Source organism: Micromys minutus, assembly GCF_963924665.1.
Source record: "Micromys minutus genome assembly, chromosome: 20".
Lineage (NCBI taxonomy): Eukaryota > Metazoa > Chordata > Mammalia > Rodentia > Muridae > Micromys > Micromys minutus.
The window spans coordinates 14,502,764-14,646,942 of NC_137955.1; the positions used below are offsets into that span (position 1 = coordinate 14,502,764).

Below are 144,179 nucleotides of genomic sequence, written 5' to 3' on the forward strand. Positions count from 1 at the left end.
GATCTCCAGGGCCCACACTGGAAGGAGAGCGCTTAGCCTTCAAGTCTTCACCTTTCTGTGCATGCTATACCCCCACCCATTAATGCAGTTTTAAAAGTAAATTTAAGACATGCAGCCCTGGGTCAATACTCTATTTTGTCTCCGTGTCTGATGCAGGATTTACACTACAGGAAATAATAAATTGTGCAAGTTGATGAAACAATCCTTTCCCCATCCCCCACCCTCCCCCTCTCCCACCCCCCTCTCCGTATCTATAGCTAATGGACACAAGGATGAGGAAAATCTGTAGCTGTTGTGAAACTGACAAACTGTGAACACAGCTCTGTTCTGTCCCAGGTCAGGCACCAAAGACAAATCAAAGAAATTATCCCACCCAGGTCTAGTTCTCGGACCCTGTAAGTTTACTGGTTTATGGGTATCTCCGGCAGGATCATCCCCCAAAAGCCCAGTGTGGGTGCCAACCCAAGAAAGCCAAGCCATTGAAGTGCATTGTATAACATGCAGAGACCTGTGTCCTGGAGGAGTCTTCACTCTCCCAGAAATTATTTACTCATAAAATCCTGTAGTGAGGCATACCAAGACCTGAATGACTTATGAACTCTTTGAATCTAGAACGTTCCTGATGAGTTTCACCAGTATCTTTGAGCTTCCTTCTGCCCTTACAGAGGGAATGTTTCACAGCTCAACAACAGCAAGGAATATGTACAGATTATTTTTCATGTTAGTGTGCCCTAAACAATAGAGCAAATGCTGATTCTATACAGCACTTCTTTTGTGTTAGGCTTTACAGAGATCTAGAGACAGCTTCAAGTGTAGGGGAAGGTGTTTACTGCGTCACAGATCTCAGGAAGCAGGGCAGGAGATCAACCAGTGAACATCAGCAGATAGATATGCCAAAGTGTGATGTGCATACTGGAGGGAATAGCATTTTGCCATCAAACAAAAACCTGCTAATTGCAATCATGTGAGTGGATCTGGAAGACATCACGTTAAGTGAAAGAGCTCAGGATGGGAAGACAAACCACACATGGTCTCACCCATGAGTGCAATCTACAGAATAATTGTTACTTGTGTCTTCAAAGGAAGGGTAGAAAGGAGACTGGTTTAGTAGGAGGAGTAGATGCTGGTGAACCAGAGCACAGTATAATTAGCAATAGCAATTATATCCCATGACAGTTTTCAGCAGAATTTGAATATGCTTGTCATACAGAAACAGCTAAAGCGTAAGCTGATGAAATAATAAAACAGAGTTGACCACCATCCAATGCATACCGAATCAAGACATTTCATTAAACTTCATCAACAGCAATGTGCACTATATGCTGATTTTAAAAAGCAACAAACAAAGAGCTAGTTATAAAAATTAAACGCAGTCCAGGATGGGTATAGGTTTTGGGCAAATACTAAGCTACTTTTGCTATGAGGGACTTGGGCGTGGCCTCCACCACTCATTGCTTCCTTGCTGTGAATGAGCTGCTACTGTGAACACTGTTAGCAGCAAGAGGCATAAACAAGACGGTCTTAGGCGCAGTGTGAGCGATGATTAGTCCACTCATGAGCAGTTTTACACTCTAGAGGTGATGGGGAGATGACCAGAACAAGGGCAATTCCAAATCTCCCAGGCCGTATTCTGCCTCTTACACTTAGGGGCCTCGGTGCTTCTCATACCGTAGAGAAACCAGAGGCTTCTGAGCTCCGCGCCCTGTGCCTGGACTAACGTACGGACTGCTTAAGTGCACCCGCTGCCTTTCTCTTAGCAAATCTCTTCCAGCATTTGATGTCCCCTCCCCCTCCCCCTCCCCGCTCATTTTTTTTCCTCAGACAAGTTCTAATTCTTTCCCAATCTTAAGATCACTTTACCCTACAAGATAATCCCACCTCTACTTGTCAAAGTCCAGCTCTTCGAAGCAATCCCTACACCTGGTCTTTCCTCCTCTTAGCTGAGCATCTCAATCTCTGGCTGAGGATAAGGATGCTGTTCCCATCTAGGACGGCTCTATCCTTCAAAGGGCATTAGCAATCTTCCCCCTTCTCTTGTTCCACCTCTCAAGAAGCCTTTCTGCCTCTCTGAGCATCCGTCATAGACTTCACAGAATTGTGTATTGTTCTCCTCTGCCTCCATCTGGACTGCCTCAGGGAAAGGGACGTGGGGTGGCTGTTTCTGCTTCCTGCAGGTGGCATCAGAGACACATGGATTACAGGCAAGTGGGGGAAGGCTGTGGAAAAGCCAGCAGAGCTCAGAAATGTCTGGATGCAAACTCTCCTGGCTGGGGCTGAAGTTGGGCAGGCAGGGGTGGGGCAGGGCACGGCCCAGGGGTGTTCTCTCTGGAACTCATCTCCTCTCACCCAATTGCAGGGAGAAAGTAGGACTTAGTCATAAGTGTAGGTTGTAGAAGGGGAAAATAAAACAGGAATAAATGGTTCTTTGGAAAGTAGAGCCCAACAATTTCAAATCTACTCTGCATTTCTAAGGGAACCCAAAATAGTCTCTTGTGGCTTCTTACGTTTCTTTAACCAGAAGGCAGCTTTGTGTTAGGATGCACATTCAGCAGAAATGCTTCTTTCCCTAATGAGGCCTGGTGCCTCTCAGTATTGTGTCTGAACCCCAAGCTATTCAGCAGGGGAGGGTGCCGGAGGCAGTGCCTGGTTTCCCCTTTACTGAGAAGTTCACATATATAATGGCTATAAGCTACATGGTACCTTTGAGACTGAGCACAGGACTTCTGTGTGGGAAATTCTCATGTGTGGGTTTGAGGGGAACAGCTCACCATTCCGACTAGCTGCTATATGGGTTCTCACCACGTATAGAATACGGTTCCACATTCCAGCTAGTGGCCTGGGAGAGACTCAAGTCTGGGACAATGTGGACCAGAGATAATGGTGTCCGTCGCTGAGAATTTACCAATACGGGACAGTTATGAGAATCCCCATCTTGGCTATGACAAGCATCATCTTTATGTGCCCCGGGCTACTGCAAGGGCTCTGTAAAAGTTTAGGTACAATGGCACAAGTCATTGCGGAATGTCAGAACTGGCAGGGACACTGGGGACCACCTCCTTTTATGGACTAAAGCCTTGGGAATGCCAGAGGTGGTTTGACCTCTGCAATGTCATAACACCATATGATAGCAACATTTTTTGCATTCCTTCAGTGGGAAGCTGTTCCCTGCTGGCAGAACAAGAAGAGATAATCAGGTGAGGTATGAAGGCTTCTTCAGTCAAATTCCTCCAGTGTGTAACATACCATCAGCTTCCAGCCTTTTCCCCCTCTCCCTCTTCCTCCCCTTCCCTCTCCCCCTCTCCCTCTCCCCCTCTCCTTCTTTCTCTCTCCAGACAATTTCTGACCTCCTTCTCCTCATTTTAATGTCCATGACCCTGTCCCCTGGGTAAGCTGAAACCAAAGTTCACATCACTGGTATGAATTCTGGGTCCTAAACGTGGCAGGGAAAATGACTAGTTATTCTTAACTGAAGGATTGTTCTGTAGGGATGAAAAACAGTGAAGGACACTTGCTGACCTTGCAGAGGGATGCTTGGTTCCCAACAGCCCTCTGTACCTGTAGCCCCAGGTGATCTGATCAGCTATTCCGATCTTTGTGACTGCCTGCACACATGTGACATATACACACAGATACACACATATACACATAATACAAAGAAAATAAATCTTTAAAACAATAAAAAGACTGTCTTGTTGCCAGAAATAATACTTTGATGTATTTTAATTTTCTCTTTATGAGCAGCACCTTGGTAGCCAACCAAGTGTGTAGTTGTCTTTGCGTCTGTGAATCTCATTCTGATCCAGCTTCACACCTTTTAGGCTATTAAAGCTGTGAGAGTTCTGTCTATGTTCTTCCTCCTTGAATCCCTTTGAGAGCCAAGGAACAAATCCAGAGCAGAAGCAGAGGGACCAAAACAGACTTCTTTTAAAATCATTTGAGATTATAATGAAGTGGGGAGAATTTCTAGGAGAGGACAGGTGGTGCCACCATTACCACCATCATTGTCACTGTCATCATCATCGTCACCGTCAACGGTGTTGTGAAACATAATTAAAGCTGACCCTGAGGGAGGTGGCAAGGACCATGGGTGAAAGACCCACCTATGGGCTGAGCCCAGGCCCATTAATGCCTTAGTCTCTGTCAGAGAGACAGGCTCCTGCCTGTGTTCCAGGGCCAGTGTTCCTTCTGCCAGTGTCTAGAGAAGACTGAGTTCTTCCAGGAGACCATCTACATTCGTGGTAAAGCAGAGTCCAGAGCTGACGAGTGTTCTGGAAACTGAGAGAAACAATTTACACATGAATAATGTGAACTGGGGGTCAGGACTTAGCTTTCAGTGTGGCTCTGTTTCATGCAAGGAAACTCAGTGGTGGGGTAATATTTCTAAATATACAAATTCCTAGATCTTTCTACACTTGGGTACTCCTTTTTCCTCTTGATACTTAAGTGTCTTTGAAAAGTATAGATGTATGCATTCATTTATAAGTGGATTTTAGCCCAAGATACAATTCACAGACCACATAAAGCTCAAGAAAAAGGAAGACCAAAGTGCAGATGATTCAGTCCTTAGAAGGGGGAACAAAAATATTCACAGGAGGAAAGATGGAGACAGTTTGAAGTAGAGACTGAAGCAAAGGCCATCCAGAGACTGCCCCACCTGGAGATCCAGCCCATATACAGCCTCCAAACCCAGACAATATTGCAGCTTCCCAGAAGTGCATGCTGACAGGAGCCTGATATAACTGTCTCCTGAGAGGCTCTGCTAGAGCCTGACAAATACAGAGGAGATGCTCATAGCCAACCATTAAACCGAGAACAGGGTCCCCAGCGGAGGAGTTAGAGAAAAGACTGAAGGAGCTGAAGGAAGTTGCAACCCCATAAGAATAACAATACCAACCAACCAGAGCTCTCAGCGACTAAACCACTATCCAAAGAGTACACATGGATGGACCCATGGTTCCAGCTGCACATGTAGCAGAGGATGGCCTTGTTGGGCATCAGTGGGAGGAGAAGCCCTTGGCCCTGCCAAGGCTCGATGCCCCAGTGCAGGGAAATGTCAGAGCAGGGAGGCAGAAGAGGTAGGAGGTTGTGAAGGGGAAACCAGGGGAGGGGATAACATCTGAAATGTAAATAAAATATATCCAATTAAAAAAAAAAAACACAAATCAATATTTCTCATGAATACAGATGCAAAAACTTAAAGCATTTGAAAAAAAAGAGAAAGAAAAGTATAACATTTTACTTTTTATATATGTGTGTTCACGAGTGTGTGTGTGCAGTCATGTATGTGTATAAGGGTATGTATGCACATGTGTGCAAATGCATATGGGATCCAAGGGGCAAGCCTGAGCATCATCTTTATAAATGACATCCACCTCTTTGAGTTGGGGGCCTTTCACTGGCCTGGAGTTTACTAATTAGATCAAACTGGCTGACCAGCAAGGAATCCTCCTGTCTACCCTCTTCATGGCTAGGGCTACAGGCACCTACCACCATGCTAGGAATTTTACATGAATTCTGGGGATTAAGTTCTGGTCCTACCTAATGCTGATGGTGATTTCTTTATGACAGTTCTGGTTAGCTTTAAATATCAATTTGATACAGTCTATTGACTAGTCTAGAGTTGTCTAAGAGGAAAGCCTTCACTAGCCTGTGGGCATGTCTGCAGGGGGACTGTCTTATTAATTGACATGGATAATCCCAGCTCATTGTAGGTGGGGCTGTTCCCTGGGCTGAGGGTGCTGCACTATGTAAGAAGGCGAGCTGAGTATGAGCGTGAGTCAGCAAGCAGTACTCCATGTTTTTGTGTGACTTCCTTAGTTATGATGGAGATGATGTTATATGGCGTAGCAAGCAGGCCTGCCTTCAGTTCCTGCCTGGACTTCTTCCCTGATGTACCTATGAGACGACACAAACCCTTTCCTCCCTTCAGTTGCTTTGGTTAAAGTGTTTTGGCCACATATTTAGGATGTCAACAGAAAGGAAGCTATAGAACACTAACTGAGCTTTCTCTCCGGCTTCTGAACTGTATTATTTACACGAGAGGTATCTTGCTTTGCTTAAAGGGATCAGGAGTGCTTAACTGTTAAAATGCTGCTCGTTCCCAGCTAGCTCCATGTCAACTTGACACAAACTAGAGTTATCTGAGACTGGGGAGCCTCAACTGAGAAAATGCTTTCCTAAGATTCATCTGTAAGGCATTTTCTTTTTTCTTCTTTCTACGAAGGACTGAAGCTTCTACTTTTTGGGCTTTCTATTTTTGAGCTTCATATGATCTGTGAGTTGTTTCTGGGGGTATTCAGAGCTTTCTGAGGCTAGTATCCAATTATCAGTGACCACATATTATCTCTGTTCTTTTGTGACTGGGTTACCTCACTCAGGATGATATTCTCTAGATACATTCATTTTCTTAAGAATTTCATGAAGTCATTGTTTCTAATAGCTGAGTAGTACTCCATTGTGTAAATATACCACATTTTTTGTATCCATTCATCTACTGAAGGATATCTGGGTTCTTTCCAGCTTCTGACTATTATAAATAAGGCTGCTATGAACATGGTGGAGCATGTGTCCTTATTGTATGTTGGAGCATCTTTGGGGTATATGCCCAGAAGTAGAATTACTGGGTCTTCAGGTAGAACTATGTCCAATTTTTCTGAGGAACCGCCAGACTAATTTCCAGAGTAGTTGTACCAGTTTACAACTCCACCAACAGTGGAGGAGTGTTCCTCTTTCTCTGCATCCTCACCAGCATCTACTGTCATCTGAGTTTTTGATCTTAGCCATTCTGACTGGTGTGAGGTGGAATCTCAGGGTTGTTTTTATTTGAATTCCCTAATGACTAGGGATGTATAGCACTTCCTTAGATGCTTCTCAGCCATTTGATATTCCTCAATTGAGAAATTTTTGTTTAGCTCTGTACCCCATTTTTTAATAGGATTGTTTGATTCTCTGGAGTCTAACTTCTTGAGTTCTTTGTATATATTGGATATTAGACCTCTATCAGATGTGGGATTGGTAAAGATCTTTCCCCAATCTGTTGGCTGCCATTTTGTTTTCTTGACAGTGTCCTTAGTCTATAAGGCATTTTCTTAATTAGTAATTTATGGGGAAAGACCCAGCCCACACAGGTGGGGCCACCACTGGGCTGGTGGTCCTGGGTTCTATAAGAAAGCAGGCTGAGTAAGCCATGAGGAGCAATATCCTCTCTCACCTCTGCATCAGCTCCTGCCTTTAGGTTCTTGTCCTGCGTGAGTTCCAGCCCTTGCTGCTTTTGATGATGTACTGTTATAGGGAAATGTGAGCAAAATAAACCTTTTCCTCACATAGTTACTTTGGTCATGGTATTTCAGCATAGCAATAGTATCCTAACTAAGACACCATGTGTCAAGCATACCGTTTGGATGATTTCATTTGACCTTACAACATCACCATGTTTCAGACGCAAAACCGATTCTTGAAGGTTAAGCAAGTTGCTTTGATTAATCGTGCTGCTTGGGTTTAAATCTCTAATTACCTGAACAATCAGAGTTTGAAGAGCACACACAAGAAACCACTTCCCTAAATAAGGAGAGGATTGCCTTGGTTTGCAGCTGCTTCCTCCAAGGATATGTTTGAGGAGGGGGCACTTCAAGAAACTCACAAGACTCATAATGCCAAGGTCATATAAACATAATCAACCAGTGTGTTGAGGTTTGGTCTTTTTCTAGCTATTGTAATGCTAAGCGCATGTCCCCAAGACTGGGAGTCTGCATGTAGCCCTGTGACCCTGCCACCCCCAAGTTATTTCTGATTGGTAGATAAAAATGCTAACAGCCAATAGTTGGGCAGAAGAAACATAGATGGGGGTTGGGTTTCCGGGGATTGTCGTTGGAGAGGAACCATGAGGAGAGAGAAGAAAGGGCAGAGGAAGAGGAAAAAGCTGCTGTGGGTTCAGAGTAAAGAAAACGTGCCCCTGTGGGCTGGCCAATCGGAGTTCAGAGCAGTTTAGATGAAACATAGGAAGTAGTAACTTGGGGTTGTCTATTGGACAGTAGATTCTGATAACAGAGCGAGTAGGGCTGCCCCCTGCTCTTGCGTTGTTTAAGGCTTTTTTCAAGGTGTGTGTTTCTTTCATCTGGGAACTTGGTCTAAGGTGGGGTAGAAACCCCCGGGCCGGCATTAAATATTTATCACAATCCAGGGAGGGGAAGTCTTTGGTGGGGATCCTTTCTGGGTGAAAGCTTTCTTTTTGTTTGTGCCATTGAGGGCGGGGTGTGGGGGGAACCCCTTATCTTAAGGAGCCTTGATCTGCTCTTTGGTTTACTAAATGGCTTGGATGGAATCCTTTCTTTAATCTCTCATGGGTTACTCTATCTGGGGTGAATAAAATAGGTTCCCTAGGTATCACAGCACAGCCTGAGAGCTGTCCTCCTGGCAGCCATCTTTTGAAGAGAGCTCCCAAGGTCCTCTGGGCTTAGGGGAAAAGGGGGTTGCATGAACCTAGGCTGCTTCGCAGCAGTGACCTCTGGTTTTCCAAGCTCCCTTCTCTACCATTAAATAGGTCTACATTACTGACTGTAGTTATCTGTTAGGACAGACTGTTCTATAAAGGGCTTTTCTTTCCACGGGTAAGAGAGAGCAGAAAATATCGATATCTTCCTACCTGGTAAACGTTTCTTCTTTCTGCACAAAGCAGATGTCTTGAAATGCTCTCTGTTGAGCTGGTTGAAACTCTCATTTTAACCTGGAGCAGTTGCCAGTTGGAACGGCTACATTAGAGCAACCTTAATGTGGGTTGATTTCATGAGTGATGCTAGAGCAACAGACTTAAAGTCATCAAAAGCAATGGTTTCTCATAAAAACAGTGAACATTTTAATTTCTCTTCATTTTTGAGACACCTAAATTAGCTGGAGACTGCATTCCCTCTGGGAAGGATACAAACGATGGATTAGAAGTCATTTTAGAACAGGAACAAGGGGCATTCTGTAGGGAGATGATCCCCTTTTCTCTCTCTGACACCTTTAGCATTTTCTGTAAATTAAAAGCTCCAATTTATTGGCAACCACTTCCTTGGCCCATGTAGAGATATTCAAGCATTTCATGTTTCCCCGTGTCCTAATTAAAAGGGCTTTATTAAATGGTGTAGTGGTCCCAATACCAGTGATAACTAATTAGAATCATAAAATGTTGAGCCCAGGGGGAATTTATTTAATCAATGCATTTCATCGTTTAGGAGGAGGGAACAAGCTGGTGTGGTGTGTGGCCTGCCACACATCTGGGACTGGAGCTGTAGCCCCCATTCCCCACTTAGTTCAAGAAAATCAGCACCACTGTGGGTGGTTGGAGGATGCTGCAATCTGCTAACATGGTAACAAGATGAGACGTCAGTTGTACATCTGCTAAGTCTATGGAAGGAAAATAAAATAGCCCTCTATTCTAAAGATAAGACCGAGGATGCTTGGAGGTTGGCAGGGGAGCCCTATGGCCCTGATTGGGTTCCCAGGTTTAGCAGTCCTGGTGAAATCTTACCATGGGATGACCAATATTTAATCCTGACTATGAAGCTACAGTGTACGCCTTACAAGATCTTCAATTTAGACAAGGAGACAAATAGGGCTCATAAGTGACTTGTCTAAGGTCCTATACCGATGCCAGTTGTTAGCATCCCAGCTTGCATTTGTAAGAGGTATTTCCAGATACCAAACCATGTTCTTAGAGATGACAGTTGCATAGAAACCATTCCTGAAGACATTGGTAACTGTTAAAGCCTCTTTGAGAAGCTGTTTGTGCTTTGGGGCTGACTGAGATTCTACATACCCAAAGAGCCTGACCTGACCACAAATTGTACCTTCAGTGCTTTGGTTCTACATGCAGACCCTCAGGCAACAAAAAGAAAAAGAGAGCCACTGGGTGGAGGATGAACTTCTGAAAACCTCAACGCCCACTGCAGGTGTCACACTTCCTCTAACAAGATCACACCTACTTCAACAAGGCCACACCTTCTAATAGTGCCACTTCCTATAAGCCCACGGGGGCCATTTTTGTTCAAACCACCACAGAGAGCTAAAGCCTGTAGGACCTGAGATTTGATGTGATTTTAAGAGGAAAGAAACAAAGGTCTGGGTTGTCCTCTGTTTACACTCTGCTGTAAATGGTTGGAAACCGGAGTGGTAGGGGGCTTTCACAGGGCCTAGAAATTCTTATTCTTTCCAGCTGGATCCCCATTGGCTGTTTATTCTGTGGACTGCCATTTCTTGCTTGATCAGGTAACACTGACAAATGTGTACCTGTTGAGGAGAAAGGACACAAAAAAAGAGGCCTAGGGTAGAATTCCACTTGCCGGGGAAGCCAGTGAGAAGCTTGTTGCTGGTCTCTGGGCTTGCAAATAGAGGTCTTGGTGACATGGTTTGGATACAAAGTATTTCCCACTATACCCCACTCCAGCCCACAAAAGACTCATGTGTGGAAGGCTTGGTCCTCAGCTGGTTACACTGTTGGCATTAGATCATAAGGGGTTAATCCACTGATCAGTTTATAGCCGAATGGGGATCTTAGAATGTGGGGTCGCAATGGAAGGAAGTGGGTGAGTGGGAGTGTCTTTGAAGGTATATTTTATCTTCAGACTCTGGCTCTTTGCTCCATGGCTGCCATAAGGGAACCTGCTCTCTCTACTTGTCCCTCCACCATCATTTTCTGCTTTACCTTAGGCCTAAGATGGGTAGAACCAGCTGTTGACCACCGACTGAAACCACTGAAGCCTTGGGCCAAATCAGCCTTCCCTCCTACACTCTGTTTCTGTTAGATGACTGTCACGGTGACAGAAAGGCCACCAATACACGCACAGGCACAGCCCAAAGTTACTGATGCACGCCATGCTTGGGCTCAAGCAGACAGGTTGCTTTTGAATATAAGTTAAGTATTTATATTAAATAATCCAGGTAGATTTGGTTAAAAAGTGGATGCGAATGGCCTATGCGAAAACATCCCTGAAAGGATTAAGGTACCACTGGTTCCAGAGATGAATGGTGATGGTAGATCCCAGGGGAGCTACAACCCTTTTCTTTGTCCCATCTTTTTGTGCGCAAGCTTATTAGAGAAGCCAGAACTATGAATAGTTTCTCTGCCTCTCCTCCACAGAGTTGCAGCCCCTCTTCCTCAGATGTATTCAGTGGAAATCTTCAGATTAGAAACTCACTGGCCCTGCTCCAATCATGAGTACAGCACCCCCGGCCCATCACGTGACAGAGGGGTTCTTAGAAGTGGTTGCCAACTCCTATTTCCCACACATGGTGAGGCAGGCAGCGAGTACAGTTTCTCTAAAGGAGGACGAGGTTCCCAGGATCATGGAAGGCTGCTGGGTAGACAAAACACATTTTTTTCTTTAGAAGTGGAACAGTGGCCTCATAGATTTTTCGGCTGCAGAAAAGGTCAAAACGCGATTCTCTGCTTAAAAAGCACTTTATTACAGAACTAAAAAAAGGGAATGAACGGGAAATGAAATCATTGTTGCTTTTGCTAAGAACAAAGCAGGACTAACATTGACTGTCCTGGTAGCTGGAGCACTGGCATTTTGACAACCCCCAGCGTCATAAAATGTGGCCCGGGGAAGCTGGTTTTGGAGAGCCCTGGAAGCCTCTGGTCAAACCCTCTGCTTGGACTCTACTCATATGGGGGCTTCTCCTCTCTGTGACTTATAACCACGGCTCCCAAGGGAAGAAGTGATAACGACACATAAAATCTTAGGCCTTATTCTGCAGGTAGTTGCTCCAAAATTCAAAAGTTTAACTCAGGGCCTGAGCTTTCAGAGAAACAAAACCAAAGCTCATGTTTGCATAGAAATGACAGGCTACTTTCTTTCCTACCGTGTTCGGCTCATCCAACACACGTTCACAGACATTACACAGAAGGCCCGCTTTAGGATAAGGCTGAGAAAAACCCACTGTCCTCCTAAGATGTGCAGTGGTCAGAGGGGACAGGTTGTTTCAAGGTCATCCTAGGTCCTTTTATCCCCTCAGCCTGCTTCCTCGAGCTTCTCCTCCACTCAAGCATACCAAGGTCCAAATCTGCAAGCAGGGAAGGGGGGGGGGGGCATCAACTTCAGGTCCTGTTTGTTGCCTGCAAGGCCTCTGAGCCCACAATCTAGGCCCCTCTAATCCCGCGCGACAGCTGCAGGTCGCAGAAGTGCCCCGCCCCGTCGGGCCGCGCGGGGCGCCGCCCCTCTCCAGGCTCAGGGCGCGCAGGCGGCCACTGGGCCGCACAGGTAGAGCTCGGCGCGGGCCCCGGAGACGGCGCGGCGGGATGGGGCGGCCCGGGGCCCGCGGCCTCCTGTTGCTCTCCGCCTGCCTGGGGCTCTGCGGGCCGCTCGGGGGGCTCGGAGGTACGCGCCCCAACTTCCCTTCCCCGCCCGGGGCAGGCCGAGCTAAGCGACGCTTTGCGGTGAGGGTGGGCGGTCGGTAGGAGCGCGGGCCCGGTCCCAGGCTGGGCGAGCGGGGCGCGCTCAGGCCCCGCGTCCCGGAGCTGGGCGGAGGGGAGGATGTGACACGGCCCTGAGCGCAGGCTTCCCGGTGGCCGACCACCTCCAGCTCCCAGCCCGCGCCACCTCCTCTCTGTGAACTCTGAGACTCCGGAGTTTTAAGGTCGGCCACCTGACCAGCCGAATGGCCGACCTCTGAGGGCGGCCGCGCCGCATCCTTTTAGTTTGGAACTGGAGCTGATCTTGTGTTCACCTGGGATATTATTTGACCCCTGATTTCTTGTCCCTTACGCTGCACTGTAGGAGACCTTAACTTTTCTGAGCTCAAATACCGAGTGTTTTGTTTTGTTCCCCTATAGCCTTTTGCCTCCCTACAGATTTCTAAGCATGTGGTTCTTTAGACTTTTATGAATGAGCCCCTCTTCCTAGGCCTTCCCCACATCAATTCAATAAATTGATTCAAAATTCAAAGTCACTTCCAGGTGACTTTTTTTTTTTTAAACAGGAAAAGAAATTGTAAATCATCCGTACTGTATGTGTATAGTATTTGGATGACATTCTCAAGATTTAAGTTCATTTTCGGGGTGGCCAAACAGCATTGTTCCTTTGCAATGATCGTTGCGTGACAACGTCTTTTGGCAGCTTTAGAGTAACGCTCCAAGGGCCATCTAGGTCCTTGAAGGCGCCTCACTTTCCACTTGTTCAGGTGGTGAGCAGGCTGCTTGGAAAAAGCTCTACTCCTTCATATCTCCTAGGTCCTCATCTGCAGGCCGCTCTGCCCCTTCAGGGCTGGCTCCAAGGGTGGGTGTGGCGAAGGGCTGGGTGCCTGTTGGCTGCTGTGACTGAGGAACAGGTGCGAGTCTAAGAGGAGAGAGACTCCAAAGGGCAGTGAATGGCCTTTGGAAAAACCCAGATGGCTTCAGACAAGGAGCCAGTAATAGTATGGGGGGGCAAAGAGAAGTTTAGGGATTAAGAGTCAGTGAGTCGAGCTTCAAACCCAAGGGTTATCTTCTGTTCTCAGATACTTCTCTGGGCTTTGGTTTTGCCTCTGTAAATTTACCATGGTAATAACGTCTTCGGAGAGGCTTAACTAAAACAACTGCTTAGCAGACCGAGAATGCTCAATAAATACCCTTTTCCTTTCTTTCCTATTCATTATCCCCGCTCCACCTCTGTGTGCATTTAGCATGGGTAGGAAACAGCACAGTGCATATTCCTTTAGGTTAGGAGTGTGGCTTCTTTGTTGAATAAAGAATCCCGTAGCATGCACTTTAACATGTATGTTCTTCAGGCTGTCGGGACAGCATGACAAATATCGCAAGCCCAAATCTTGAGAAATCTACTTTGTGATGCTTGGGAGAATAGTTTATTCTTTGATTTTACGTGTATGGGCTGTAGGGAGAAGCGGAAACCCTAGTCTTCCCCATGTCAAAGATCACAGAGTTCAGACCCATACAGCAATGGCAAAGCCGTCCTCTGGTCCATGTGTGGATGTTAATAGTATAATAGAAAATGTCAACCACAACACCCCCTGCCATGCCCAGTTTTGGCCTGAAGACCATTCCCCTACACATTGTTTCTGTCATCTTCTTGGTTGACCTGGGTACCACAAACCCTGCTGCCTTGTTTCTCTGTATGTGATAACTCTGATTCCTTGTTCAGCTATATGGGATAACCGTGTCTCTTCGTTCAGCTCTATATAACAAATGTGCAGAGCTTCTGTGAGCCATGGTTTCTGTAGTAGAGAGCTCCAATGGTCTGACCCTAGTTTGCTTTCTTTGTGTCAGCCTGTCTGTCTTTTCTTTATTCCCTTCCCATGCCAGTCAGGTTCAAGTCTCTACAGGTCATCTACAGTAATGCACAGATGTGGCTGGTGTGTTTTGCCTGCATGTATGTCTGTTTGCCACATGCATGTCTGGTGCTGGAAGAGGCCAGAAGAGGGGACTGGATCCCCTAGAACTGGAGTTACAGGCAGTTGGAAGCCACCATGTGGACGCTGGAAATTGAGCCCAGGTCTTCTGGAAGATCAGTTTGTTCTTGTAACAGCTGAGCCATCCCTCCATCCCTGAGAATATTTTCTGAGTTACCACATGTGATTTGAGTTTAGTTTTCCTCCTTGTCTCTTTGTATAATTCAGGGTGCCTCCTTGAACCATTGAATTGTCCAAAGTGAGCTCTGCTCTTAGTCTTTGAAAGGTTCAGGGTGACAAGTAACCATAGTAGAAGCCACCTTTGTCTGACAATAGATATTGTCTAGGAGGGTACTTTTAGTGCACCGGGCTCAGCTATTTCTATTTGTAAGTCAGACTGTTGTTATTGGCTAGTTTCTAAAGGTAACAGGATATACATTGACTGGAGCCATATTACAAGTGGTTTGTTTTTGTTTCATTTTCAGTATTTCTAATTTTTAAAAATGATTTATTTATTTATATGAGTACACTGTCACTGTCTTCAGACACACCAGAAAAGAGCATTGAATCCCATTACAGGTGGTTGTGAGCCACAATGTGGTTGCTGGGAATTGAACTTAGGACCTCTGGAAGAGCAGCCAGTGCTCTTAACCACTGAGCCATCTCTCCATCCCTAGTATTTCTAATTTTGACTACTTTCTTGTCGACTATTGCCTTTGCATTCTAACAAGGCTGACTGGGGGCTTATCCAAGAAGAAAAGTTCGGGGATGACCTGTTGCTTGGCATTGTAGCTCCTTTACCCTTGAGTTGTTTGGAAGAATTTTAAAAACACCTTGTTTAAATTGGTCTGCTCTAAGAAAGTACCCAAGACTAAATTTGCTTTAAAGAAAGAGGTTTATGTAGCTCAGGACTTTAGTGCTGGTTCTGGTGAGGAAATTGTGTCATTGGCATGGTGCCAAGAGCCAGGGCGAAGGGAGCCTGAAAATGTTCAGGATGGTGGCCAGTCTTGCATTTTATAGCACTTTTCTCCAGAGAGCTAACAAGGGTTCCCCAAGGACTTCTACAATATCTTCTGGGAGTGAAGTCTTGAGTAGCCCAACAACCCCTCACCGGTTGTGCTGCCTTCTAAAACTATAGCACCTCTTTTTGGCACAGTAGAGACCAGGCTCCCAGTACATGCACCATTGGGGTACAGAGCACACCAAAACCAAGGCACCCTTGATTTCTTTTATTATGTCAAGAGATGAACAGCCATTTCACATGCCAATGGAGACAGACTTTCAGCCAGCTTTAGACGGACAAACTGACTTCTCCTTTCTTGTTGATTTTGAGATGACAACTCCCTCAGAATTCCTCATATACTCCTTTGGCTCTGCAGTAAATATCCTGGAATTTTTTTGGGGTTGGTGCCTCAAAACTGGTGCACAGATTCAGATTTTTTTTTTAAGTAGCTGGTGGTTCAGAGGGCTGGTTCCCCATAGTTGAAATACCTAGAGCCTGGCCATGGGTGCAGCAAAAGATGGATAAGGTCATAGAATACTGGGCATTAGAAGTCAGGTGCCATTCAAGAGGAGAGAGAGAGCTGTCAACTTCAGATCTTGGGCACTGTTACTCTGGGGAAGAAGCCTGGGTCCAGAATGGAAATGCTTGTCTAAGGAGGACTGTTCAGTCTGTGTAGCAGATACCATAAGCAGAGCACCACCTGGCTCTGCAGTACCTCAGAGGGAGCTGGTGACAATCAGGGCAGGCTGAGACCCGGACTACTTCATTCACTTATTCAGCAGGGACTATTCGCATTGGAGACATTAGGACCAGATGCCCCTAGAGTAGTGCCAGACATAGGGATCTTCATAGACAGGAGGTGAGAGTGGAGTTGGTTTTGCCTGGGTAACCTGAAGACCTAGCCTAGAGTGATTGCACAGGGAAAAATATCTGGGTGAAATGGAGAGTTAGCAGCCTAGAGGGTTTCGATCTGCAAAGAGCCAAAGGGTTGTAGATTGCTTGATCTAGATCAACCCAGGCTCTGAAGATTATTTTAGTGTGTCTGAACTTGCTGCCTTCTGCTCTCGGTCTTCCTCTGACAGTATCAGCAACATATTTAACACAGGAGCATGGTGCCAGCGTTGCCCTTCACTGAGCATCTGGTCAACCTCCCATCCTATGGCTCTAGAACAAATTTTGGTTCACTGATTTTCTACTGTGAGTTAAACTTAATGGAGCAGGGTTTTGTGTTAATCTGCTGAAAGGCTCCATGGGTGTTTAGGATGTTTAGGATGTTTGTACTAAGTTATTTCTTATTTGTAAGTTTTCTTTTTCTTCGGATGAACTAGTTAAAGTTAGCTGTCTCTTGAATAAATAGTCCACTTGAACTTGATGTGCACAGAACATTCACACAACTTTAAAACACTAGAGTTTGTTAAGAAGGGTTTGCAGGGCAAAATCTGCCTTTCCAACTGGTTTAATGAGCTTAAATTATACCACGTGAGTATGAGGTGTTTTCCAGTGCAGAACTCTTCTAAGATATTAGGAGTTTTGATGATGCTAGAGAACTTTTGTTTAATGATTTTGGTTTTGAAGGCAAACTTTGACTCCCAAAATGACTGTGGAATGTGTTTCAAAGAACAACAGCCGTATGTTAAAAGATAGATCATAACATTTCCCTAGATACTAAATCTCTAGAAAAGTAATTCTGATTTTCAGTGACAGCAAATAGGTCCAAAATGTTTTTATAAATACATCTTAAATTTATATACTAGTTCACAGAGGCACCAGACCCATTTCTCTAAAATACAGAACTGATCTGTCTCCCTACACCTAAAAGTGATTTAATGCTTGACATTGTTTATAAGATAAGGTTCACCTTCTTAACAGGCCCACCAGCAGTGAACCTTCTGCTTGGAAGCTTCCTTCCTAGCAGCTCATTTATTTGCTCCTCAAACTCATATGTGGGTCAACAAGTCGAGGCACAAAGTCTCTCATCCCAGGCTTCCATCTCAGTGAGTTTCAGCCAAACTCAGCATCTCAGTGTTCATAAGCATTGCCTTTCACCTTCTCCCCTCTCCCTCCTGTGAGCAGACTTTTTAGCTATCTCTTGAGCTCATCCACCTCTCTGTTTCTTGGCATCTCTTCAAGCCTGCGTTTCAGGACTGTCAACTTCTGAGTTACAGCCTGACCATGTCATTTCCTTGACTGATTCTTCTCTAAGCCTCTTCTGACAGAGTCCTGATTCCCAAGGCAGTTGTGTATTCAGTAGTCTAAAATGTGCTGGCTATTGTTCTATGCCTTGAGAACTGGGCAGTGGTCCGACTTAACAAATATTCTCATCTTTAAATTTTACATTTTGTTCTGGGTGGCAGGTGTCTGGGCCAGATAATAATCAGTGACACAGACTTTTAACAAGTAGAGATTTATAAAGGCTGTTAAAGGAGCAGCCAGTCATCAAGTTGCAAAGGCCCTTTAAATGCCCAGACAACCCTTCCTATGGAGAAGGTGCCCCTTCCCCTCTGTTAATGGACTGCACTTAGCCGGACACAGTACCCTGTGCTATCCCATCTCTCCATTTTTCCCCGGAAACCTGCCCACCGCATGAAATGCCCCACGACATCCCCAATAGCCTTACTTGGTCCCCAGAGGTGCTGTTTGGAAAAGTTGAGAAACTTTAGGAGGTGGAGCCTCACTGGAGGAGGTGTGTTGTTAGGGGTGGGCCTTGGAGCTTGCTAGCCTGGCCTTACTTCCCTTTCTGGCTGTATTCTGAGTGTGGATGCAATGTGACCAGCTAGCTTCCTGATCCTGCCACTACAGTGTCTGTCCCTACTTGTCACCGTGTCCTTTTTGCCAGGATGGAATGTATCTATCTGGAACTGTAAGAGAACACACACACACACACACACACACACACACACACACACACACACACACTCCTTTTTTCTTTAAGTTGCTTTCCTCACGGTATTTTATCTTTGCAACAGAAAAGTAAGACAACACTCTTGTGTGTTCATCTTTGAACTTTCATACCAGAGAAAACCTTTGGGCTCTGCAGGGGACTGGGAAAGACACATTTTGCTTTGATTGCCTCTCCCTCATTCCCTAGCTCCCCCAAACAAGCTCCTTTCCTATTAACTCCATCACTTAAGGACACTCCTTTTTTTTCTGGGCACATTTTTAATTCTGATAAGCAGTGAGCTGTTAAATTAAGTCTTTACCTTCTGCTCACAACAATACTTGGCACATGCTAAGCACTCCATAATTAGTAAGCCAAACCCAAATTAAAAGCCAAACACAAAACCAAAATCAAACAGAAAGCTAGAAAGAGTTTGGAAGAAAGACTTATAGTCAATTCTAAGGTAAATATGACGACTAAAAATTGTCTCATAAGAAAATTTCAGGCCACCATAAATATTTGTCATCTAGGGGCACCGTGTTTCTGCACCTTCTTACCAAACACCAGCTAGGCAGTTAAGTCCTACTAATAATCAGCACACAGACTAGGATGGCATCTTCAGTTTCTGTTCAACCTGATTAGATACTGAAGTCATGTCCTTGCCTTCACCAGAGGTCCTTTCCCTTCCAGGAACTGATTTCACTTTCCTGTTTGTTCTTGTTGGTTTTCCGGGGAGTGGATTAGGGGCTGGAAAGATGGGGTAATTGAGGACATCAATGACTGTCAGACCAGAAGTGCTACACTCAACTTTCTTGTTCTTCTGGAATTTTCTGACCACTAGCTGGGACTGGAATTGATTAGGGCCAGCGAGGTGAAACATGGGAACATATGAGGATATTGTTTGTGAATGCCATTGAGTCGTCTTAGCAGTTGGTCTTAGGATTTAGAAAACATTTCCTGCCTTTGAACACTTAACAATTCAACTTCTAAGCCTGTCCGAGTGGGGATGTGGCAGGGAGGGCATTCAGGAGAGTAAAGTCCGCTGGCTGGGAGGTTTATGATTTCTTGCTTCATCTTAATGATATTAAGCCTATATTCTAGCATTGAGTTTACTTATTAATATGTTTGTTGACATTGATTGAGATTTTGAGCATATTTTTGTCCAATACTTATTAGTTGTGTGTGTTATAGGTACTGGTCACTTTCTGCCTCCCTTTCACTCCTCTCTCCTCCCAGCTTCTAGTCCTCTCTTTCCTACATTAAGAATAACCAACCAACCAACCAAAACACCAGCAAAAACCTTCCACATATGAGAGAGAACATATCTGCTTATTTCTCTAGCACAATGTTCCCTGGCTCCACCCATTTTTGCTGTAATTAATTTTATGGCTAAATAGTAATGAATAGTAATGCACTGTATATCTAGATATTCTCTCTGTCAGTCATCTGTAGTTGATAGCTATAATTGATATCTATCAGTTATCTACTATTTATCTCATTTCACTTACCCATTTGTCTGCTGCCGATTTTATCTTAACTACTGTAAATAGTTCTACAGAAAACATGGACATATATGTAACTTATCCCTAGCTTTCCTCACGTCTCTGTGGATATTTGCTCAGAAATGGGAAGGCTGGGTCTTCTGGTAAACCTATTTTACTGTTTCGAGAGATCTCCATATTGAGTGTCCTAATTTACATTTCAGTTAACAGCATACAAATTCCTTAACATCTGCATATTCTTAGCAGCACTTGTTACTGTTTTTATAATAGTTATTCTAACTGGGGTGAGATGATATCTTAGTTTTGAGTTGGAATTTCTCAAGTCACTAATTACACAAAGATTTATGTGCACCTATTGTCCATTTATCTTTCTTTTGAGAAGTGTCTGTCAGATCATTAATAGGAATTTGTTTCTTTTGTTGTTGAGTCTTTGTATTCCTTGTGTAGTTGAATACCAATCCCTTGTCAGACGAGTAGTATGCAAGTATCTTCTCTCACCCTTTAAGTTGTCCTGCCTTCGTCGATTTTTAAATGACTTCTTGAGCTCTGCATTAACAAGTTTCCTGATTGATTCCTTTCAAGGTCTCCATTCCTTTGCTGAATTTCTTTTTTTATATTTTAGATGTTTTTAAATGTCTTTGTCTCTTTACTAGTGTGTATTCATTTTTATAAAATACCAGGCTTAATTTGAAATGTCATACATGAATACTGTGTATTTTCTTATATTCTTTTCTCCCTGTGTTCCCTCTTTCTCATAATATTCTTCTCCCCACTTTCCCTTTCATGCCCTATGTCTGTGTCTACCTTATAACTTTGCACATAAGAGCCAGCATACAATATTAGATTTTCTGAGTCTGGTTTATTTCACTTAACATGAAGATCTCCATTTTACCCATTTTCCTACAAATAACACAGTTTTGTTCTTTGTTGATGAATCAAACTCTATTGTGTGCATATATACCACATTCTCTTTTGCTCAGTTTCTTACTAACATGATGTCTTATTTTTCTGGTTTTACTTATTTATCTGTATTTTTTTGATTTTATTCAGCATCCTTATCATTTTAAATAAACCCTTTATTGGGCATTTCATTAGTGTTGTTTTCTTTAGAACCTAGTGTTAGAGAATTATACATTTTCTTGGAGGTATCATGTTGCCATATTCTTTTTGTTTCTAAGTTTATTTAATTCCTACCTTGGTATGTGTTATTGAGTAGTCCTTGGGTACTACAGTGTAGTCTCTATTGCTTCCCTGACTGTAACAAATGTTAAGCTGAATGGCAGAGTTAAAGAGACCCACTGTTGAGCCTGGCATGGTGACATACACCTTTAGTTCCTGCACTTGGGAGGCAGAGGCAATTGGATCTCTGAGTTCTAGGCCAGTGTGGTCTACAAAACCAGCTCCAGGACAGCCAGGGCTACACAAGAAAATCCTGGAGACAGGAGAGGAGTTGGGAGAAGCATCTAAGGTATGGATAGCCTCTCAGCATGTGTCTTACCTATGTCATATTTACCCAACCATGACCCCAGGCAGGCTGGGTTGTGACTTGCCCTTTGCTTTTAATCTATCTGCTGGCAGGAACAATGGGGTTAATCTTTAGTGGTCCCATGATATCTTGTGAAGAGAGGTGTCTGTGAACTTCAAGGTGCTGGCTGTAATAAAAGAATAATCTATACCTGCGGGCTTAGAGGGCTTTAGAGAGTTATAGGAGTCAAGATGCTCAACTGCACCAATGTACATTTCCAGTTTCACACAGCAGTGTTCTGTTTTTATCCAACCAGAGCCTTTGCATCACTGGAGTTGGGACTTTTTGAGGTTGGCTCTTCCTTGATTTGGGTATGAATCTTAGCTTCCTCTGTCCTACTGTGAGAACTGAGGAGACTGACCTCTCTCAGCATGTCTTTTTGTAAAACTTCAAGCTTGTCAATCAGTATCCAGTTTCATTGTCCTCATAGTTACATTTGCCCTCTGCTTTTTTTATTGGACATTCTTTGTATTTACATTTCTGATGTTATTCCCTTTTCCTGAATTCGATTCCCCCTCCCACTCCCATTACCTCCATGAAGGTGCTCCTTCTCCCAACCACCCTCTCCCCACTCAATGCCTTGGCATTTTCCTACACTGGGAAAACGAGTCTTCACTGGACCAAAGTCCTCTCCTCCCATTGATGTCAGAAAATGCTGTCCTCTGTTGCATATGAACCTGAAGCCATGAGTCTCTCCATTCGAACTCATTGGTTGGTGTTTTAGTCTCAGAGCTGTGGTGGGTTTGGTGGGTTGATTTTATTCTTCCCATGGGGTTGCAAACCCTTTCATCTCTTTCAGTTCTTTCTCTATCTCCTTCATTGGGGTCCCTGTGTTCAGTTCGATGGTTAGCTGCAAGCATCCTCAACTGTATCAGTCTGGCCCTGGCAGAGCCTCTGAGGAGGCATCCATTTCAGGCTCCTGCCAGTAAGCACTGCTTGGCATCAGCAGCAGTGACTGGGTTTGGTGGCTGCATATTGGATGGATCCCCAGGTGAGGCAGTCTCTGGATAATCTTTTCTCCAATCCCTGCTCCTCTATTTGTCCCATCATTTCCTCCCATTAATGTTTTGTTCTCCATTCTAAGAAGGCCTGAGGCATCACCTTCTGCTCTTCTTCTGTTTGAGCTTCATAATTTCTGTTGATGGTTTCTTGGGTATTCCAAGCCTTATCAGTGAGTACATACCATTAATGTTCTTTAGTGACTGGGTTACCTCACTCAGGATGAGAGCTTCAAGTTCTATCCATTTGCCTAGGAATTTCATGAGGTCATTGTTTTTAATAGCGGAGCAGTTCTCCATTGTGTAAATGTACCACAATTTTTGTATCCATTCCTCTGTTGAAGGACATCTGGGTTCTTTACAGTTTCTGGCAATTATAAATAAGGTTGCTATGAACATGGTAAAGCATGTGTCCTTGTAATATGTTAGAGCATTTTTTGGGTATATACCCAGGAGTGGAGTAGCTGAGTCCTCGGGTAGTACTATGTACAATTTTCTGAGGAATCTTCAGACTAATTCTCAGAGTGGTTGTATCAGCTTATAACAGCAGAGAAGTGTTCTTCTTTCTCTGCACCACCGCCAGCATCTGCTGTCACCTGAGTTTATGATCTTAGCCATTATGACTGGTGTGAGGTAGTATCTCAGAGCTGTTTTGATGTGCATTTCCCTGATGCCTAGGGATGTTGAGCATTTCTTTAGGTGCTTCTCACCATTCAGTATTCCTCAGTTGAGAAGTCTCTGTATAGCTCTGTCCCCAATTTTTAATAGGATTATTTGATTCTCTGTAGTCTAACTTCTTGAGTTCTTTGTATATATTAGATACTAGCCCTCTATCAGATGTAGGATTGGTTTTGTTTTTTTGATAGTATCCTTTGTGTTACAGAAGCTTTGCAATTTCATGAGGTCCCATTTGTTGATTCTTGATTTTAGAGCATAAACTATTGGTGTTCTGTTCAGGAAAATTTCCCCTGTGCCTATGTGCTCTAAGCTCTTTTCCCACTTTTTGTTCTAGTAGTTTCAGTGTACCTGGTTTTATGTGGAGATCTTTGATCCACTTGGACTTGAGCTTTGTACAAGGAGATAAGAAAGGATCATTTTGCATTCTTCTGCATGCTGACTGCCAGATGAACCAGCACCATTTGTTGAAGAGGCTGTCCTTCCATTGAACATTTTTTAGCTCCTTTGTCAAAGATCAAGTGATCATAGGTGTGTGGGTTCATTTCTGCTTCTTAGATTCTATTCCATTGATCTACCTGCCTGTCTCTGTACCAATGTTATACAGTTTTTATCATAATTTATCTGTAATACAGCTTGATGGTGAATTTTTTTGAGAATAGTTTTTGTTATCCTGGGTTTTTATTATTTTAAATAAATTTGCAAATTGCTCTTTGTAACTCTATGAAGAACTGAGTTGGAATTTTGATGGGGATTGCATTTAGTCTGTATATTGCTTTAGGCAAAATGGCAATTTTTACTATCTTGACCCTTCCAATCTATAAGCATGGGAGATCTTTTCACCTTCTGAGGTCTCCTTCAATTTTCTTCTCCAGAGACTTGAAGTTCTTGTCATATGGATTTTTCACTTGCTTGGTTAGGGTCATACTAAGATATTTTATTTTCTTTGTGACTATTGTGAAAGGTGTTGATTCTCTAATTTTTTTTCTCAGCTTTTTTATTCTTTGAGTAGAAGAAGGCTAATTTCTTCAGGTTAATTTTATATCCAGCCACTTTGCTCAAGTTGTTTATCAACTGTAGGAGTTCTCTTGAGAAATTTTTGGGGTCACTTAAGTATACTATCATCTGCAAATAGTGATATTTTGACTTTTTTCTTTCCAATTTGTATCCCTTTAACCTCTTTTTGCTGTTTGATTGCTCTGTCTAATACTTACAGTATTATAGTGAATAGGTAGGAATAGAGTGAGTAGCCTTGTCTAGTTACTGATTTTAGTGGGATAGCTTCAAGTTTCTCACCATATACTTTGATGTTGGCTACTGGTTTGCTGTATATTGCTTTCCCTATGTTTATGTGTGGGCATGCATTCCTGACTTTTTCCAAGACTTTTAACATGAAGAAGTGTTGAATTTTATCAAATGCTTTCTCAGCATCTAAAGAGATGATCATGTGATTTTTTTTTCCTTTGAGTTTGTTTATGTAGCAGATTACATTGATAGATTTCCATATATTGAACCATCCTTGCACTCCTGGAATGAAGCCTACTTGATCATGGTGAGTGATCCTTTGGATGTGTTCTTGGATTTGGTTTACAAGAATTTTATTGAGTATTTTTGCATCAGTGTTCATGGGGAAATTGGTTTGAAGTTCTCTTTCTTTGTAGGGTCTTTGTGTGGTTTAGGAATGAGCATAATTGTGGCTTTGAAGAATAACTTGGGTAGTGTTCCCTCTGTTTCTAATTTGTGGAATAGTTTGGAGAGTGTTGGTATTAGGTCTTCTATGAAGGTCTGATAGAATTCTGTACTAAACCCATCTGGTCCTGGGCCTTTTTTTTGGGGGGGTGTTGGGAGGCCTGATGACTACTTCCATTTTGTTAAGGGTTATGGGGATGGTTAGATGGTTTATCAGATCCTGATTTAACTTTGGTACCTAGTATCTGTTTAGAAATTGTCCATTTCCTCTAGATTTTCCAGTTTTGTTGAAAATAGGCTTTTGTAGTAGGATCTGATGACTTCTTGAATTTCTTCAGTGTCTATTGTTATATTTCCCCTTTCATTTCAGATTTTGTTAATTTGGATACTCTCTCTGCACTGTCTAGTTAGTCTGGCTAAGGTTTTATCAATCTTGTTGATTTTCTCAAAGAACCTGCTCCTGGTTTTGTTGATTCTTTGTATAGTTCTTTTTGTTTCTTCTTGGTTGATTTTAGCTCTTAGTTTGATTATTTCCTGCCATCTTCTCCTCTTGGGTGTATCTGCTTCTTTTTGTTCTAGAGCTTTCAGGTGTACTATCAAGCCGTTTGTGTATGCTCTCTCCAGTTTCTTTTTGGAGGCACTCAGAGCTATGTGTGTGCCTCTTAGTACTGCTTTCATTGCATCCCATAATTTTGAGTATGTTGTGCCTTCATTTTCATTAAATTCTAAAATGTCTTTGATTTCTTTCTTTATTTCTTCCTTGACCAAGCTGTCATTGAGTAGAGCATTGTTTAGCTTCCATGTGTATGTGGGATTTTTATTGTTTTTCTTGTTATTGAAGACCAGCCTTAGTCCATGGTGATCTGATAAGATTCATGGAATTATTTCGATGTTCTTCTATCTGTTGTGGCCTGTTTTGTGACTGAATATATGATCAGTTTGGAGAAGGTGCTGTGAGGTTCTGAGAAGAAGATATATTCTTTTGTTTTAGAATGAAATACTCTATAGTTATCTGTTAAGTCCATTTGGTTCATAACTTCTGTTAGCTTCCCTGTGTCTCTGTTCAGATTCTGCTTCCACGATCTATTCATTAATGAGAGGAGGGTGTTGAAATCTCCCACTATTGTTGTGTGTGGTGCAATATATGCTTTAGCTTTAGTAGTTTCTTTTATGAATCTGGGTGCCCTTGTATTTGGAGCATAGATGTTCATGATTGAGAGTTCATCTTTATAGATTTTTCCTTTGATGAGTAAAAAGTGTCCTTCCTTATTATTTTTTTTTTTTTGGTAACTTTTGGTTGAAAATCTATTTTATTCATTATTAGGGTGGCTAGTCCAGCTTGTTTTTTGGGACCATTTGCCTGGAAAGCTTTTTATTTTCCAACCTTTTACTCTGAGGTCTTGCCTGTCTTTGTTGCTAAGATGAATTTCCTGTATGCAGCAAAATGCCGGGTCCTATTTATGTGTCCAGTCTGATAGTCTATGTCTTTTTATTGGGAATTGAGTCCATTGATGTTAAGAAATATTAAGGAATAGTGATTGCGATTTCCTGTTATTTTTGTTGTTAGAGGTAGAATTGTGTTTGTGTGGTTTTCTTCTTTTAGTTTTGTTGCAAGAAGATTATTTTCTTACTTTTACTAGGGTGTAGTTTCCCTCCTTGTGTTGGAGTTTTCCATCTATTATCCTTTGCAGATATTGTGTAAATTTGCTTTTGTCCTGGAATATCTTGGTTTTTCTGGATATAGTAATCTGGGATGGCATTTGTGTTCTCTTAGGGTATATATGACATATGTCCAAGATCTTCTAGCTTTCATAGTTTCTGTTAAGAAGTCTGGTGTAATTCTGATCTGTCTGCCTTTATATGTTTCCTATTCTTTCCCCCTTACTGCTTTTAGTGTTCTTTCTTTGTTTTCACTGTTTGTTGTTTTGACTATTTTGTGTGGGGAAGAATTTCTTTTTTGGTCCAATCTATTTGGGGTTCTGTAGGCTTCTTGTATGTTCATGGTCATCTCTTTCTTTAGGTTAGGGAAGTTTTTTTCTATAATTTTGTTGAAGATATTTACTGAACCTTTCAGTTGAGAGTCTTCGCTCTCTTCTACACCTATTATCCTTAGGTTTGGTCTCTTCATTGAGTCCTGGATTTCCTTGATTGTTTTGGGTTAGGAGCTTTTTAATTTTTACATTTTCTCCGACTGTTGTGTTAATGCTTTCTATGTTATCTTCGGCCCCTGAGATTCTCTCTTCCATCTCTTGGATTCTGTTGGTGATGCTTGTGTCTATGACTCCTGACCTCTCTCCTAGGTTTTCTCTCTCCAAGGTTGACTCTCTTTGTGTTTTCTTTATTGTTTTCATTTCTTTTTTTTTTAGATCCTGGATGGTTTTGTTCAATTCCTTCATCTGTTTACTTGTGTTTCCCTGTGTTTCTCTAAGGGCTTGTACTTGTTTATCTGTGATCTTTTGTATTTTTAAGGGAGTTATTTATGCACTTCTCAAGGTCCTCTATCATCAACATGAAGCACAATCTCAAATACAAATCTTGTTTTTCTGGTGTGTTGGGACATACACTACTTGCTGTGGTAGGAGAGCTGGGTTCTGATGTTTCCAAGTTGACTTGGTTACTGTTGCTTAGATTCTTAAACTTGCCTCTTGCCATCTTCTTATCTTTGATGTTAACTGATCTTGTTGTCTCTGAATGGAGCTTGTCTCTCCTATGTGTCTGTGGGCTGTGGGCTCCAGAGGGAGATCGTTCCTGGGTGTTCATCCCTCTGTGGGTAGGTTGTGAGTTCCAACAATGATGGGCCAGCTCTAGCCCTGGGTGCAGATGGAGGCCTGTAGGGTATAGACCCAAGCGGTACCGTGATACCTTCACCCTGAGAGTTCCCAGAGGTCTCTCCCAGATAGGCAGTGGAGAGAGAACACTCCTGGGTCTCCTCTGGGTGCTCAGCTCACTGTGGGTAGGCTGCTATCCTGATAACTGTGTCTGACCTCTGCTTTTTATTGCTTAGTGTTTCACAGCTGGACCAGTATGTCCTGCCACTCCCTGCCATCCCAGTTCATAACCAGTGGAACTTTGGCATCACTGCCAGGGTTTCCTGGGCCCCACCTGTCGGCAAGCAACACTCATCCATTTTCAACTCAGTTGAGGGTGGTTCAGCACCAAATCCCACCCAGAGTGACAGGCCACTTCTAGCACCAGCTAGGTTCTGTGGGAAACTAAACTCCAGGTAGGACTTAACATACAAAAGGTTTATTAGAGGGAGCTCTGAATCAGCCCCCAGCAGAAGGGAGTGGAACTGTGTAGAAGAGAAATTTGAGCTGCTATTCAGTATCAGTGAAAACATTGGCAGTTCCTTTGAAGGGTTCAAATGAAGAAGAGACCTCTCCGAGATGTGCTGAGATGGCTAAGAGAAAGCTAAGCCTTTGTAGGTCATGCTGGTTTTGTGGGGGCACCCTAGGAAGCAGGAGTGGCCTTTGGGAAGGCAGCTTTCTTCAGTTGGATCACACTACGGAGAGGAAGAGAATGTAAAGCATCCGCATTCCCTGACCGGTGCTTTTCTTCCCCATAGCATCATTCTATGGCGAAAGCTACGTAGAGCTCAGCACCACAGAGGTTTCCCCTGAGCTGTCGCTTCAGTTCAGATTTCAAACCAGCAAGCCACAAGGCTTACTCTTCGTTGCAGCCGGGAAGATTGACTATTGCCTGATAGAACTTCTGTCGGGAATATTACAGGTATGCTTCTAAAAAAAACATCTTTGAGACATGTAAGCATTAGGTTCCTGGAGAACACAAAGCAACAGAAAGTGGGAAGGAACCCGAAAGAAGTGTAGATTCAGATGGCACGCCACAGATGCAGGTGGGATTGTCTCCGGTTTCTCTAGCATGTCTGAAATATTACCTGCTTTCTAACAGCCCCTTTCATGTCCCCCTCCATTCCATAAGAGAACCCACTCTGCAAAAGGACATTGCATTAACCCCTCTTAACAACCACATCGCTTCTTTGAGGCCTCGGTAGCTCGCCACACTGCTGGGTTGGGGATCTAAGCCTCACCATGTGTTTTAGAAGGGGTCAGTCCATAGCAACCCATTCCTCAAGAGCATACGGGATGAACATCTTGATGGGCTTCATTAATTATGGCTCTTGTCTCTCTCAGGTGAAAGTAAACATGGGTACGGGCGAGCACATCCTTTCTGAGCAAAGACTTCGTGTGGACGACTTGGTTTGGCATTCAGTGGGACTGCACTATGGCAAAGATAACGTTTTCTTGGTCATTGACAAGCGTTATGAGACAAGCAGCCGGCTGGCTGGTGGAATGCGTAACTTCACCTTTCACCACGGAGTCTATATAGGAGGTCGTGGGGGGCTCAGTGTCCCTTACCTGAACAGAAAGACACCCAACTTCCGAGGATGCATGGAGGGTGTGGTATTTAACCATAGGGAGATCCTTACGTCCCTTCGCTCTTACCCTGGCTTTAAGAAGGTTTATGAAGTGTCACTGGGGTGTAATGATGAGTTTTTTGCTGGGAAGAATGAAGCTATTAGCTTTTTCAGCTCTAGGTCCTATGTCACCTTTCCAGAATGGAAGGTACACAGGGAAGGGATTCTGAGATTTGCCCTGCAAACTGAAACCCCACAAGCTTTGCTTTTACTTCAGTCAGGTAGAGGAAGAGATTTTGTTGCCTTGGAAATTCATGAGGGTCTACTGAAGGCTCATGTAGGAAGGGGCGGAACAAAAACTCAACTTTTGTCATCTAGCTTGGTTAGTGACAACAAGTGGCACGTTGTTCAACTCAGAGTCACCGGGAGGCATGTGGACCTCACGGTTGATGAACACAGGGAAAGGGCGGGCCTGCCTCTGCAAAGCCAGGCGTTTGTATCCGAAGGGCCCCTGTTCGTGGGAGGCCTGGATGACCGGATGTGGGAAACAGCGCGCGCCTTAGAACTTGGGCTTGTGCCTGGGAAATCTGTTCGAGGCATGTCCCTGAAAGGATGCCTGCGAGACTTAGAAGCCAATTTGGAAAAGAGAGCATTGCGGGATGCTCTTGTTTCCAGAGACATTTCTGCTGGGTGCGCAGGCGAGGGTCTCCGTGCTACAGATCCTTCTGTGGCAGGGGAAGATGCGCTTCCACCAGAGTCATCCCCTACCACTGTTTTGGCTTTGAATAAACTGGAAGTTCAAGAGGGCGGACGAGCCTTACTGGGACAAAGTCACATAGACGTGGACGTGGACTTCGCGGATCTGGGTATCAATTATTCTCAGATACTGTTTAAGATACAGGAAATGCCAAGTCACGGGTTCCTTCAGATAGATGCTTGGCCTGCTGTAGAAACGGAGTGGACTTTTACTCTGTCAGATTTGAAGCAAGGGAAAGTGTGGTATGTCCATGACGGTTCGGAAGAGCCGACAGATTCTTTTACGTTTCGGGTTTTTTCTAGTAGCAAGAAGGCAATGGCGTCCCGGCTGCAGAATCCCGTTCCATATGTTTTTAACGTTATTGTCCTTCCAGTGAATGACCCGCCATACCTTAAGCTCTCAGAGGGACACTTGCTTCTCTTTGAGAAGACTAAGCAACGGCTAACACCCAGCGTGATCCAGGTGTTAGATCCTGACACAGAGGCTCAGCAGCTCAGGTTTTCTGTTCTTAACAACTTCAATTCAGAGGCTGGGTTTTTAGAAAGTGCCAAGGACCCTGGGAGAGCCATCAGTGGCTTTACAGATGCAGATTTACAAGATGGCAACATTTTCTATGTGCACAGGGGTCATCGAAACTCTCGGATTGTTCTGAGAGCAACTGATGGCGAGCTGGTTAGCAATACTGTGGTGTTGCGGGTCATGGCTGTCCCGTGGGACTTTGAAGTGGCTGATAGGACCGGTGTGGTGGTACCACAAGGTGGTACCGTTCTCATCACGCGGAGCAACTTGTCTGTGAAGGTGAACGGTGAACAACATGGGCTGGACACTTGCTATGACATCACACACCCACCTCAGTTTGGCCAAATTCAGCACTTGGGATCTGACGGAGAATGGAAACCAGTTAGGACCTTTTCTCAACGTTCTGTTGACCAGAGTCAGATCCGATACTATAGTTCATTCAAAGAATTGCAGCAAGAAAATGTCGCCGATCACTTTAAATTTAAAGTTAACGTAGAGGGGAAAGTAAGTAAAGAGCTCCTGTTTCCTGTGACTGTGCAGTGGCTGAAACCGACACTTCTGAAAAATATCCCTCTAGAGATTAGCAACACAAACAAGAAAGTATTGGACTCTGGACATCTGCAGGCTGCAGCAGGGAGTGTGGAAGTAGCTGAGAGGGAACTGTATTTCAAGTTACTGATGCCACCTAAGAAAGGAAAACTACTACTCGGCAATAAAGTTCTTAAAACCAGTTCAGTGTTCAGTCAAAAAAACATTACAGACGCTAAGGTAAGCTATGAACCTCAGGGAATGCCCAGGGAAGACTCGCAGGATTCTTTTAGTTTCGCAGTAGTTGTAAAACATGTAGAATCCAAAGATCATATCTTCAGGATAAAACTTAAAGCAGATAAGATGCACATGACTGTAACAAACACTGGATTGTATGTAAAAGAAGGAGAATGGACAATAATTACAAAATCAGAATTATTTGTTCAAACATTGGACAATCATGTCTTCCAATATAAAGTCACCAAGAGTCCTCAGCATGGGGAATTAAAGTTGGTCAGTGCCTCCACTTCTCTGGGAAATGACAATAGGGTCACTGGATTCACAGATGAAGACATAGTGAGTGAGAGGCTGATCTACGCTCATGATGACTCTGAGACCCCGTGGGATGAATTCTTCATTCTGGCTTCTGCCACGGGTCTGGGTCAACAGGGAGGAGTCAAAAGTCTTGACTCTGAGCACACGTCTACAGAAATCAAAGTCAACATTTCTGTTGAGTTGAAAAATGATGAGAAGCCAGTGCGTGTGGTAGATAAGATCTTTCATGTCGTGCGGAACAGCCAGCGCTTACTGACACTAGCAGACCTCTGTTACCATGACCCCGACATAGATTTTGATGATGGCCAGTTGCTCTATACTAGGCATGGCATACCAAATGGAGATTTGGTGAAAGCCATTGACCCGACTCAGAAGCTCTACCAGTTCCGACAAGAGGACCTACAGGAAGGGCGTGTACTCTTCAGTCACCAAGGTCCAGACTCTGCTCGGTTCCTGCTGTTTGTGACAGATGGTGTCCATTACACGTCTTCCCTTTTGGAGGTCAGAGTATCAGAGGCCTATATCCATATAGTCAACAACACAGGGCTGCTTGTGCACAGAGGGAGGGACAGCTTTCTAACGACAGCCAACCTGAGTGTCACCACAAACCAAGATGTCAGAACCGACCATGAGTTTGAATTTCACATTGTGCAACCCCCAAAACATGGCAGACTCCTGGTCAACAATTCTGCCTTTCACTCATTTTCCCAGCATGACCTGAAGCAGGGACATGTGATTTATAGGTACAACGGCGATAGCGACTTCGATATCTTTAACCTGACTGTGAAAGTTAAAGATACCTACCTAGATGTGAGCATTCGTGTCCAAGTGTCCTTGGAGGGTCACCAACATTACCCTCCAAGTCTGCACAGCAGAAGCCTTGTAGTTGAAGAAGGAAAACCACTAAAACTGAGTAGAGAAAAGCTCCAGGTAGTGATATCCAAAGCGCCGAGCATCGTACTGGCTTAGACCAGTAGGGGCTTATAATCCATTTGTTTGCTTCTGAGAGCACGTTCTCTGTCTGTCTCTGTATCTGCCTGCCTGCGTCTCTCAGTCTCTCTCTCTCTCTCTCTCTCTCTCTCTGTGTGTGTGCTCGTGTGTGTGTGTGCGCATGCGTGCATGTGTGTGCGCCCTGTCTGTCTGTCTCTATATCTGTCTCTCTGCCTCTGTGTGTGTGTCTGTCTCTTTCTCACTGTGTTTCATGGTACCGGGTATGGTCTAATGTATATATATGTGCACACACTTATGTACATATTTATATGCCACTGAGATGAAAAGGTAAGAGGTTTTCAGTTTGATTCTACCAGTTTTCCGACATTTGGAGAAATCTGCACAATGTTCAGCCTTATTTTAAGGCCACGTTTACATACCCAATCATTTGTGTGCCCATGTGTAGTATAGTATGAACTAGAATTTAGGGAGGGAGTGTATATTATAAAGCAAGAGCTCTTGTTTTTATTTGTTGCTAACAGCAGCGCTAGCAACATTTCATTTGCTGACGTGGGTTAACCTGTGATGGGAGGGAGTAGTGGCAGACACAAAAAGGATTCCCCAAACAGCAGAGGACAGCGCTTGTAGTCTCTTCCTTGACTTCCGGATGTGGCCTTGAGACAGATTGATAAATCCAACCTTGAGCAGAGGAGTGATGCCAGGGTGGTGGAGAGCCACAGCCTTCCCTCAGGTGTCTACCTTGAAGCTTCTAGTGAGCATAGTCCTGTGAACCAGTGAGAGCAGGCTGTCATTTTTAGGGGAATTTTCTGTAGGGTATAGAATGGGCAAGCTGTACTTTTTGACAGGTACCCACACATGCAGGCTGTGTTCCCTTTGCCTTAGGGACTTTAGGCAGGCTTCCAAGTACAACCAGTAATGTCAGAGATGAGTTTGAGCTAGAATCAGTTTGGTGAATACTGAGTTTTCACTAAGGGAACAGAAAGCACCAGAGTTCCCAGTTCTCTCCCAAGCTTACAGAATTAATGCATTTCACCACAAGGGGGCATGTTCACCCTTAGGATGAAAATGAGTTGCAAACATTTGAGATGATCTTTGCTGAATCAATCCGATGAGAACACATAGGAAGTGCTGAGCTAGTCAGGACAGAACTAAAAAGGGAAGAGCCCTTCCCTCTACAGTTGTGAGATGTTACTGAGTCGACCATTCTTTCTTCTGCCATTCCTGGTCTTTGTAATTCTCCTTCCATGGTGCTAAGGATCAAATTCATGGCCCTGCAAATGCCAGATGCCAGGCAAGCCTCCAGCCCTCTTTCATTCAATTTTTTAACCTAAATTTTTAGACTACTCAGGATCTTTAGTGTTGCATGCAGATACTTCATAGCTACTCAAGAGCCGTTGACTATTATTTTTTATATTTACTTATTTATTTTTGTGACCAAGGCTAATATTCCAAATATTGGCATGGGTCCCAGATCAGACCTGACCTTAAACTGGGTAACAACCCTGCTTGTAACTTAAGCCACTTGTCGATATTAGGAGAAGATATGTGGTTCATCAGTAGCTTTGGTTGACTCTTACGATTCTTCATATGCTTTTTCCTTGTGTTCGTGTGTTGTGTGTGTGAACACAAGGCTGGGAATGAAGAAGATATTCCTTCAGAGGCAGTGTTCATAGTCAGAACTCCACCCCTACATGGATACCTCCAAAAATCCACGGCAGAAGATGACATCATGGGTGTACATGGGAAGCCCACTCTGAGCTTCACCCAGCAAGATATTGATGAAGGCAAGGTTCTCTATGTCCGGACAGCTCCTGGCCAACAAAAGGACCAGTTCACACTAGATGAGACAAAGGACTCCCAGGTTGTAAGGAGAGTGGAGATGCTTTTGGATATCATTCCTAAGTGGATACCTCTAGAGGTGCGGAATCTCACGGTTCAAGAAGGGGGCTCCACCGCAATTCTGCAGGACCACCTCCAAATTCCAAGCAAGTATTTTGAGAGTCTTGACTATGAATTTGTTCTCCTCGAACCACCGAAACACGGTTATATTGAAAGTTCCAGCTCTCCAAGAGTGAAGCTAATGAAATTTTCTAAGAAACAGGTAATACATCTCAGTTAATATGTTTGAGTATGTTGTGCCAGAGGGGAGCTAGCTAGAACTGGCTCCTTATCATTTAGATTCACAGGTTTTGTGGGTGATGGAACTTTAAAGTCCAGCTTCCCACAAGATGCTAGTAGCCTGTCTGCTGCATTCCTGTAGAGACCATGTTAACACGGTTTAAACAACTTTAGTGAATGAATTCTTATGACTGCTTGAGAAAGGCCTTTGTAGTTTAACGTTTCTTTCCACTGACCTGAATTCGAAAAGTTCTATTAGATCCCACCTCTCTTGAGAGTGCAGTATGATGCATTATTCCCAGAGGGAACCATCCCTTCCCTCATAGACCCTTTAACTATTTGAAAGAGAAAGTATTTAGCTTAGATTCCCTTGAACTCTGTGTTTTTTGTTGTTACATTCTCTTAGTCTTCTGACTTGGCCGTACACCCCGAATTGCCTGTACATCCTGACTGTCCACCTCTACCTGAGCATTCCATCCCGCTCACTGATCCCAGGAACACTCGGCTGACTGGTCTTTAGGGAGCATTTTTCATTCATGTATCCATTCATCCCAGCACCAGGTATTTTACAGAGAACATACTATATGCTAAACATGGACCACGGGTGTCCAGAGTGGCTCAGTCCTGTTAACCAAAGGCTGGACGCAACTGCTTCTCTGGCATCCAGATGAGAGTGGACGAAATAACCAAAGTCAACTCAAGGTTGCTATCTAGTTCTTTGCTTTGGCCTTATTTTTAGCCTTTGCTTTCTTATGAGTAAATGAATGATTTCCACTATTTTCCTTTAACTTTGAAAATTGGCCTGCGGATTTCCCTGGCAATGAAGACTCTTTGGGTTGGAAACCATAAACAACCTCCCACCATCTTTGCCTGGCTTTGCCTCTCCTGCTACAAACACATGCATGTTGCTTTATTTTGCCTTTAAGAATTTCAAGTTGGGGACTCAAGAATTGGCTCAGTAGTTAAAAGCACCGATTACTCTTCCAGGGGACCCAAGTTCAGTTCCCAACATTCACATGGTGGTTCACAACCATTTGCAAATCTAGTTAAAGAACCTGACATGGCTATAAGGCATGCAAGTGGTACCCAGACATATATACAGGTAAAACACCCAAATGTAAAATTAAATAATAATTTTGAAAATCCAAGTTATGGGATTCTTAATGCATTCAAATCCAGTTTCTAAAGGTTTGCTCTGTTTGAGTCACTGTGAGTTACCATGGTAACTGAAACATTTCTTTGCCTCAAGAAATGCTATGGAAGAGCCAGACACTTCATCTTTAATGAGGATGCTCTCTTCTTGTCTCTTATGTTGTATTTCACAGTAGTGTTGTCTATTTCAATCCTAATTGGAGAGCAAGGATATAAGTAACACTTTGCAAAGGGACAATGTTTAATCTAGACTTTGATGAGTTAGATAAAGGGTATAAAAGAAACAGATTAGGAACCAGAAAAAGGCAGCGCAAGTTAAAGGAGCAGCTTAGCCAAGAATGTGGAGGCCTGAGCGATGCAGCCTTCTAGGTAGCTGAGGAGGGCAGGTTTGGAGGGTTCCCACCGCTGTCCACAGGAGGTGTAGTCTACATCAGCTGTCAAAGAGGCTAGAAGGTATCATTAGGAAGTCATGAAGAAACAGGATGCAGCGGGGAGGGAAGAAGCAAGAAGCTTCTCCCTGTGACCCAGGGAGATGACTGTTTACCCACACTGTGAATTGTTCTTTGCTTTGGTCTTATGCTTTGGCCAGTCATGACTTCTATTTCAAAGGCTGGAAAGCCCAGCGTTGGCAACCTTCTACTTTGGTGTAAGCTGACTCAAACACCCTTTATGGTACGTACTCTGAGTCCTGCCTCAGTCAAGTTGGTGGCTGACTGGGTCCATAAGAATATTGTTGGCTGAAATCTGTGTGTGGATACATATGTTCCCTGGAGCATGCGTGTTATTATTCACCAGCCTGCTTATACATATGCTACAAGGTCACATGAACCTGTTTGCCAGGTGATTCCTCTTTGTGTATGTGTGTGTGTATATATATGTGTGTGTATGTGTATGTATACATATACATATATATATGTGTGTGTGTGTGTGTGTATATATATATGTGTGTGTGTATGTGTATGTATACATATATATGTGTGTGTGTGTGTGTGTGTGTGTGTGTGTGTGTGTGTATAATCTCTTTAGCCTCTAGATTTTGAGATATTGTCATTTTCACTTAAAGTGACACATGTGTTCATAGCCTTCGGTGTCACAGTGGAAAGTCTCTGGCTTCATTTGTTAAAGACTAAGTTTGTGAGTATCTTGTGTCCGGGCTTAAGTTTGTGAGTATCTTGTGTCCGGGCTTCTAGACCTAGACGATGGAGACAAAGTGGCGAACTAGTGAGACCATCCCCCATCTGTGTGGCGTTTTCTCCCCTGGCTGGGGAAAGGGGAGGCAGAGAGACAAGAAACATGTGAAAAATCATAACATGTTGAATGAAGATTAGTACCATAGAAAAAATAATAAAGCAGAAAACCAGGTATTTTATTGACTTTTGAAAGTTAGGAATAGACAGACCCTTTCTCAGCTTTCAGTCAATATCCTGAACTGGTATGAAATTTTGGAACAAATTCCTCATTAAAGGGTAATTTGGCAGAAGGGATGTATTTCTCTAGGGAAAGTGTCTTAGACGTGAGCGTTGTCCATGTCCCTAAAGTGCTCTTCCTTCTGAGGCCTCACATCTGAGGTCAGTCCCTCGCCTTGTTTGTTCACAAGTAGTTTAACATCATATTTCAGGCATCTGAGGTTAGGCCTGTTATCTGGAATCTTCTGCCAAAGTTACTCCAAAGAAACTCTGAGAGCACCTGTATATGAGTGGCTATGATTTTCCCTTGAGGCCCTAACTGAACTTTTCAACCCTTGTCAGAAACACTCCTGTAAGATCAAAAGACTTTGCTTAAAGGAAGTACGCCACAAGGCAAAGTTGGACTGGTAAAATTTTTGGCTAAATTTTGTCAAAACAAACATAGCCCCAGAGACTTGTTCTGAATTCCAGCAACTCCTTTGGGGTGTTGGAAGTTCTCACCATTGTGTTTGGGTCACAGACTCATTGAAGCTAAATTCCCATCCAGCTTGAACATTCTCTGCTCTCTGGTCTGAAATGTTCTCACCAGTGTTTCCAGTACAGTCAAGAGGAAAGGAATTTGATCATAATTATGGTAACTTCAAATCAAAGGAGAATAACTAAATCATCTAGTGGCTATTTCAGAATTGAAATCTAACCGGGATAAAAGTATACATTTATATTTGCTTTATTACCTACCGTACAAGAATTCTTCCATGGTAGAATAATTTGATTGTAATGCGTTTTGTCCACAGGAGATGTATATTTGTGTTAGAGACACATAGGGTTCAAGATTCGAAAATAGGTTATCCTAGTTACATTTCTATTGCTATAATAAAATACCCTGATAAAAAGTGATTTAGAGAAAAAGGAGTTTATCTCAGTTTACAATTTCAGGTTGTAGTCCACATAGCAGGAGAGTCACAGTGGTAGGAAGTTGGATCATATACATAATCAGATGAAATACGTGCATATGCTTTGCTTATTTGCCTATTTTTAGCTATATCTCTCAACTCTTAAATAGTTCAAGATCCCCTACATAGGGAATGGTGCTACCCACAATGGGTTGGGTCTTCTTACATCAATGAACTTAATTGAGACCCCTCAGAGACATGCCAAAAGGCCAACCCAATGGAGACAATCTGCCATTGAAACTCTCTTTCAGAGTAAATGCAGGCTGTGTCAAGTTAATTAAAACTTACAATAACACACAACTTCAGACACAGAGAACAATTAAGGAAACTGTGGCTTCTTAGTTCAGAAAAATATACTTAGGCAAACTTAATAGTTGCCCTGATCCATGTTTCCAAGGGAGAGAAATGAAACCTCAGAGGAGCCTAAACCTAACAGTCAAATTTAAATTGTCAAACAAAACAATCAAAACCTCCATAGCTTAGTCACTTTAAAGAAGCAAATAGAACCTGAAACTTTATTGTACTGTCCCATTAGTAGGAAGGCTGGATCATGCACATTCAGTGTATGTTACTGTTAGAAGTGGCATATAAACTCAAGAATTCTGCTACCAAGCTAGCATTCTCGTTACTACACATTGCTTTCTTTTCTTATACCTATCCCTAGGGTAAAGTAGTGTTTCACTTATTTCTAGGATGAAGTGTGATGCTGACTAACCATCACTGTTCCTCTCTGATGCTCACTCAGACTTCATGGGATGAACACATGCTTCTGTGTTTTAGGGATTCTTAAGCTAGGACTTCTTTTTTTAGCAGTTCCGTCACGGTTTGGATTTGAGTTTCAGCTGGTTGGTGCTTTTGTTGGTTTCAGGTGGAGCAGGAGTTGATTTACTATGTTCATAATGGCAGTGAGGAGTTTCTTGACAGTCTCACCATCTTGGCAAACAGCTCCGAGCTTGGGAAACAGAGTCTGCCTCAGACTCTATTTGTGACTGTTGAGTCTGTAAATGACGAGGCTCCAGTAGTAACGGCCAATAAAATCCTCCAGGTAAGTGCTGCATGCTTTTGATTTGACACAAGAACTTCAGGGCAACCACACTGGTTTTTCTTTCTATCATTGCTGCTGTAAAACAGTAAGGCATATGTATGGCCTTATACGTGTGGTAGTGTGTCTCCACTATGTCAAAGAATTATTAGCTATACTTGTCAATATCTGTTGGGAGGCAATATTTTCTGTATTTCCTTTTACTTTTTTAAACACTTTTTATTTGAATGCTGTGTGTGTGTGGTGGGGGGGGGGTGTTTACAGACACATTTGTGGAGGTTAGAGACCAACTTGTGGAAGCTAATTCCCTCCTTTCACCAGGTAGGTTTCAGGAATCTAGCTCAAGTCATCAGGCTTGGTGGCAAGTGCCCTTACCTGCTGAGCCAACTTACTGGCCTGGTTTTCTGCATTTCTTGAGCTGGTGCCACTCACTGTGTCTTTGCTGAGACCTGGTCTTTTTGTGGTAGGTCAGGGAAGTGTCTGCACATGGACAGGTCTCTCTAGGCTGGTAACATAATGGTTAAGAGAGTAAGGTTTGAAGAAGGCATCTGGGTAAGAGTCCTGACTCCACTGTTGGATGTGTGACCCTGTGTCTTAGTTGTATGAATTGCTGTGAACAGACACCATGACCATGGCAGCTCTTATTAAAAGAAAATTTTAATTGGGGATGGCTTACAATTTAAAGATTTAGTCCCTTATTGTCATGGCAGGAAGCATGGTGGCATGCGGGCCGTCATGGTGCCAGAGATGGAGCTGAAAGTTTTCCATCTTGATCTGAAGGCAGCAGGAAGTGACTGTGATCCATTAGACCGAGCATGAGGTTCTGAGATCTCAAGGCTTTCTCCCCAGTAATGCGTTTCCTCCAACAAAGCCTAAGCCAACAAGGCTATCTCCCAGAACCAGCACTGCCTATGAACCTTTGGGGTGCATTTTTATTCAAACCACCACATTCGACTCCCCACCTCCCAAATCCCTGTGGCCATACCATAATCCAGCGTGCATTCTGTTCAACTTCTAAAAGTCCTCATAGTCTATGACAGTATCAAATGTGTGTGAAAGTCCAGTCTCTTCTGAGACTCATGTAATCCCTTAACTGCAATTCTCTGTAAAATCAAAATGAAGAAGCAGATTACATACTTCCAGTATCACGTGATATAAATCACTATTCCAAAATGGATGAAAGAGAGCATAGTGAGGAAGTACTGTGCACAACAAACACCAAACTCTTTATCTCCACATCTGATGTCAAACTGTTCTTCAGATCTTCAACAGCTTTCAGCTTTGTTAACTGCAAAACACACACAGACACACACACACAAGCACACACACACAAACACACACACACACACATACACACATACACACATACACACACACACACACACACACACACACACAAAGACACACACACACACACACACACACACACACCTATTTTTAATATGCCCTAAACAGTGCAATGATTGGGCACATCTAAACCTCCTTGTGACTAACACACTCCTCTCTGATATTCCTGAGTTAATACTCACTTTATCTTTGCTACCCTGGACTCTGCTGGGCAGACCCTTGGGGCCACGCTCCCCTTATACCCACATTTCAATTGTCTCACACTCCTACAATTTCCCGGTGGTAGTGGCAGCGTGGTTTGTCTCCTATGCCGAATTCTTTCTTTCTATCCTTCATTTCATCCCCAGTAATCCTAAATGTCTGTCTCCCTGAAAACTTTATTTCCCAATCAGAGCCAACTGGTGACAGGGACCCTCAGTGCAGACCTTTGGGTTCCTGTGTGATCTTGGGGGCCAAATTAACACAAATAGTATTAGAGCCAATCTGCAACAGGTTCCTTTTTCTTCTACCCTTCTCCACTCCTCTTCTTATTTCCTTTGAGCCCCCTAACACTAGGTAGGAGAGAAAAAAAATAATAGAGGGGAAAGAGGGCAAAGATATAAGTAGACTACTTACTGCTGATTAGGGATGTCCAGTTCTTTGAGGCAAGTTTGATCTTCCCATCCACATATCTAATTTCTTCCTCTCTTCACACACAACTGCGTGTGACAAACTGCAACCAACAGCATGCCACCACCAACCAACCAACCAACCAACCAACCAACCAACCAACCAACCAGCCCCTTGTATTGGTACTCTAGCATTTATATATCCTCTGAAAAGCTCTCAGATTTCCAACTGTCATATACTCAAGGAACTATCTGCAGCTGGAAGAACGACCCCCCTACTACAGCTCTAGGCAAATCATAGTCACCTGCTGTGAAGCAGCCCCATATCCCCACACCAGGGATTAAAACAAAAACATGTCCTCATAATATTTCTGTGCTTTTTCTAAGAAATCAAAATTCTCACTATACCTTTCTTCTATCCTTAACTCTAAAGCCAGAACCAGGTGGCCAAAGCTTCCAAGTTCTGCTACTTGCCTGTTATGTTCACCACCTTTCTGTTTTCATTAGTATCCTTCACTGCCTGAAATTGGCTGTCCTGGAACTCTCTTTGTAGGCCAGGCTCATCTCAAATCCACCTGCCTCTGTTTCTCCAGTGCTGAGATTAAGGGTGTTTGCCACCACACCAGACCTGAAGCTTTTCTTTAATTTCTTTTCACAAGTTGGAAACTAAACTGGGTCTTGTCCTTAAGGTCACCACCCCTTTTATTCCATTTAACATCAGGTTTTTCTTTATCCTGTTTATCTTCTTAAACACTTAGTTTCATTCCACTTCCTGATGGTCCTTTTTTCCTTGAACTATGCACTGTATTTTTCCTTGCCTGCTCCTTTTCAGTATAAATCTTTATTAGAGTGAACACACCAATAACCACACAACAAAGTCAGTACTAGGGTGTTTTGAAATTTCCTCTGCCCACACAAAAAATCTAATACTCTTCAAATTAGTCTTAAGCAGACTTTTCAGACAAGGGCAAAGCACAGCTTTTTTCCCCACCAAAATATCACAAGAATAGTTTCTAGGCCACATACTAGTATTCTTTTCCTCAGAAACCTCTTGTGACAGAACCACAGTTTAAGTCATTCTCTGGATCACTGTCTTCCATGTTGTTACTTAGGATGACCCATTAATCCCACTTAAAGCATTCAACTGCTTTTCTAATCAAAAGTCCCAAAGTCCACATTCCTCCAAACAAAGCACGGTTACACTTATCATGGCAGTACCAACATCTCTGGTACCAACTTTTGTCTTAATTCGGACTTTATTGTTATGAAGAGACACCATGACCACAGCAACTCTTATAAAGGAAAACATTTAATTGAGAATGGCTTATAGTATCAGAGGTTTAGTCCATTATCATCATAGCAGAAAACATGATAGTATCCAGGTACACATGGTGCTAGAGAAAGAGCTGAGTTCTACTTCAATAATCAAGATGAGCTCTACATTTTTATATGAAGGCAGCAGGAAAAGAGAATAAACTACTGGGCCTGGTGTGAGCTTCTGAACCCCTACAGCCTACCCCTAGTGGCACACTTTCTCAAAGCCACCCCTACTCCAACAAGGTCACACCTCCAAATAGTGCTACTCCCTATGAACCTGGGGGGGTCATTTTTATCCAAAATATAATATATCATTCTCTTTGGTCACAAAGATTCTTTTGGAAGAGGGGTAGGATTGTAAGAGCCCAGGATGATTGATAACATGAAGTAAACTGTATTTTCCAGATATGACAGGATAGATGCACATATGAGCTCACTGCAGTTGGGACAGTTTGCACAAAAGCTCCATCCAGACAAAATCCCAATATACACAGCGAAGGAAGACTTATAATCACACGATTAGCTGAAAAACTATTGACATTTGACAGCTACTGGGAGAAGGAGAGTTAGTCTTCTTTAATGATGTGTCCCTGATAGGCTAACCACATGCTAGGGCAGGCTCTGCCACAAGACTAGCTGAGCATTGAGAACTGGACTCAATGGGGGAAGAAGAGAAGAAGGAGGAGAAGGAAGAGGAACAACAAGAAGAATGAAAGAAGGAGGAGAGGGAGGAGGATGAAGAAGAAGAAGACAAAGCAGCAGTAGCTTTCTCAAAGTTGGATGGGAAGGAATAGGAAAGGGTGGGAGGGTGATAAGGGGAAGAACTGGAAGGTGCTAAATATGAAATTCTCAAAGAATTAATAATTAATAAACAAAGTACAAAAAAGCATGGTCCTTAGAGATGAGTATTTGGTCTAAGCAGGGAACACTAGCTTTGAATACCATGGAAGCCAAATTCTACCCCTTCAAAAACTCTCCTCATTCACAGGTCTTAGGCTGGACTCTTTCTGTTGCTATCATAAAATTGTTGAAGTGATTTGGGAGGAAAATAGGTTCATGTAGCTCACAGTTTTGGATCCTGGATCCAGAGTCCTTCACTGGTCCTCTGTCCCTTCATTTCCAGAGCTCATTCCATTAATGGCTAAAGAATAAATTAACATAGATTAACTGATCTATAATAAATATTCATATAAAGAACTGGAAAAGAGGAGTTTAAAAGATGCCAATAAAATGATAAATATGATAAATGTTTGAGGAGATGAAAAAATCAGTTATTTCGACTTAATCGTGAACATTGATCATTTGATACATTGTATCTTACAAATGTATGTAATTTAAAAACATTCAGTTTTAAAGTTGAAAACAAAACTGTAGTCATAGATTACATATTTAGCAATATACATACAACTTATTAATGCAGTTTCTCATTTTGAAAACTAGTCTCCATGTCTTGGGTAGGAAACAAAAACTCAAGGGAAAATGAGGATCCTGATTAGGGGTGCATTGTGAGTTGTGTTGACTTCTGCTCCAAGAATCTTCACCTCTCTCTCTCTCTCTCTCTCTCTCTCTCTCTCTCTCTCTCTCTCTCTCTCTCTCTCTCTCTCTCTCGCCTTTTGGGGAAGAATTTAAACATCCACTATTTTTAAGATAAAGGGTGTTGTTCTTTGGTATCTAAATGGTATTGGAGTTCCCAGGGCCTTGCTCATGCTTGCCAAGTACTTTAGCTTACTTTTAAGCAGTAAGTTTCTAGCCTAGCATGCCATGGGATACCATAGCTATCATCAGCTATGAACGACCATTGAAGCAAACAGGAAAGGGCTTTTGTTGACAGTGGTGGCCAGATAGGTGGCAGAGAAGAACAGGAAATAGGAAGCAGTAAACCGTAGCCTCAGTTTATGAAGCGTTCCAGGACTAATTAACCCACTGTGCAGGCAGCCCAGGGGCCCACCAGGGGCTAGGCTAGGCAGCCAGTCTTGCATTGTTAACAAAGGCTGGAGTTTTAACATTTGTCATTATTTGTTTGGAGGCAGTGGGGCCACAGAATAAGCTTTTTAGAGCTTTATTTATCTTACAGCTTGCTGAGTTATTCACCTCTGCATTTCATAAGGAAGGTACAGCTGCCTTTGGAACTTGTTAGTTTGATTTTTTTCCTTGCAGTCTTTACCCTTGCTCTCCTGTGCACTAGCCGAGCTTCTGGACATCCTGTGTTCAGTTCCATTTCCCCCTCCCCCACACAGGCTCTTCTGTAGCAGTTCCCACAAAGGTTGCTTTGCAGAGTCATCTGAGAAGAGGCCTCTTAGCTACTGAAAAAATGTGTCTGTCAATGGTAGTTGAACTATGCTACGAAAGTTTACATTTGGTGTATGTTCCCTGAGTCCTGGTTCACCTGTACTGTTGTCCTCATGGCCCTCTGAAGGAGATGCCAGGGACACTAGAGCACAGTGTAGTCGTAAAGGAAGAGCGACCTTGAAGCTGACTGACTCGCTCTCCACCATTCAGGATGACTGTGGTCAGAGGGCCAGGACATTGCAGAGAGGGAGGCTTTCTCCAAGGGCAAAACTTTTTCATGGAAGCATGTGTGTTAGGAGAACCAAGGCCTCTCCTAGGTGGGATTGGCATACTGTGGCTAAGATTGCTTTGGGGGAAACAGATGAAGCAAACTCAGCAAAGGGAAGCAGCACTGGGTGGAGCCCAGTGGAAAGTGGGTCAGCTCCAAGTGCTTTTCCAGTGAGGCCAACAGAGTCAGCTGGCCCAGTGAGTTGCGACAGCACATGCAAAGTGACTTCTACCATGAAGGTTGTTAGTTGCCAAGTGGCCAAGATTTTTTCAGGGACTGGTCAGGTAACTTCTGCCTAGGAAGAACCCAAATCCCAGACTCCCAGGAGAAAAGCAAAAACTGGTCACAGATCACACTGAACCAACAATTTAGACACAGTGAACCCCAATTATCATTTGGGGAATATTTTGAGCCCATGTAGCAAACTAACAGTCCCGGATACCGTCCAAGGGCCAGACTTACAAGTAGACCTGATGAAGGAGAAGAATATGCTGTTCATTCTTGTGAACTCTCCTGTGCATGGATGACCCATCTGTATGCATATTAGAGGGAAAAGCCTCCCTGGCTAAGGAGTGTTCCAGAACAAACGTAATCAGTCTGAAGTAAACCTGGCATGAAAATCCCAGAGTGATGGGTGGGAGGAAAAGGGTGGTAAATATTAGTTCCATGCTGAGAGTCGATTTCTGAGCATAAGGATTCTTCAGCATGGTGCAGTTTTGTCCCTTTCAGTTTTCAGAGATAGTATTGGGTAGCAGCCAGCATTTCTGAGCCACGCCCCTCCATCCCCCCACGAGTCAGGCTCAGCTAGCAATGTGCCTCTGAACTGATGAAAAGATTTCTCATTTAATTTTTTCCATCATTTCTGTGATCAAAGGAAGGTTACAGTGAATATCTGTGGCAATGGCAATTTAAGCTACTTGACAAATGGCAAAGTCAGTAAAACTAGGATTGGATAGTCTGAGCTTGGGTCTACACCTGCTACCCACAGTGGAAATGGCCTGTCGATTACAGGTCCTGTGGTACCAAACCAATATTTTAAAAACGTTAAAGGAAGTAGAAAATGTAAAACTAAATTATCTTGTGTCTAAAACACACACACACACACACACACACACACACACACACACACACACACGGTTGGTGTGTAAAATGTGTTAATTACTTTGGGTAATTGAAAGGCACTGCAAGCCATGAAACTAACAAAGTTAGATGTTCTTGCATAGATGAAAAACACCCCTCCATTACTCTTTCTGTTTCTGGAAATACCTGGCCTGTCTGTCTGTGTACATGTATATGTGCACGTGTATATGTGTGTACTGGCGAGGACGTGCAGCTGTACGTAGGTTGTATACAGAATGCAGGTCAACATTGAATAGTCTTCATCCACCTCTCCGCCTGATTTTTTTGAGGCAGAAGCTTTCTGGCCTGAAGCTCACACTTGGTCTACCCTGGCTCCCTGGGCAGGCTAGGGAGCCTATGACACTAGGAATTCTTTCGTCTTCCTCTCCCCTCATTGTTGGGATTGCAGGCATATGCCAGACAGGTTTGGCTTTGTATGTGGGTGCTGCAGATTGTGTGTGTTCCCAAGCATGTACGGCACTTCATTGACTGAGCCAACATTTCACCCTGAAACGTGGCCATTTATGAGTTGAGTCAAGTTCTAGGAGTTCATCTGTTGAAAATGCTAAATCCTGAACTCCCAGAAACTGATACCAGGGAATATGACAGAGTAGTTCCCACCTATAATAACTGCACCCTCCGTGCCAAATACTGCTAGAATTCTTACTGTCTTCCAGGCAGGGAAGCCTTGTTGTCCTCAGCTTTGAAGTCTCCTAATGACTGTTCAGTGTCCTAGCTCTGCCCAGGAAGTTAACCCCACCTGCTCACTGCCCTTCCACACAGGTTTGCCCTTCCCAGCTAGAAAGTACGCTGGGATGGTGATCAGTAGGCATCTTCTTTCAAACCTGACTGTCTAACTTTATGCACTGTGGTGGTTCTCCAAAGTCATAGCCACAAAGGAAGAAAAATAACAAATGATAAGAATTTAAATATTTAATGTAAAGGGTGTAGAGCTGAGGGGAGGGAGAGAGAGAGAGAGAGAGAGGATAAAATTGCCTAAAGGTTTTAGATCAATGTAGTCTTGTGCACTGAGATTTTGAAGTACAGTGATAATATCTATTATCTAACTTAGTTTCAAATAGAGAAAGAGCCAAGTGGCAGCGAGGCATTGGCCTTCTTTTCTTAGAATGTCTGCTCTAGGCTCATAGCTAGGATCTAAGATATGCTACTATTTTCTACCCCCAGTTATTTTTATTTTCAAACTCCCCCTTCCCCACTAGACTGGCTGGTAATGCTGGTATATTAGCATGGAACAGCTAAATGTATTGGCCCTACTGCAGAGAGTGTCGTGAATCAATCTCTGATAATATTAAAGGACTGTCAGGTCTGGAAGTGAGTGTGGACAGTGTATGCACTAAATTAAAGCAACAGCTACAAGAGCACACTGTCCAGTAGCAGAGTAGTTCTTCCTAAATGTAGGGGTCGTTTCTGACATTTCTCCTCCTATTTCAGAGCATTTGGTTGATGAAAATAATAACCACGTTCTAGTCACACGGTAGCTAATACTGCCCAAGTATTCATTCTGTGCCTGGTATTGGGCTCAGCACATAACACAAGCCTTCAACAAACTCTATAGGTATCTCTTTTATTTGGAAATGAGGAATCTGTAGCACAGAAGACTCTTGGCTAAGATTGCAAGACAGACAGACAGACAGACAGAGCCTCGGGGATATAGCAGAGTTAAAGTCTGAGATGGAGATCACAGTGGTGAAGTACTGCTGCTTTCCCCTTTGCAGATACAGTACAGGAACCCAAGGGCTGGAGGAAGTAGGAAAAGTGTGAGCTTCCCATGGAGTTAAAGGTAGAGATGAAGGGAGGGGCTGGGCTGTGAATTTGAAGTAGGTTACTTCCATAGTGTGTGCATGGGCCTGGGCTGGTAAGACTAGTGGTGGGGTGTGGGCAGTCGATATGGCTTGTCCAGTTAACAGAGTTAGGCAGAGACAGACTCTGGGATAAAGGCAAAATGTGACTTTCACAAGGCCTTCAGATTTATGTTTTTTTAAATCGAATTGATTTATTTGGGATATAAGGTAGCAGGGCACATACACACACCTAACACAAGTATGGATGTCAGAGGATAACTTGCAAGGAGTTGGTTTTCCCTTCCACTGTGTAGGTCCCCAGGAGCACACTCACATTTTATTAAAACCTTCAGGTGATCTTATATGGCCTTATTTCTACTACTCTTGTCAGGGCCTGTGGATAGCAGGAACGTCCTCCCCAGTCTGCTCTGGAGAAGACCACCCATGGCAGTAGTGGGAATGGAATCCGATGGCATCCTGGTCTCTGGATGTGGATTCAGAGCATAACCTTCTCTGGCTTAGGGTTTCAAGTGATGCCTTTTTCCTGCAGGAACAAAACAAGCCCTTAAACTGAAGGGCTTCCAGGCCCAGCCTCAGGCATTTGGTACCTCGAGTGGAACCATTTATTTGTGTTTTGGCAAACCAGACTCAGAGTTAGGCCATCCTAGTGATTACTTGTGTTCTGCTCTGAAATCCATTCTTAAGCGTGATTTTGAGTTTAAGTGATGTTTTAACACAGGCCACATAAAATTCTGGCCACAAGGGGGCTTCATTTTCCCATTTTAAAAAAAAAAAAAACCCATAATATAAGAAATACTACAATGTTTTGCCTTATATTTACTTTAAAAATAGAACCAGTTATGGCTTGGCTTGGCTTTCTATGGTGTGGGGATTGAACCCAGGACCCAGTGTGTGCTAGCCAAGAATAGTCCCTTGGAGGTGCACCCCCCTCTCCCATCCCCCACTTATTTGTTTTTGGCAAATACTTATAAATCACTAGAAGGAGCTTTCGAACCAGGTGTAGTGCAAGAATAAAAGCTGCAAAAGTCAGTGGTAGTCGGGGGGAGGGGGGGTGCCACCCAGCAAGGCAGCCAGTCAGAGCACTCTGTACAACTCCCCTGAAGCCTGAAACAAAAAACAGAGTCTTTAAATGTTGATATCACAACTTGGATAACACTGAGTCATAACCAGACACAATTGGTAACCCCAAAGGTTTACCATAGGTCAGCCTCTCTTCCTCTTACAAGCAGAGGTGAATTTTGATGTACTGTCCCCAGGGCAAATGTGGCTAGTCCTCAGATTGCTTTGCAAACTTAACAACACTTTCAAATCTGCCTTCAAGGTTGAGCTTACTGATGTTTCTGTCTCCACATATTTGAAGTTACTCTGACCAATGTTGGGCTCTAAACCAAGCTGCCCTTGAAGCAATGGGATTGCTAAATTAGATGCGAATAGAAAGGAAGACCTTAGAGTGCTTTTGCTTTAAATGGCAGGTTTCCCATTTGTTTTGGAAGGTGGCCTGTTCTAGAGGTGAAAGGGGAAAGCAGTGTTTAGCCTTAGAGGAACTGCAGTAGAAAATACTCTTCCAAGCTCCTGATTGTGGAAGAAAATAATTAATGTCTACAAGTTACAGAAAGGGAAACGGTAGCACATTCTCAAGTTAATTTTTATTCCTGAATAAATAAAAATAAGCCACATGGAATGATTTTAAAATGTAAAGCCTGAAACTGGTGGTGATGGTAGTGTTAAACAGGCCAATTTATATATTTTATAGAAACCGTGGATTTTCCACAAGTTAAATTAAGCTTAAGTCCTTGTAATCTGAGCACACCATTAATTTTGTATTTCCAGTAGATACTGAAAAGTTGTTGACCTTAGACTGAGAAATGGCAAGTAATTGAAATTGTTAACAGGTAGATGCCCATCCATGATGGATGCTGTGAAATTAAGCAATATATGCAGTGTGTGATGGGAAATAACGTTGGTGCTATTAATGTAACTGAGGTGACATTAGAATAGAGCAAAAGAACAACACACAATGGCTTGAGAAGATGGCCTACTGGTTAGGACACTTTCTGCTCTTGCAGGCTGCAGTTTGCCTTCCAGCATCTACATTGCAGAGTTCAAAACTGCCTATAACTCTAACATCAGTGGATCAGATTCCATCTGCTGGCTCCTTAGGGTGTGTGCACACATCTGTGTGTGCAGAGATGTAGACATGCATACATAAAGATAAAGTAAGTAACAAATTTTAAAGTTACATTTGGGCCGATTGTGTATCTTTGGTGATGGAGTACTTGTTTAGCACATAAAAGAACCTGGTTTTGCCATATAGCATCATAGTACAACAGCCAAATACTGTCTTATCCTTGGAGCCAATCTCATGAAGAAAATGGGCAACACAAAGCTAGTAGTTTCTAAAGACTAACTGCATATGCTAAATATAGCATAGATCATATCCCCACCAATTTGGACTCTTGAAAGCCTCTACTCAGTAACACACCTCCTTCAACAAGGCCACACCTCATAATCCTTCCCAAGTAGTTCTATCAGCTAAGGATCAAGCATTTAAACATATGAGTCTATGGGTCCATTTTTATTCAAACCACCATAATAGGCTTGTAGAGTTGAACATAAATTTGTATGTATAAGTTTGTGTGTGTGTATGTGTGTATATATTTATGCATGTGTTTGTACATGAAGGGATTTTTTAATGTATAATTATTTTATAATCATAGCTGACAACATTCACAAAGTTAGGAGATTATTTACAAAAATGCTTTTTTTCCCTTGCTATCTGAGTGTAACTTTGAATATACTTTGAATGACTTTTTTTTTGTTTTTGCGGGGGGGTCTGGATATTAGGTTTGGCATGAAAATTTGAAAAAAATCCAACATGCCTTCTGAACTCCCATCCAAACTCAGTTTCAGTGACACTGGACATGAGCTGTCACTGCAAAAGTTCCCTTTTTTCCTGAGGAAAATTGTTCCTTTTAAGCATGAAATACATCAATTTAATGGTTTAGGAGTGAAGCTTTAGATACTCTGCTTAAAAGCATAGAAGCAGATACAGTGTTGGTATGCTAATAAAGATGGCACATATACTCAGGAGTGTGCACATAGTGTCTCTGTGTTCTGTAAGGAACAACTACAGATGGAGATGTGAAATTGAGTTAGTGATAAAACCACCTTTTTTTTTTTTTTTTTTTGGTGTTAGTGAAATATGTATCTTAGTCACTGAGAAGAGACACAATGGCCAAAGCATTGAACTGGAGGCTTGCTTACAGTTTTGGAGGTTTAGTCTGTTCTCACCACAGGAGGGGACATGGCAGCAGGCATGGTGATGGAAAAGTAGTTGAGACACACGCATGCGGCACACATACAGAGAAAGGTGGGGAGGGAGGGAGGGAGGAAGAGGGAGAGGGAGGGAGGGGTACACAAAGATTGACAGAGCCTGGGATAAACCTGGCTTTTGGAATCTTAAAGCTCACCCCTAGTGACACACTTCCTCCAACAAGGCCACATCTCCTAATCCTATCAGAAAGTTCTGCTCCCTGGTGATTAAGCATTCAAATATATGGGGGTGGGGGAAGCATTCACCACATCATGTGACTTCCTGATTTTAGAAACTCTGATATCCGATTCCATCCAGTGAGACTCAGTATCCAAATCATTTTAGAAGCAACAGTGAACTCCTGCTCTCTGACCATCCCCTCCCCATGAAACTGTCTACCTTTCAATGGTGGGGAATGTTTCCTTCTCATTGGGAAGGCTCTAAGTGTGCTGGCAATCCCCTGCCTTTTCTTCCTGTGTAACTCTCGTGTCTAATCCCTCAACACCTCTACCCTTAACAGTCACCCAGACCCAGACCATTTCCCGTCCTGCTGTGGCTTCTAGTTTCCTCTGTCATTCTTTGTACATCTCATGTAGTCACCCACGAACTGGTCTTCCCGCTTCTACAGACCACCATGACATAAAGGCCAGGTGGGTTGGACAGTTTGTACACCAAGTCAAGACTCTACTTGGATTCTTCCCTGCCCTCCAGTACCAGGTGACATTCTGGAGGTGCAGATCTGACCATCTCTTATGTTTTGCGACATCTTCTTTTCTTCTTTATCTTTCTTATTTTCTTTCTGCCATAATGATCTCTTCACCACTCCTCCTACCCCATGTAACTCCAGTGTTCCATGTTCCTTCCCGGTCTGTTCCTGAATATACACATACATGCCTGGCTTCTCTTTCACCCTATGTGGCCTTCCTCCACCAAACCCCCTGCTTTAACCATCTACCTCCTGGAACCCCTGCTCTGTTTCATTGTTCATTTCCTACTATACCAGTCCCATCTTCTCTGTGTTCTTTTGTATCCTCTACTGAGGTGGGGGTTCCACAAAGTCATGACCCCTTTGTTTCATGCACTGCCCCATTGCAGATATCTTAAACAATTGCTGGCACAAGTAGATGATCAATAAATTTGGCTAAGTGTTGAGTTAAGAGGTTTGAGTACAGTCATTAATCTCCCCAGCATCCACATAAAACAAGCAGTCAGCTGTAGTGATGGCTTTTGTAACCCCAGTTCTTCAGAGGTAGGGATGAGCTTTCTGGACAGTTAGCCTAATTCATGTCCCAGTGAAAGATTTTGTCTAAAGAATGAACAAAGTGAATCACCCAGAAGAAAGACACCTGAGGTTTCCTTCTAGCCTCCACAGGCAGGTGCACACATGTGTACTTGCAACATTTGAACATGCATACACATGTGCACACACACACACACACACACACACACACACACACACACACACCTGAACACATATGGAGTGTGGAAGAGATAGGGTTAAGCGAGAAAGTGAATAAGAGAGCAGGAGACACTCAGAGAGAAATGTTCAGGCAATGTACATAGATTTTTAACAGGAGGAGGAAAGCAGCCATGTCTCTTAGTTCCAGTTACAGATGTGAGCCATCAGTACAGCAAACAGCACCAGAACAAAGAAACGGGCTCCTCGCTTCCGGGTAAGACAGAAAGGACAGAGGGAACAACTGTGAGCAGTGCGCATTCTTCCTCCTCAGTTGTTGAAAGCTGATGATGCTGTTGTAAAGTGTGTAGAGGTCCCCAAGCCAACCCAAGAGAGTAGATGCTGCTTTATCTGACATTCCATGTGGTATACTTAGCATATGGTCAGCACACAAGATACGACCAATGGCTATACAGTTAGATATTTGCTATTGAGTAACTAATTTTGTGTAGATAATTAGTTAATACTTTTTATCTGAATCATGGGCACCAGGCATGTACATGGCACATAGACATATTTGCAGGCAAAACACCTCTATGTGTTAAAATGTAACTCCATTCTTTAAAAACTCGGGAGAGTTGGTTTGGTGTTTCCATGTTTTTACGTGGGGTCTATGGTCCTGATTATATGGGTGAGCTAGAATCGGTTCTCTTCTCTTTAAGGTGTGGGCGAATTCTGTCACCGAGGTGACCAGAGGGGACCTGTGTGCAGAAGATGGGGACTCTTCCCCACAGGACTTGGTCTTCTCAGTTACTCCTCCCAGTAACGGGCATCTGGCTCTCAAGTCCGCTCCTGGCAGAAGTATCCAGAACTTCACTCAGGCTCAGATTGATGAGGGCCAGCTCGTGTTTGTGCACTCTGGTAAGTCACAGAGCAAAGCAGTGTCAAGTACACGTGTTCTGAGCAGCGAACGATGAAGCCGTCAGACCTGAGAGTTGCTGACTGAAAGCCATGGGATGTAGAAACTTCCCAAGGTCTGTGTTTTCTTAAAGAAACATGTTTAGGAGAGCTAATAAAAGCATTAGAGCCTGCCGGAGCCTCCCTGGAGGCTTACTCAGAAGGGCACGTAAGGTCAGGCCTTCCATGAGAGCCCGTTTCTCCCACTCACTACCATAGCATCTCTCTGTAATTCTCCACCCTTGTTTGGGCTATGAGAATAGTTGGGCCTGTTTTTTTTCTCCCTTCCCTACGGCCAGTGCAAGCCACCTAAGGAAGGGCAGAGTCTCGGGTATCCTCAGCCCCTCAAACAGTGACTGGAACATAGTAGATGCTTAATAAATAAAACTTTTTTTTGAATGAATGAAATATTTTTTTTTACTTCAGAACACCAACTATGTACCAGGTAGTAATATTCCAGATGCTGAGGATACATTAGTGGAAAAGCAGTTTTTGTACAAGGATTGTATCCATGAATAAATGAATGAATGAACAAATGAATGTAACCTTGATGTTGGTTAGAAGGCTCTTTCTGCTTCCTGTTAGTCACCAGCAAATCAATACTGACAACATTTGCTGGAAATCTGCTGAAATGGTGGCCCAGGAACTCTGCCAGGGTGGTCTGGTTTTGTCATTGGACCAGGGTGGGCAGCAGCCGGAAGGAGGCTTGGGCAAGGAATATGACCCAGGAACACATGACCTAAAAGCATGTCTTATCTTCCAGTTGACTTAAACTGTATTACTTGAGACTACAATAAAGAAAAAAAGATAAGCCACTTTCTAAACTCAGAGGCAATGATACCCTGATTATCTATAATACACTTAGCACACAGGCTCCCCAAAGAATCTGAAAACAATTTAGCATATGGATGCTCCCATGTGGTGGTCACGGACTGGGACCCAGGGCTCAGGGCTTAGATTTCTTTCAGCAGTCTCCCAAATCTCTCCCATTCATCAGGAGGTGCACTACTCAGAATATGTCATTTCACAAGTACTCCTCGGGCCTCTGAGCCATACACAGTCATGACCCCATTTTGGAGATGAGAAAACCTGACACAGAAAGATGTAGCTTGACCTGACCCTGAAGCTGGTCTTTCCACTGAAGAGCGTGGCAGGTGGGAGGTTCCAATGACCATCCCAGGAGGGAAACAACAGCTAGCTCTCAGTGTTGACTGGCTTGTCACATCAATATGTGCTTTTAGCCAATAGAGAAAATACGTCTAGGGAAGAAGGAAAGAAGGGTAGAGGCCAGGATAGCATGAGGAGTGAGTAATCCGTTTTATTTCCTAAATGGACACTGAGACCAGCTGATAACTCTCAAAGCAGCAGGAGGCGAGGCCAGAGGCAGGTGACAGTTGCTGAAACCAGCCGTTCATCTGCCCGCCACCAACCCAAAGGCCAAGTTGAATCAATCTCATTTAGCGTCTTACATTTGCAAAGTGCTCCGCTTTAACCTAATCCGCCAGTCCCCACAGCAGCCTAAATTGTTTGTTACAGCCAAGATGTGGGCAGCCAAGGTCTCTGTCACTTACCCTCCTGACAGGACCTTCGGGAAAACTCAGAGCTCTGCTGTAGAAAATCCACAGGTCGCCCTGTGAGTCTGCTTCCTTCCTTATCTTCCTTTGGTCCTATCAGTTAGATCTCACTGTGTGTAACACTTGGTTTGTTCTGATATAATCCTGTTGGATTCATGAGGTACTCCCAGAATTCCTAGTGCAAGAGGCTTTCTCTCTTTAACTTTGTGTTTCTTTGAAATTTTAAGAAATAATACAACTTTGAAAAGCTATTTCTAGGAAAGCAAGCAGATGCAGAACATTTGGTTGTGGGCCCCATTAGGAGTTAGACACTCAGCGGCTTTTTCTCTCCCTCTCTGGTTCTATGAATATGTTGGTTGAAGAAATACTCGCCACCTGTAAACATCCTTCTGAGGAATCAGGGCTTCCTAATGAGGAAGCTAAGCTTTGCTTATCTGAAGCTTAAACTCTGTCAAGCATCAACTTGCCTGCTGTCAATCAATCTGTGTTATTAAGGGAGTACCCGCATATAATTAAAGTCTGACCATACAGTCTTGGTTCCTTGCCTTATTTCCCCAACGGCAACAAAAATACATTTTTACCAACTACATTCTGTAAGGGCCTGTGGGCTTTTAATTTACTGCTGGGTGGACATTCTCAAAGAGTGACAGGGATGTGGCCACCAGACTCCCTGCTTAGAGACCTTGCCCCTGCCTTGTGAGTCAGACTGGTAAAGCACCCTGGGGAGTTGGATCGATGCTGGTCCATCTCCATTTCTGTGAGGTCCATAAGTTAATTTTCAATTCACTGGTATCGTTAGCCTCTGAAAGAGGTTAGGGGTGGGCTCTCCTTGCAGATCCTTAATGAAGAATACCAGGCCAGATCTTTCCCTTCCTGTCTCTTCCACTCTTAGAGTACGGTGAGCTTGACAGATTTTGTCTGTTAATTTCTTTTATTTTTTGCAATTATAATTATATAATTTCTCCTTACCCTTTCCTCCTTCCCAAGCCTCCCATTTACCCTTCCCAACTCTCTTTCGAATTAAGGGCCTCTTTTTTCCATCGTTACATGGATATGTGTATGTATATATGTATATGTGTTTTCAGGGTTGACTATTTGGCATTGGATAGCCAGTTAGTGTGCTCTTCCCTGGGAAAGGCTATTTCTCCAGATCTTAGAATTCCTAGGTATATGTTCTTTGTGCTGGACTGAGCTGTGACTTCCCACCCTCTCCTCTGCATATTTTGTTAAAAGTATAACTTTTTTTTAAACTAGTCACAGGATGCTAAATATTCCCTTCCCTTAAGTTCCTATTTTCAGTATTAAGCTTTATCAACTTTTTAAAAATTATTTGTGTAGTTATAGACATATATTACATTATTGATATAATTTATTGATTAAAATAATAAAATACAGGTGATTGTAGTTTTTAAATTTTTAGAAATGTATTAGTGGTAACATCTGTGCTTTGTTTTAATACATCAGAGGTCAAGGAAATCAATAAGACCTTTATTGATGTGTCTCAATTTTTTTTTCTTGTCAATAATACAGTCAAGCATCGTTTAAAGTCAGGGACAGGGTCCACAGTGTGCAGACATCATGCAGCTTCCTTACACAGATGAAGCAGGCTGTGACCTCTCTGGGTGGTTCAGGCTCCGGGAACACAGTCTCATATGCTGTCTGTTATGAATCCAAATGTTATGATGCATGCGGTGGCATTTGATTCAACAAGCTTAGTGTGTAATTAACACATTATAAGATTACTCTGGCTTATTTTTCAGGGGACTGTGGAAGGAGATGGAATAAAGGGAGGGGACTCTTTCAGGATAGTCATACTGACCAGAGTGTATGTTCTTCTTTTGAAGGGGCAATGTCAGGTGGCTTTAATTTTCAGGTTACCGACGGTTTGAATTTTGCACCTCGACAAATCTTTAGCATCACCGCACGAGCTCTGATCATCAGCTTAGAAGTCAACAGAGGATTGAGCATCTTCCCAGGTAAGAGGCTCGGCAGGTGCTGTGGGGAGTGGGTAAGTGTTTTCCTATCTAATTAGAGAATCCACTTGTATGGCATAAAGTGGTATCTCTTACTGTAGAATGACTCTTGAAACATCTATTAAGCCTGCTCCCCCTGCCCCAACAGAATTCTCAGCAGAAATTTGACAGCAGCAAACAGCTTTGCTCTGCAACTTTTCTGCCCTTGCCTTGCCTCTCCCCCAGAGAAGGAAGGCTGCAGAACAGAGGCAGGACTTGTGGAAGGGACTGTCCTTACTGTCAGTGTGCGTCACTCTTCTCTCCTGAGTCTTTACAAACCCCAGGTTACTCTTTATGTATTTATGTCTACTATGCATGTATTTAGAAATATATCCCCTGTAGCTCAGGCTGGCCTTGAACCCACTCTCTGCGGATGGCCTTGCATTTCTGATCTCCCTGCCTTTGCTTCTCCAATGCTGGCATTACAAGTTCGTACCACTCTGCCCAGTGCATATGGTGCTGGGAACTGAACTCAGGGACTTGTGCATGCTAGGTACGCACTCCACCATCTGAGCCACTTCCCTGTCTGCTTTTATGCTCTCAAACCGCTTGTATTTTGAATACCCAGGACTTGTCAGTGTTTTCTGTTAGTACTGGCTTTTAGTGGCTGTTTGCCAATAAATAAATAAATAAAACCAGATTGATATAAAAGGAGCTGTGAGCCCTTCTGGCTAACAACCTTTGGAAAGGGGGAAATGTGTCCAATGGCAAGGAAGCAAGAACATCTCAATATAGCCTGAATGTTGGGGACGAGCCAGAGCAGCCCTGCACTTGATAACCTGCTTGAAAAAACAGACGTTAGCCATGAAACAAAGATGGAAAAAAGACCCTGGTAATTTTATAAATTATGGTCCAACTAGCCCCTAAGCCTAAAAATAACTGTGCCTGCCCCTCAGAAGCTAAAGGGAAGTCTCTGAAATGGGCTTGAGCTCATTAAAAGTTTTTTTAGATTTGTTTATTATATTTTATGTGTGTAAGTGTTTTGCCTCCTTGTATGTGTGCGCACCATGTGTATGTCTGTGTCTCAGAGGTCAGAGAGCATCAGATCCCCTGGAACCGGGGTTACAGATGGCTGTGGGTCATGTGGGGGTACTGGGAACTACTGAGCCATCTTGTCTTATTATTTAAAAAGAAAAACAAAAACTTTATTTGGTCTTAAAGCGGAGCTAGTTTTGGATCCACCAGATTAGACACTGTACCAGTATTGCTTGTGAGCTAGGTATTATGTTCTTGGGGAGGGGTTAATGGGCTCTGTGACTTAAAGTGAAATTACAGATTAGTGGTGAAGGGTGGAGAGAGCTTCCGGCTTCTGTGGAGGACTTCAAGGAAAACAGCACTGTTTGCAGCTGTTTCACAGTAACTTCCGGAAGGCTTTTGATAATGTTTGCCCTGATGCTGGTACTGTGGAGGGCTGAAAGTAGGGTAGCCCTCTACCCCTGAGCAGTATCCACTGCCTTTAAGTACTCATTTTGAAGTTGACAGTTGTCCTCCACTTTTGAGTTGTAGGAAAGAAAAGAATCTCAAAATGCAGGAAAGGATATATGACCTGTGATTCTTCTATTATAAAACTTTGTTTTGTTCACAATCTGTAAATTTTCTCTCCGAATAAGTGTGAAGATTCCACCCCCCCCCCCACCCAAGACAATTAGGACGCCATTTAGTGTTTTAAAAAATAAATAATCAGCTACATCTCAATGATCAGGAAAACAGGGTAATCTATTCTTGAAAATCCCAAACTAGAGTAATTCCACTGCTGCTGCAAAAAATCAAGTTCCTTTCATCTAGTGCAGTGTCCCGCCTAATAATTAATGACAGTTGTATTCGAGGAAAGACGGGAAGGAACCCTGTAACTTAGACACTTCTGAGTTTCTGGTGGACATTTTACTGAACCACCGAAGTAGGGAAAAAATACATTGAAGTGGCCAACTTTCTTCTTTACTTCCAGAAGACTGTGTCAGACTTGCGGTTTTTACAGCTTTGTGTACATTGTCACTGCCCCGTAATGTTTCTTTTCCTCACAAGCCTTGCATCTGCCACAGCCCAGTGCCACACCCGTGTGCCACCAGAACTCACTCCTGGAACCCAGCCCCACTTTCACTAACATCCCTGACGGATGAGCCCAGTGGATATTCTGAGTCACCACCATCTTCACCCCGCCTCGTTTCCTGTTCCAGCTCTTGGCCGGGAGGAAGGAAGATAGATTTTCATGTCCGTTTCTCTGGAGTGGCACAGATAGCCACTGAAATCTGATCACTGTGGAATCAGAAGTCCTACTGTGCAGGTTTACCTCAGTGGTTGCCTGTCCCATTCTTCTTACTGCTTTCCTTTGTTAGCTTTCCTAAGTGGCAGGGGCCACCAGGTGTATGTCGGAGTTACGTAGACATGAGCATGATTCCCATGGCTTTTGTCACACTGTGCCCTATCCAGGACCCACCTACACCTCGCTCAGCATGGCTTCTTCAGCAGTCACCCGAGGGCTCTTTGTCCTAGCTGCTGTGTATGAAGCTGGAAAGTGACAATAGAGGTCACATTCTGTATCTTCCTTGAGTGTGTCCATGTTTGTCTTGCTGTGTGATATCTCATGAAGGGCAAGGAGGCACGCTGCATCCTGCCTCAGGGAGTGATGTAAGGTGTCTGTTCAGTGGCAGCCATTGCAGACCTGGGTGTTCAGAACTTCTGTATTTTAAAATACCAGGGGAAAGTCTATTGTTATGAAAGCATAATTTGTTTTAGCAGTGTTGCAGGAGTAAAAATATTCATTCCCATTATAGGCTGAGCATTCAGATACTGATACTTTATATTTATATATTTGTAGCATTTTATATTTTTAATTACCATGCTGTGTTTTTATAAAAAGTTTAAATGAAATCATGTATGAATACACAACTTTTGTTTAAGCATTGGTGGTGTATACCTTTAATCCCAGCACTTGGGGGACAGAGGCAGGTGTTTCACTGAGTTTGAGGCCAACCTGGTCTACACAACGAGTTCCAGGACAGCCAGGGATACACAGAGAGACCCTGTCTCAAAACACGGCACACACCCAAAACCCCACAATTTTTGAACATCTTCATTGGCAGGAAAAAGAATAGGAGACTTAAACCCCTCACTCAAGGTAGCAATTCTGACCCCAAATCTAGAATTTGTATCTAACAGACCCTCTCCTTTAGGAGTAGGCCAGCATGCCAGGATGTCTTTATTATAAAATGTCTCTTCCCTAAGACAGAGACAACAGGGTAGATGATTATTTTGTCTCCTAAGCATCACACACAGACACACAAAGTTAATAAGTTAATAGCCACACCAATTACATAACAGTGTTACTGTTACACGTTTTATTCTCTTTAGCTGGGGAAGCACTGCAGCCAGGCATAAGTTAGTAACAAGCAAAAGAAATGAAACCTTTAAGAACTTTAATTCACATTTGGGCCGTACCATTACCATTTGAACTTCCTCTGCGGTTCACCAGACTTTGAAAGTTTCTGCGTTGGCTCCTTTGTATACTCAGCCCTGGCTTAATGCTTACAAAATTTGCATGGCAAGCCATGTTAATTATTAGAATACATGGTGTGTGAATGTTTTAAGACTTTATAGCTTCCATATTTTGCCAAATGATTACTCTAAGGACTATACTTCTAAATGAAATTTGTGTGTGGGTGAACTAAGTAATGGATTTAAAGCATATTTTTCTTGTATTTTTATTTTTCATTTTGTCTTATTGCAAATATGTATGTGTTGCATGAGTGTGTGCGCATGTATATACACGTATGTATATATAGTAGGTATTTATATGTATTTAATCAGCATGCATTCTGTTTCCTTCTCTGTGATTTATTCTCTGAGAAAAAGTTTTCTCAGGGTTTTTTAACATTGAAATCTAGCTGAGACTGTGTTTGTTTAGGTTTAGAGATGGCATGTGGGAATATGCTGTGGTCTTAGGCTGCAGTTTTTTTGCTTACCCTATTGTACTTGGGTCTTTTTCAAGGAATGTTAATGTTGAGTGCTTGAGGGAATTTCCAGAAAAGTTTTCTGTAATGCTATAGAAGCAACTCTGTAGGTCCAGAGATTAGCAGTTCATCAACAGAGAATCATTGCCCCGAATCCTGCGCTTCAGGCAGGACTGAGAGGCAATCGCATCAGTGGCCCACCTGTTCCTCATCATAGGCACTGCAGGAAAGAAGGATGGTTCATAGGATTCAGACTTCCCATGAACCTGAGGATGATCTTTCAACATCCAAAACCCCAAACCCTGGCATTGGCGTGATACAGGCCTGGGAGGCTCCTCTGGTTTGTTTAGGAGCCATCACCACCCTCTGAGGAACCACAGTCCCTTGTGTTCTCAGCACCACACAATCAGATTTTTCTTTACATACCCTGGGCTGAGCCACAGAGGCCTTGTTTGGCATGAACTCTTTCCTCTGTGAGGCCATGGCTGGAGAAGAAGCATTCATTTCGAGTGACTCAGGAGCAAACATGCCCATGAGAAGACACCAGGCATCATTAGTCCCCTACTGCCCATAGCTCCCTGTCAGCCATGCCCTCTCCAGGCCGTTTTCAGAAGCCTAGAAAGACCGAGGAGCCCCTTTGTGTCCAGCGTAGTCATATTCAAATTTCTATTTCAGGGTCCACAAAGCCACTCTCCTCCCATGACCTGAGAGCTGTGACCAGTGATGACAAAGCAGGAAACAGAACTGTAACATTTACAGTTGTCAGGTCCCCTAGACTCGGGAGGCTGCTGAAGGTGTACCCAGACAACCACACAGAGGACGTTTCCGTTTTTACCCAAAGTCTGGTGAGTCCTGACATCTATTTTGTGCCACTGAGTGAGGCTTCGAGCAGAGAGGACTTCTCACTTGTCTTCATCCTACTAAGTCAACTAGATGTGGGCCATGGCCCAGGCGACTCCTAAGTCACTTAAAATGGGATTTTTTTAAGGGAACATAACATGAGACAGATGTCAGAAAGCACCTGATTCTGAAAGTAACAAATATAAAAAAAAGTACTCAGAGCTGGAGAGATGGCTCAGCAGTTGAGAGCAAATACTGCTCTTGCAGAAGTCACAAGTTCAAGTCTCACTCTTTTGGATTCTGCATGTACCCACACTCACAGGCACTGCGCATGCGTGTACACACACACACACACACACACACACACACACACACGCACACGCACACGCACACACATGCTTAAAAACAAGTAAATCTTTTTAAGGGTGTCTTAGTTAGGGTTTCTATTTTTGCACAAACATCATGACCAAAAAGCAAGTTGGGGAGGAAAGGGTTTATTCAGCTGACACTGTCCACATGGCTGTTCATCACCAAAAAAGTCAGGACTGGAACTTAAGCAGGTCAGGAAGCAGGAGCTGATGCAGAGGCCATGGAGGGATGTTACTTACTGGCTTGCTTCCCCTGGCTTGCTCAGCCTGATTTCTTATAGAACCCAGGTCTACCAGCCCAGGGATGGCACCACCCACAATGGGCTGGGCCCTCCCCCCTGATCACTACTTGAGAAAATACCTTACAGCTGGATCTCATGGAGGCATTTCCTCATCTGAGGCTCCTTTCTCTGTGATAACTCCAGCTTGTGTCAAGTTGACATAAAACCAGCCAGTACAAAGGGAGTCCTTTAAAAAGAAATCCAAAGTATATATTTATATCTAACATGACATGTACTCATTATGTAATATAACTATTACTATATGTGATTTATATTCAGGGCGTTTGTAACTTTGCTGGTTTACATATCTTCTTATTGAAATAGATAAGCACTCAAATATGTTTTTGCCTCCCAGTAAGGAATTGGGTGAACCAAGGCATGTTTGTTTATGTGTTATTTTATTTTCTAAAGGTGGCATTCCCAGATATAATTATTTAATTTAGGCATTCCTTTGGTTGGTAATCTGTCATCCTTTTTCTGTCCTAGAATGCTGAGTCTGACAATTTATTTGGCTACATCTTTGTGTAACTTAAGAATTGTTTAAATCTCAAGTCAAGTTTAGAGAAAATAGAGTTCTTAACCTTTGAGCTCTATCTGTATGATGTGGAGAGTTGGCGTGTCTTTTGCTTTCCTGTTGTCTGTGTGGGTTTGAGGGATGGACCATGAGGGTCGCATAAGCTTCTAATGTAACACTGAAAAGAAAAAGTACAGTGTCTGTGGTTTGCAGTTTTTTCCAGGACACAGAACAAAAACTTGGAATAAAAACTCCATTGTGTAGGGAATTAAGAGGTGCCCAGAAGCATCAACACATGCCCAGGGTTGGTTTGCCTTTCGAATACCAACAAGAAAAATGTTATTTCTACAAAAATATGTCTGCTCTAACCCCAGTTCTTAAAAAGAAATGACCGTGATCATTTTGACTGTTATTTCCAACAGCTTTTAATTGCAAATATTTGGTATTTTAGATTAAGATAGATATATCCAAAATAAGTGTCAGCGAATGTAGTAGCTAGAACGAAGTAGCTTTTGCTGCAATAGCAATAAACCCCCAAGTCCCTGTGGCTTAGGATAATCAAAATGCCCTTCTTACTTGCATTGTCTGACAACTGTGTGTTGGCTGTGGTCTGTTTTCCATGTCTTCATTATTTCAGGATCTAGCTATTGGACAGCCTGGCTCTAGTCACATGCTGATGGCAGCATAGGCAGTGTAAGGTGGACAATGGGAAACTGGGCAGCTTGTGTTCTAGAGTGTCATTGTATTCACATACCACACAGGATAGCTGGTTACCAGTGTGGTAGATAAACTGAATATTTGGAACAGTGTTCTGACTGCTATAATGCACTAACATGCCAACTGTAAACTATGTCTAATGCTGGAAGCCAGGGTACATTTTACTTAGAAAACAAATGACCTTGAAAATAGGACACATTTGTAAATAGGAAATTAATACACCAAGCCAAATATAAGGTCCCAGGCAAGCAAAATTTTGATTAAATAAAATCCAGTTACTTCCTGGTTTTATTTACTGTTTTCCTGCTCTGTCTGATTTCTTCCACCTTTGTGAACAGATAGGAGGTGTCCAGAAAACATGTCATCAATGGCAGGTGTAAGAGAGGGCAGGAGAAGTGTGGGAGCTCAGCCCTGCACAGGGTGCTGTTCCCTGTGGAAACAAAGGCAGGCTCCAGTCCTGTCCCAGTCCACAGATCGGGGACACAGTGTTTGGCTCTTCCCTCCCATGATCCTTTCTTCTGCTGAACATGCACCTGCCATTGCTGACAGGTTTGGAAACTTAGGATCAAAGGACAAAGAAGAAATTATTTTATTATTTGAATGGTTGTACACAACGACTCTGTATCTGCCTTTTTACATAAGGGACACCCTTGATATAATTTCTTTTTCCCCCAAAATCTCATCTCAGACATATTTGTAGTTTGTAGAATTTCCACACCACAGCTGTCTGGTGCCTTTGTTGTGTGGTATGTGGAGAGATTTTATAATTTATGTATCTGAGGCCCTACTGATAACTACTGGGACTGTGCAGAAGTTCCTTGGCACAGCACCAGGAGATCTAGGTTACCTCTGTGACTCAGCAAATCGCATAGGCGTTAAGCCTGTTTTGCTGTATTTAAAATGGGCAGAGTCAGAGCCGTGATTATTAAAAACCGTATTTATGTATGGCATACCTGAAGCACTGCTTTTAGCCTTATGTAGTATTATTCCTCTCTACCTGCAGATTCAGATCTAAACCACATGTGTTCCTATGGTTACACAGCCTGTTGATAGCAGAGCTAGGATCTGAGCCCCAGTGCTCTGGATTCTAGATTAGGCTCCTGTCAAATTAGCCAGGGCTTTCCCCTAAGTGGTTAAACGTGGCTAAGACAGTTATAGATGTAAAGTGTATAGCATGTTTCCCACATTTAATTGAGGTCCGTTGAGATGGAAAGTATTCTAATGATCAGGAGAGACACAAGCTAGAAATATTATATTACTTATGCATCACAGGGGTACCTGGAACACCAAAAGGTCATGTGCATACAGAGTCAGGAAGCACACGGACAAAGACAGACTCAAAGGCCAAACTTCTATTGGTTGCAGAGTGTTGTCCAAGCAACTTTTCCAAGGGGGCTTTTGAGTAGATGAGATTAAATAAGACAGGTACTTGTTCCAGAAGGCCACGTGGTACCTTAGAGGTAGTCATGTGACCTATCCTTACCGTTCAAGTGGGTCTGAGCATCAGTGGGGTCAGTCATATAGGCTACCGCAGCTGTCCCCTAGCAGGGTAGACAACACAGAGCAGTTGCCTAAAGCAACTAACTACCTGTGTGGGCCACACTGAAGAATTTCAATGAGGAGAGCTACAAACCAGAATCAAGATGACCAAGAAAGTCCAACTGCTATTCAAGATAGGTGACAAGCTGACCGGACATCCTAAGGATTACAAACACTAATTAGATGGGTTTTGAGGCTGATGCTGAGCTTTTTGTTCTTGGAAATGTGAAAAGTCCCTTTCTATTTTTCATATTTAAAAGGAGTTTCCCAGGGGAAGGCGATTTTCTGCTACATTGGAACTGGCTGGTGTCTGCCCTGTTGTGCAACAGTCATTTAATGAATGGAAATGAGGTCATCAGAGGAGAATGACATTTGCTTCACCTATGACCCACTTATTGTTTCCTTTAGAGACTCCCTGGTGTTCTCAAATACATTTCCCTCGGGGATGATGAGAGAAGAGAGCTAAGAAAATGTAACAGGTCTCATGCAGGGACCAAGTTTTTCATCCTTGGCCAGAGCCCAGGCTGGAGGAACAAAGTGGCCTGAGGATGGGCATCTCCAGGGGCAAGAGGGATGTGGTGGAAGGAGGGAGCAGCTGAGCATCTACCTCAGCCACCATACAGAAAACCAATAATGTGGGTAAAGGAGGAAGAATATAGAAAAATCCAAGGAAGGATGAAAACCAAAATATGAACTCTGGTTCTTTCTGGGTCATAGCTTACTTCGGTGTTTTAGTGCACACAGACACAGATACTCTCTCTCTCTCTCTCTCTCTCTCTCTCTCTCTATCTCTCTCTCTCTCTCTCTCTCTCTCTCTCTCTCTCTCTCTCTCTCTCTCTCTCTCCATTCAAGGGCTTTCTGTGACAGTACCTGAGAAGAATCAATGTGGAGGAGAACAGGTTTATTTTGGCTCTTGGTCTCTGAAGCTTCAGTCCATTGTCAGCTGTCTCTTGCTTTGAGACTTGAGAGGCAGAACATCCTGGCAAGGCACACATGGTAGATGCTTACTTCCCAAAAGTCAGGGAGCACAAAGAGAGAAGACAGGATATCGAGGCAAAGGTAGCGCTAACTCCTTCAGGGGCACATCCCCAGTCCCTTAGCTCACCCTCAATGCTTTCTCCACCTCTTCAAGGTCCCGTGCCCACCTCAATAACTTCAAAGCCAGAGAATCCCAATAATTGGAAAGCCAGGGAAAAACCCTTAACATATGGGGTTTCAGGGAACATTTCAGATCCATACTACAGTGCATGCTTTTATAAAAGCAAGGCCAGAAAAACAATAAAATGTTCAATTTCTATCAAGACAGAAAGGAACATCCCCCGTTAATGTAGTGTTATGGTTTTTATATACTTGGCCCAGGAAGTAACACTATTAGAAGTTGTGGCCCTGTTGAAGTAGGTGTGACCTTGTTGGAGTGGGAGTGTCACTGAGGGTATGGGCTTTAAGACCCTCATCCTACCTGCCTGGAAGCCAGGATTCTGCTTGCAGCCTTCAGATGAAGACGTAGAACTTTTGGCTTCTCCTGCCCCATGCCTGCCAGGATGCTGCCGTGTCCCCACCTTGATGATAATGGACTGAACCTCTGAACCTGTGAGCCAGCCCAATTAAATGTTGTTCTTATAAGAGTTGCCTTGATCCTAGTGTTTTTTTTTTTTTTCCACAGCAGTAAAACATATAGTAAATGTGCATTAGTCTGAATGTATTCCAGGGATAAGGACATAGCTCTAGGAATAAGAGCATCTGCTGTGCAAGCCTGAGGACCTGAGTTCAAATCCCCAACAGACACATAAGAGGCTAGGTGTGGCTGTTTGTTCCTGTTGTTCCAGAATTCAGAGGACAGAAGCAATGGCTACTGGGAGTTCATTATCAGCAAGCCTATCTGAAATGGCAAGCTTTGCTTCAGTGAAGGCAATGACGTGGAATGTAAAGGAGAAAGACGTAGGATAACCTACTCTGATCTCTGCACACACAAGCGAGGGTTAAAACATATACACACTTATAAAGCATCTAACACACACACACACACACACACACACACACTGGTTAGCATGTATGTTCAGAAATGAATATTTTTACTTGTGGTTTGACGACAGATAGAAAGTAGCCTTTCTTCTTGCCTCCTTTTCCACATGCAGATGGATAGGGGATTTTGGCACAGCCTGAAGTTTATAACCTCTATCAAATGTACCCTGGTCAGATCTCAGTCATCTTATAACCACTCATATTTACCATCACCCTGCTTTAGAACATTTGGGAAGTAAAAGGAATGGTGGTTACAGGTTGAGTTGGTGGAGGGCTGGGGTTTGCTCAATTCTGCAGCAGTCCTTGCCTGAGGCTGTGTGTTCAACCGAGTGATAAGCTTTCCTCTGAAACCCTCTGAAGATCCTGATTAGCACGTATGTGCATTTATCGGGCCCTTTCAGTGTGACAGTGTGATGGGAAGAAGAGAGGCAGGAGGGAGTGAGAGAGGGAAGGAGGGAGGAGGGAGGGAGGAAGAGAGGGAGGGAGAGAGCACTCAGGAAGTAATTTCAACTGTGTAAAGAGCTCAGAGCTTTTTAGCCCTTCACAACTTACAAATGGCTAATTAGCAATAGTCTTTCTAGACCAGCTTTTCTTCTCGAGTCAGTTCTAGCCAAGTGACCTGCTAAGCATTCAATAGGTACACTGTAGGCAGTTCATGACTGAGTGCTCTTTTACCCTTTAACTGGGGGAATTAATTTGTCCTTGGCTCTACCTGTGGGGTAAGAGGGTGGGAATGGGGGTGGGGGAAGGTATGGAGATTAAAAGTACTGTATCATTTACATATAAAACATACAAATTTGTATGCTTGTGAAGAAATGAGCATTTTAAATCAGTACTTCTGAAGAAAATCGCTCATGAAAAAAACCATGATTGCAGGATGCTTAATGTTCTTTGGCAAAATAACTCAGAGGATGTGTTTGTGATGTCATTGCCTAACATTTTTTCTTTAGCCCAGAATAAGTTCACTATACTTTCAGTGTCATGTCAGCCTACCAAGATCAGCAAGTGGCCACTTTGTTTTTCAGTGTCAAACCCTGAGGGGGTTAAGCTAACCCACAGAAATTATGCATAGGCATCCATCAGACTTACCATCGGACTTACATTGCATGGAAGCTCTTACACACTGAAGATGCTACTGTTCATTTCCAAGAACCCAAAGTAAGCTTCAAATTCCACATAACACACGGATGGCTTCCAAGTCAGTCAAACTCGCAGCTAATTGAGTGATTTTCATTCCAGTGCTTGTTGAGATAATTTAGAGTCATTAAAACAGCGAAGTGCTCTGGCTTTGAGGCTAAGGCGGCCAGCTTCTTTTCTCTTCTACAAAGCCAGGAACTGCATCTCAGCCACTGTACTTTTGTGGGCCGGATGCCATCATCCTGGTCCCTGCTGCTTCTGCAGCACAGTTAAGAGTTTTCCAGAACCACATTTAGAAAATCACAAAGCCATGCTGGGCTATTAATTCTGTCCAACATCTCCTCCCAGGTTCTGGACTCACTGCTTTCGCAATATATACATATTTTAGAGAATTACAGACACATTTCTCAAAGGCTGGAAAGTAATGTGTTGCAATTTAATGGAGAGCAAAAACCAGCTTAATGTCTCATTAGGCTTTTGTCTTTGAATATGCAGAGTAGGGAGAGACCAGCCTTACTGTCTCCTCGGTCCCACCCCTCCCATCATGGGCCTTTTTGGGCTCGCTGGTTAAGTGGCAACCCGGCTCGCTTGTCTCTGCGGACATTTTCCACTGGTATTTCTCTTTCGGCAGCTTTGTTTTGCATCACACTGAGTTATGTGGAGAGTGTTCCATGTGTGGAGATGACTGTATTGTCACATAGTCACTAATCTGTTGCTTGAACTTAAACTTGACTGGCAGCTCTTGTCCCAATGGCTTTGAATAATCAGCATATTCTGTTCTGTTAGGATGGTTGGCTCTTCCTATGAAAAGGCAGACAGCACTCATTCCCACTTAATGAAAGTGGCTTATTTCTTCTTCTATTCAGTTCCCAGGGCCACTGTAAGACAGTACCATAAGCAGGATGGCATTTCTAGTTAGCTTTTCTTGACACAAACTAAAAGCTAACACTTAAGAAGAGGGGAGCTCATTTGAGAAACTGCGTCCCTAACGTTGGGCATGTTCATAAGGCATTTTCTTGATCGATGGCCAATGTGGGATGGATGACCCAGCCCACTGGGGCTAATGTCACCCCTGGGCAGCTGAGAAACCCTTGGGAAGCAAACCAGTAAGTTTTTGACTTGAACTCCTACCCTGGCTTCTAAGGTGTTAGACTGACGTGGAAGTGTAAGCCAGATTGTCTCCGTGTTATGTGGAAGTTAAACCAAATAAATTCTTTGTTTTCCACATCACTTGTGGTCAATGTTTCATCACAACAATAAAAACCAAACTAGAACAGTGACTAAGCCTTAGAAATATCTTCTTTTACAGTTGTGCTGCCCAGAATCTGAGCTCCATCCTGCTGGACCTAAATCCTAAGTCCTCTTGGCGTTCATTCCCGTCCCACCCAAAGGACCTCCATCATGGCTGTACAGAACAGTTGGGCACAAGCACAGCAAGATTCCCATAACAGAGCAGAAAGCCAGGCAGCACAGCGTGTCCATAGTTACAGAATTACCAGGGGACTCTAGTAATAAAGCGAGGCTGACTCTCCTTAGTAGGAATGGGCTAAGAAAGCATTCCTAGATGATAACACTTGGAAATATCTAACTAGTGATTGGTAACAGAATATCACACTCAAATACTTATCAGTGAGCTACGGTTCATGGCCCTGAATGACTCCATTGGTCACTGCAGCAACTTACTAGAAGGAAAATCTCTCCCAGAACTCCAGAAGTCTCTCTGTAACTATGGCTTTCTCTCACAGAGAGGACTAAATCTTCATTTATATGGAAGAGTTTCTAGGGAACCATGTCATTCTTAAGTATGTAGATCTTTATACATATGAGACCATATGTATATAGATATACATATACATATACAAATGAGACCACACAAAAGGTTATAATTTAGAAAGAACAAAAGGTAGCATTGGACATCTTGATTTACTTTTCTACAAGTGCAGAAGCCTCTGAAAATATCCGGCCCTCATCTCTGGAGCTTGTGAATGAGCGATCCCTTTTATATGACAGACATTGAAGATGCAGTTAAGAGTCATGGGCTTGGAAGAGTGGCCTGGACTATCTAGATGGCCCTTAAGTGCCACCATGTGTGCTTTTTCAAGAGGGAGGCAGAAGGAGATTGGCATAGACATGAAGAAAGCCAGACAGAGGAAGTTAAGTATTACAGCAACAGGCTGAGAAATGCTTGTAGCCAGGCAAGCTGAGGACGGAAAGGAAGCCATTACATCTTGGGGGTTTGAGGAGTGGAAATCAGTCTCCATGCACTGGTTGACCCCCCAAACCTGGTACATACAAGAGCCTTCTTTTCTTTCCTGGGGGTGACTCGTAGATCCATAAGCACTAATGACCCCCAGCTCTCGGACTCCGTGTCTTTGAAGCAGCTGTCAGTTGGGCTCCTTGGGGCCTCCAGTCAAGAATTGATCGAAAGAAAACAAAAACAAAATGACTTCCTTTTTGTCCTATCCCACCCTCTACCTCCTAGTGTCTTGAGTTTCTGCAAGATAAAAAAAAAAAAAAAAAAAAAAACAGTGTAAAACTGTCTGGTGTTGTGTGAGGTATATAAGTGTGTGTACACATGTTGACAGTAATGACCGTGCACACACGTGTGGAGGCCAGCGGTGAATGCCAGTTGTCGTCCTCTACCGTTCACCACCACATCCTTTGAGACAGGGTTTCTCACTGAACCTGGGCTCCCCAATTGGCTAGCCTAACTGGACAGTGTCTGGGATCTGCATGCCTCTGCCCCTACAACACTAGGGTTACAAACACATGTCACCATTCCCAGCTTTTCATGTGGACACTGAGGGGTCTAAACTCAGAGTCACATGATGAACTAGAGCACTTCTAACCCAGGGAGCCTTCTCCCCACCCCAATACTGCCTTTCTTTAAATCATAAGTCATGATAAACACAAGTTGTCAGATGAGTTATTTGTCAGAATCAATACAAGTTCCGGTCAATCACTGATGTCCTTACCAGACCAGACAATGAAGTGTCATTTGTTCACTCTGGCCACACTTTGTAGCTGATGCTCCCCATTACTGGGCTCCTGGAGTTGTAGAATATATACAAATTTCTTTGTAGCCTATAATCTCAGGATTCCACACTTCCACAGTGTGGATGCAGCTCTTAGATTGTGGCAATAGCTTGAACTTGGGAGTTTTCTAGAACTAGGTATGGAACTAAGCCACTAAAATCAAGTACCACGTGGAGTTCCTGGCACATGTAGAATTCGAATAAAGGTTAAATATTTTCTCTGTTGTTGTTAAGTGCATACACATTTAAGAAACATCCTGAGTTGCTTTATTTCTATCTATACAAGGTTATAAGCATATATGCTTAAGAATTAAATGTTGTAAAGAGGTTTCAATGTAGATTATTTGTTCATTAAACACGTGTTTATTTACATGCTTATTCTAGATGGTAAACAAATATTTACTAAGCAACTGGGAATGAGCTTTCCAAACATGTTCTAGAAAATATTTACCTTATGAAGCATGGGCTAGAAATCTCTGGTTGTTTAATATTATGCTGCAATTCAGTGTTAGAACTGTGTATAGCTTTTCACCCAAATCAGAACCCAGTCAGTTAGTGAGAACTAGAATGCTCTAGAAAGACCTAGAAAGACCTAGGGCCTGCCATTTTGATCACTGAAATGGTAATACACTACAGGTGAAATACAGATCCACAAGATATTATTTTACATGTCAATAGGGCTCAGAGAAGCTGACTTGCACAAACAGAGCTGAAAACTAGTACCATATTTGTCTGAATTTTGGTCTGACTAATCCAAGTTTCAAAATAGACTGCATTTTGCTGCCTCCATTTTTATATTAATATCTGTTTTATTCCATGGGAGAAGAAGAGCAGAAATTCAGGCAGTTAGGGGCAAAGAAACCCCAGAAAAGGACAAAGATCCTTTACAAATCAGTCAATCTGGGCTGTTCCCCGCTCCGCTGTCAACCAGCCCTGCGCATTCACTGCTGTCTTATTTCTATCACAAAATGCCTGACAAATACCAACCTAAGAAAAGAAGGGTTTATTTGGACTTACAGTTTGTGGGAAGACAGTCTATCATGACAAGGAAGTCATGGGGTACACAGTCAGGAAGCAGGAAAAAGTGAACACCGGTGTCCAGAGCTTTCTTTTTCCAAACCCAGCCAGTAGAATGGTGCCACCAACATTAAGGTGGCTTTTGCACTTCAATTGCCTAATCTAGAAAATCCCTCTTAGACAAATCAAAGAGATTTGTGTCCATGGTGATTCTAAAGCCCATCAAACTGGGACTGAGATCAACTGTCATGCCCTAAATTGGATGAAGGGCAGAGTTCTCCAGATGTTCATCTTTCTAATCTTTCAGCAGCCTCTCAGCTGTAAACTGTAGCACGTTGCAGAGAGCCCAGTAGGGTCTTCTGAGAGCCAACTCTTTCTCCTTAGTGTTTGACTAGTTTTTGAGGTCATATAGAAATCAATGATATGAGATAGAAGTTTTATCACAGAAATCCAAAGAATGCTTAATCTTCCCTTGAGACAGAGCTACTTGTGAAGAGTCTTAAGATTTGCAACCAATGCTAGAGGAAGGAGTCATTTTCTTCAGTGATGTAGCCACTGGTAAACTGCCCATACTTCAGTAAGCAAGCCTTAAACTCAGTGGGTATCCTCCCCCCACTCCAAGTCTCCAAGTCTCTAAGTCTCCAAGTCTCTCTCTCTCTCTCTCTCTCTCTCTCTCTCTCTCTCTCTCTCTCTCTCTCACACACACACACACACACACACACACACACACACACACGCACACCTTTAAATAGAAGGGAAATTTGTTGGGAAGACTAACAAGTTCACTGGGAGTAGAAGAGGATAAGAGATGATATTGGAACTGGGCATGTTTGTTCACAACTTTAATCCCAGCACTTGGGAGGCAGAGGCAGGTAGATCTGTGAGTTCAAGATCAGCCAGGTCTACATAGTGAGATCCAGGACAGCCAGGCCTATACAGAGAATCCCTGTCTTCAAAAACTGGGAGGGAGGGAGAGGGAGGGAGGGAGGGGAGGGAGGGAGAGAGAGAGAGAGAGAGAGAGAGAGCGCGCACAAGGGAGAATAATGGGATGAATGTGATCAAATACATTATATACATCTGTGAAATTGTCAGAGAATAAAAATAATTAAGCTTTGGAAGTATATACATGTCTAATGTAATATTGGATTACAGCCTTGTTAAAAGTCCAAGGAAGGACCAAGTTGGGGGTCCTGGGTATAGAGATGGGAATTGGGAAGGTGAGGACAGAGCAGTGTGACAGCACAGATGGCCTCTTCTTACCTTAGTGTACGTGGCTTTTGTGGATGGCTTCCTCTCACTCGGCCATCCCCAGTCATTATGAAAGGGAGTGCTGTCTCATCCTACAGCTCACTGGAAAGGGAGATTTCACTAACATATTTAACTTTGTATTTTGCAAGACGTTCTAAGATAATTACAAAAGGTATAAGGAGTTCACATTTTCTCTTCCTCCATATTCCCAAAGTGTTAGTGTTTAACAAGAAGACTTAACGCTGTCATTTTTCACACACTTGTCTTTGTAGTGGCAATTTCTAAAATGAAGGCAATCTCATATAATCACAGTGTAATTTTCAAATGTATAATTTTAACATTGCTACAATGTCAATATGCAATTTATATGTCATATTACACTTTCCTAAATTGTTTCAACAGATGTCTTTATTAGGACAAAGGAAAGTATCCACCACAAAGAACATAGCATTTAGTTGTCCATTGTCTTTAGTATCCTTTAATTTGGAACCATTCCTTACTTATCAATACAGTGCCTTTTATGACCTTGTCAATAGAATAATTTATGACATAACAGGATATGCATGTGGCTTTCAGGGAACAACTCGTGGGAGTTAGTTTTCTTTTTCTACCTTAGGGATCGAACTTAGGTCATTGGGCTTGGTGGCCATTTTGCCAGCTGAACTTTGCTGTTCTTGAGAGTACAGGACATTTCTCTGCAACCTTCTTCCCTGTGAATTCTGTATAGAGATTCAGCCTCTGCATTCTGGACAGGAGTACCAGCTTCCTGCTGGTCCACCATGGTGTTCACTTTGTCCTGGGGTTGAGGTTGGCTTTTATATCCACCATGCCATTTGTTCCTCTCTGGGTTCACAGTTTCTCACTTTCAAGGTATGATCCTCTCTTGTGATCTGTGCCCCCATGTCCTGTGAGGACATGCTTTGTAACCATTTCCCATTATGTCCTGTTTGTCACCACTTTCAGCCAGCTAGTTTTGGCAACCATTTTAGGACACTTACCTGAATTATTATAACTGTTATTTACCTAATGATAGTTTGTCTCTCATGTTAGTTTTCCTGCTTTGTTTATTAGTTGAGATTCCATACCACTGACTTTCTGATGACATTTTGATGACTTCTACAAATCTAAATTGATAGGAAATAAAACCCCATCTTCCTCCCCTCTCCAACCCCGGAGCCCAGGTACTCAGCTAATTGGTTTATCCATATGTACATCTAACTGGTTTATCCATATGTACATCTAAATGGTTTATCTATATGTACTTCAAAAAGTGGAAGCAGGCAGTTATCCCAAGTTGTTCTTGGGGCTACTTTGGTTCTGGTAATCAAATTCCTAACCTTCTGTAAGCTCTTTGCTCTCTTACAATTCATCTTCCAGAATCCTAGTTTCAGGCTTTCTGGGTCTTCTCTCAACCCACACACACACACACACACACACACACACCACATAAAAAGGAGGGACTTAGAGATGAAAAGGCAGTTATGAGAATGGATGGCCTTCTAAGGGTCTTGACTCAGACAAAGCAGCCATGTGTATGTCTATGGATTTTGTTTCTTTTGTCTTGTCTTTGTTTCTGCTTCCTTAATCAGATTGATAGAGAAATTTGGGCACTGGTTGCATATTTGCTCATTTCAATTAGTTATATTTTAATTCTGAGGTATAATGGCGATGTGGTAATGTTTCTGAAAGACACATCACATGAGTATTTCCTGAAGTATAGATAAGATTGTATAATGACTGGGAGTTGATCACTGTTGGACAGGAAGTGGGAAGCACTATCCCAGACCTGTCATTTGAGCTGATACTGTCTGACACTGTCTGTCAAGTAAGGAGGGTTTAGTATACCCTTTAAATAAGAAAAGCACACCAGGAGGATGGCCATCTCCGAGTCACTGCTTCTCTTTGATGACTAGACTAGGCTTGAAATACAACCTCCTCTCCATGGAAAGGAAGTCAGCACATTTTCATGTCTTTTCCTTTATACAAATACATGAAGTAATTTGAACACGAATATAGTAAGCCACGCAAAGAGCATGTCTCCTCCATTTAGAATTCTTTCGACTGTTGTATTATCCTGGAAGCTTGGTCCTAACTGTACTTCATTCTGTCCAGGTCACTGAAGGGTTGATACTCTACCAGCATGTGGATCTTGAGAACACAGGGTGGACCTCAGAAGACTTTTTCACATTCACAGCATCTTCCCCTCCAGCAGAGCTGGGCCCCGAGGATTTCCGGATTACCATTTCATATGAAACAAATGAGTCAGGCCGACGGAGCCGGCTGCGTGCAAATACAGGTACTGCCAACAAACTGTGGCCAGTGCTTCGTCCATGGAGAAAAATGTGAAAATCTGTCTTTCCCTTTGTGTCCATGCTACACCTTCATCCTCGGCAATAAGACAGACACAGTTACATCCAGTGGTAGTTTCTTTGTCATGAGCCTAGTGGCAAGGGGTGGCAGTTGGCTCTAAAGCATCTCGTTATGCCCCCAGTGGGAGCTTTATCGTGCTCATGACTGGAAGTTGTTAATACAAAGGAAAATGATGAGTAGAAAAGTATTGGTAGGTGCTGGCTCTGTCTCTAGAGCAGAGAGCATCAGCCACGTTGAAGTCAGGAAAGGAGTGTCTTATACGTGGATGTTCAGATTTTAAAGCTTGCTTGCCTGAAATGATGACTTAATGGTTGTTTGCAGTCATTTCCCAACTGTTCTCCTCCCACTTCCTGTGTCCTTCCTCCACTCCAGCCATTTCCTTTCTTCCCTCGGTGTAGCTCCCACTTCTGCCTTCCTGCCACATGGATAGTGTTATCATTTCTGTCCCTGTCAGGAGGCCACTTCTGTACAGTGAGGACATCTGAATGCATGTAACCACACACACACACACACACACACACACACACACACACACACACACACACAAATCTCAGTTCTGCAAGTATGAGAAAACATGTGGCATTTGTCTTTCTGAGTTTCAACAAATTAACCTAAGAAGATCATCTCCAATTGCACTCATTTTCCCCCAAATTGTCACAATTTCTTTTCTCTTTATGGCAGTGTAAGAGTCCACTGCATATATGTAGCACATTTTCTTTGCCATTCATCTATGATGAACATCTAGCCTGATCTTACTTCCTGTCCACTGTGAATAACACAGCAGTAAATATAGATGTACAGGTATCTCTGTGGAATGCTGAGTCCTCTGAGGACATACCCAAGAGTGCATAGCTGACTTACATAGTAGTTCTGTTTTCAGTTTGTTTTTGTTTTGTTTTGTTCTGCTTTTTGAGGGACCTCTGTATTCATTTCCATAGTAATGTATTTGTGGTTAAATTTTATTTTGTATGCTAATTCAGATAGTTGAGCAACCTCTGTGTTTAAAATAATCAACTAAGGGGTATACTTAGGAGAGAAAACTTTAGGACCTTTATTAAATGTCTCTTTGTTCTTTAACTGTTTCAATAGGAGCCTCTGTCAAGGAGGGAAATGAAGTTCTCATTGACCAGTCTAAATTAGACGGTTCCAACCTCTTGCTTCAGCTACCCCAACCTCAGCGTTCTTCCCATGAAATCTGGTTCCAGGTTACAGTTCTTCCTCGCCATGGAACCATTATGGTTGGAGAGAGAAACATTACCTTAGGAAAACCCTACTTCTCCCAGCACACAGTTAATGTACTTGGAGTCATGTATCTTCATGATGACTCTGAATCATTTGCTGATCATTTTACCTTCGCTGTTTGGCCAAATCCAAAGAATGAGTCCACCAGCAAACCAGAGGCTGACTTTATAGAAGAGATGTTCAACATCACTATCACCCCTGTGAATGATCAGCCTCCAGAATTAAAGACCAAAGGGCTTCGGTTGACTGTTCTTCAGGGCAGAAGGTTGGTTGTGGGACCTGAAACCCTCAACGTAGAAGATATAGACAGTCCTCCAAATGAAATCCAATATGAGATCATCCGTCATCCCAACAATGGCTTCATAGCAATGGCTCATGATCTAGACACCCCAGTTCACCATTTTACACAGGCTGCCATCAATAATGCTCAGGTGTGGTTCATACAAGATGGAAGCCCATTCTCTGGAGTGTTTTATTTTAGTGTGACTGATGGCAAACACCGGCCCCTCTACAAGCTCTTCCACCTGGATGTCATCCCTATCTCCATCACTCTTGTGAACCTCACAGACCTGCTTCTCCCACAAGGCCAGACAACTGTCCCCATCACAAATACTCATCTCTCAGCAGTGACCAATGGTGGGAGCCTCCAGATCATCTACAGAATAACACAGCCCCTCCAAAGTGGCCACTTGCTGATTGAAAACCAGGTTGTCAACAGCTTTGGGCAGGAGGATTTGGATTCTGGAAGACTCTTTTACCACATGACCAATCTTTCAGCCTCCGAAGATCAGCTGAGGTTCTCACTGTTTACAACAGAGTGCAACTTGACAGAACAGACACTGGGCATCAGAGTGCAGCCTTTGTTGTGGGTTGTATCAAACCTGAAAGTTACCAACAGAGTGGCTTACCAGCTTAGGAAAGAGGATCTAGATGCAACTGAGCTTGCTACCAGGACTGATAGCGATCCCGTGTTTGAAGTGATACAGCCCCCCATCCATGGGCAACTTGTTCGAAGAGCAGTTGACAGCCCTGTGATGGAACAGGTCACTCAGTTTACTCAGACAGACATCAACCAAGGGCAGCTGGTGCTTGAGCCCCATGCTAATCTAACAGGCACCTATACACTGAATGACTCCTTTACCTTCTTGCTCAGTGCAGACCATGTACAGCCAGCAACAGGTTATCTGGCCTTTACCATACTGCCATCAGACCCCTTACCTTTACAGACATTTACACCAGATGTGCCCTTATTTGTCACTGGAGAGACTCTCGTGGCCTCTGTTTTCTCTCCAAAAAAACTTAGTACTTCTATTATTAAACAGAAAGACACTCCAGGGAATCTGACCCAGGGCAAATGGCAGGGGACAGATTCCTGGGGTCAGCTCAGTGGCAGAGAGCCAAATATAGATGCCAAGGTCTCCCCCACCAGGGTCATTTGGCCATATGCTGCCACAAAGGTGGGGGAGTCTCTTTCTCGGGGAGCCATGCAGCCGGGAATGAGCCGTCATCCTCTGATGGTCATCATACCTTTGGCTGCTGTGTTCCTCCTCCTAATAGTGATTGTGGTGGCTCTAAGTGTTTGGCTGCTGAGCCGAAAGGAGGACAAACCCAAGCCTCTTATCCAGCCAAAGACAAACCTCAAATCCCCATCACCAAGCCTTGGGGCAGAGAGGAGTGGAGCAATTCCCACGGTCACAGTGACACCCCTTATTAGACGTTCCAGCAGCCCTGCTATTAGTCTGTTCCAGACCCAACCATATGATCAGACAACCCCTCTGGGGGCGGAGCCTGTAGAGAAATGTGCTCCTTGGGAGGCATGGGCGAACCTGGAGCCTGACATGGCTAAGCTCTGTCGACAAACCAACCCAGCACTGAAACACAACCAGTACTGGGTATAAATGGGGATCCCTCTCCCACACCACCTCACACTCGTTCTCTCTCCTTCCCTCCCACCACCTCTCATTCTCCTTCACCCATCTTTACTTCCCCATCTCTTTCCTTCTCTTCCTTTCCCCTCCCCTCCCCAGTCTCTGCCTTTCCTTGCTGGTTACTGACCACTTACTGTGTATAGGTACTAAGATCAGCACTGGCCTATAAGGAATGCAGATGGGATCAAGGACGGCTGCCCATTAGGTGTAGTTACACACAGGACTCAGCCAGATGCTGTTGCTGAGTGATGTGCCTCGTGCTCTCTAGCCTTCCACAATGCTTCCAGGACCTGGCATTGTCAATATGGATGTTTCTGTTAAGAATTAAACTGCACTAAGGTCCTGCTGAGCAGTGGGACCTCACTGGAAGCAGTACCGTTAATGTAGGGCTCGGAGTTAAGGGAGGAAGGTTTGGGTGCTTTTCATGGAAGATCCACTGTCTTGGGGAGTCAGCAGTTCTCTCTCCACAGAAGATATATTTTATTACATCAGTGAGATTCTTTATATAATATTTATGTGTCATCCTTTTCCTCTGTAGTCTTCCTGGGGTGCAGGAAATGCCTTGTTCAGAGCGCAGGGCAAACTGACCTCCTGTGAGGATAGACCTTAAATACACTGTGTTTCATCCAGAAGCGTTGCTTACAGAAGGCTCTGTAAAACCAAGGAATATCTGAAGCTCTGAGGTATAGAAAGGTTTGTTGAAAGGCTTTTTATTTTTTTGATGCCTTAGTTTGGCATCCTCTTACAATAAATAAAAATAATGATAAATTTGTATTTGAATTGTCTACTCGAAGCCTTGGCCAGAATGAATTCCTGTAAGTCTGAAGTGAACTTTTCAGTACTTGTGCTAAGAATGCCTGGGCTTCAGAGTATAACGCACCCACAGGTGTTAGACTGAGGCTTGCACAGTGATCTGGATTTGTCTATGAAGAGTAACACAGTAAAGGTTTTAGGTTTGTGGGCTACACATGGTCTCTGTCATTTGTTTTTCTTTTGTTCTTTCCCAAAATAAAATTTGTTTTAAGAAACTGTAAAAAAAAAAAAAAAGAAAGAAAGAAAGAAAGAAAATAAAAGAGGGATTCTTAGCTCTTGACTTTGGCCCACACATTATGTAGTCTTTGCCAGTCTTTGCTTTAGGCAATTGTGTGCTGAATTATGTCTACTAATGAACGCAGTAGAAATTTGCATTCCAAAGCTGGCTCTGACATTCATAATCATCAAGGGTGGTGGCTCTTTTGTCCCCTCTGCTCTGCTGTCCTTGGGTTCTTTATGGTTCTGAGATGGCTGCCCAAGCACCCAGTGGAGTGAACATGTTCAAGGCAGATCACACTGGCTGCTTGTTTGAGAGACTCCTTTTATGTGTATTAGTTATTTTATCATAAGGAGATTGTTTTTCCCATTTCATTCTCTTTCATATCCTATTGTCTAATCTAAGGAGTGTCCTTTCTGTCCTTCCACAAACCACTGGCAGAGGGAATGGGACCTCGTGACTGATCTCTTCCGACATCACCCATCTGCCTGCTCTGCATTTCGGGGAGAATGAAGGAGTAGCTGCAGGTAAACATTAATGGTCCTATTAAAATGGTCTTCAAGTATTGTAATCCGTGGGACACCAAGCTTCTGCTTTTACACTTAGGTGTCTGTCACTTTTTTATATTGAACAGTTTAAAACTGGATCCCATGTTTGAGAGATAAAGGTAGTACCAGTTTTAGAACAAAAGTCCCAACAGACAAAGCTTAGCCAGTACACCAACTAAAGACATAGACAGGGCTGGGTATGGTGGCCCATGCCTGCAATCCCAGTGCTTGAAAGGCAGAGGCAGAAGGATTACTGGAGTTTTGAGGCCAGCCTAGGCTACATGGCAAATTCCAGACCAGCTGTGATATAGAGCAACAACAATAACCAGTCAAACAACAAAACAAAGACAGGAACAAACATTCAGCTCCATTTCTAACTCCTCCATTTAGAACTTCATTCTCAGTTCAATGGTTGATTGAGAGCATCCAACTCTGTATTTCTCAGGCTCTGGCAGAGCCTCTCAGGAGACAGCCATATCAGGCACCTGTCAGCATATACGTCTTGGCATCCACAATATTGTCTGGGTTTGGTGACTGTATATAGGATGGATCCCAGGGTGGGGCAGTTTCTGGATGGCCTTTCCTTCAGTCTCTGCTCCACACTTGGTCTCTGTATTTTCTCCTGTGAATATTTTGTTCCCCCTTTTAAGAAGAACTGGAACATTTACTCTTTCGTCTTCCAACTTCTTGAGTTTCATGTAGTCTGTGAATTGTATCTTGGGTATTCCAAGCTTTTGGGCTGATATCCACTTATCAGTGAGTGCGTACCATGTGTGTTGTTCATGTGGGTTACCTCACTCAGGATGATATTTTCTAGTTTCATCATTTTGCCTAAGACTTTCATAAAGTCATTGTTTTTAAAAGCTGAGCAGTACTTCATTATGTAAATGTACCACATTTTCTGTATCCATTCTACTGTTGAAGGACATCTGGGTTCTTTCCAGCTTCTGGCTATTATAAATAATGTTACTATGAACATAGTGGAGCATGTGTCCTTGTTATATGTTGGAGCATCTTTTGGGTATATACCCAGGAGTGGAATATCTGGGTCCTCAGGTAGTACTATGTCCAATTTTCAGAAGAACTGCAAGACTACTCACTATATTAAAAACACACACACAAACACAGACACACACACACACACAAAGGGAAACCACCACATGATCATCTCATTAGATGCTGAAAAGGCATTTGATAAAATTCAACACCCCTTCATGTTACAAGTCTTGGAAAGATCAGGAATTCAAGACTTATACCCAAACATAGTAAAAAAAATATACACCGAATCAGTAGCCAACATCAAACTAAATGGAGAGAAACTCAAAGCAATCTCACTAAAATCAGGGATTGACAAGGTTGCCCCCTCTGTCCCTGCCTATTCAATATAGTACTGGAAGTCCTAGCCATAGCAATTAAACAACAAATGGATGTCAAAGGGATATGAATTAGAAAGGAAGAAGTCAAAATATCACTATTTGCAGATGATATGATAGTACACTTATGTGACCCTAAAAAAAATTCTACCAGAGAACTCCTACAGATGATAAACATCTTCAGCAAAGTGGCTGGATATAAGACTAACTCAAACAAATCAGCAAGCCTTCCTCTACTCAAAGAAAAACAGACTGAGAAAGAAATTAGCGAAACAACATCCTTCACAATAGACACAAATAATATAAAATACCTTGGTGTGACCCTAACTAAGCAAGTCAAATATCTGTATGAGAAGAACTTAAAGTCTCTGAAGGAAGAAATTAAAGAAGGTCTCAGAAGATGGAAAGATCTCTCATGCTCATAGATTGGCAAGATTAATACAGTAAAAATGGCCATCTTGCCAAAAGCAATCTACAGATTCAATGCAATCCCCATCAAAATTCCAACTCAATTTTTGGAAAGAAAAATTTGCAAATTCATTTGGAATAATAAAAAATCCAGGATAGCAAAAACTATCCTCAACAATAAAAGAACTGCCGGGGATCGGGGAGGAATCAGCATCTCTGGCCACAAGCTGTACTGCAGAGCAATTGTGATACAATTTGTATGGTACTGGTACAGAGACAGGCAGACAGATCAATGGAATAGAATTGAAGACCCAGAAATGAACCCACACACCTATGTTCACTTGATCTTTAACAAAGGAACTAAAAACATCCAGTGGAAAAAAATACAACATTTTCAATAAATGGTGCTGGTTCAACTGTCAGTCAGAATGTAGATGAATGCAAATCGACCCATTCTTATCTCCTTGTACAAAGCTCAAGTCCAAGTGGATCAAGGATCTTTGCATTAAACCAGGTACACTGAAACTAATAGAAGGGAAAGTGGGGAAGAGCCTTGAACACATAGACACAGAGGAAATTTTCCTGAACAGAACACCAATGGCTTATGCTTTAAGATCAAGAATTGACAGATGGGACCTCATAAAATTGCAAAGCTTCTGTAAGGCTAATTACATTGTCAATAAGACAAAACGGCAACCAACAGATTGGGAAAAGATCTTTACCAACCCTACATCTGATAGAGGGCTAGTATCCAATATATACAAAGAACTCAAGAAGTTAGAATACAGAGAATCAAGTAATCCTATTAAAAATGGGGGACAGAGCTAAACAAAGAATTCTCAACTGAGGAATATCGAGTGGCTGAGAAGCACCTAAAGAAATGTTCAAGTTCCTTAGTCATCAAGGAAATGCAAATCAAAATGACCCCGAGATTCCACCTTAACACCAATAAGAATGGCTAAGATCAAAAACTCAGGTGACAGCAGATGCTTGTAAGGATGTGGAGAAAGGAATACTCCTCCATTGTTGGTGGGATTCCAAGCTGGTAGGACTCCAAGGCATTCTTATTGCTTGAAGTAAGTGAGTTTCTGGTTCCCATGAGATGATTGCTACTGTAGGGTGTGATGTCAGGGAAAGTTCTGTCTGCAGAGGCCTGTTCTTCCTGGAATGCAAGGGGAAATGCACATCTAAGGCATAAACTGGAGACTTCCTGGCTTCTTCATGAGAGTCTGAAAAGTTGGTGGTATGATCCCCTAGGCTTTGTCTCTGTGACTTCAATTCCAGTCAGAGAGAGAGGAAAAAAAAAAAAAAAAATATATATATATATATATATATATATATATAGAGAGAGAGAGAGAGAGAGAGAGAGACAGAGACAGAGACAGACAGAGAGAGAGAGAGAGAGAGAGAGAGAGAGAGAGAGAGAGAGTGAGTTGTCTGTCTATCTCCTAGGCTCTCTTTATGTGCCTGAAGGGGAGAGAGAGGGAGAGCATCTCTGGCATTTGGACACTAAGCTGTCAGCATGCCTACTGTAGGATTAAGCAGGAATCTTACAGTCTTAAGATAGACGGCAGATGTGAAATAGAGGAGTGGATAATAGTGGCATACCTATTTCACATTTTACTACCTGAGTCCAAGGGAGGAGTTAGCGCTTTTTAGCAAAAGTGGTTTCTGAGTTCCTGTTACTGGATGATGGAGCTGTGATTAGATCTGTGTGAGGGGAAAGATGCTTCCTGGGACATTTGAAAATGGTTAAAGAAAGGTGTGCTTTTTAATCAGTAGTGGCCAAATGGTCAACAAACCCCTACCCCAGACAAAGAATCATCTGGATCCTGTCCCAAATGTCAGTGTCAACAAGACTGAGAAATGACCAGGTGAGCTTCTCGTATACCTGATGGAGGATTAATAGACTCATTACTAAGTCTAGGCAAAAAAAAAAAAAAAAAAAAAAAAGGTATGTTCTAAAAGCAAAAGTTGGGGGGGGGGGGTCATGCCATAATATATTTGAAACTCTGGCTAATAGCATGTGTGGACATTCTTACTTTAAGGATATATTTTAAAAAACTAGCAAAACCAGATAGCCAAATAATTTCTATTCATTCTTTGTTTAAGGAAAATATTATAGCTTCTATTAAAAGGTAGAATACAGGGAATCACAAGGCTAATGTGAGGTCAAGTGTTGGGATGGTGTAGTCAAGGCTCAGAGCCTGTTGCATCTGGTCTACTTTTCATGAAACGTGCTTTTGGTCTCATCTCCCTCTGCTCCTTTGAAGGGTCCTCCCAGCCCAATTTTAATTGCTCCTTCGGGAATAATTTCACAGTCTTCAGACCAAATGACAACATGGCGCATTTGACCAAAAAGACGACCACTATGTCTTATTTCAGTTCTTGCCTCTTATTGCTGGTCATGGAAACTAATGCTAAAGGAATTGCTAGGGTCAGAGCCTGGGCCCTGGCAGTCCTAACAAGTGGGGCTGTGCCACCTACCCTCAGTAGGATACTTTAAGGCACAAGATAATGGAAGAAAAGATGTATTTAATGTGGCCACATTGGGAAAGGAAACAAGGATGTCTAGCAACGCTTACCAGTCCATCTCCTAGGTCCTGCCATGAGATAAAGGCTAAAACAGAAGCCAAGAGCTCCTGCCCAGCATTGACACTCCCCCATAGTGTATGGGACCTGTCTCTCCTGCAATTGCTCCAACGGATTGTCCGAACTATAGGAAATCTCTGAGAGAGATGCTCCCCTCTGGCTGGCACCAGATTCAGCCTTTTACTTTGCCCAATGTGAGCTTCCTGGGTAAATGTCCAATTGCTGGAGATGTTTAAAAGGAGAAACACAAATGTCTCCTCACAATATCTACTCCTGCCAGCGCAGTTACACTAATGCTAAAATCACTTCTCTGTTCTCCTTCTAAAAGTGCTCCTCCCATGTTTCCATCTCCCACTCATCAATTGTCCCGTCCTAGCATTTCTGTTTTAGGAAGAAGGGATGTTTTAGGAAGGATGATTAGGAGTCCGAATCCAGGGTTGGTTTGATCTCAGTGTAACTCAGAATTGTTCTTAGCCCCAGTCTAACCTAAGTACTCTTCGGACCAGTGGTACCACATACAGAACACACAAGGCAGAGGCTGAAGAACATCTGCATCTAGTAGGTGAGGTTCTCTCTCTCTTGACTGGTCAATGCCTGCTCTTTGTGGAAAAGCCAGATGTCCTTGGCTCACCGAGCCTAATGGCTGCTGCTTTGCTTCAGCCATAAGCTCTTTGGAACTAGAATTGTTAGCCTGGCCAAATACAGAATCTGCTTCTCAACCCGTTTTTCTGCTAATGTTGGGACTCCAAACACAGACAATTCATGTCCGTATTGGAAAGAGATGTGGAGACACTTAAAGCCATAACTCACTTTCTTGTATGGAAGTATGCCTGCTAGAGCCAGGACAGTGTGAAATCCAGATGTCAAAGCACATTGATTAATCAAGTAATTCATACAGAGTTTGGAAAGTTTTCCCCTCCTTCCAGAGTCTCTGGAACAGTCTGGTTTGCAGATGGAGTCAATTAAGAGGAAACAATGTCTACCATTTGGTGCTGGCTCAAAGAAAGCATAAAATAAAAGGAAAAAAATTGGCAAAGTTTTGTTCAGCATTGAAAATTGAAGTTCTGGGAATGGAAAATCGGTTGAAATGGCTCCCCCCACAGGAAGGCTATAAATAACTGAGTAATTATATCTCTGCCACAATGAGTCTAATACTTGTAAACAGGTGACTGGGAAGGTAGCGAGTATACACCGAGGGGAATAGCAGAAGAGCGGCCGACGTCTGCTTAAGAACAGGATATTCTGGGATGGGCGGGCAGCGGGAGATTTTCTTGTCTTTCTTTTCCTTTCTTCCTTTCTTCTCCCCATCTTCTCCACCCCCTGCCCAGCTCCGCGTCCCACAAATATTTTCTCTAACAAGATTCTGTAACAGATTCTGGCCTTTAGGGGTCCCTTCAAACACTTAGTTGCATGTCTTCACACTGTGGCATTAATTGGGTGGGGGTGGAAGGTGGCCTTACCCTCTGGTTCTATGGAGAGAGTATACATCGACACAGAAATTATAGATGAAAAATACCCACTGTTTCAAAAGAACCATAAGAGCTCTTAGATAGCCTGGAGTTTTTACAAAGGGAGATCAGATTCTAAGCCTGTGTCATCAGAACCAATCAGATAGCAGCCATTCTAAACCCATGGAAGCAATACCAATCAGAACCAATCAGATAGCAGCCATTCTAAACCCATGGAAGCAATACCAATCAGAACCAATCAGATAGCAGCCATTCTAAGCCCATGTCAGCAACACCAATCAGATAGCAGCCATTCTAAACCCATGGAAGCAACACCAATCAGCAACACCAATCAGATAGCAGCCATTCTAAACCCATGGAAGCAACACCAATCAGATAGCAGCCATTCTAAACCCATGGAAGCAATACCAATCAGAACCAATCAGATAGCAGCCATTCTAAACCCATGGAAGCAACACCAATCAGAACCAATCAGATAGCAGCCATTCTAAACCCATGGAAGCAATACCAATCAGAAAGCAGCTATTCCAGAAAGCTCTGAATACCCAAGAAACAATTCACAAACCTTATGAAGCTCAAAAAGAAAGAAGGCCAAAGTGTGGATGCCTCAGTCCTTCTTAGAAGGGAGAACAAAATGCTCACAGGAGGAAATACAAGGTCAAATAGAGTAGCAGGGATTGAAGAAAAGATCATCCAGAGACTGCCTCACCTTGGGAGAGATTGAGGAAATGATACTCTCTCATCTTGCCCTCAGGTCTGGTCCCCTCAATCTCCAGCCAAATACTTTCCCTGACTGACTCAGCTCAGAAGTCTGGGTCTGCTTGTTTCTGACTTAGCCCATCAGAAGCAGACCCCCTCCCCCACCCGGGGAAAGTGTTAGACGGAGAGAGAGTGGGCAGTATAACCGGAGGTGCATTCAGCAGGTTCTAGCACAAGCCAGAAGGCAGCACAGAATTGTAGCCGAAGGGCCTCGCTCCCTCTGACTCCAATAAGTCTTCCTTTTACTCCTCACACTGCAGCCTTCTCATGCTGTTTTACTCTGAGCAGATCCAAGGTCCTTTGAGTGTTACAGACAGAAGGAACAGCTAATGTTTATAATAAACCAGCCTGCCTTTCACAGTTTAGGAGAGAAAGACTTGAGCCTTTTCTCCTGCCTTTCTTGGGTTTTCTCTCGGGTCTAGAAGCCCAGAGTCCATCACAGAGTACGTCCGTCTGATCCCTGGTGGTCTCACTTTTCCAAAGTGGGCTTTGGGGAGCAGCGCCTGATAGACTCACGAGCGCCCCCTATAGTTTTTTACTCCATATGCAATGTGGAAAAAAAATTCTCACTTTGCTTTTGGAATGAAGCTTATTTTTCAGAAAAGTGATTTTTTTTCTGAGGCTGCTATTACCATGGTCAATTGAAAAAGAGGAAGCTGTTCTCAGAAATCTCTTCTGAGTTTTAGAATAGAATTGGAAACCACAGTTCGCCTTCAGCCAAAACATTCAGGGAGTTGCCACAGCTAATCAGGAGGGGTGGGAAAGGAATGGGTTAAGCAAGGGCTGGCGAGTCAGGAGCTGGGCAGGGACAGGGGAACAATGAGGTTCACAGTCTGGAAGAAAAGATATCCTCTGAGGTTTCGTGTAAATAAAATGCATTTCCACCTGAGCTGCGCTAATGATGAAGTAAGCAAAGAAAAGCTGGGAGGCAAGGGATCACACTGGGCTGTGTGAGGTCTGGGCAGTGGTGGGCTAGCTGGATTAGAGCAAGACTGGACTCTCTTGTCGAAGAGCAAGTTGCTGGAAGCAGCCATCACCGTCTCTGTTTTAAGAAGACGAGGTGGAAGCTGTAAGACATGGGTGACAAACTCTAGGCTTTCAAATGGAGTGTTCTATTTGCCATTCGGTCACCAGCGCAGCTTCCGCTGTGAGGACTGGAATATTTAATCTCTTCCGGGCTGGTAAAGGGCTTGCTGTGCAAGGTAAGTTTGATCCTCCAAACCCACATAAAACAAAAGCTACCCATGGTGACTACTCACTTGTAAACACCAGCATTATGGAGATAGGTGGACGTTCTGGCCAGTCAGCCTAGCTTAATTAGTGACTTCTAGGCCAGGGAGAGACATTGTCTCAAAAACAGGATGGATAACATTGAAGAACAATGCCCAAGGCTGGGCTCCGGCAAGTCAACGTATGTATACAGCCCACCACCATATACAGGTGTGTAACTGAATACATGTAAACACACACACACACACACACACACACACACACTATTCACATCAATGTAAATGTTCCCTTATTTCCCACGAATCCATATTCTCTACCGTAAGCTTTCTTCGTGAACCCTAATTTTGTTCCTAGTGCTCTCTCAAGTACAGTGCCTAGTGCTTCCTGACCCCGTCCTTCCTTGAGCAGCTTCTGGTCCATTCCCAAGAGCCTTGGAGAACATAGAGAAATTAAGAACAAATCTCAGAGGGCAATTCTTCAAATGAGACGAAATATTTCCCCCCGTTATATTAGTATGATATAATTACATCAAAAAGAACATCTTGGATAAATGTGTAACAGAAAGCACCTCACAGAGCCTTTTCTGGTTTAATATTTAAAAGAAATATGGGGTGATAGCGAGCCCTTTGGGTTAGACATGTTAGCTGGAAATCGGGGCCTCTGGGGAAGAAAGCATGGCCCAGGCCTCCTTTCTGGTCCACTGTAAAGTTTCCACAGCATTGCTGATCTCATGAAGTTCGATAGTCACATAAAAACTACCACTTTGAGAAACGCCAGGCATCCAGTAAGCACTAAAATGTTTTACAGGTTGTTTTACGTTATTTTCTGACCACTGTAGCAGGACACCCCATGGAAACAGTACATTATAAGGAAGGATTTCTTTAGTGTATGGTTTCTGGAAACACTGTCTATCATGGTAGGAAGGCACAGTGAAGCTACTTGGTCTAGGGTGGTAGGCAGGTGCTTGGAGCATGGCTTATTCATGGTTTGCAGATCAGCAGAGACAGCCAGGGCTGGAACCAGAAATAGACATTCCACAGACTCTCTTCCAGGGACCCATTTCTGCTAGCTAAGGTTAGAGTCCCAAAGACTACACAAACAGTCCTACCATTTGAGAACCAAGTGTTCATACAGGAGCTGATGGGGCCATATTTAACACAACACAGGTGCTGACTTAATGATCAAAAACACTCCATAGAGAGCTTGCTATAAATACTTCTGTCTTCTGCTTTGTAAGGATAAGGAGGTTAAGTAACTTTTCAAGGTCAAACAAATAGGAAGTTTATAGAAGTATTTTCATGAGCTGCTCAGATCGCCTTTCTGAATGAAAGAACACATGTCTCCAGATGCAATAGGTCTGAGCAGAAGACAGACCACAGGTACAGGACTCCTCTTGGTTGAAGAGAACAATGCTTTCCCAGGACATCGTACACCCAACGACTGACCACCACAGGGACAAAGGCTCAGCCTCATTCCACTAAAAGGAGATGCTGAAGGCCCATCTCAGCTTCCCAGTCCTTGGACGGTTGGCTTTGCGAGACTGACGGCAGCTTTGCTTCATGCTCTGTCTCACCCGTGACTTTCGTTTCATGTCCATAGCAGCACAGTCCACATCAGTAAGTCCTCTGCCCTCTGAACCTTTCCATGGTGTCTGCTGCCAAGGAGCACGTCTTGACACTGCTAGATCTATGACCTCAGTTCGCGCCACTTGGATTCTTAACCACTGTAAAAAAAAAAAAAAAAAAAAAAAAAAAAAAAAACAAGAAAGGTTTAATTTTCCATACTGGAAGAGACAACTACTGCTGTTGGCTAAATGTTCCTTTTAGTCTTCTTCAAAAAGTGACTTCCCTGGGGATTCGGAGAAGCCTCAGGCAGACAGCACTCAAGTGCTCTAGCTTGGTTCTCTTCCCAAAGATGAGCAGGCCGTAGCCACATGGCATTCTCAGCCCAAGCACAGCTGCATCCCCTCTCACAAGTGCACTGGGAACTGATAAGAGGAACTGACTCAACGCCACTTCTCTACGAAACCTTTGCTCAAGACCCCACCTCATGTCCCCACCTGCAGAGGGCCTGTTAGGACTTGGCTCTGAACTGACAACCCACACCACTTCCCCCTGATGGGTACAACTGTGACTCCAGACAAGACTCTGAAATTAAACAGAAGAAGACAGGGTGTCTTCTGGTGGACTCTTGTGTGTATTCAGTGGAGGGGAAGCTATCACTGAGAGGTTTTTGGCTCTGTAGTTTTAACATACTGTGTAGTCTACTAACTCTATGTTGTATTCTTGCTAACAGAGTCTGATGTCATTGAATTTCCTGGCACCAAGCCTGGCTTACCCATAGTAACATGGTCCACTGATAGAGGATAGGTGGCTAAGATTTTCTCCTGCTGATAGTGACTGGCTTCAGACAGACTACACAATGGACAGCCACGGACACACCCCAGTGTCACTTGCATACCTCACAGAGCTTCAATCTGTTTAAGGTTGTCATTAGTGGTTCCCTTGCATGTGGACTTTTCAGAAGACAGGATGTGAGGTGGTTAGACAGTGGCTCTGTGCCTATTGATGATCTAGACAACATGAGATATTCCCATAAGTTACTGACCTCTTCTGTTTTCACAAGTAGCTAGATAGTTGGCCCTGTGTTTCTGTTTATATCACAAAGCTTGGCAAGATAAAAATTTATCATCCTACATACAAAACAAAGGTGTTCTTCTGGCAAAGACTTTGTTTTTCTTATATTTCACTCAAAAATATATATTTCTGATATATCTAAATTAAAGCAACAAAACAGGAAAGGTACAATTTTTAAATTTATAAATCTTTCTAACATATAACAGCTTGACATATACCCTTTAATTTTTTAATTTTATTTCAAGGTATTAGAGCATTTTTCTTTTGTATCTATAGCCATAATTACTTATTTTATTTTTTTTCTGAGACAAGGGCTTACTCTGTAGTTTTAGATATGTATTAGGCTAACTTCAGACTTACAGTGGTTTCCTGCCTCTGCCTTCTGAATGCTGGGTTAGCAGGCATGTGTCACCACACCCAGTATTGTTAGCAGAAACATCTGTGTCAACAGTGTCTGCCTCATCTTTTAAGATGTCTACACAGTACTCAGCTTTGAAGGTGATTGGTGTCTTGAAGATCACCACTAACTCAAAAGATGCCTTAATTAATATCCTATTGCTGTGAAGAGATCTCATTGTAAGCTTAGATTTAAAAAAAAAAAAAAACCTACTTTAATAAGTATCCTCAAATGCTTTAACCTCCCTTCTAGCCCACCACCCAACAGAGGTTAATAGGGCAAAGGGGATTTGGGCCTGTTTAGAAATTGTTCTTTGGGGTGATTCCAACCTTCATTGTCAAGATATCAGCAGTTAAGTTCACATGGATCAACAGCAGTAGCTTGATTCACTTGTAAACACTGTTCATGAATCAGCAACAGCAGTTCAATCCAGCAGAAACTGCAAAGCTCTGGCAACTGGCCCTCGTCCATAGAATAAACAAGAAGCCACCAGAATATCATGAGAAGTTCTTTGGTGTGTTTTTCTCTAGAAAGTCATGACAAATGATGACCACCAAAAGAAGGTAAGGCAAACCAATGCCACAGTGTCTTCCACTGTCTGTTGGATTATTTTTATACCCTTTCCAAACATTACATGTCCTCTCAAGCATTCCCTCTAACAAAACATTGCATGTCCTTTTTTTCAGACAGCTTCCAGAGAAACACTGGTTCTCAGCCAAACATTCTCTTCTGTGTCTGCTTCAACAAAACATCCTCCCACATGTCTGCTTCAGCAAAATATCCTCTCATAAGACAGTTTCTAGAAAAACACTGCACAACTCAACTGAGTCTTCAAAGAAACCAGAAATGTCCACTTCATATCATGACCATAGCAACTCTTATAAATCATTCATTTGGTGTTTGCCTGGTGAGAGAATGAAAACAAACAGGAAGACATGATGCAAGAGAAGTAGCTGAGTGTTCTACATCCAAAAACAATGGCAGCAGGAAGAGAGCAACACTTGACTTTTTTGGCGTGAGCTTTTGAAATACACAATGACACACTTCCTCCCTTAAGGCCACACCTACTCCAGCATGGCCACACCTACTTCAACATGACCACACCTTCTACTCCTACTCAAGTAGTGCCATTCCCTGATGACTAAGCATTCAAATATAGGAGCCTATAGGGGTCATTCTTATTCAAACTACCACATTATGTTATTGACATTTATTTTTAATTATCATCAATATATTAAGAATACCTTTATGCAGCACAATTTTGTTATACTGTACCACAATTCCTTTAGAATAAATAAAAGCAGTAGATTAAGCATATATACACTAAAGTTTCCAAACTGTAAATAGATTATCTCATGGAGAGAGCGGATGAATTTATATTTCTAGTATGAATTACTGTCTTTTCGTTGTCTATCAGCAGTACTCCTATGACTTTGGCAGGCTACAATAGACCTCGCTTTTCTAAATTTGTATTGCTCTGTGAAGGATTTTGAATGACATGTCTTAATGTAATAACAGCCATTTATTTGTAATTTACTTGCCAATTGATTGTTTGTCTTTCTTCCATTTTCTTTTTGTTTATGCTTTCCAACTGAGAAGTACAGATATATATGTATACACGAGTTTAAATTTATGATATAAACTGACAATATTCATTAATGTTCTATAATACTGTTTGTCAGCCTCCTCATGTTGGAAGATTTGGCTTTAGGTGTTACATGCTTTTGCAGAGGCAAAAATGTCAAGAAGCATGCTTGCATGCCTTCTCTACCTCAACTGTATAACACTATTCTAGATGGCCTAAAAGTGAAAGAAATGAACCTAAGAATGTCTTCCATCTTTCATAAAAACAATTTCCACCCAAGAGGATTGAACTTACTTTTTGATAATTTAATAACTAATTCAATGTTATACCATGAAAAATTCTGTTACTATATGTAGAAATACCCTAGTATATTAATGTTTTATCTTTATGTTTTATCTTGAAGTATATGCATATATAGACATGTCCATATGCATATACATACACATATACATAGATATATGAATCTAGTCCCTATATCCTGCCTCATCAATGTCTTTTCCTACACTTATGTAACATCTAAAGTGTCTTAACTATTGAGAAAGCAGAGTTCCATTCACTACTAATGTTTTTATATATTTCTTTTTTCAAGTCATAGAATTTGTTATAAATTTTAACATTTTTATTCAATGTAAAGTTATTTTCACACAATGCATTCTGATCGTGATTTCACCTTCCTCATCTCCTCCTAGATTCTCCCCACCTCCCCACCGTTCTAACTCAGTCTTCATTTTCTATCTCTTAAGAAAACAAACTGACAAATAAAAAAGACAAACAAGGTTAAAACAAATAGAACAAGCTAATGAATCAAAAGAAAAGGAAGAAAAGAAAAGAAAAGAAAAGAAGGAAGGCGTGAGAAACACAAACACATGCAGAAACACATGCAAATGAATCACAGGAAAAGAAAAAATGGAAAACAAAATGTACAAGCCAAAAAAATTAAGGTTAAAAAATTCTTAAACAAAGAAATATGAGACAAAAATTCCTAAAAAACAAAACAAAATAAAACCTTTGAGTTCATTTTATGTTGGTCATCACTGCTGTACAGTGTGAAACAAACCCTAAAAGTGTGCTTTGTTTGCCTAGTGAGACTCCCTGGGGATAGGAGCTTGAGCCTGTGTCTGAATCTCAGAGCTGGAACCCCATCTGGTTTGGATATGCACAGGCCTTATTCATACCTCCACGGACTCTGTGCTCAGGGATGTGTCCTGTCTTGTCATTCCCTTTGGCTCTTACAATCTTTCTACCTCTTCTGCATAGTTTTCTATGCTCTGAGTGGAGGGCATTTATTTTTCCAAGTTAGAAGAAATGGAATTCCCTACCACCAAAAAACAAACAAACAAATGAATAAAAGAACAAAAAACCAACCAACCAACCAACCAACCAACAACCAAACAAACAAAGACAACCAATAAAGCAAATCAATGAAGAAGCAAGCATGCTGGCTAGCAGTAAGATTCTGCAGAGCAACAGAACTAACTGGGGCCTACCTCGTGTTTTAAAGCATCTATACAGCCTTCAACAAAGAGGTTTGCTCAGCATGTATTCCCTAGTTCTCTACTGATATACACATAGGGAGGGTGAAGCAGTATATTATGGAAATTGGTTGCTTGATTTTGGTTTAAGAAATGAAGGATCCCATAATCTACCGTCTCAATCTGGAGAGCACAGAAAGCCAGTCACATGATCTACTGCAAGCTAAGTAATTGGATTCACCCTTCCTTTTTCTCTTTTTGCTCTACTCAGGGCCCTCAAAGGATGGGAAGATGCCCACATAGCTTAGTTATCCTTCAAGTTAACTAGGAAGCTGTTCTGCAAGCATCTTTATAGATACATGTAGTATGCTGGACACTTTCCATCCCTGTGATAATACACTTGACTAAATCAATTTAAAGGAAGGTCTATTGGCTCAGGGCTCAGAGGTTTCAGTATATATATATAACTATTGTTGCTTCTGTTTCCATTGCATGTGAGATAGCATCATGGCAGAAAAGCATGCCAGAGAAAAGCTGCTCTATGTTTTTCAGCTAGAAAGCAGAGGCACAGAAAAGGTTCAGGGAAAAGCTCTACCTTGCAAAAGTAGATACTCAAGATTTCTACTGCAATGGTTTGTGTAGAAGTGGCTTCTACTCATGTGTTTGAATACTTAGTCACCAGGGAGTGGCACTACTAGGAGGTATGACCTTACTGGAATAGATGTAGCCTTATTGGAGAAAGTGTGTCACTGTAGGTGTGGGCTTTGAGGTTTCAAATGTTTAGCTAGGCCCGGTGTCACTTTCTCTTACTGTTACCTGTTGATCAGATGTAGAACTCTTAGCTGCCTCTCCAGTACCATGTCTGCCTGCCTGCTTCCATACTTCCTGCCATGATGATAATGAACTAAATCTCTGAACTGTAAGCCAACCCCAATTAAATATTTTTCTTTATAGGAGTTGCTGTGATCATGGTGTCCTTTCATAGGAATAAAACTCTAACTACCTTTTTCAGCCAGGCCCCACTTCCTCTTCGGACAATCGAATATGAAATTATCAAAAGATTAATCCATTGATTAAATTACATTCCTCATGATTCAATTATTTCCCAAAGCCACCAGCTGAAAAACATGCCTCTGACACATAAACTATTTTATAGACCACAACACTGAGATATTTAGTCACCTATCTAATCAACCCTTGGCTTTGCTAAATTGGCAACATAAATTCATATAGGAATTTTTTGAACCATATTAAAGTTATAAAGTAATTTAAGCTCTGTGAATTCTGAGGCCATGGGGTGTGTTTTTTGTTTGTTTGTTTTTAATTAGGCTTACAGCACCAGTCATGTATTCCCTTCTATGGAGAAGACCTCAAATCCAATCTGAGAGTCAGTGGTTACTCCATAACAGTCATGCCATTATTTCTAGAGAAGACATCTTGCTATGAAGGTTTATCTCGTAGTTTGTAGGATTCTCAGCTGCATGTCACCATTGATGCCTTATCTGCCCCAAGCAGTCTGCATAGCACCTGTGGCATTATGAAAGCTAGGCAGCAGTGAAAAAGCGCCCAACTCCATTCCCTCTTGTTTTCTCTGTATCTCACAAGCAAGGTGTATGGTATTGTCATCAACGGTGTCTTATCACATGAAAATCAAGAGAAAAGGCAATAGCTGTGTTGGGGAGGGGGTGTCTCTGAGGCTTCCCTGACCAGTAGCACAAAGTATCCTATACCTGGCACTTGGATTTTTGCTTGATAAACATTGAATTCTAGGTGCAGCATTCGCCAGCCATGCAGAATCTTTTTTCCCTTCTAAACTAAACACATGCACTCATGAACACACACACACACACACACACACACACACACACACCACTGCACATATTTGCTGTTATTGCCATTTTGGTTGTTGTTGTTGTTGTTGTTGTTTTGTTTCTTTAATATAAGGTCTCTGCATAGAACTGGCTGTCCTGAAACTCACTATATTAGATCAGTCTGGCCTTGAGCCCTCAGAGACCCACCTGTCTCTACCCCCTGAGTGCTCAGATGATAGGTGTGCACCACCACTCCCAGCTTTAATGCATATTTTAAAATTGTCTTACAAATGGTTTTTTCATATGTTTTGCTTTGATTAGCCTTCCTTCCCTGCCCCCGCATCTCTCTGACCTCCTGCTTGCTTACCTGCTTGAATTCCTTCACCTCTAGGATCTCCTTTCTACTTTAAGATCATGTAAATTCTATCAGTCTCTCTCCCTGAAGACATTCTCCCCTCCAACAACTTCTTTCTAACTCCCTGGCTTCTATGAGTGCTGCAAGTTAAGAAGATTTGAGATAGCATCCACATACATGTGGTTAGATAACATGTGACATTTGTCATTCCAGGCCCGAATCACCTCACCCAATATATGTATATATTTCCAGTTCCATCTATTTATCTGAAGTTTTCATTTTTTTACAGGTGAGTAGAACGTGTCTCATTCTCATTACCTGTTCACCTAGTGATAAACATCTAGACTGATTCTATTTCATAGCTAGTGTGACTATAGCAAAGATGACTAGATAAACAAGTATCTCTGTAATATATAGAATCATTGTAGTGAGACTTGCCAATGAGTGGCATGCATCGTCATATGGTAGCTCTATTTCTAGCATTTTTGAGAAACATCTCCCAGAGGGAACTTATTACTGTTGTTTAGATAAGTTGACTGGGTACCACACCGCAATTTAACTATTGTTTATACCCATGGGTTAATCCTGTTCCCATCCTTAATTAGAAAACTATCTCTAAGCAATAAACGCAGAGTCATGTTTGTTCATGATGCTTACATAAATGATAGTTGAGTTGTCAACCCTAAACATGTCATTTATACAGCAAGAGTTTAAGGAGAACACCGTGGAAAGGTGACCTTAAGAATGTAGGAGCCTAAAGACAAGGATAAGGACTAATACTTTTATAATTGTTGCAAATGTGACCACACAGCAGCTGAAGTTACCTGCATTAGACTAGCACACCACTGGGTCTGTCAAAAATCAGTCACAAACTGCCAAAGGGCTCATGGAGCACAGCTCCTGCTTTCTGAACTGTTGGCGTTGAATCGATGGACCCTGGGAGAGCGACTGCATTGCCTCCAAATCATGAGGTCTCCAGGATAGGTCCAAACTTGTGGTCATTTAGACAATTTTATTTCAAATCTATGTGTCACCAACCAAAGGAAGAAAGTATGATGTGGGAAGAGGACTTGTGGGGAAGGGAGCACTGTGACGGGGAGGAGGGAGACTAAAGATGGAGAGAGTAAACAGAAGGCACACAATGTGTGAGTGAAGTTGTCAAATAACATGCGTCACCAACCAAAAGAGGACATTTTAAAACTGACTGAGGAAGAATTGGAATTCATACGATTAATCATCTCGACAATAAAAATATCCATTTATTTATGTTTCTAAAGAAAATGTTATCTCATGAAAATCTTAGAAAAATGTCATTCATGAAGATGCAATTACTAACAGTGTCAAACTAATTTTGAGACTTTGTGAAACACCTGCAAATCTCTAAACTGCTGCTAGTCTACGCTGATGTGTACCCAAATGTCTGATAATTATCTCTTGTACAGATACCTCTCCTTAAACTCTTGCTTGCTATTCAAGTTGTTTTGTAGCATAATTGTACTGTGAATGATGTCATCTGTCTCTTCCTAGCTGCACGTAGACCGTCATACTGAGTTCACTAGGACTTCAGAAAATGGCAAATAACATATACACGGTGGTAGAATGTTTAAATAGTGATGTCTGGTTATAGTTACCCCTTTTTGTGGAAAAGTACATATCCTCTAAGTAGCTTATTTAAGCATGTGTCATCTGTTTGACGAATTTAGTTTCCCAAAATAAGTGGATCTATTTGTATACATCTTTAAATTTTTAGGGGTATGTCAGAAATGGACATTAGGGTTTTCACTATCTACCAGATAATCATATAGAGAGTTTTTTTTTAGTAATATTAAAATACCTTCCACTAGCTGAATAGATTATTTTTGATAAATAATTGGGGAAAGTGTGTATTTTTCAAGTATTTCTTAGAAAAACTAATTCTAATGTCCATACATAGCACATATAGCATTTCCCTATGGATTCCTAAGTAGAATTTTCCTGTATTTCTAAAGTACTATTTTTGTCAAATTTTAGAATGAAGATTATACTGGTTTTTAGATAATTCCCCAAATCCCCCCCCCCAACCTGTCTTAGTATTACATAACACCATTACCAAGAAGACATATAAAAGAAAGCATTCAATTTGGGGCCCATGGCACACTCAAGAAAGGCGCTCTCCCCTGTTTCCTGAACTTCAGAACTGAGGAAAAGAACTTTCTCTTCCTTAAGACATTCGGGTCTCTTGTTATGGTGGCATGAGAAACTAGAACCTCTAGAAAAGGCTGCAATTTCCACGTGATAGAACAAATTCCAGTGTAACTAGTGCATGGGACGAGTGGTGGGAAATAGTGAGAAAACTGGGTCTGGATTGTGAAAGGTGACAGTGATGTGGTGTCGTCACCCTGGCTGGAGAACGGCAAATAGCCATGCACCCCCAGATCAGCCATGCTCTATAGACAGACTCCGAAGGTCTCTTCCATTTCCAGATCCTCCCTTCTAGAATCAAGATCTAATGTATGGAAGAGGGGGAAATGAAGTGAGGGAGAACCAGAGACAAGGACATGTCACATTCCTCAGTCTGGAACTCCATCTGATACAAGTTATTAAAGCGATGGTATCTGTCCAGATGCTAAGCATCTTTCCTTTGCCTCCTTTAACATTTCTAGGTGGGGCTTTGTTCAGGACACGAGTACTCGAAATCATGTGTTCTAAGCCCAGCCTTAGTAGGTTTAAAGTGTCCCCATCTCTTGGGATTCCCTGGCTGTCTCCATCCATCTATCTCCAAGTATTTAAAAGCATTTGTCAAGCATGATAAACTTTCGTATCAACATCACGACTTGCTGATGGATACGAATTATCCTATTTGTTTTATGAGAGAGGAAATGGAGTGTCTAACAGATTAAATCATTTTCTAATATTAGACTCAATAGCTAATATTAGAGACAGAATCATAACAGAAAAGTGATGGGTGGAAGCTGCGAGCCCGGGATGACAAATGTCCCTTGTCCCACTAAAGTTCCGTGGGCACAGTCCTTTCCTACCGCGGCACACACTGCCGAGTCAGAATCAAGTTACCCCAGTGAACTCACATCCACTTGCTATGAAAAACTGCACCAAACATGTTTTGGGTCTAATCTTTTCATCTCAAGGGTGGGCTTTTTGGAAACTGGACATTTTGGGAGGCCCACAAGTTGGCGCAATTAAAATAAAGCAGTCTCTCCAAGTCTGTTGGAAGCAACCAGGCCAAAAGTCTGGTACCCAGGTTTTACACATCTAAAATACATTCCTACTTAAAAAAAAAGAGAAACTCCCTAAATCAGCTCAAAGCAAAGATGGAAACTAAAGTCTTATGCCAAAACGCAAGCCACCGCAAAGTCTGTTCAACTGCCTCCACGTCAGCCAAGCGGCGACGTATATGTCTATCATCCTGGCCCAAAATGCTAGGCTCCATCCTTCCAGCGAGATGGTTTCTCTTTAATAGGCAGAAGGCTGGCACTTTTCAAAAGGCTCTGGAAAACCAGGGTGGGGTGGTAAGGGATCTGAGTCCTGGGAGAGGGTGTGGAGTCTCTTCATACTGAGCAGCGGCACTGACGTCAGGCCTCGCCTGCCTCTTCTGGGTCTGGAGCCTGCACAGAAACTCCCTTTCGCAGCTGTGTGAACTGTAGATGCAGGGCTGCAACTGGCCCACTGCCCCCTATAGCTTCTCTAAATATTCAGCTTTGGTGTCATATTCATAGGGAAATATGAAACGACTTCCCAGTTGGCTCGTTTTCAGTCTCACAAAATTGAAAAGTGGCTGGAAGTTCAAACAAACTGCTCTTGGTCTTCCTGCCCAGGAGTTCCTCCCATTCCTCCTGCCACAGCCCGGGGACAGAGAACTGACCATGGAGAGCTGCTCTTCCTCCCTCCTAAAGGACCAACCCTGGAAAGCTGGCTCGCTGGCTGTTTCTGTCACACACACAGCCATTCACTTCTGGCTTCAAGCCTGCCTCTTCAACCTTCTCAGGGGAGTGTGGCTCATTTGAGATTTAATCTGTACAGAAAGAGGAAAGGCGACTGTAGTTATGCCAGATTGTCCCCACTGGTCAGACAGTCATGTCCAGGAGAGCCTGCCACATACTGCAGGAGATGGAAGGACATCCTCCATGCTGGGGATGATGGGTCCGTACTTTCTACCGCAGGTACCAGCGGGAAGAGGAGAAACGATGTCTTCCAAATGGTTCAAAACTGCATAATAAGAGTTTTTACACCAAGAATAGAACAGAGATCTGCACATGGCGGTGGGACCCTCCAGTTATTTCTAATCCCAAGTACCCTAAAACTCCTAATGGTTCCTGGGGACATACTGAAATTATCTATGAACTTGTCTAGAAATGCATGCACCATATGCCCAAGTCAAGTACTCTAACTTTGTAGGACAAGGCTACCAGGGACTACACTTACACCATTTTTAACATTTTGCAGCACAGTTGGAGGTTCACGTCAGCTAGCTTTCTCAGCAAAGAATAAACTTCAGAAGCATCCTTCATGATGTGATAATGTGAAAAACAACCACTGGGGGGAAAATCCTTTAAGTGTAACTCTACCTCGAAAAGGTTATAGATATTTAAAAACATAGAAAGATACATAACCAAGCAGTGTTGCCATATGTGTAGAAAAATCCAGTAGGACTTTGGTTTCCAGGAAGATCAACCTCAACCACAAAAAAATAAAATTAGTCAGTGCTAGCAGCAGAGAGCATCCTTCTTGTTGGAATAATCATGCCAACTCTCGAATCCGCTTGGGGTTAGCTACACTCCCCACTTGCATGCCTAGACCCTGGGAGAAATACATGCCCCCCCCCCCGCCTTTTGTTATGCTATTTGACCCAGTCACAAGCCACTCCACACCTAGCCTTCCTGTCTCCAGCTGCCTCAGCTTACAAACTTCACCCTAGGGGGTGACTTACACACATACACACACACACACACACACACACACACACACAGCAGCAGCAGCAGCAGCAGCAGCAGCAGCCAGGAAATTTGCATACCTAAATCATATTCCTTTGATGGCACCCTGATGCTGCCTTTCCCTCTCTCCCATGTTTCTTGCCCAGGAATCCTAAAAATGCCACCATTTGTGTCCCTGCCCAATTATTGGCCACTGGCAACTTGATTTACCAAACAAAGCTAACTGGGGGCAGGGAACCCCTCAGTGTCCTACATGCAGACATTTAAGTTCCACTGCATTTTCAGGAATCCACAACATTCCAGTTCTGTTACCTCCACACATGCAGAACTACGGTGAAGAGGAAAAAATTTTACCTTTTCCTCTGCCTTTGAATCCAATGACTCTCAGATACAACACTACAGGGTTCATGTTCTAGATTTTTCTCTATCAGTGGATTTTTAATGCACATAGCTTCACTACTTTGGTTGAACTCAGAAAGTCAGTTTTGGCAGTAAACACTTTTACCTTCTGAGACAACTTGTTGGCCTTGTGGATGACGAATAGTTATCTACCTGTATCAGATGGAATGGGATCAAGGATAATTATACCAGGAAACAAGTCTTAGAAATCTTCTTGCACCCAACCTCCACAGCTCAGCTTTTCTTGAAAATCACCATCTCTTGTTCAAAAGGGGTTCTGTTCCTTTAGAAACTCAACAAGATAGATAGACTCTTAGCCAGACTAGTCAGAGGACAGAGACAGTATTCAAATTAACAAAATTTAGGGAGACATAACAACAGAAACTAAGGAAATTGAAAAATATATATATCAGACCTATTACAAAATGTTATACTCAACAAAACTGGAAAATCTGGAGAAAATTGACAATTTTTAGAAAGATACCAGATACCAAAGTTAAATCAGGATAGGATAAACCATCTAAACAGTCCCATAACCCCTAAAAACAAAATAGAAGTAGTCATCAAAAGTCTCCCAATCAAAAGAAGCCCAGGACCAGATGGGTTTAGTACAGAGTCTATCAGACCTTCACAGAAGACCTAATACCAATGCTCTCCAAACTATTCCACAAAACAGAAACAGAAGGAGCACTATCGAATTCATTCTTCAAAGCCACAATTATGCCTATAGTAAACCACACCAAGACCCCCCCCCAAAAAAAAGAAAGAGAACTGCAGACCAATTTCCTTCATGAACATTGATGCAAAAATATACAATAAAATTCTTTCAAACTGAATCGAAGAACACATCAAAACAATCATTCACCATGATCAAGTGGGAATTCAGGGACGTTTCAATATATGGAAATCCATCAACATACTCCACTATATAAACAAATTCAAAGGAAACAAAACACATGATCATCTCATTAGATGCTGAGAAGACATTTGACAACCCTATCATGTTAAAAATCTTAGAAAAAATAGGAATTCAAGACCCATACCTAAACATAATAAAGTCAATATACAGCAAACCAGTAGCCAACATCAAACTAAATGGTGAGAAACTTGAAGCAATCCCACTAAAATCAGGGACTAGACAAGGCTGCCCACTCTCCCCATACCTATTCAATATAGTACAGGAAGTTCTGGTCAGAGCAATTAGACAGCAAAAGGAGGTCAAAGGGATACAAATTGCAAATCACTATTTGCAGATGATATGATAGTATACTTAAGTGACCCCAAAAATTCCACCAGAGAACTCTTACAATTGATAAACAACTTCAACAAAGTGGCTGAATTTAAAATTAACTCAAAAAAATTAATAGCCTTCCTCTACTCAAAGGATAAGCAGGCTGAGAAAGAAGTTAGGGAAATGACACAATAGTCACAAATAATATAAAATACCTTGGTGTGACTCTTAACCGAGCAAGTCAAAGATCTGTGTGACAAGGCTTCAAGGCTCTGAAGAAAGAAATTAAAGAAGATCTCAGAAGATGTAAAAATCTTCCATGTTCATGAATTGGCAGGATTAATTTAGTAAAAATTGGCATCTTGCCAAAAGCCATCTAAAGATTCAGTGCAATCCCCATCCAAATTCCAACTCAATTTTTTATAGAGTTGGAAAGAGCAATTTGCAAATTCATTTGGAATAACAAAACAAAAACAAAACAAAAACCAAAAACAAACAAACAAACAAAAAACAGGATAGGAAAAACTATCCTCAACAGTAAAAGAACTTCTAGGGGGAATCATGATCCCCAACCTCAAAATGTATTGTGGAGCAATCATGATACAACTTATATGGTATTGGTACAGAGGCAGGCAGATCAATGGAATAGATTGAAGACCCAGAAATGAACCACACACCTATGGTCACTTGATCTTTGACAAAAGAACTAAAAACATTCAATGGTAAAAAGTCGGCATTTTCAACAAATGGTGCTGGTTCAACTGTCAGTCAGTATATAGAAGAATGAAAATTGAACTATTCTTATCTCCTTGTACAAAGTTCAAGTCCAAGTGGATCAAATACTCCACATAAAACCAGGTACACTGAAACTAATAGAAAAGAAAGTGGGGAAGAGTTTAGAACACGTTGGCACAAGAGAAATTTTCCTGAACAGAACACCAATGGCTTATGCTCTAAGATCAATAATTGACAAATGGGACCTCATAAATTTTCAAAGCTTCTCTAAGGCAAAGGAAACTGTCAATAGGACAAAACAGCAACCTACAGATTGGGAAAAAATCTTTACCAATCCTACATCTAATAGAGGGCTAATATTCAATATATACTAAAAAACTCAAGAAGTTAGAATTTAGAGCATCAAATAACCCTATTAAAATGTACAGAGCTAAACAAAGAATTCTCAATAGCTGAGACACCTAGAGAAATGTTCAAGTTCCTTAGTCACCAGGGAAATGCAAATCAAAACAACACTGAGATTCAACCTCACATCAGTCAGAATGGCTAAGATCAAAAACTCAGGTGACAGCAGATGCTGGTGAGGATGTGGAGAAAGAGGAACACTCATCCATTGTTGATAGGATTGTAAACTGTACAACCACTCTGGAAATCAGTCTGGAGATTCCTTAGAAAATTGGATATCACTAGTAGTACCTGAAGATCCAGCTATTCCACTCCTGGGCATATATCCAAAAGATGTTCCAACATATAACAAAGACACATGCTTTACCATGTTCATAGCAGCCTTATTTATAATAGCCAGAAACTGAAAAGAACCCAGATGTCCTTCAAAAGAATAATGGAAACAGAAAATGTGTACATTTGCACAATGAAGTACTACTTAGCTATTAAAAACAATGACTTCATGAAATTCTTAAGCAAGTAAGTGGAAGGAACTAGAAAATATCATCCTGAGTGAAGTAGCCCAGTCACAAAAGAACACACATGATATGAACTCACTGATAAGCAAACACTAGCCCAAAAGCTCAGAATACCCAAGAAACAATTCACAGACCTTATGAAGTTCAAAAGAAAGAAAAAACAAAATGAGGATGCTTCAGTCCTTATTAGAAGGGAGAACAAAATACTCACAGGAGAAAATACAGAGAGAAATAGTGGAACGGGGACTGATCACCCAGAGACTGCCTCACTTGGGGATCCATCCCATATGCAGCCACCAAACCCAGTCACTATAGCTGATGCCAAGAAGTGCTTACTGGCTGAAGCCTGACATGTATGTCTCCTCGGAAGCTCTGCCAGAGCCATGCGGATACAGATGAGAATGCTTGCACAGTCACCCAAATGGAGGAGATAAAGGACTGAAGGAGCTGAAAGGGTTTGCAACCCCATTGGGAGAAAAACCAGTATCAACCAACCAAAGCACCCAGAGCTCCAGGAACTAAAGCACCAACCAATGGGTACATTTGGGAGACCCATGGATCTAGGTTGCATATGTACCAGAGGATAGCATTATTTGGCATCAGTGGGAGAAGAGGCCTTTGGTCCAGTGAAGGCATGTTTTCCCAATGTAGGGAAATGCCAAAGTGATGAGGTAGGAGTGGGTGGTTGGGAGTGAGAGCATCTTCATGAAAGCAAGGAGATGGGAGAGGAGAAAAAGGGATAGCATTTGAAATGTAAATACATAGAATATCCAATAAAAATGATTCTTAAAAAAGGGTTCTGAAGCTGACAGCTATTAACAGATATGAAATCAATTCCTGCAGATAACTTTCTTTTTACCACATCCAAAATCTTACTTTCTAACCCTTGCTAGATTGTGATCAGTTTCTAGAAATAAATCTGGCTACGTGTGGTAGCTTTCACCTTTAATCCCAGTGCTCAGAAGGTAAGACCAGACCTCCAGGAGTTTAGTTCACATTGTGATTCCTGGTCAGCCAGGGCTACATCGTAAGGCTGTCTCGAAAAAGAAGGAAGAGGAGGAGAAGGAAGAGAAGGAGGAGAAAAGGGAAAGAAAGAATAAAAAATACTAAAATAAAACCAAACAAAATAACCCACAAACAACACATAAGTACCTATATATATATAAACTGGAAAATTAATATGTATGATCTCAACAATAATGAATTATGATGTAACTAGTGAGAGTGAAACCAAATACTAAGTTTAAAACATTTTTTCATTTACTGCTGATAATGATTCTGGCTTCAGTCACACACATGGAAACACATGCATAGAATTTGAAAGCATATTCAAATTAACATCTCATGCATGTGCAAACACCTATAATTTCTCTTCTTCTCCTGAAGGCACTTAAGACAAAGAAATTTCCTAGGATAGTTCCAGTAGACTGGACGGTCAGTCATCTTCCTCGCTGCTCTCTCTTCTAAGGATCTTGTTTGCCTCCCTGCCCCGTGGGGTCAGTATTTATCTACTACTGCATATCAAATTATAACAAAATTTGGACTTTCCAAGCATACATTATTTATTATGGTTGCTCATGGGTGTGGTGAGTCAGTGACTCAGAGAGCACAGGAAATGATCTTGATAACTTTGTCACACAAGGCCTGGAGCTACAGCTGGGGAGTGCCGAAGGCTAGAACCTGTCATGTTAAGCTTCATTCACTCCCATGTCTACTGGCTTCAGGTCACCTGTACAGCTTTTCCCGTGCTCCGTGTTTCCCTGTGATGCAGAGGCTGGGGTGTGAAGATCACTATCACAAAAGGAGAGTCTGTACAGCACAGTCACAGCCTCCTTTTAAAATCCTCCTCAAAAATTACATGTCACCGGTTCACAGTACTGTTAGCTGAGGTCACAGAACCCCAGACTCAAGGGAAAGGGTGTCTCTCTTGGTGAGAGATGGAAAATGGGTGTATTGCTTATTTTCCTAGAGGTACTTGGAGCTTAGAGCTGACTGACATCTATTACCTAGAAATCCTAACTTAAATGTAAAGGAAACTTTTCTCCAGACAGCTGTATGGGAGGATGTGGAAACGAGCTGAGAATCCGGATCTGGATCTGAAATCGCTCACCTCTCAGCCCTCTGTGTCTGTGCCTTTCAAACTCAGAGCCTTGTGTATCTGTCCATCAAATGAGAGCGACGTGCCTTTCGGGGATTCCTGAGCTCTGAGTGAGAAAACTACGTGAAGCATGCAGTGTGAGGCTGGAATTTTATTTTTTTTTTTAATAAAATTGCTTCTTTTTAATTAACTCACATGTAAAACTACCGCGCCAGTAGTTTAAGGAAACTAAACAGTTGCCCAATCCTAGAACTCCTAAAACTGCATGAGAATACTTCCCATGAAGTGGGGAGAAAAATCCAAAACAAACAAAAAGGCTATTATAAATCTCATTAGTTAATTCTCAGAAGTGAACCCTAGACCAAATGGTCTTCCTGTAAGATAAGTCAGTGCCCCCTTGCACCTCTGATCCCTCACCCATAGAACAGGAATAACAATTGTATTCAACCCATTGGGATTTTGGGAGAGTGAAGATATGTGAACCCCTTAGGAGAGTTTTCAGTACAAGAAAAGCCTACTGCCACATCTGGTGGCTTTCAATTTAAACTAAAGTTCCTTTGACCAGATCATAAAGCTGTAAACAACCTTTTCAGTGCAGGATAACTCAGAGTCAAAATAACTGTGTCATCTCTTCCTACTTCTTGGCCAAGTATTTTGCTCTTTGGAAGTCACTTCCTGAAGATCTGGAACAGACCAGGTCCAATAGTTCTGAAGGAAAAGCCCCAGGGCTGGCTAGTGAGTGGAATGCTAAATCCCACACGTCCTCAGATGATCACACTGGCCTTCATTTCTCACATCTGTAAACGGATCATCCCCCAAATCGTTTCCAGAAAACACAGGGGACTGGCTGAGAAAAGGCTCTTCTCTGTGACATGATTAGGACTCAAGAGAAACCATGGCTCCTCCCAGTCTGTGTGTGACTCATGGGCCTCCCGCTTTACTCCTGTCATAAGTAAATGATACATCTCTCTGAGATCTTCTTGTGTTCAACTATAGGTGGTAAGTTCCAAGAGCGGTGCTCAACTTGATAAATCTTCATATAGCACATTTTTGAAAAATACTGAAAAATAATTAAGCATCTGATACAGAACCAACCTCTTGACACTGACATCTAATGATGCGAATCATTTTGGGAATTATCCCTGTTACCAGCTGTGTTGTTTTATTCCTAATAGTGGTTTGAAGTCTTAATCCTTAGTATTTTAAATATGACTGTGGTTTGGAGATTGAACCTTTGCAGAATAAGTGAGCTAAAATATGCTTCTTAGGTGGACTTTAGTCCAGTGTGTAGGGGTCCAAACAAGAACAGGAACTCTGAGCAAAGGTATGCAGCAGGAACTCGGTGTGACATAAAGAGAAAGTGACACTAAAGAGGTGTACTATGGGAAGTGGCATGGTCTTGAGTACTTATGCTCTGATGAATGCATTATTATAAAAGTGGCTTTGTTTTGAAAGTGGCCTTTCTGGCTTGCTTACTCTACCACACCACGTGATAGCACTTTGTGCTACCTTGGGACTCTGAAGAAAACTCTGCTTTGTGTAAAGACTCTCTTACCTTAAATAGCCAGGGTCCCAGAAGCAGAAGCTGAATAAAAAGTAATTGTCTATAATTTTATCAGTCTGTGGTGTCCAGTCACAGCCACTGAAAATGCACTAGACAGCAAACACCTGAAAATGTGGAATGGTTTTGGAACTGGGTTATGGTCAGAGGATGGTGAAATCTAAAGAAACAGACTAAAGTCTGCACTGCTGTAAGCGAAGCTTCAAAGGCTCAGAAAACAGAAAAAAAGAGGGAATGTCTGAAACTCCATAGGATTTTGCTTTATCTCACTTCTTTTCTTCCTTCCTTCCTTTATTTCTATTTATTTTTCTTTTTTCTTAATTTATTCTCTCATATTACATCCAGACCAGTCTCCCCTCCTCCCATTCTCTCCTCCCATACTTCCCCTCTCCCTCAGATACACTCCTCCTCTCTTGAGCCAAATCTTGTCTGATCTTGGAAGCTAAGCAAGATTGGGGTTGGTTAGAACTTGGATGGGAGACTGTAGATGTTTCTTAGGTGACTGTAGAAAGATCTCCAGTCTGGGCTGTAAAGGTAACATTGACAAGAACTGTCCCTTTGAGTAAGAAGTTTATTAGAAGAATTGTTAATGCTATAGATATACAATAAAATATAATACAATAACATATAAATACAGATATGATTGCGGAGGCTCTTCAGGCCAAACGTTCTAGATCAAGAGCATGATAGGAGATCTGATGAGAGTTCAGGCCAACAGGGCTGAGTGCAGGTCCCTGCATTATCTCAGAGAAAGGGCTGAGAAGTTTCATGAGTCATATTGGCCCTGATTCCTGAGTGTCAGGGAGGAGAGAGGGATTCTCAGGTGGGAATGTGCTGCTTGAAGGGTGTGTTACACTGGTAGTTAACCTTCTGCTGTCTGAGGAGTCTGGCAACCTGGGAGCTAAGAACTTTTCTGGAAAAGCAAGAATGTTGCCTATCATTCTCCTGGGATTGGTGATTACCCAGAATATGCCTTTTTCTTTATGGAAGAGAGTATTGCAGATAGACATGTTCTAAATGAAAGTGTGGTCTGAGATCTGACAATTGTCACTGGAACAGCAACAGGACTATGGACAGTGTAGATCACTCTGAGAAGGCCGAAGACAGAAATGAGGATTGAGGACATAGAGCAAGGCCACTACTGCTATGACTCTGCTAGTCAGCTTGAAGGCACGGTGTACATGGTGTAGAACTTTCTGGAATGCAGAACTGACCTCACACAGAAGGAATTTATAAGCAAAGCATTTAGGCTGTTGCATGAGTACCTGTGATTGCTTTTAGAAAAAAAAAAAGACCAAAAGGGTTGAGTTCATGGACCAAAGATGGACAGACTGGAAATCTTTAGAAAACACTCTCAGTTTGGACGTGACAGAGAAAAGCACACTTTTAGGAAAGACAAGAGAGGTGCTGTTTGCTAAGGCTAGACCAATAGACGGGACCTCAAAATCTTCTCTGAGGTTGTCTTTCCAATCTTAGCCTAAGGCTTCAGAGGACAGAGTGGGTTTTTTTTTTGTTTTTGTTTTGTGTGTGTGTGTGTGTGTGTGTGTGTGTGTGTGTGTGTGTCTGTGTGTGTGTCTGTGTGTCTGTGTGTATGCAGAGGATGGGGTGGGGCGGGAAGGCCCTGGTGCCGTCCAAGGGCTTGCTGCTAAAGGTAACAAAAGATTCTATTTTCTCATTTCAGCCTTGGACTCTACCATGGTCCCAGATGAAATTCCAGGGGATCCTCCACCAAGCTAGAGGACATAAGCTCTACCCTTTTTTGATGTCCATGTGGTTTCAATACTGTAAGCACATCAGTGGAAGAGCCATGGAGAATTCAAAGAATGTCTTGGACAAGTCCCAAGAAGAAACCTGTCTTGGGCCAGAGCTCTCACGAGGGTAATGTCTAGGAAGACTGATGAGCAACCCTTGACCTGTTCTCTCACTGTGCAATACCAGACTGGGAGAGCTTGAGAAAAGAAAACATTCAAGCCTGCCAGAACTGAAACAGATACTGAACCCAGGGAAGCCGTATGGCTGACGCTGCCCTGGCATTGGGGACCCAACCACTACATCAAGGTGTTGGGGACTGGGATATGAAATCAAGGAAGAGTCTTGTGAAGTGCTGATACTGTGGACTTGTCCTGTTGGGTTCTGGACCTGCCTGAGAATTCTCTTTCATTTTTACCATTTCTCTTCTGAAATGGAAATGCCCGTTCTGCATGTTTTGGAAGTTGATGAGCTAGATAGACCGTGGTAAGTTTGTCTCAAATCCGCTTGGAGTCGTACTCATATCTGATTCTGGTGAGCATGTAGATTACTAAGTTGATGCTGGAGTGAATGAAAACTTGGGTGTTATTGGGGAAAACAAATGTATTCTGAATACTAAAAAGATATAATTTGGGGAAGGGTATGTCCTTTAAATTTTATGTATTAGGAGCTTAATCCACAGTCACATTGTGGAACTTGAGAACAGAACCTTTGTCTGTGTGGAGGCACTTGGGACACATGGGGCAGACCTTTATTAATTATTTAACTTATCCATGGGTTAGTGGATTAGTGTATTCACAAGGTAGAGCCAAGTGGCTTCCATTTTTAAGCAGCCTCTTTCTGCCTTGTTTTGTCTCTTCATGAATAGCTTTTGTTGTAATATAGCAAGAAGTCCTTATAGCTGCAATCACAGAACCTTAACCTTCCAATGTTCAAAGCCATGAGCTATATGAACTCCATTCTTCATAAATTATCTGGTGTGGTATTCAACTGTGGTAGTCACAGTCCTACTGTGGGTCACCCCACTGTCACCTTATCTTGGGAACTCCTATTTTTCTCTTATGATCTCCTGGTGTTTTCTACTCTGATGGACTGAGTCTGGAGCAAAAGGCAGGTCAAGCTGATGCCAGAGCCTGCTTTGTCCATAGAGAACTGGAACTGACATGCACAGGGGCAAAAATAGTTCTGTTTCCTTGTCTCCCATCAACATCATGTTGACATGAGAACCTTGCGCTTCCAGAGCATCCCAGAATCTAGCCCAGGTCCCTTTGACCCTTTACTCTTTCCTAATGCCTTGTGCCCTTTAATATAGGACTTGGTGCACTGATATGGACTTTAATGTGGGTTTCTCACTGTTTATATTACAGGTTGCAAAAATTTGTTGTTGTAAGGAGCTGTCCTGTGCACTGTATGATGTTATCAGACTTTATGCACTAAATGATAGTGTTACCTCCCCAGCCTGCCTAGTCATGGCATGCAAAGATGTCTCCAGACAGGAACAACTGCTCTATCGCATAGGCATCGGTTGTCACATATTTTCAAATAGCTAACAATGGTAAATGTCATTACTAGGTGGTGGAATGAGCCCGTCATATTCCGCCATACTCTACCTTGAATATTTGATGATTATTGTGTTCCTTGGGGTCAATCAAACTTGTCAGAATCCCAGGTAAGCAGAGCATTTGTTTGTATCTCAGTGTCACACCATGTTAGCAAAGCATTGTGACACACATCTTTTATGGCACTGAAAGGCAAGAGGCATGACTCAACTATATAGTAAGTTCTGGGCCAGCTGGGTCACACAATAAGACCCTATCTAGAAAACAAAACTAAACTAATTTTTCCCAGACTTTAGATAGAAGACATTGTTTCTTATTTTCTTTAATGTCTTTTTTCTTTTTCATGTAGATTAAACCAGCTGTACTGAAAGCAACTCGGATCTAATAAACGTCCATTGGCTTATAAATAAAAATATTAGGTTGCTTGAATAATACAAATGTCTTAGAGTTCGCTGAAGTAGGGCTACAAGGTAAACGTTCTGACCCCCAAGTCACTCTGTCGCTTATATCTGTACCTTTTAAACAGACATCACTAAATGTAGGTCCATGTCCCTCTGCTGAAGAATCCTATTCAGTATGTCTGACAGAGGGAGCTTTGGCTATGTCTTCAGTAATGTTCTTCATCTGATGAGCTTTCACACTGCACGGTAACACCAATTTTCAGCCTAAAAGATAGAAATGACTCCCTGTGCATCTAGTACCGTGTGTGGCGGGGCTGTCAGAACAGATGAAATGTGAATGTGTATGTATAAATTCTAAGCTCTTGAACCTTCCACTCTAATATTTTAGAGATATAATTTAGTATGTGTGTATGAGTATATGTGTGTACATACATATGTGTGCACATGTGTGTGCATATGTGTGCAGTTGCTCAAGGAGGCTAGAAGATGTCCAATACCCTGGAGTTGGAGTTTCAGGCAATTGTAAACTGCCTGACATGGTACTAGAAACTTAACTCCAGTCTTTTGAAAAGAGCACCCAGCATGCTTACCCACTGAACCGGATCTCTGGTGACCCATTCCAAGTTCTCAGATGCTCTAATAAGTGTCCCAATCTTTTTGGACACATGTGATCTCACCCAAGTACTACAATACTCACTCAAGCTCATAAACCCACTACCTCAGTTTCTCTGTGTGTCAAAAGTAACCAGGAAACAGAAACTTGGAAAGGAAATGAATTTATTTACAATCTAACCAAACAAGAAATAATTCAATCCCTTCCTACCCTATGTATAGCTGACTTACAAATTATAGAAAGCATGAGGGAAATTTAAAAAGAAGACACAGGTTCAGTGGTGAGACATTTTACCCAGTCCTTTCCTGAGGACAGGGAGACCTGGTCCCATTGCGCTCCATTCTCTTTGTTTCTATGATACTGAGACTTTTGTAAATTTCAGTCCACACCTGAGATGATGAAGTAAATGTTCCTTTTTTTAAAGAAGAGAAGTCTCAGGTGCTTGGTGGGATGATGGGATAAGGTCACTGCTGTCTTGGGCCTGGCAGAGTTCTCTGTCTCTGGCCCTCTTTCTCTGAGAGCTAGAGGGAAGAAGGCTTTATTTTTGTTCTTTGGAAATCAGCTTCAAGTTTGGACTCCTACATGTCAAATATTAATTCTGCAGGTAAGCCGAAAAAGATCCAGACACACACTCGGAGATACAGACTAAAAGCTGAGTAGCCATTATGCCTTAGGTGAAAAGTTTTTGTTTTTTTTTTTTTTGTTTTGTTTTTATTTTTTTTTCCCACTAAAAATTGTTTGTTGCTGGGCCTTTAATCCCAGCACTGGGGAGGTAGGGGCAATCAGATCTCTGTGAGTTTGAGGATAACCTGTTCTAAAGAGTAAGTTCCAGGACAGCCAGGGCTACACACACACACACACACACACACACACACACACACACACACACCTTGTCTTCAAAAAACAGTGAAACAAACAAAAGTGCTTTGTCACATTTACTTACTTTTAATGTTGTACCCTGCAGGGTTTGCCTCATCTTTCTAAAGAATTCTTATTTATTTTTATTTGTACACTGTGGCTGTACAAATACACACCAGAAGAGGGCATCAGATTCCATTACAGATGGTTGTGAGCCACCATGTGGTTGCTGGGAATTGAACTCAGGACCTCTGGGAGAGCAGTCAGTGCTCTTACCCGCTGAGCCATCTCTCCGGCCCCCATTTACCTGCTTTTGAATTGTGTGTTTTGGAGTTAGAGGATGTGCCACGTCACAGATGAGGAAGTGAGGAGTCAGTTCTTTGTTCGTGTGCAGCTCGGGAGTTGGACCCATCAGGCTTGGCAGCTTTCACCCTGACCTTGTGAGCTATGTCACAGCTCTCATAGGAAAACTTTCAATGTAGATTCAATCAATTGTACTGAAAATTACAAATCTAATAAATGACCACTGTGCTCATTGACACAACTCAAAACAGTGACTTATGTTGGCTAGATATTGAGTTTAAAGCTTGCTAAAAAGACTTGGGATGACATTGTGACCTGCAGGCCACGGAGGACGTGTCTCCCTTTGGAATCTAGAAGATCTCCTCTGTGCCATCAGGGCTCTGGCACTTTTTCTCAGCATGTCAGCATCGTATCTGTATGGTAAACACACCCACCTCCACTGACATCAGGATTCCCAGTGAGTCCTTCCTACACTCCACAGTTCTAGTTAGTACTTAGCAATAATTCCTGCTTTACTCCTCTCAAGTACAAACGTAGGACCCATCTCCACCTTCCACACGGTTGAATTCTTTGAGGTTAAAATGATGCCTTACATGGAACAAGGGATCAGTTCTTGCCAAGTGAATGAATGGCACTGGGTGATGATCTAATCAGGATATTGATCCTTTCCCCAAAGATATCCACATCCTGGTTCCCAGAAATTTGAAGAGACTCAGTTTGCCTGTCCTGTATTGCATGGTGAGGGAGAATTGAGGTTGCAGATAGGTTGTCAGTTAGCTGCCCTTTAAATTTTCCTTTTTGAGGGTTCTCTAAACATGTTTTTATGAACACCTGTATCGGTTGAAGGAATAGAATTATTAGAAACACAAAAAACATGTCACCTTTACTCTGCCTTTCCCAACCATGTTGGGTTAGTAGTGGGGTGCTAAACTTGCCATATTATCCCTAGATTGTGCCCAACCAGTTCTGGAACATTCACTTCCCCAGTGTACAAAAGAGAAAGAGTTGGCAGACATTTACTCAATTTATAATTTTCTAGGTGCCTCCCTGGGCTCAGTGGGATTGTGGGAATCTCAAGCTAACTAAAGAAATAAACTCAGAGGCCCCCTCAACACACTTTGTCTTTTGCCAACCCCCCAGAAGAAGCATTGTTTTTTCAGGCTAGTAAACTGAGGTCTGAAAAGATGCCTACTCCACCCTTGCCTGTGAATCAGAGAACCCAATGAGTGAAGAGAGAGTCAGGTTATCTGAGAGCTTGCTGTTGTTCAATGAGGATATTCTCTGGGGCACATGCTATGGAAAGGCATGGAGTCACCAGTCATGTGGTCATGAGTCATCAGCTTCTTGTCTGGCCCTGCATATAGCAGTTGCAGTTCGTCTTGGCTTTGGTGACACAGTTGTGTTCTCAAAGTACTTTTGCCCTTTGAAGTCCTGTCATGAAGAAGTTGGAGTTAGGCCTTTGTTTGTCCTCTCCTTATCTTTGAGGCTCTCCTGGAAGATTCTTTCTCCTTCATATTCTGTGTCTTCTGGCCAGTTCCTCTATAGAGATCTCCTCTTCTTGCTTTAGAGTAGGACCCAGACCATGTAGTATGAGTAGCCCCAAAAAGTCAACTTGTGTTGGGAGAAGAAAAAGAGATGCCTATGCTTCTTCTTTGGCTCCTGTCCTGATGGTCACTCTGTCAAAATGGCCTCTGGCTACAATTTCCAAGCATAACTTTATATGTGTTAAGTCTATATTTAATTTCAAAACAGAATAACTTTCAAAATAGAGGCTCCTGTTATATATTATTTGTAGCTCCTTTGTTTTTAGTAATCCATTCTTATTATAATTTTATAAGACCATTGGCCCATTGTGAACTGGAGAAAAAGAAAAATTAAACTGGCTTCTGAGCACAGACAAGTTGAAAATTCCTCACAGATATGAAAAACAAGAGTTTGGGGTTGTGATAGGTCTTGCATCTGGCTTTATGAGTCACCCTTGCAGGAGTTGGAAGAGCCTGGTCCTATAGCTACTCAGAGCCTTACTGGGTTGCTAGGAGGGTGGTCCAGAAACATTTCCACTTAAGGGCAAAGTGTACTTATTTCCCATTCTGCTTCCCTGCCTAGGCTCAAAGCTGAACCATACATGCTGCTTCTCAATGAAAGCTTTTAAGGAATTTTTTTTTCTTCTTTACAGTCAGTATTTTTCATGAGAGTGCATGCTCCTCACATATTTCACATGGCCTGAATTTTTATGAATCCAAGAACAAATATATTTTTGGCTAAGACCAACACATATTTTTGGAGTCAGAAAGCTGTATATTTGTCTCCTGGAAAACATAATTTGAAACAGATGGAGCTGCATGTGGCACATGTTCATTCTGCAGCCAGTTTGGGATGTCCTGCTGGAAAACTGCATCCTTTGGGAAATCTTTTAGCACTGTCATGGAAACCAATGTGGTACCCACAGTCTCAGCTAGTCCAGTGATCATTCAGATTGCTTCAGGTCGGTTGTGCTGTGACCTTTGCTTTACTTGGGAGGGGAGCTTTGGAAGTAGAGTTGTCCACTGAGCAAGTGAAGGCAAGGACAGAGAGTGCTCCAAGCAGAGAGCAAAGTTCAAAGCCGCAAAGGACTTCTGGGATCAGAGAAGAAGATCCCCCAACTATTACTCTTATTTCCCTATTTGCAGTTTTATGATAGAGCAAGGCAGTGCCCCGGGAACCCCACATCAGACAGAAATCGAGCAGCCCAATCCACTCGATTGTAGTAGCTTCTGCCATCAGATAGTCCAGCCTTCCTATCCTACATAATTCCTCTTGACACAATTCCAAAATTTGTGTCTAATCTTACTTTGGGCCATTTTTGTTTTATTGGTTTTGTTTTTATTTTCCATACAGGGTCCTGCTGTGTAGCCTAATGACTTTATAATCCTCCTGCCTCCACCTCCTAAATGCCATGATTATAGACCTATGCCACCTTGCCTGATACTTTGGGTCATTGTTGCCTGACTTGGTATGAAAATTACTTTCTTGAACAAGTAAAAACTATGAAATCAAGATCCAGAGAAAGTTTTTTTTTTTAATTGAGAATTCAAACTGTAGTGAGGAAATTTCCAAGAAGCTCATAAGGTTTGGTTTCAGCAATCACAAAGCTCCTAGAATTACTGTACCAACTGTCAGTCTAGACTTGGATTGACTTGCCCTTGGCTTCTACATGAGGTAAAACCTTATAGCACCTGTGCTGGATTTGGTGTTTCCAGTAGGTAGGAATTCTGCTCATTTCTACCCAGAGGTTCTGGATCTCAGTATGTCGAAACAGTTGCCTGTGACTGAAAGTCCGGGTTGCGTGAGCATTTCACATTATCCTGTCTTACTCCAGAAAGGGAAAGCTGCTGATGGACATGCGCATTAGTATCAATGGGTGCCTGTGATAGTTTGTATATGCCCAGTCTGTGGAGTGGCACTATTAGAAGGTGTGGCCTTGTTGGAGTAGGTGTGCCCTGGTTGGAGTAAGTGTGTCCCTGTGGGTGTGAACTAGACACTGTTAAAGTGTTCCAAGGCAGAGGTCTGTTTCAACTCAGCTGTGATTGGAGTCAGGCAGGTGAATTGCAATCTCCCGATAAAATAAGAGTAAAGACTGGTTTACACATCTTACAATGGGCTAAGATTTCAAACGTGTAACAGTTCTGAGAGAGGATAAGAGCCAGGGTGTGGATGGGATTAGGAGGTCAAGTGGAGTAGGTTTGAGGGTCCCTTTATCTGGGGAGAAATGAGCTCCTGTTGCTGACTCGTGACTTCACAATTACTTGTGGATTCCCTATGCTTGGCCCTTGTCTGAAACAGTAATTCATTTATTATATGTACCTTAAGTTCCCCCCCATAGATAGAACATCTACATTCTGCTGTGATTTAAGTGATAGAGACTCTTTTCTTTATCTTCCATGGGATAGTCTCAAACTAGAATAACTCTCCTTGGTAAGACCTAGTTGTCCTCTGAGGTGTTCTTTGTGTTACTGTTACCTACTAAACTTTCAGTAGTTCCTTCATCTGCTGGCATCTCCAGCATTCAGACCATTGCCCTTTAGTATCAGTGGGTGCCTGTTGTGGTTCGCATATCCTTGGTCTAGGGAGTGGCATTATTAGAAGGTGTAGCCTTGTTGGAGTAAGTGTGTTACTGTGGGTGTGGTCTTTAAGACCCTTATCCTAGCTGCTCGGGAGTATTCTGAGAGCAACCTTCAGAAGAAGAGGTAGAACTCTCAGCTCCTCCTGGCACCATGTCTGTCTGGATGCTGCCATGCTCCACCTTGATGATAATGAACTGAACCTCTGAACCTGTAAGCCAGCCCCAGTTAAATGTTGTCCTTTATAAGACTTGCCTTGGTCATGGTGTCTGTTCACAGCAGTGAAACCCTGACTAAGATAGTGCCTTTATCACATGGAAAACTCATCCATAAATATAACTTCCAGTTCCTGGACCTTATCTAATACAGTTCCCTTTCCACTTAACCCACACCCTTAGTATATCTCAAAACTGTTCCACCTCTGACATTTTAACCTACTTACTCCCTTTTAATATAAACCTCTTATATTCCCAAATTTCTCTCCACTCCCCTTTGCTTGATTAGTCTCCACCTGATCATTTGGTTTCCTTCATTTTCCTCTAGTCTAGTGGTTTTCAACCCTCCTAATGCCTCGACCCTTTAACACAGTTCCTCATATTGTGGTGACCCCCATCCATGAAATTTTCTTGCTGCTTCAGAACTGTAGCTTTGCTAGTTAAGGATCATAATGTAAATGCCTGATTGCAGAATATCTGATGTACTACCCCTAAGGGGTCACAATCCACAAATCAAGAACCACTCATCCAGTCTATGTGTGTCCTTGTGGCCTCATTCTCCAACTAACTACTAGTTTAGACTCAGCCAACACTCTCCAATTCATACCCTTATGTTCTTGAGCCTTTGTTCTGCTAGTGTCTCTGGCTAGAAAAGTCTGGTTGAAACTTCAGTCCTTCCCACATAAGGTAAACCTGGAAAGGATATATGGAATGAGATGGGTAAAAATGACTAATAATAGAAGTAAGAAGAATTAACACATCAGGGCACTTAATCCTCTGAAATTGACCCCACTGGGTGGCTGAGAAATGCAATGGGTATAAGAGAAGTATATCAGTCAGGGCTCTCTAAAAGAACAGAAATGATGAAATGAAATATATAACTGGAACACACACACACATAAGACATACACATATCGACAGTATATAACTGTGTGTGTGTGTGTGTGTGTGTGTGTGTGTGTGTGTGTGTCTGTGTGTCTGTGTGTCTGTGTATGTGTTTGTGTGTTTGAACAGGGGACTTATTAGAGTGGCTTGCAGGCTGCAGTTGGAGTAGTCCATTAATGGCTGTAAAGGTCAAGCATCCAGAAGTTCAGCGAAGAGACTGGGTGTCTCAGTAGTCCTACTCTGGTGCAGGGTCCCAGGATTGTCTTAGAGAAGTATTAATTTCCAGTTTACTTTAGAATCCCAAAGACATAGGCTCTAACACCATCAATGGAATGCTTTGGGTCAAGATAGATGAACTGGCTTGTAAGAGTGAGGGCAAGGAGGCAAGAATCAAAACCTTCCACCTTCTACTTCCTTTTATGTAGTCTGCAACCAGAAGGTGTGTCCCAGGTTCAGGGTGGATCTTCTGACTCCAGTGATTTCTTCTGGCTGGCTTGAATCTTATTTGCAACTCTTTTAAGGCTCCTTTTGTTGTTCATTCCCTGCAGCTGGATGGAATTTTCTTTGGACAGAGAAGTCAGGTTACTTTCTGAAGATGAGACACAGGTTGAAACATTAGCTTTAAACTTAGAGAGGTCAAGATCCTGGTTCACGTTATAAGGTGGAATGGCTATCTTTCACAGCAACCATTTTCTCATGTTTTGTATTCCCTCTGGGGGACAAAAGCTATACCAAGAATGATACAGTAAGACACAGGACCTGGTCTTTGATGGCTCTCCATCAGCTTTGGACCACTTACCTGAACTTGCCATGGATATTTTTATGCATATGAACTTTCAGTTCAATGTAATCTTAACTGATACAAAATCACATGCTCTCGTGTTTCATCTGTTTCTTCTCTACTGCGTTCTAGAAGCTTCCCAAGAACTTCTCAGTTGCCCACATTGATGTCTAGTGATTTTTACCACTGAAGTCTGGTGCTGTAATGAAGAACAGTGTTTGCTTTTCAGATTGTTGTCACGTCCACAGGATACCAGGAAGATAAGAATGCAGAGAAGAGGTCAGAGTCTGTGTATATTTGATTGGTATAGCCCTTGCCTCAAAGGTGTGATATCCTTGCTTCAATCTGTTGGCAAAGTGCTTGCCCCAGAGCATCTCAGTTTGACCTTCGGCACCCACATAAAGCAAGAAATGGTGGTGTTTGCCTGTAACCTTAGTATTGGAAGGTGGGGTAGAGATAGGCAGATCCTGGGAACTTGATGGCTAACCAGCCAAACTAGCCCCACCACACACACTCACTTGCACTCAGATGTAGATTTTCAGATTTTCCACACCCCACCCACAGCTGTGTCACCCTAGTCAGGCCATATGACCTATTGATGCTATCTATAGATTGAGAGAAATAATACTGATTTTCTTAATTTGATAATGATATTTCATTGTGAGGACTGAAAAGAAGAAGCCATGGTTAAGAAAGACAATACTTACTTGACATTCACTGTTGTGCCAAGGTCTGCCTAACAAGTAATTAATAAATATTAACATTACTTCCTAGACTCTGGTCTCATCTGTGATAGCTGCAGAATGACACCACCGCTTCCAAGACCACCGACCCAACTCCATACAGCTTAGCCCCAGGCCTCTTCTCCCTGGGACACAGGTCTATGTTATCGGCAATTAGTTTTGTGTGTCAACTTGAGTGACAGTTCTGTGCTCAAAATATGTCTTCCCATACTCTTGACCCTGACATAGCATCTTTATACCAAGCAAGTTTTCCTTGTCCTCATACACAGGGGACAGGGAAGAAAACACAATTAGTACTGGAAAGCCTGCCAGTTCTGTCTCACTGGGGCTGCAAAGAAGCTCTGAGATTAGAGCGGATCATAAAGCTGCAAAGGGCAAGTCAGAAGTGGAGAGGAAACCCTTCCCTTTTCCTCAGAAGGAATTAAATGAACACATTAAAGAACGGCATCAAAAGGCTGGAAGTTGCTATCTGCAGAGTCTGGCCCATTTAATCTTGTAGGCCAGGTTGCTTCTATAACTGAGAAGCTGACACACCTCAGTTGGTCTGTCTGTAATCTCTGCAGGAGGGGTCCTGATCCAGAGGAGTCAGTGACTCATGTGTGACCTGTGTCTCGGCATCGAACAGAGGCAGTTCTGGTACATGGTTGGAATAAATGTTTTGTTCTATGAGGCGCCTCTGCCTGGGACCCTTAGCAGGAAGGCTGGCTCAGTGGCCTGCAAAAAGCTGTAGGGGAAGAGAGCAACACAGAACTTCTTACCCTTTCATGATGCTCCACTGCAAAGGAAGCTGGTAGAACTTGCTGTGCAAAACTGCCTGGGTCTAGGCCTCTTATTACACCAGAGGACATCATTTAGAGAGCTGTGATCTGAGGGTGTCCTGGGGCCTAGTATAGCATGTGGCATCAGTCAGAATGGACAGGATGGAGGAGAATTAATGAGAGACTTAATAACTGTGTGGAGGAAGTAACTGAAGATTCCATAAAAGGATATTTTTATATTAATTTTATTTATTATTCTAGTAACTCAAATATTCATGTATACTATATATGGATTGTGTATGTATATGTATAATTACATATGTATGTTTACATATGTGTATACATGCACATATGACTTCTTCTTCCCCATTTCCATAGTAACATCATTTATTAACACCTTTTATTAAATTAACATCATAAGACCCATGAATTCTTTGACATAATCTCTATTTCAATCAGTTTGGATCAGAACACATTTTCCGATCTGTTCAAAGGCTATGTGGATGCAGTGGTTAATGCCATGCTTCATTAAGTAAGTCACTTCATTACTGGCTTCTCTACAACCCTCATCAGGACCTTCAGTTACCCTATAGAATCACTGGAAATAGACAGTGAACTCCTCAGAAAAAGCAGCTCTGGTCTCTCCTGCCCTCAGCTCTTCAAGCTATAATGTTGAAGGGCCCTCTTGAGGACCACGTGTCTTCAGGCTGTGGTCATGCTGGGTGCCATCTTTATGAGGCAAGGCCTAATAGAAGGAAGTCAGGGCATTGAGTGTGGGTCTTTGATGAAAATACTAGAACCCCAATTCTGTCCCCAGCATGTACAAGCTTAGTCCTCAGCTTGTAAAGCTATTTTGGGGAGCTCATACAGCCACTAGGATGTGTCACCCAGCTGATGATGTAGTTCACTAGAGGTAGATTTTTTGAGGGCATAGCCTAGGCCTTGTTTCTTTCTAGATCTCTCTGCATTCTGATAAGCTATCATAGGAACAAGATGCTACCTCATGCTCCCGCCACCAAAGATGAGCCTGCCCACCCCATGACAGACTGTCATAGGCTTATATTTTTTAAAACCTACTTTAATAAGGGTTCCTAAATCCTTCAATAGGTAGTGGAAAAGAAAGATTAATAGGAAATAGGGGAAGTAGACCTGTGTAGAAATACTTTTTGGGGGCTATTCCAGTCTTTATTGTCAGCAGTCCAGGCCTCTAGTAAAACACCAACATGAATCAGCAGCTTCAGTCCAGTCTTATTGGCAATTTGTGACTGGGAGTCATGAATCAGCAATGGCAGTTCAATCTAGAAGAAACCACAAGGCTCCAAACCTGAGTCCTCCGAAGTTGCAAGAAGCTGCCAGAATATTATGAGATGTTCTTTGGTGAGTTACTCTCTACCAAGTCATAATAAGAGAAACCAGCAACACAATAGAAAACTAGCCAATGTCAGAGCCTCCTCCCACTATTTATGGGTCATATTTTTATTCTTGTTTTTTTAACTACTGTGTTTATTAGTGTGTGATAACAAAATAGTAACAATTAATAGTAATAATTTAAAAAGAAGACATAAACCTTACAAAGACGAACAGGATCGTCATAGATGTGCCATTAGCCTTTCACTTTGAATTCTTTTTCAGTTTCAAAATCTATACAGTTGAGAAGATGGCCAAGTCCATATTTATAGTCTTTCTAAACATATGTTCTCTCACATGTCAGCACAACATCCATCTTATGACATAACTGAGTTTCCAAAGAATCCAGAAATTTCTGCTTCAGACTGGACTGTGAAACCGTGAGCCAAAATTAATGTTTCTTCCCTGAAATTGTTTCAGTCAGGTTTGGGGCACAGTGACATACAAGTAACTATTGTAGACCACAGTGGTATCTTCAACATCACAAGGTCTTCTACAACATGCCCTTCCCCCTCCGTTATGAAAACCCACTGACTAACTCTCCCCCCTTTGAAGCTAGAGAGGTGGTGCTGTGTTGGGATAACAGAGTAGAACACCGGGGACCTTCTCATAGAAGTCTAAAAGTGGGTGTAATCGTGCCTTTAAAGGAGCAAGTGCGTGCCTGAAGACCCGAGCTGCCATGTTTAAGAAATAGAAAACGTCTCTTCAAAGCCATCGCCCATGCAGAATGGTGTCATTCCAGCATGGCTGCTTTTCGGAGGTGGGGGCACCCACACTTCTGTCAGTAACCTGTCTCCCACACTCTGTAAATTGTTGTCTCCTTAGTGGAAGCAGGTGTAACAGAACTTTGTTTTATTACTGACACCTTAGAAGATGGTAGATGTTGCCTAGTCTCCTCTTAACCCAGGGAGAAAACCCACATAGCATTTTATACAAACACCCCCCCCCCCATTTCAATAATTGCTCCTTGCTAAAATCTGTCTTTGACACCTTAATCAAACAATGGCTAGCTTTGTTTATCTATGGCAGGGGTCCAGCCTTTAACTTAGGTGAGAAACAGCCAACCCCACTGGCTGACTAATTTTAGCACTGCACAGTTTCTTGCTGTGAAATCTGGTTCCCCTCCATGGGAAGGCCATTCACAACCCCTGCTCCAGTCCCCCCAGACTTCCTGGGCCTTGATACCATTTACTGCACTTCAGTGCTGAACATAATCTGCTGACTCACTAAAAACAGCGCTTGCTCGTTTATAAACAGGAAGCTGAGCATGTGGCCGCAGACATTCAGCAACAGATGGCAATTGCTGGATGTGGAGGGGGAAAAGTTTGAATTAAAAAAAGAAAAGAAACTGTGTAAAAAAATAAGAACTCTAACTCAGGGAAATACAATTCTCCAATTGGTCATTGATTAAGTATTTTGTACATATTTACTGTGTCCCTTAGATTACTCGATTTTTGCTTTTATCTTTTCTTTCCTCTCAGTCAGCACAGAACAGCTCTCTGGTGACTTTAGAGGCCTTCATGGAAGAGATGTGGGTTTTTTGTTTGTTTTTGTTTTGTTTTTTTCTTTAAGCTCTGATCCACTGCCTGCCCAGGTGATTCAAGTCCCCACCAGGCAGACCTTGGCAGGCAGCCATACTGACCTGGGGAGCACCGATGGGGGGGGGGACTAGCTTGAGTCAGTTGTGGGGGAAACACAACAGAACAAGTTCCCTTGATGTTTCTTGGGATGGGGTGATAACAAAATGACTCAAGAAAGCTAAGTCAATGGCCAAGGAAAGACCCACCACCATGGATGTATTAGAACTCACCAATTATTTATGACTGTTATCACTCTGAATGACAGGATCGATTAGTGGTGGCAAAGTCCTGTAAGTCTACAAATCAGAAATCTGTTCTTATAGAGTCCTTTTTAAGAACAAAACAAAACAAAAACAAAAACAACAACAAAAACAAACCAAAAACCAGTTGCTGGCTCCTGTTCTTTGGCACTATAAAACCTTCTTTTTCTCCTCTACCATCCTCAGTGTGAGTTTTGAGTCCAGGTAAAATAGCTCCTCACTTTCTGGCCAGGTCTGTATTCAAGTCCTGGCAAAAGGGAAAAAAAAATTGCTTTCTCCCTCTAAAAATAACTTCATATAGGTTTCTTTTGGCCAAAAGTTAGTCTCCATATCATAGCCACTATTTTTATTCCACATGCAAACCTCGATGCAAAAGCTAAAAATTCAAATCTCCTCTGTTATAGGAAGAAGAGAGCGGTGTCCAGAGAGAGCTCAGAGTCCCACGTCACCTCCCAAGGTCATGCGAGGAAATCCTTCATAGCAGCAAAGCACATGTGAATCCAAACTGTTCTTTGTACGCTTTTAGGGTCATGCTCCTCCCCTGCATCTCAGGCACTTCTTTGATCTCCACACTGGCATAGCAATCAGTGAAATACCTTACTTTCTTTCATTTTATTTGGATCTTTAGGTCTATAAGAAACAATTTGTCAAGTTGGAAGAATATCAAAGCATCATTAAGAATAGAAAAAGGAGTGGCAACTTAACATAGACACTAATCTCCTCCGGCCTATCATAAGCCTTCCTTATAGTCATATAATGGACAGTCCAGACTTCTCCGTCACATGCCCACTCCATCCGCTATCACTGTGTCATTTCCTGTCCATATCTAAAGGTTAAGGCCCTTCTCTAGCATGTGACTTTCAAGCATCGCAGTGTCATTTCCTGTCCATATCTAAAGTTAAGGCCCTCCTCTAGCATGTGATTTTTCAAGCACCACAGCCTCATCGCTGATTTCAGCTCCTACCATCTGCACATTATCCACTGTATTTCACAAGCAACATACTTCTGGGACACCTAATCCACGGGCATCTGCCACTCCTTCTGTTTAGATTCTAGAGCACATTAGAAGTGCGCTTCTTTCTGGGTTCCTAAAATGGTCGTTTCCAATGGGGAGCAAGTTGGCTTTCAGATGTCACTCAAGAGCAGCTGGAGACACTTGTAAAGTAACACGATTGAAAGATTATATGTGACTAGCATCTAGTGGGTCATGGGTAAGGATATTGTAAAGGATGATGAGTAAAGATATCCTATGAAGTACCAGAGAGCTCCCTCAGGAATTATCTAGTGCAAAATGTCCATGGTTCTGAAGCTGGCACTGACCTGGATAAATTCAAGAGATGTTTAACTAGCATGTACTAACTGATTTAGCTGTGTGTTGTACTGATTTGAGCTTAATCAGAAATAAAAGACAATGAATATATATGACATGTGCTGTGGGTGAATGAAATAGAGAAGCAAGCGTGGGCTCTGAACCCAGAAGAAAACTTCAGACTTACAGAGTAGAGGTAAGTGGGTTCAGGACTGTTCCTTGAAAGCAGTGTTCATAACCTTCCTAACACTGTGACACGTTAGCACAGTTCCTCTCATGTTGTGATGACCCCAACCTTAAAACAGTCTTGTTGCTACCTCATAACTGTAATTTTGCTACTGTTATGAATCTTAACATAATTATCTGATATGCAGGATATTGGATATATGACCCCCAGGGGGTCACAACCCACAGGTTGAGAATCAGTGCTCAAAAGGTTCGTGTATCAAACACTCTATGCTGATGAGAACCAAATGGAGGAGGAGGCAGTAGGGGGAAGGGCAATCAAATCCACCAACTTATCAATAAACTAGGGATCTAACTCAGAGCTAGAACACTTGACTGGTGTCCTTAAGACCCTAACTTCCATCCTTGAAACCCAAGACAAAACCATAGTATTGGAAAAAGTTTCTTTTTCTTTTTTTTTCTTTTTTTTTTTTTGTCTGAGAGATCCTATAACAAAGTACCAGAAGCTGGGTGGTTTGAGTGAGGGAGACAGGCTGTCTCACAATTCTGAGGTTAAGTCAGCAGACGGGTTCTATCTTTGGAGTGCCAAGTTGAAATTTGCTTCATGTCTAAGCCCAATGATTTCTAATGGGCTGCTAGGCACTGGTGGATACCTTCCCTTGCCAAGGCCTCGCTATAATTTTTTTTACTTCTTCTAAACATGGCGTTTCTCTTGATCATGCCTTTGCTCAGATTTCATCTCTTTTTGTGAAGATAACAGCCATGGTGAATTAAATTACCCTAGTGACTTACTAACTGGACTTTCCTGTTTCAATGTAGTGCTCTATTCCAAGTAACTGGAGTTTAGGACTCAAGCAGGTCTCTTTTTGAGGCATAATTCAATCCCAACATTTTTTGGTTATGTTTAGTTTATACCCTATATAAAAAGTCAAGGAGTGCTGATATATTTAAAATACATGTCAACAAGATTCCGTGATTAAGTTTTTAAAAAGTGGCTTTGAAAAGGGAGAGTTATGGTAGTAGAAATTAGAGAAAAAATAGTCTATCAAAGATTTTGGTTTTTAGATCAAGATAGAAGGAAGATTTATATGTGTAAACCCAACAGGATAGAGCCTACAGCTAGGGAGAGGTCAAAGTCTGAGAATGGTTTATACTGTGGCATGGTGTGTGTGTGGGGGGGAAGGGGGTTTGAGTCTCTGTGTGTGTGTTTGAGATTGTCTATATGTATGTGTGTTGTGGGGGTTTGGGGGGTTAGGACACATGCGTGTGAGTGTGTTTGTGTGTGTGTGTGTGTGTGTGTGTGTGTGTGTGTGTGTGTAGGTATCTTGGCTGAACCAAATGAAGACATGTCTGGTTAGACAAGGTTGGTTTTTCTGGATACACAATTACTAAATATTAGTTTGCATGGAGAATATAGCCCGTTGAGAGGAAGCTTCTATGTTATGCAGCCTACAGGACAGTATGAAAGAGGACAGTGGGACAGTCCATGTAGTCACCACTGTCTGGTCTCCAGGCTGGTCAATGGAGAGAAGATCTAGAATAAGACTGGCTTCAAGGGGCTTTGCCCTACCTATGAGATTTTTGGCATGGCATCCAGGATCAGTGGATACTGAGTCTAGGAGACAGGCACTTCCTTCATTTCTCCATAAAACCTGGAACAAAGTATTCACTGTGGGGTCTGAGGAACTTGCTGCTGCTTTCCATCGTAGACATCCTTAGAAAACAGAACGTGGGCAATAGGATTTACTTCTGCAGTGTTTCTCCAAGACAAGAAAGAGATGGGCCTCATGTAGTCAGGGAAGTTAATAGACAAAGATCCCTATGAGAGGACCGTGTGCACTTGAGGAACTGCTGAAACTCCAGAAATAACTCTGCGGCTCAGCCAGGGAAACAGAGAGCCTGTGGTGTGCTGGAGTCAAAGTAGATACCAGCAAAAGCTTAGCTTGTCTAATGTAAGTTCCCTCTACATCCGTCCTATTGGTCGTCTTGGTTTTGTGACAGAATGCCAAGCAAGCAAATTAAGGGAACAGAGGTGTACTTGGGCTTGCATGATTCTAGATCAATGGTTCTCAACTTTCCTAAGGCTGTGATCCTTTAATACAGTTCCTCATGTTGTAATGACCCCCCAACTCTAAAATGAATTTTATTGCTACTACATACCTGTAATTTTGCGACTGGTATGAATCCAAATGTAAATATCTGATATTAGGTAGATTAGATGTTTTTAGATAACCCCATGAGAGGATCATTTGATTCCCCCGACACAAAGGGATTGTGATCCACAGGTTGAGACCCACTGTTCTTGGATATAGCCGCTACAGCTTGGTCCGAAATCGTGTCCTTTTTCGTGCGGCTGAGTCACATCTTGGCTGATCAGGAAGCAGAGAACTGGGTATCACCTTCAAGGCTTGCCCATGGCAACCCACTTCTGCTAGCTATGCTATAGTCTTCAATGTTTTCTCTCAAACAGTGCCACCCGCTGCATCACAGGTACATCACAGTGCACCCACTGCAACACATAACCCTATAAACCATTCCACCCTTGGCTGCCGTAAGATCACAGCTAGCGCATAATGGACAATAAACTCAGTCAACTTCCAGATTCCTTTCCTTTCCCTTTTTTGCACAAAGTTAATGGTTATTCCAACTTTCTGTCATATTCCTGGATCTTTCACCAATGTCACATGAGGAAAAAAAAAAACAGAAGCAAAAGGAATGAAAAACTGAAATCAGAATCACTGATGTTATCTAGAAGGGAAGCAAATGCAAGAAGACAGCAAGGACAATGTGACAATGCTGTGACAGGAAACGGAAGGCTGCTAGACAGCTGTACTCAGACTCTCACACCAGCCAAGCCCGCTCGTGCATGGAGTGGGACAGAACCAGATCTCTTCCTGCTAAGGTGATAGAAATGCAAGTTCTTCTGGAATACTGTAGAAAGGCAGATGTGTGTGTCGTGGTGATGCTAACTGGCTGTTGCCGAGCAGGACAGGAACACACCTGTGCATTCTGGGGTGACGTATACTGTAATTCTTTGATTGGGATAGTGGACACACTAGCAAACATTGGGGGTGGGGGAGGAGAATGGACACAGCAGTAAAGACAAAGGCGAGTGAGACTTGTCTCATATCTTAGCAACACTTGAATGGAATCTACTTCCTCGCAGTCCACTCTGCTTCAGTGAGGCTTTGGTTCAGCTCCCAGTCTCGACTGGGTGACACAGTCTCCTGTGAGAATCCTCAGAAGGTGTCTTCTTAACAACAAACCTATTTTTAGTGGTGGAGCCGTTCTTTGTAGCTGCATTCTGCATGGGACTGATAACCAACCACTGTCTTTGGAGGAAGTCCTAACCTTTCCTTGTACACTCTCCCTAAGTGTGTGACTGCGTCTCTGTTTTCACATTTAGTCGCCCATATTGCTATCTAATCACCTTTAGCTCTAACATTGACACCAGCTCCACACACGTCATCACTGTAGTCATCAAAAGATTCTCAACAAAAGATTCAGCAGTGTCTCTAGCCAAACGCGATCGAGGTCACTTCATCTCTGCTACTTGTTCAATGTGATTAGCCATCGTCCTCCCCGCTTGTTTTTCTCATCTTCCCACCTACGCTCAATACCATCCTTAAAAAGTGAGTAGTCTGGAGAGATGGCTCAGTGGTTAGGAACACTGACTGCTCTTCCAGAGGGCCTGAGTTTAATTCCCAGCAACCACATGGTGGCTCACAACCATCTGTAATGGGATCTGATGCCCTCTTCTGGTCTGTCTGAGGACAGCTATGGTGCACTCAAATAAAATACATAAATAAACCTTGAAAACAAAAAGTGAGTAGTCACAGCCAGGCATTAAATTAGTGTACATCTGGATATGGTTATATAAAGCCCAAAAGTCTTCAACAGTATCAAACTTCTAGATCCATCAAAGGTTTGCCTGCAAAGTTTTGTTTTTTATCATTTTTTAGAAACCAGAGTGCCCACCGGTTCTGTAGAGGATGTTTAATACAGTGCTCTGGGTTAGCAGCCTCCTGCTTAGACTGTTTGTTCCTCTTCCCCCGTGGGGGATTAGTGGTTGGGGTGGTTCCTGGTTTTACAGTCATCATCTTAGATCAATCTGATCACACTGATTCTCTACATTCTTAACAGTCATCTCAATACCATTCCTAAGTCCAAAGTCTATACTGAGATTCAAGGCACATTTTTAGCTGTAATAAACTAAACGATCTTATTTATATAAAATAAAAACAAACTACATACTTATAATATATAGTGCATAAAGCAAACATCCCCATTCAGAAGGGGAAGAATGAAAATACCATAGAAGGAAAATACCAAAGCAAAAGAATGCTAAAACCCTAAAGACCAAACATCAGACCTCATAGTGCTGTGTCTAGTATCCAGCGCTTCTGGTGATGTTAGCTGATGTTCCTCAGCCTTCGTTATCCCTGCTGAAATCTGAAGCTAACTGGGCTCTCTCTTGAGCCAGCTTCATTCTGTGTTTAAAGCATTCCTCAAAAGATATCCATCCCATAATTCGCATCTCTGATATTCAGTAGTCTCCTCTGCAATGTGGGCTTCATCCTCACAGCTTCACATGTAGCTCTCTCAGAAGTTTTAATCAGAAACCCCAGCCCTACCAAACACACACACCACTGGCCTCATCTTCCATAACCTTGGTGCAAGCTTCCATGACCTTGCCAAGTCTTGCTGCCGGCTTCAGGTTTTGCCTGGGCCCATTTTATCATAGCTTATAGCAGCCTCTGTGTGTCTGCGTGGCTGAAGTTTGAAAAACACTTCCCTAGGTGACCCTAATTTCTCAGGGTATTACTGTCACAGCACACTTTGTCCAGGTGTTCCTTTTTTGTTGAAAGTCCTACAACTATGCTTGCACTTTCGTTGTATGCTCAATAAACTGGAGACTCTGGCCCTCGAAATAGCTTCCCTACAGTGGTATTAGGTGAGCTCTGTCAGGTTTGGTCATCCCTGACCTTGTCTGAAGCAAGCACGGATTGTAAAAATGTGTTCATTTTTCCTTTTAATGTCCCTAATGCTCCTTACCCCTGCTTGTCTACCAGCTCACAACTTTAAATACATCTGAGCTGGTATAACCGTGACAAGTTGCCAATGTATTATATCTAATTGTGTTGCATTTTTTCCTCCTGAACATTCATGATAAACCCAGCTAAGTGCAACGGGCACCACCATGCTACCTCTTGGGATGCTATCATGTTCTGCCATCTTGAAAGTTTCTTTGTCGAATAAATTACTCTATTACTTTTAAATTCCGCTTCCTTCAAATTCGGATAAGATAGGCAGAACATAACATGAACAACCTCTAGTCCAGAAGAGTCTTGAACCTGTGAGCATTCTCCTTGCTATTCACATCTCTGTGACCATTCTGGTTGTCTTAGCTTTCAGTAGACATGGACCATTAAAGGCTGTTTACAACATTCAAGGACTTCCCCAGATTACATCCTCAAACCCTTCCACCTAATCCTGCAAATCCCTAAAGCCTGATTCTAAGGGCTTCAATCTACATGGCTAGGTTTGTCACAGAGACTACCCTACTCTCTCCTGATATTGTGTGTTTGAATACTTGGTTCCCAGATGATGGTGCAGTTTTGGAGGCTGTGGTGCAGGGCTAAGATAGTAGGGGTGTAGGCCAATGAAGACACTGAGAATTATAGTTCAGTTCTACTTCTAATCTTGTCTCTGCTTTCTGACCCATCGAAATGTAAAATAAGATGCACCACACTTTTCTGATGCCAAGGTCTGGAAAATTCATGTCACCACACCCTCCCCACCAAAATGAATGGGATCCAAAACAATGAACCAAAGTTATTGTATCTTTCGGGCATTTTGTCAGTGATGAGAAAAATAATTAGTAGCAATTTATTATGCCCTTGTCTACACAGCTTTCTTTCTGCCCTCTCCCATCTCCTCTGCCCTTTCTCCCAAGGCTGTACTAATCTACATAGTGAGTTCTATCATCATTCTCCTAAGGCAGATGCAGGAAACAGGAGGCTGCTGGTGTAAACGGCAAAGTAGGTTTCTTCCTTGAAATTCAGAGCTGGAGGTCCAAGTCCAGACATGATTCCAAAGCTGTACTGTCAAGAGACAGTGTTTGTGCATTTGGAGCTTCCCATAATTGTGATGCCTAGTGTGTCTGAAACTTCACACTTACTGGAGAATGGGAAGGAGAAAAGCAAAGCGTGCTGTGGTGAATATAGTCCTCACACTCTCTCGGGATATGGAGAATTCCCAGAGGGGAAGGAGTACCTGGCCTTCTTAGAAATGAAGAACAACAAGGCAAAGCCATTGAGGAGTTAAGAAGACCACAAAGATCAAGGCTGAGAGGATGATGGACGCCATGGGGTTGTTCCACCATTATCATTGTCTGTTTGCTCACAGGCAGACTCACTCTCTTCTCCAGCTCTGTTCCTTTCAAGAGGAAACCCTGGATGGCAGTTAAACAAACTGGCCATCAAAGTCATACCAAGGAGAAACATGAAACTTATCAGCCCCACTTTCCTAACATTTTACATTATAAGCCAGCGAGTTATAAATGTTCTTTGTGGTTCGTGTTTCAGGGTTATTCTCAATTTGTGGGAAACACATATGTAAGGAATCAGCTAGCGTTTCTATTTATATTCCAGGAAGTCTGACAGTGGTGCCATCCTTGGGGCAGCAGATGATAGTCATCCATCCAAATGTTCATCTACAAACTCAGTCTTTGCCCTCCAGGTGTGAGGAAAGACATGAGAAATCACATCCAGTTGAATCCATGCTCCTGAATACACCTTGTAATTGCCTATAACTTAGGTACTGAGCTATGAAACACTCATTTATTGTATAATTTTCTGGAGACAAACTGAATTAATCCTGACATTTTCCGGAATTCTGACACCTACAGGCAGCTTCATGGCCATTCCAGGGGATGACAGGGGTGTGTGGATGCTAGCAGCATAGGACACATGCCTTGGCCCTGCACCCCAGAGTGCCAACATGTCTGACTTTGGGTTTTGTGTTTTGTTTGTTTGAGACTAGGTCTCACTGGCACTTGCTAAGCATCAAATGTTAGCATGTGAGTATATGACAGGTTGGTGCGTGAATATCTGTTAATAGTTTTGGTTCTTGGCTATATATTCCAAGTGCCATTATTAAACATTCATAACGTTAAGAAGTACAATTGAACATGAAAGCATACACAGAGAATTTTATTCTTTTGCATTGTTCTACACTCATTCAGGGTATGTAAATACAGCAGATAGCTTGACACAAAGTTCATTAAAACGTGTCACAATGGCACTGTGCTGTGTGTTTCTAATTACAACATTTTATCAAACTTGTTTTTCCATGCACAGCTAGAGATGCCTCGATTCAGTCGCGACTATTTTCCTAAGTTACAGTTAAAAGGCCACTGGGGGCAGTATGGGTAGATCGAAGACAGACAGCCACAGACCATAGGCTACCAAGGAGGGCCCCTCATCCCACTTCTTAACAAGAGAGAAAAGCTGCAACAGAACCAACTATGCTTTCAGCATCCTCAAATTTGTCACAGGCTTTGAAATTTTTCTTTATTGTTTGTCTTCAATAAAGGTTAAAAGGTGATGGGTCTAGCAAAAACGCTACAGACAGGGAGACTATTTGCCCAAATTGGTGTGTTGAAATAATCTCTGTCATTTTATAATTATGTTCTAGCCAGACACCAGAAGCTAACAGGGTGCCTACCACCCTAACCACATCATCCCAGCCACTTTGTTATGAGGAACAAGATCCCCCAGTGGAACAGCCTTTTAGCGAAGGGATGAGACACCGGGCTTATTTACCTTGAGAAGCAGATTTCAATTCTCACCCAACCCCCAGAGTTAGAGAAACAAGCTATGCTGCTGTAAAGTCTGATCTGCACTGCCCCTGCTCATTCACTCTGTTCCTGGATACCACCCTATCCAGTCCCGAGTGAGGCATCCTCCTCCAGACAGTAAGGGTCTCATCTGTCCAGGGTCCGGGACCTTACATCTCATCACACATATATATATATATAAGTTGGAATCCTTCTCTCTTCAGCAGAGAGAGGAGAAGATGACTAGGATATTAGTGGCTTTACACATAGTTTTAAAACTGCTATTTATGCACTTATTTATTTAGTGATTGAGAGGGGGAGGGAGAGTTGTGTATGCGGCAAATGATCATATACGTGTATGAGGACAAAGCAAGATGGTGGACCTGGCTGTCTTCCTTTCCCACTCTCCACTGACTGCCTCTAGACAGTGTCTTTCATAGAGTTGGAAGCTTGCTGGTTTGAGGAGACTGGCTGTTCAGCAAACTCTCAGGATATACCCATCTCTACCACCATGCTTGCCCCAGTGGCAGGCAAGTGAAGCCATACCCAGAGTTTCTCAGTTTCTTGCTAAGGGTTTGAACTCAGGTCTTCATGCCTTCAGGGCTAACACTCTGCTTCACAGCCAGTCTCCCGACCCCACATCGCCTCCTTAGGGTAGCTACTACAACTCCACAAGTGTTTCCATGTACCTTCATTTCCAGCCTTTACTCTGGTTAGAAGGTATGAAGAGGAAAGATGAGCAAGCAAAATGGGTTCTAAGATCTACTGCTACTTGAAAATGTTTTAGCTTTGAGATCTCTCTCAGTCACAAGTAAAAGTGATGGGAAAGTGACCCAGATAACTTGAGAAGTGGAAAGACAGAGCATCCGGGAGACTATCTGCTATGAATGTCCAGACACTACCTGTTCTGGTTTGTTTCTGTTGCCCTGGTAAATGTGCATAGGAAGCATCGGGAGGAAAAGGTTTATTTCATCTGACACTTGAATGGCACAGTCTATCACTGAAGGATGTCAGTGCAGGAACCTGGATATAGAACTAAAGCAGAGACCAGAGAGGGATGCTGCTTACTGGCTTGCTCTTTATGACTTGCTTAGCTTGCTTTCTTATACAACCTAAGACTATCTGCCTAGGAATTGCACTGCCTATAGTGGACTACTCGTACATGAATCATTAAACAAGAAGATGACCTCACAGACTTGTCTACAGGACAACCCTTTGGAAGCAATTCCTAAATAGAGGTTGCTCTTACCAAGTGACTCAAGTTTGTGTCAAGTTGACAAAAGCTAGCTGTCATGCCATGTGATGATGGCCAAAAATGTCTCGCCATATGATAACAACTTGAACAGCAGCAGCTCAAGACTTTAAAGCCAGCCCAACATACAGTGAAGTGAGACTGTCATGATGCCACCACTTTTGATGGGTATTGGATACAGGGACACCACTAACCATCAGACCACAATGTGCATTGTAGAAAATCATCTCTGATCTTTTTTAAAGATGGTCAAATCCAAAAACTATTGCTCGCATGTTGACTCTTTTTTACAGTTTCTGATATTTGGAATCCTATGCAACTGGTATCTACACTTTTATGCCAGATAAGGAGCTTCAGGATTACACACCTACTCTTCAAGACATAATTCCTAGAAATTACCTGGGTAACTTCCATACTACCCTGAACATAACCTTATTATAACCCTTTCAATTTTTAAAAATAACATCAATTTTTCATGCACATTAGTATTTTGCTGCTATGTATGTTTGTGTGAAGGAATTTGATCCCCTGAAACTGGAGTTATAGGTGGTTACGGGCTGCCATGTGGGTACTGAGATTTGAACCAGATCCTCTGAAAGAATGGCCAGTGCCTCTTCCCTGCTAAGCCATCTCTCCAGCCCCAAATCCTGAATTTTTAATTGGAATGGGCAAAGGCCTCTGTGGAGGCATGTTGAGGTCAAAGGATAACCAGTGAAAACAGTTTTCTCTCTACTATATGGGTTCTAGGAATCAGACTCAGGCATGGCTTGGCTGCAAGCATTTTACCTGCTGACTCACCTCACCAGCCCTACTCTAGCTCTTCTATTGTTACTGATTTAGCTGTTTAGAGTTGCTTATGGGTTTGTCCTTTTCTTAGAAGCAGAGATCTATGCCTTTCCTGGTTCTTTGAATGTAGAAGAGTACTGGGCACATGGTGCTAATAAATTCTGTAATATTATTATCATAATGACACTTACAGGCGAAGCATTTCAACTCTACCACATCTTTAGGCTCCTAAAGTTTGGATGTATTCTCTCCACTTTACAGATAAGAACGACAGTAAGAATAGGTAGTTGCTCAACTTTAATTTGATAAAAGGTTCTGCACTTAATCATAATCTGAAGAAGATTTGGTCTTTAAATATTAAGTTATTTATGAAACAGATGGTGATTCTTAAAGATAACATGTTTTTAGGCATGTGAATTATAAATGCATTCCCAGGTAAATTTCTTTTTTTGGGGGGGGGCAGACAACTATTTATTAATTAAATATGCGCCACACATCAAAGTATGTTTTTGCTCAACAGATTTCTTGTAGGACCAAATTGGGATCCAGCTCAAGGGGAGGCCCCAAGGCCTGACACTATTACTGAAGCTATGGCTTGATCACAAAAAGGAGCCTATCATGACTGCCCTCCGAAACACCAAACAAGCAGCTGAAAGAGTCAAATGCAGATATTTACACCCAACCAATGGACAGAAGCTACTGACCCTGTGGTTGAATTTGGGAAAAGCTGAAAGAATCTGAGGAGGCAGATAACACTGTATAAGGACCAGCAGTCTCAACTAACCTGGACCCCGGTGATCTCTCAGACACTGGACCACCAACCTGGCAGCATACACCAGGTGATATGAGACCCCCAACATACACAGCAGAGGACTGCTGGGTCTGGGTTCAGTTAGAGAAGATACACCTAACTCTCAAGAGACTGGAGGCCCCAGGGAGTTTAGAGGTCTGGGGGTGGGTTGGTGGCTTTGGATCTACTCGTGGAGATGGTGGAGGAGTTATGCGATGTGAAACATTCAGAGGGTGGACGGGATGGGGATAGAATCTGAGCTCTAAAAAAAGATTAAATAAGATTTTTTTAAAGTTTATTAAACTAATATTTTATAGTGACACTGAGATCTAGCTGCTTTCTATTTGTATTGCTAGTTTATAAGAGGATCCACTTAGGTATTGATTTTAATGTTAAAATTTTAATTAAATTTGCATGGGCATGTGATTCACTATTATTTACATCCAAAGCCATTCTTTTTTTGGGGGGGTGGACACACAGCAGATTTATTTTCAATATTTTGAGATTCTCCATACTGGCAATACCTGTTGCAGGATAACTGCTCACATTCCCCCCTCCAACCCCTGCTGGCCTGGGATTACATTCTGGAAAAACCTGTCTCTAATTCTGGTGTGGCTCAGCTCTAGCATGTACCTTTACTCCGAGAGCATTCTGTTTATTGTCAATAAGACTGAATAAAGTCAATGATAGATTAAGAGGTGGGACAGGCAACTAGTTGACAGGGAGTGAACCAGGTAAATTTCTAGAGGTATTAATTTAAGAGTTACAGAACAAGGAGCCACAATCATATATAAACTCTTAGATCTAAAGATAATCATTATTTCTATTTTAATTTTTTTCACTGTTCCAAACTTATCACTCTCAGGTTGTTGCAAATGATGTATATTTTAAAATATCTGAGCTATTATTGAATTTACCATTTGTCATTATGAAATAAATGATTTGATAATTATAATACCATTACCATTTCTAAAATTTTAATCCAACATTTGAGACTTCAGCATTGTAAGCAATGCACAACTTCTTTCCTCTCAACAACAACACATATGTTTCTTTTCAAAGATAGATTCCATTCTGGGAGAAAATATTTCCATTTTTTTCCCATACTTGAATCCTTATTGAGTTTAAGGAGGTTATGGCTCAGAGATAGGAAATCTATTTTTCTAAGCTTTGATACTATAATTTGTTTTGAAAGCAAGAATTAATACCAACATTTTTAATGAATTCCACTTTGCAGCTGTGTGTTCTTTAGAATTGCGTAGACTTGCAGGTAGCTATTACCAGTCATCTCAACTTGAACTTTATGCAGCTGATGAAGGACTTTTTTTCCAAGAAGCACTGATCAGGCCAGAGGGTGAGGGAGTCCAGCAGCAGGGATTATGTATGTATTCTCATCTGAACTGTAACTTCAGAAGGCCCTTTGAGTAGAAAGGTTTGGAGTAACTTTAGAAGCTTCTTCTTCTTCTTCTTCTTCTTCTTCTTCTTCTTCTTCTTCTTCTTCTTCTTCTTCTTCTTCTTCTTCTTCTTCTTCTTCTTCTTCTTCTTCTTTCTTCTTCTCCTTCTCCTTCTCCTTCTCCTCCTTCTCCTTCTCCTTCTTCTCCTTCTTCTTCTTCTTCTTCCCCCCCTCCCCTCCCCCCTTCCTCCTTCTTCTGCTTCCTTGGGAAAAGAGTTTCTTTATCTTTCTGGTAAGTGTCTGATAGACCTGTGGCTGTGCTTTGTACAGTAGCTTTGGGCAGTTTGCTCCTTGTTTCTCAACAGAGAATCTTATTGTGAGAACCAGAAGAGGACACAGGAAACAGGATCACATGAGAAATAATTGCACCAGCTGTCCTACTCTCTGCTGAGTCTCTTCTTACTCCCAAGCCTCCTCCTATTTATCCCCTGGGACCACATGTGGACTGACCACGAATGACTCATGGTGCTAACCCCCCTTCCCACCTCAGAGTCTAAAGTCAGTTTGGATGACCCTCTCATCAGATGGTTGAGCTCTATTATTATAACTGCTCTTTGGTCCTCATTATAATATATAAAGCAGCTGGGCTATGAATTTATACTTTCTTTTCTGGTACTTTGGCACCCACTTCTCTATGCTCAATTTTCTTTGAGTACGCATGGCTTCTGTAGCAACTAGGCACTGTGACTGTTGAGGTTACTCTCTCTAATGTATAACATAATGCATAAGCTTTCCTAAAATAATGGCAAGAAATTTCAGATAGAGGATCTCAGCAAGCTGGGGAGAGTGGCAGAAGTAACTCTGGTCAGAGAAGGCTCAAGTTTACCAATGGGCTTGCATGGATGACATCTTCTTGATGGTTCTGAGACTCATTTAAGTTCTGTGAAATGTAATATGATGGTTTGTCTAAGAACATCAGTATAGGAAAAAATGCAAGCACATAGGCATGGGGTCCTCCTGCCCAACACAGACAAAAACCAAAAGAGCAAACAGACCGCCCTATAAAAATAAAAGATGTGCTCAGGGAAGGCCAGGTTCAGTGGTGGAAGAATCTTCTTTTCTACAGAGGTTTTCCAACATAGAATCAGGGAAACACTTTGTTCCTTCTCTTCCTCCTGACATTCTGTTTCAAACATCAGACATCTTCCACTTGTAACTGCCATTACAAGCACTCTTGAGAGAAAAGAAACAGAAGGCAGAAAATCCTTGCAGGTATCGTTTTCTACTCAGTCCTGGCTTGGCATAAAGACAGGCTCTTTGTGCTACATATTCCCTTTTCCCTCAGACAACAATATTGAAAATGTAAGTTCCAGCAGGCATCTGCTCTGCACACGAATGAGGCATGTGACCCAGTTGGACTTTGTGGCAAATGCCTCTGGGCAATGCCCAGGACTGAGCAGCACTAAACAAACAAACCTAACATAATAATTCAGTTTTCTCAGCTTATAATGAAACTCTGTTCATTGCAAGTGGACAGTGTAGAGTAACAGAATAGAGTAGGGTTTCATTTTGCAGATAAAGGCAATGAGTTAATTCCTACAGATGGGAGTGTGGAGCCTATCCTATCCTTTTGTGTGAGTTTGGGTTCTGTTTCACTAACAGGACAACAAAGAGATTAAAAAGAAAAGAAGAAATAACAGCAAAAAAACAAGGGGTGGCAGAAATTAGAGTTAACATTTGTATAGGAAGACTGCTGGTCTATGTTGTAAGATGAAACAAATCTGTGAGTCAGAGGACTGAACCCAAGTTGATATTCCTATTCTTCCTGTGGATCTTACCAAAGTGCCTAACCTCACTAAGCCCCAGTTTCTTTATCTGCAAAGGGAAACGATGTTGTAAAGATCTAACAGCATTGTAACTTTACAACTTCAATTTCAGAGTCAAGCTCTTTTGCTGTAGGAAGGTCAGAATGAATAGCAGACCTTGGCACCTGGTGTAGCTTCAGCTTCTGTGTTTTCCTTTGAATGCCCTGCTTAGGTTCTGACTTGAGTGCTTACTTGTTGTGTTTCATAAAAAAAAAAAAAAAAAAAAAAAAAAGGAAGAAAAGGAAGGAGGGAGGAAGGGAGAGAAGGAGGGAGGAAGTGGAAGGGAAGGAAGGAGGGGAGAAAGGAAAGAAAGAAAGAAAGAAAGAAAGAAAGAAAGAAAGAAAGAAAGAAAGAAAGAAACCAAGAATATGTTTGACAGAGGTGAGGTATGGTGAAGTGGGAGGGGTGCCTCTGTGGGCCCATGTTGAGGCTTCCATTACCCCTGAGGGACCAGCCAAAGATGGGTATAGTATGGAATAGAGTTTATTTAGGACATGAGGGGGAGAGTTGAGAAGGGAGTAGAGATAAAGACAGAGACAGAGAAAGAGAGAGACAGACAGACAGAGAGGGACATTGAGTGGGACACATATACACACACACAGGGGGCAGGGGTGGTCAAGAACATGTGATGAAAGGGGGATAGAAAGAAAGGGAAAAAGAGCAGGAAGAGAAGGGATAGAGAGTAAGAAAGTAAGAGAGGAGGGGGTGAACAGCTCCTTTTATAGTAAACCCGGGATACTTGGCTGTTGCCTAGAAGGAATGCTAACACCTGTTATATTTTAAATTTTTAATAATTTCATACATTTAAATCATATCCCTGAACTCTTTCCTTACCCACCCAACTTCATATTCTTTCTTTCTTTCTCTTAAAACAAAAAGGACACATACTCACATAGATGAAGTTTGATTGTCAGTTGTCCTACTTTTTCTCTGTATATGGCCTGCCCTGGAGCGGGATTGGCATAACCAAGGTAATTGCTCTGATGAGGACTGAGTTTTCCTCTTCCTGCACTTACCAACTGCTATCAGCTTCTGGGTTAGGGGCTAGGCTTTGTACCTATTTCCCTTTCTCTGTGTGGGATTGTGTCTGTCTTGATCCTGAGTAGGTTTTGTGTGTGCTGTACCAGACTCTGTAAGATAATATGTGTATCAGCCCCATTGTGCTTGGAAGATGGTGTTGCCTGTGATCATCTACCACCTCAGGTTCTTTCCACTTCCTCTTCCTCTTCCACATGGATCTCAGATACTTGAGAGGAAGGGAGTGATAAAGACGTCCCATTTAGGGCTGAGAGTGCTCCAAGGTATTTCACTCTGTGTACTGTGAGTCTTTGTTGATTACCATCTAACTCAAGAAGAAGCTTCTCTGATAGGGGTTGATAATAAAACTAGTCTATAAATGTATCATTGTGTCATTAGGAGTCCATTTTTGTTGCTGCTTTTATCTAGCCAAAGAAGTAGGGTCTCTTCCCAAGCCCCACAAGCTCTCTAGTGTTGGGGTCATGGACAACTTTAGTAGGTCTCAGATATGGATTTCATATCATGGAGTGGGTCTTAAATCCAATCAAAAAGTCATTGGTTACGTCGACAACATAGCAACTGGTACTTGAGTGTTTATTCTGAACTGAATCTTTTATTTGAAAGGGAAATGAAAAGTGTAGTGAGTAAACATGATTTTTTAGGCAGCCTTTGGTTTAATGAACTCTCAGATGATTTGGGACACTGCTGCTACCAAATGACCAGTCTGCACTGCTGTATTCTGCATTTATTTTAGAGCATCCTCCATCAACTTTGGGAAGAAGAGAGAGCTAGTTGGTTTCCCTTTTAAATAAAACTGTATCCTCAGTAGTACCAAACAACAGAGCCTTCTGTTAATACTGCAGCTGACAGATACCTTAGAGGACTCTCTACTTGTCTTCTTTTATAAGCCATAGATCCAGGATAGTCAGTTCTTAAAGCAGTTAAAATAAGGTATAATTCAGGTAGAAGTTTTCATTGTATATGCTACTTTCTAACTGTTGAATAAGCTGATGAAGTTGTCTGTGTCTCAGAGACTAGTTTGATGGGGAAGGACAGATATACAACCTATTTGGGAAACATGTATATAACTTTTTAAGAAACCGATCTCTTTAAATTCCAACATTTCAGGTTTGTTAGCATCTGACTTTAAGAATAGGAGTTATTGAAAAACATTTGAAGTTCTCTCATGTAAAAGAAAAAAAATGTCAAATCAGACTAAAAACCCTATTTGGAGCTACTGTTCTATGCCCAGGGATCAACTTAGTGCAAAGAGAAACTCCCTGCCATGAGGCATGGTCCCTGGACATAAAGAGGCTCCACTGAGGTGAGAGGGAAAATGAAACTCTTTTCATTGATTGACAGACAAGGGGAGACAATGCTAAGCCAGAAAATCTGCCAGATGTATGGGCCCTTAATTCTTTGCGTGGGCTTTAATTTCACTTCCTGAAAATTCACCCAAGTCCACATGAGCCTCCATACAATGGGCCTTGTGGTTAACAAAAGGATAGGTCATCACATCCAGAGGGAGGTGGAACCCAATTGAGGATGTGGAGGGCAGTGCTAGGTTTCTCGATGGCTGTTTGATGGGAATCCCAAGAAGGACCAGATGTCACCCTAGGGGCCACTAGATTTAGAGTAAGATAGCTACATGGTCAAAGTTGGGGGAGAACAAGTTGGATGGATATGACAGTTTCTGCAAAGCCAACTGACAAAACCACAGAGTCCTTGTTAAACTGAAAAAGCATTTATCAGCAGGCAGTGCAGGTCCCATGTCCCAAGCAAAGTCACTTGGAATTAGGAAGGTATTGCATTAGATTGAGTCCCTGTTACTCTAGACTCCATCTTGAAGAAAGGAAAATGAGTATTAAGAACAACAATCCGCCCAGAAGATCACTCACAGATTCCAGCAGTTTAACTGTTTAAGGGTATTGTGCCTTGAGGGAATCCTCTTTCATGCATCCCAGCTGTTGAGCAAGGGAAGTCTCATGCAATTCGCCAGTTCCAGGAGACTATCATCTTTGCACATCTGGACTATCCTACAATGTTTCCTAAGAAATACCATCCATTCAACATGTGTCTGAGAAGGTCTCCTATGTCTGAGCATGTACTAGAGGGTGTAGACTGAATGGAGAATGCTGTGTGGTGGTCATTGCCTTTAAGACCATCAGAGTTTAGTGGGAGAGCCCATCTCGGGTGATTTTTCTAGGCTCCTTGTCCACCACTTGAGTTGATAATGTTAGCACCTATTCATCTTCCAGTTCTCAGTTATGCCAGTGGAATGCCCATCCCCACCTATTCAGTATAATGGGCCTTTGAGCCTAGCAATAATTTTATACCTTGTTAAATAAGTATTTGATGAATGCTGTTCTAGACTCTAAGATATTAGGCCAAGCATGGTATGACTCCCCTCATTTCCCCCCTTCTTGCTTTTCTCTCCTTTCCTCTCCTCCTCTCCTTTCTCCTCCCCTTCCTTCCCCTCTCTTCTCTTCTCCCCTCCCCTCTTTCCCTCTCTCTCCTCGCTTTCTCCTGCCTCTCCTTTCCCCTCTCTCGCTTCTCTCCTTGCATCCGGGTCCCCACTATCTTGCTCACATTTTATCTTCTGTACCTGTTCAGTAAATGCCTGAGTACACACCTCTCACAGTGTCCAGGACGGCACATGCTTCCAAATTCTGAAAGCTTTGCCCTGTGCATTATCTCAATGACAAGCAAGCAGAAGGGGCTGAGATTCCATCCTCAGGATGTGGCCCCAGCTGCTTTAAATAGAATCTGCTGTT

General features: G+C 42.5%; 1 protein-coding gene and 1 pseudogene across 2 annotated transcripts; one reads left to right on the plus strand and one right to left on the minus strand.

Moving 5' to 3' along the window:
- The first annotated feature begins 12,229 nt into the window (after positions 1–12,229).
- Positions 12,230–81,658, plus strand: LOC308433585 (chondroitin sulfate proteoglycan 4-like). Its single transcript, XM_080933696.1, has 10 exons — positions 12,230–12,356; positions 28,197–28,360; positions 28,783–32,295; positions 33,947–34,417; positions 38,814–38,990; positions 53,190–53,388; positions 56,843–56,974; positions 61,633–61,802; positions 75,788–75,971; positions 77,135–81,658. Exons 1-10 carry the CDS (start codon positions 12,278–12,280, stop codon positions 79,183–79,185), a joined length of 7,140 nt encoding a protein of 2,379 aa, XP_080789822.1. The 5' UTR covers positions 12,230–12,277; the 3' UTR covers positions 79,186–81,658.
- Positions 81,659–129,655: 47,997 nt separating this feature from the next.
- Positions 129,656–130,562, minus strand: LOC308433652 (eukaryotic translation initiation factor 4E-like; annotated as a pseudogene). Its single transcript has 2 exons — positions 130,264–130,562; positions 129,656–130,103 (listed from the first exon to the last, which is right to left on the minus strand). The product of its transcript is annotated as a eukaryotic translation initiation factor 4E-like (transcript).
- Positions 130,563–144,179: the final 13,617 nt, after the last annotated feature.

Coding starts and splice junctions, on each gene's coding strand:
- LOC308433585 (XM_080933696.1), top strand. CDS start 12,278: ATGGGGCGGCCCGGGGCCCGCGGCCTCCTGTTGCTCTCCGCCTGCCTG. Junction 38,991..53,189: donor CGGCCAATAAAATCCTCCAG/GTAAGTGCTGCA, acceptor CTTCTCTTTAAG/GTGTGGGCGAATTCTGTCAC. Junction 75,972..77,134: donor CCGGCTGCGTGCAAATACAG/GTACTGCCAACA, acceptor CTGTTTCAATAG/GAGCCTCTGTCAAGGAGGGA.